Raw genomic sequence first — 115,834 nt, 5'->3', positions numbered from 1 at the left:
AGCAGCAGCAACAGAAGACCAGGGACAACCAACCAATAGACGTTCCCTTACGAGCTGCTCATAAGCCTGTTTATGTGTCCGTCCGTCAGACTTTCAGTCTTTCGGTCTGCCACTCCGACGACTTGTGTCCCCCTTCTCCCAGTGTATTCCACTGTGTATGTCTATTCGGTGGAAGTGGCCTTTCCGTCCTGCTTCTGCAAGCTGCCTGCCTGTTTACAGGAAATTCCATCAAATTCCTGTCGGTTAGATGCAGTGAAATGAATAATATAGTACCAAGGAATTAGGTTATTACACTGAAACAAGAAGCCAGTCGAGTAATTTCATTAGCTGCATTCTTTGCGACCATCGAAGAATACCTGCTTATCCTCGTGCTTAGCGTTTCATTGCAGATATCCCAGGGGACAACTGCAGGTGAGTATTATTATTTTGCATAAACTCAGTTGGCTGAGCAGATGTTGCCATGGCCCCAGTATAAGTTGATGTTGCCAACTAGCAAATAGACGTACAAATCGCATGTTCGTATTTAGACAGCCAGCTTGGATTGCAGGGGAGGTTTGTTGGAGGGGGGCTTTCGAAGGAGAACAAGGAACCCGGACCGTCTGTAGCCCACCCACGCTACTTACGTTGAAAAGTATCTCTAACTGATGCTCAGTTTGCCATTCGTTCGGGCGGATGTTGCTGCTGTTGCTGTTGTTGCTGTTGTTGTTGCTGTTGTTGTTGCTGTTGTTATTGCTGTTGTTGTTGCTGTTGTTGTTGCTGCTGTTTGTGTTGCTGGAGGCATAAGAGCCTTGGTAATGGCAGTCACAGACATCAGCTTCCTCCGCAAAAACCCCCTCCATATTCCATGGGCAGCAGCAACAGCAACAGCAGCAGCAGCAGCAAAAGTCAAGGTATTTTACTTGTGAATTGTTTGTAAGTGGAAAACTTTCTGCACACGTTTCCCCATAAATACAACAGAATAAAAACAAAATATGTAAAGCGATTAACTCAATAGTGAAGCTTAGATACTCTAGGCAGCTCCAAATGGGAATTACTTAAAAACAATAACACATAATAAAAATGGGTGCTACAGTTGGTATTATTTTAAGTTTTTCTTGAATCATTGTGACTGACACAATAACTATAATACTGTATTTGTAGCGTTAGAATATTAATAAATTAAAATAATGTGAAAGGAAAAGAAAAAATGGTAATAACTTATATTGATAATTTGTATTTAATTTAATTAAGCTTGACTTAAATTTACTAGGCAATATGAATATATAAAAAGTAGCTTCAAAAGTAAAAAACTGATTTTTTAGGACCATTTTTAAAGTTTTTTTCACAAAAATTTCAATTAAAATATTATTTTATCCATATTAAATGTATTTAACAATTAAACAAATAGGTAAGGTAACTTATTCTAATTAAAACCTAATGAAATTGTTTATAGAACCGAAATTCAAATGATCTTTTTCGAAAACGGTGGCAGAAAAATAAATAATTATAGAAAAAATGATTAATGCTAAGAAATAGAGTATTTAACGATTTCGTCTTAAATCGTTTTAGTTTTGCCGCTCTGCCGCGTTTCTGTAATTGTTTGTGTGTAATTTTGCTGAGCGGGCAAGATCCCGAGCGTTTGAGTTTTGGGAAGAATTTAACGAGAACTCAGTGACAATAATTAATGCGAACTTAAATGTGTATATAATTAGGAAGAAATTACAAGAAACTGCCGCGACATTGAATTTATGTCGGCAAGTAGATGAACTCAAATTAACTTGATAATTTGGGGGGTGATGGTGATGTTGGGTGTTTAGGTGGTTGAAATGGAGTCATGTGATGTAAAATCAATTACTCAACAATGCCCAGGTGGTGGAGGGTGGTCATAGATCAAAGACATCGCGCAACAATGGAGCTCTGCGATAGCGGATGAGCATCAATCACATTTCGTGCGTTTCATTGCCGGCGGGTGAAGTCCAGGAAACCCAGGCAGCAACCCCAAAAACACAGGTCCCCTGTCCATTAACCCCCACAAAATTTGCTTGGAAGAGTTCCGAATCGTATGTCAAACAATGGAATCCAAACGGAAAACACCATACCACTCCATTGTCAGCTTGATGCAGCATTTCGTAAATTAATCAAACCCTATCAAAAAGTCATAATTACGTTTTAAACGTTCCCCCTTTTTATGATAACTCCTATTATATTCGGCATTCGTTTTATTTGATTTCTATGCATAATGATTTTAAATGGCCAATACTGCCAATGTAAATGCAACAATTAGGCGGACAAAGCTAACCGAAAATCAATTCAATTCAATGCAATTCAATTGGAAGGCGCACGGTGGCAGGAGCAGCCAAAAACATTGTTGCATGTGGCCATTTGCAACAGCAATCACAGAGCAAGCCAAAAAGCAAATGCAATAGCTCAGCCTAAAAGCAGCCACAAAAAGTTATGGCAGAAGGAAACACCATTCACACACACCCACTTTTTCTGTCAGGGGCGGCTCGAAAAAGGGTGCGGAATGGTGAAGAGTTCATGCACTGCAAACACAATTTTAAATCTCTAATTGAAATATTTAATGACACGAAGAGTAACAATGTTTTAAAAGTACCAAAGAAAATTCTGTTAAATTCTGTTATACAATTTTTTCAAAATTACAATTACAAATTTGCAATGAAATGAAATGATTCTTTACCAAACGACTTTTGGTCTAAATTAAATAAAAGAAATTTATTATATTATTATCTCTTTATCAACTAGTAACATTTAATCTAAATCAGAGTCTCCTATTAATAAGTAAATTATTGTTTTCAGTGCTTTTGTTGCGGGCGTGGCACATAATAAAGCTGGCCTGTCTGTTCCAATAATGGCCGTAAATTGCCGTCGCTCCAACTGCTTCTGTTTGTTGTTCTTGTTGGGCGGGGTGTTGCCGGGGGGTGATGTTGCAAATGCAATTGCAACTGCAACACTGCAACTGACTGCAGCGTATTTGTATATAAATGCAAGTGTGTATCTTTGTGCCGCCTGTGGTATGTGAAGCACATTTAGGAAATTAAATGCGTTTACCTTGCCATCCAGAATTCCCCATCCCTGCGGCTTTCGGTCCGCCGCCCAGAATTTATAAGCCTTTTGGCTACATTTTGTGGCTTTGATTGCAATTATCTTTTGCATTTTGTATTTATTTGCTACACTTTGGGCAGTTGTCCGCATTCGGGCTTTGTCTCCGGCATCAACATCCACTGTTCATTGTGGCCATTGTCAGTGGCCGTAGTCCATATGTGTGTTGTTGCTGGGCCCTATATAAATCCTTTTGTTTTTCACAAAGCCTGGCGTACGTACGTGCAGCTTCCAATTTGAAGTTTATTAATTGTCAATTTCATGAATTTTTCGATAGCCTTCTGGCTATTGGCTTCGACCGGCAGGCAAATCAAAATCAAAAACTTTGATTTGTGTGTACGTGCTGCAAAAGTGAGTCTCTTTATTTGAACAGTAAATGGTTTATTAATATGATACCTGTAAGTGAAGTTTAATTTGACCACAAGCTGCTTGTTTTGGGGACTATTCGGGGCGCTGGTTTTTAAAGCTAGTTTTATAGTGATTAATATGATTTTATTCCATTTTAAATATGATGTACAATTTGGATAGAGTCAATTATTTTTACAATAGCATATTGTATCAACACAAAATAAATTATTTTTTTTGGGGTTTTTATTAATATGCTCATTTAAAATATTGTTTTTCATTACAAGCATTTAAATATGTTGTAAAACATCTTTGTGACAAAATTTAAATTTCGAAAATGAAATTTTTAAAAGAAAATTATACTAAATTTTAAAAATTTGAAGTTAAAAACCAAATACGAAAAAGAAAATCTGCTTAACCGTGGTGTTTATTAAACGTAATTGAAACGTGAACATTGCCAAGCCACAGGTATCCTTATTTCGGTGGAGTCGAGGAGAAGGGACATTCCTGGTGTATTGAATAAGTATTTGATGAGTAGTTGTGGGTTATTGGACCAGATTGGACGAGATAGGATCCTAATGAGTTAGCTCGTTCTTCTGAAGTTCGCCGCCCGGGCAAAGCATGATCATTCAGAACTGACCCCAACGTTGTGGCAGACCCTCACCATTGGGATAGTTCTGACTGGTCATGTTCTCGACCAAATAGTTGGCAAAATACTCGCCCCGCTGATCCTCCTGAACTTCCCTCATGGCCCGCGTAACATTGGCCATTAGAAGGCACATTTCTGGCTGCTGACTTCGGAGCAAAGGCGATGGCTTAGCGTTGGTGTAAAAACTGCGCAGTTTCCGCCAACGTAGTGGACCATCCGCCGCCACAGGACGACCTCCTCTGGCCGGAAAAGCATCCACTGGCGGCTCTTGAGGAGCATCCAGTAGTATGGCCATCTGCCGATTGTCCCGCCGGAACTGGTGCTGCTGTCCTGCATCGTCCAGCGAATCCGAATCACCGTCTGCATCTCCTGCCGTCGCATCGCCAATTCGATCGATCCGCATTCCATCATCGAGACCCAGAATTCCGCCCTCAAGTTCAAGTGCTGCGTCCATCATAAGGAAAGAACAGCCACCAAATGTAACAAAACTATAACAAGATAAATACGGCAGTTTTTCGTGAATTTCTGCTTTTCAATACGATGTTGTGTTTTTGTATATTCGATTGGGTTGGACAATACTAGAAGTGTTTTAGTTTGGATACAAGTAAAGTAAAACTCCAGGCCCTAATAAAATGGCTACTTGATTTGAAAATATTTCGGTGAACAAAGCTTACTCTAAAAACTTTAGCTTTTACTTCAATAATTATATTTATTTCAATATTTTTTTTTATTAAAAGCTAAAATGTAATTTCAGTAAAGATATTTATATTTATATATGAACTATTTTTAGAATATAACAATTGTAAGATATCTGTACATTAACTGGAAAAAAAAAAACAAATCATTGCTATTTTCCCATGATTAAAATATTAAACCACAATTTTGTTTAATTTCAGATAGGGATTTCTAGAAAACATTTATTAATATTTTGTTGCCTTATGAAATAAATATTAAGTACAATTTATAGCTAGCTGTGCATTAGTAGACACTTTTTTATAAATAAAGCAAAATGTAAGAAAATTTAAAGAATGTATAAAAGGACTTTCTAATTCCTTGAAATTTGTTTAATTGGTTGATGGTAATTTCGGTAAGCAGTTTTAAATGTACCAGTGCAATCAATATTTTCATTAAGACTTTTATCTTATAAATACAAACATATTTTCTAGAAGCCAACTTAATTTAATGAAAATGTTTTGGCAATGTAACAAAGTATAACTTGCCATTTACCAAATCCCATTTGGGCCAAAGTTTTGCGCCTCCTGAAGGGGCGATGAGATAGAATCGTGTGTATCCATTAGGATGTAGTCATATCCATATCGAACGGCTGGCTCCCAGACGTCCAGCGGCAAATGGAGAAACGCTGTCTGACATTTGCTTGCCTGTTCCGAATAGAGCCCACACCCCCAACGCCCTCGAGTGATTGGACACACTTAGCCCTATTTAACCCCTCAGCCCCCTCGGCGCCCCATCGTCGTCATTACAAGCAATTTAACTCGACGTAATGTTGCCATCAAGTGCTCCGGAATTAAAATCAGAATCCGGCAGCTGTTTGTGTGTCCGTAATGGAGCACATTACGAACTGTAAATGAGTTCATTACGGCTGCTCAATTAATAACTTTTCGAATTGCGTTTAAGCAATCGCATTTCGGAAATTGTTTGCCAGACAAATCGGTGCGGGAACGAAAAGTTTTTTTTACCCGCCGTAGGAAATTATGAAGTCGGGCAGCTGCATCCAACAAGTTAGCCCCTGGCCTCGTGTTTGTTGCTAGGAATGCCAGCAACATTTCGAAGAGCGCCGACGCAGATGCTCGCGCTCTCTCTATCTCTCCCCTGTTGCCATCTCTGTCCCACTCTCCTTCTCGGTCTGACCCCTCGCTTGTGGGACAATTTATTATGGCTTTGTAATCACATTGTTGCCATTTTCACTTCATTATTTTGCTTTAATACGAGCAAATTTTTGTTTTACTGCTACACCGCAAAAAAACGGGTTTGTTAATGAATTTTTAAGCGCTTTTAATTTATTCTTTAAAAGATATTATAACAATTATGAGTTATTTTATGTATACAAGTCCCTGATTGTATGATAAAAAATATAATTATAAAAAACTCTTTTTTCTAATTATATTTTTATAACCGCAACCGGCAAAAATTAAAAAAAAGGATACCAAAAAGCATCTTTAATGGGCTGAAAATGTGATTTACCAAGCTTTTAATATTTTTCGTTTAAAAATATGGCTTAAAAAAATATCTATATTCAAATGTAAGGCAAATAAAAAAATAATTTTTTTTAAAGAAAAAAATTATTGTTAGCAAATTTTATTATGAATTCAAATATTTTTCTTATAACTCCTCTATGTGTGAGTTGCATCCTTCGGCTTCTGTTTGCGTCAGTTCGTGCGTTCTCTCTCTCGGGCTATCTGTCCCTGTCTCTTTCTTTTAAGCTCTTGCCTCTCTGTCGCTCAGTTGGACTGTTACAGTTGGTTAAGCAACGAGGCCAGGATGAGCTTCCTATCCAGTTATCAATGAAGAAATGAACATGTCCCTGCTGCATCGTCGCTTCGGGCGACCTTGCTTCTGTGCTTGTGTGTGTGTGTGTGTGCGTGTGCGAGTGGGTGGTTGTTTTAGGTGCTGGGTTATGTCCGCAAGTGTGCTTGTTTGTGCTGCAGACAGTAATTATTGTGCCATGTCCAGCGTTAATTGATTCAATGAAATATCTCCAGCACCACCATTGTGTCTCCTGGGCAAGAAAATATATCGCTATTTCTCGGTACGTTTTGTGTAGCTTCTCAAGAGATAACGTTAAATCGGATTTGTTAGGAATCAAAATAGATTGACTTTGATAAATCTCACTTTGATTTGTTTGCGTACAAGAAACTGTTAGTTTTAAAATTGGTTAAAAGATCATAATTGTTATGATATTCGTTGGGAATATTATGTTTAATTTTTAAAAACATTTAAATTACATTTGTACAGCATTTTTTCAGTAGGTTGAGTTGTTGCCAAATAACGTTATTGATGCAGACTATATAAATAAATATTCAAAATGTAATAGTCAATTACAGGTTCTCTCACGTAAACACCAATCCTTCAGTTTGAATTTTCACACAGCCGCTCTGTGCACAATCAACACCCTTGACAGATGTTGGATAACTAATGACCTCTTTTAAGGGGTTTCAATTAGCTGATGCTGCCGCCGTAAACCAAATCCCCAAACAATGCGTAATCATAAACCAAATATTATGCTAATCAATCCATCAATATTTAAGCACTCCCCTTGGGGTATTTCGTCGACGTGCAGCCAGCTGCCAGCTAATTAAATTGAATTATTATTGCATTTAATTATCGGCCATGCCCGGCATTCTATGGCCACATAAAATGTCAACTGCATTAGCATCATCATTATCGGGCCGGGCAACACTTTCAGGCATAAATGTGCATACCTTCATCATACATACTATTATGTCCCATGGAGCCCCAGCCTCCTTTGATCTCTGCCTGCATCGACGTTGCGCTTGTTAAACTCAATACAGGCGAGCATAATTCTTATTTTTATTTTTTTTTTTTCAACACTGAGCGGACGGGTGAGATGGGTGTGCGTGTGTGCGTTTGTCTTTTGCTTTTATATTTTCGTTTTTAATTACTTTTGCGCTATTTTTAAGCTGTCTGCGGACCGGCAGCATTCGAAACCAGGTCCCAAGTAACGACGGAGCAGGGACAAAGTGGCAGAGAAACCAGTCCCCAGTCCGCTGCATCTTTACTAGGTGTTAATTTATTTTTAATTTTTATTATTTATCAGTGCTATGCGATCGCTCTGGCAGCCGTCTCCATCAAAGTGGATCGCTTCGGCTCCCTGGACACTTCCACGCTTTTCCGTCTGTCAACTCAACTGCGTCACTGGAAATAAAGTTATGATTTCTATTTGATTTCTTGCAACCCAAGAAATATTTTTTTTATTTGCATAGAAGAGTGTTTTCATTACTGTATTTTTTAAAGTTTATGGAGAAATATTATAAAAAAATTAAAATAATTACACAAAGTCCCATCGCATAATAAGAGATAGATTGCTGAGTATTCCTTGCGACTTTATTTCCAAGTTATGTTAACCTTAGACTAATGCATATTTACGTTTTATGTTGCCGATTACGGGCATTGTATTATTTAATTTTTGACTATGTATACTTAGGTACATAAGTGTATCGCTCTCCAAAGACCCGTTCAATCTGCACGCCCACACCTTTAACTATTCCATCATCATAATGCTGACGTTTCTATTGCATGCCATGTGCTATTGCCACAACCATTCTCATCCTCATCTTCGTTCCCATTCGGGTTCTCCGTTGCCTGGACTGCACTCTCGCATGCAATTAATATCATTTTTATGTTCTAATAACATTCGCTGCGCTGCATTTGGTGTGCGTTTAGCGAGGGAGCGGCGGCGGGTGGGCCGGGTCCCCGAAAAACCATCATCGCTCAAAACGGCGTGTCGGGCACGAATCTTTCAAGTTGTAAAAACGCCATTAAATTGGCAGCGAAGTGCATGCCAGCCAGCCGCGATGATGATGATGATCACTCAGAAGAGGAGCCAGCCGGGTCTTTTGGCCATAAACAACTTGGAAATGTGAATTGGGAACTGGGAAATGGAAACTGGGAGCTTGGAACGACTGGCAATGCGTAGGGCGCACCAGTTGCCCCATTAAAAGAGGTCCGACCCTGGCCACATTTAATTTACTTTATTGACTTTAATTAATTTGTATGTTTTTATTTCGATTTTAGTCAAAAATTTCTCGTTCGCTCACTTTTTGCTCTTTTGTTGTAAATATCATAAATATTTCGATGCTGCTGGCCGGCCATAAAATGTTTTTGTGGAAAAGTAATAAAGCTAAAAGTGTATAAATAAGTGTTGTAGAAAGCGGTGGTGGGTGTATTCCATGCTGTGGCTGCTACTGTTCCAGCCACGATTGGAATCTTAATGGTCAATAAAGGCTAATTAAATGTTTTCAATATAGTCGGCATGCACGGGTCTTTGGAGGGCGTGTGCGATAGGGTTAAAGGGTGGAAGGGAGTGGAAATGGGAACGATCGATCAAAACACTGGAAATTGTTGCATAAATCAACACGCAGAGATTATCCATAAGATACAAGATACCGCTTCGAGTGTATGTGTGGGCGCCCCAGCAATTGACGCACGCACACCACAAAGCTATTTTAATTGTCTGCCGCTCGAGTCGGGAAGCCACTCCACACTCCACACTCCATACCCCACACTAACATCCATGTCGCAGGGTTCCTCGTTGACAGCAGCCCAAAAGGCGAGGAGAAATTGCTACACGTTCCAAAAAACATAAACCGAGATGCATTCGAATAATTTTGTAATGATACAAATAATTGTTTTATTTATCATTTGGTTAATTACGTTTAAAGTGCTATTATTAACAAATTATTTTATTGGTTTGAAGTTCTTTATGCCTTGATTCTATCTATTTTTTTTTTTGTTAGCCATTTGATCCAATAAACGTAATTATTTGTTACTTCACTTTAATTTTAGTTCGATTTGTAAAAAGTATTCAAGCATCAAAGATATTATTGTAGTAACAGTCTATAACATTTTATTTATTCATAAGCAAAATTTAGAGGTACATTATTTATTATTGCCTTCCATTGAAGTCAAGAGTAAAAATAATAATTAAAAACAAAAATATTTAAGCGGAAAAATATTTAAACTGTGATTTTTTTTCAACCATTATTTTACATTCTATCATCTCTTCATATCTTAAAAATCAATCTACTTCTAAGAAATCTCTTAATTTGTTTGTATTAATACTATTATTATTGACCTTGTTTTAAGGTTTGGTTTTTGATTTCAGTGTTTGTGTGTTGCTCCCGTAAATTTCCTAGTGCAGTTTCGGATCGCCTGCATCTCTTTAGCATCGACATCCGAAACGACGACGTCGTTCTGTGTTGACTTCTTGGCTGCCGTTTGAGTGCTGCTCTCTGTCTGGGCTCCACTTGGGTTCCTTTGACGCTTTTCCCCCCGATTTTTCCCAGGGGCTTCTGCCTTTCCTTTCCTTTTTCCCCCTTTGGCCAACACTCGCAGCTGGCTCTTCGTCAAACACAACAAATCGTTTTCATTGCCGGGCAAAAGCATTTTCAAAATTGATGCGGTGTCTGCGTTTAGGTGGAAAATTGAATTTTCATTTTCATTTTCATTTCGCTCTGGCCCCGTCGTCTGTCGTAATGCTTGATGCTGATGCTGAATGCTTGGGGTGTGTTAACTTAAATTTGATGAGGTTGAGGTATTTAAATAAATTGTTGCATGCGTTCTGTTTGACATTTTGTTATTTTCGCCGTTGATTGGTGGAGTTGGCCGCCCCGGGGAAAATGTCACCCGCAGTCAGCCGCTCATTTTCGGGCTCTGTGTAAGTAAGTGGTCCCAATTTTTGTGCACCTGACTGAGAAGTACCAAAAGGGGACGGTCTATAGACATTTCTTCTCAAACAAATCTAAAAGCAGCCATTTTATAAATAGTATCGTTCTGAGTAACGTAATAAACCATTATATATTTTTCTAATTTAATTATTTAAAGCCTTAAACATCACAAAATATAAAATAACTAATATATGAACTATTACGCTCGACATTTAATCAAGTTTTTATCAGTCTGGATTTCATTTTGGTGGAATTCATTTAATTCTTAAGTATTCTTGAAATATTATATTATGGCGATTGTAATTATTTTAATTACTTAAAATATTTACAAATCAATGGATTTAACAAGCAATGAAAATGCTGATAACTGAGCTGTTTTCAATTGCAATTTCTTTTATCGATAACGAAATATTAAGGTTTCTGACATTCCCCTATTTTGATCTTAAAATTTTGTATTTTAGATTTGAGTAAAAACAAACGATAGGCATTCCTAATAGGGTTACTGATCATCTTAACAAACGAAAGCTCTAAGCAGCAGATGGTATCGATTACTCCCGATCTTTAACTGCCCATTAACCCGTTGATAAATCTTAAATCAATTATAAGGCGTTTGATGAATTTACCCAAAGCATCTTGAATCTTGGCTAAATTGTCTGAGCGCCAGACAAGAGCGCCATCAGTCGCGATTCAAGACTCAATCAAAAGACCAGACATTCCTAATTGCGGATGGGGGAGGGGTTCTTCTCATTAGGCTGGCTATCCATGCCCATGGCTGGGGGCAGTAAATAGAGTCATCAGCAGTCGATAAACGTTATCGGATCATCACATTTATATTGCTGCTGATTAATGAGAAACGAGAACGCTACGGCGAGGCCAAACGCGACTTTTTAAAACGTCAACTGCCGTCGGCTGTCGTTCATTTAATTGCTGCCTCCCGACGACAAAGCTGTAAATAAGTCAAAGGAGCGGCAATAAGAGAAGCTGGACCATCAGGAGCAGCTGAAGCAGCTGGTCTCCTCCTCCTTCGAGCTCATGTTGCTGCTGTGGCCCTGGATGTTGCTGTTGCCGCCGGGTTGCGATGTTGCTGCTGATGCTGCTGCTGCTGCTACTGCTCCTGTTGCTCCCGCCTCATTGTCTCTTTTCGCACTGGCTGTCGGCACTTAAACGACTGGCTGCAACATTCTTTGCTGACAACGCAGTAATTAAAATTCAATTGCAATTAAAAGTGCGCACGCAAAACCGGCAACGACAAACAACACGATGGCCAGGGAGGTGCTGAAGATGCCGTCGAGGGGAAAGGCGCTAGGCAATGTATAAAAGGGAAGATTGAGTAACTTGAATGCGGATGAGTAAACCGAATGGTAGTTACCCCTTACTTGGCTCACAAAATGTTTTTATTTTCTTTGAGAAAAAATTCACGCCATACGTTTTTTGAAAAAAATAAATATCTTTTAAGATTTCTGTTACAAAACATTACAAATTTAACCTCTAAAAGTATAGAGCGACTTATATAACTATAACGCTTAAAACTAAAAAGCTTTGAAAATGTTGCAAAAATTTCCAGACTTTGAGCCTTAGAGTTAATTTGACCTGCATTTGTCCTTTTTCTTCACAATAAAACTAGATCTAGGCCTTGAGTAATGGAACTTCTTCTTGCATAACAAACAATTAAATTTTGTATTAATACAAGTATAATAAGAAACTTAGAAACTGAAATTTAAATATTAGGCAGCTTATCACGTATCACTAATATGCCCATGAAATCAACCAGTACCGGGTATAGAGATTTGTCGCAACGCCAACTTTTTGCCCCTTTGGAACCTAGCAGCCGCCCAAGACAATTGTCGATTGCCTCCACTGGTGGCCTGGATTGCCTGCCCTGTCATCGTCTTTTGCCGCATCCCGAGTCCTCTGCCGTATCCAGTTTCGCAGTTCGCAATTCGCATTTAGAATTTCGCTTTTTTTCCGCGGGCGCATTCTTGCGTAGGCGTTTGACGTGCCGCTGATTAGCCGGCAGTTCGCAGCTCTCAGTTCTCTGTTCTCCGTTCTCGGCATTTGGCATTCGCGAAGGGATTCGCTGCCATATGCGGACACTCGAGACGGGACTCCAAACACTTTTAGGGCGAAATTAGCAAGCGAAACAAACATTTGCTGAGCAGGTCTGGGAATCAAGCGAGCAAGTACCAAGTGCCTCGCGATTTCGCGATTTCGCGATTTAATTGCCGCTGCCTCTGTTGTTTTTTCTCTGTCGCAAGCGATGTTCGTGGAAAACGTCAAGAATTTTTGTATTTCTTTTTGCCCTGGTGGTGATTGCATGTCAAGAATAAAGGCGAAAATGAATGCAAATATAATTTTTAATTAATTAATGCAAAAGATATTGCTGGTCGAAAGCATTTTGCTTTAGTTGGCATTGCCTGAAGTTCAGTTCTCGGGAATTGCATTATGTTTGAGTTGTCAGCGAATAATAATATTTAATTGCAAAATTACAGGGAAATTGCCAACAATTATTTATCGACTGCGAAATCGGTTTTATGCTAAAAATCAATTGGGAGGATGTCACTTTGCATTTATTTATCGCAAATTATAATTGCAATATGTTGAATATTTCACAAAGAATTCGCTACAACATGGAATTGCAAATCAGTTCATGGCAAAAGTGTCGCGAATACGCAGTCTGCCGCTGCTATTTATGATAATTGTTTTTTGGTTCATTAATTTATTGTGGGCACTGTTTGGCATGCGATCAACACAGAACTCCTCCGTGGAGCAGAGCCAGCCAATGCAGATAATTAATTACAGGCTGCGTTTAAATACACTTTCTGCTGTATTATTTGCTCATTTTAATATGCTCGATGCACAGGCAGAAAACGGTAAACTTTTGTTTACAGAAATTTTTTAAAAACAAATGCGAAATAACTGTTTCATGAGGGAAGAAAATATAACTAAGCACTTCCCTCGAAAATGATTTCTTATATTTGTAAAATATTTAAAAGTTATTTGTTTTGTATTACCAAAATCCGGAGTACAAAAATTTGAGTAGCTTTATTATCAGTTTTTAATTAAAAACAATTTATTTATAACATTCTTGAGCAATGTTTTTGTATTTATAATTTTCTCTTATTTTTTCTCTCTCTGCACACAGTTCATGATCTGGGTTATAGTCCCGCATAATTGTCACGCCGCATTTGTGAAATAATTCTTAAATAATTTCATCAATTACGTCGCCCAGCTGCACAGTGTCGCCCGCTTTGGCTGCCTTTGCTGTTTTTTTTTCTTTCCGCCGTTCTTGCTGCCTTCGTTGCCATTTCAATTATGTTGATATTTATTTTCATATTTAATTTAACACGGGCAGCGGCAGAAGGAGCGATAGAGATAGGGTTCGGTGGAAGTACTGAAAGAAACAGCGGCGGCGGCAGCATTTGGAAAATCCATTTTACAGTAAAAACCGCATGCATTATTTAATTTTTAAGTGAAATCAATTACAAGCTCGTTGGCTATATGGCCGGGGGGCGTGGCGGCGGCGAGGGCGGCGTGTCTGGTCTGGGCAGGGCTTTTGATGTTAAATGCCAGCCGCCGATGGCGGTGGTGCCAGCGATGATGTTGCTGCTACGCACTGCAGTGTGGGGGCGACGGAAGTGCGCATAAATGCAATTGCAGTCGAATAAATAAATAAAAATATTTTGTGCCATTAAATTTCAATTAATAACAAGGCAAACACACACACGTGAGGCGCATCAGACGCCGGCGACTTATTCACTCTACAATATTAATACATTTCGGCAGCGGTGCGTGCACGGCGCGCTGATTGCCGCAAGCCCATGAAATTAAGTCACAAATTAATTAATTAATGCAATCAATACGTTGAACATTTGCATTGCCGCTGCTGCAATCGATGTCACTGCATGTGGGCCTCGGCAACTGCATCGGCAACATAGCAATATGCAATTTGCAATTACAATTATACCTTGCCTGACTACCACCGGCAGCAGTAGTTTCTTGCACTCTAAATATATAGTCTCAACTAGGCCATTAAGGTCGCAAGTTTTACACTGGGGGAATTTAAAGTTTTCCAACTTGTTATTGTATTAAACAGGACTTATCCATTGGTCTTAAACCGATTTTTTCTGAAAGACTCTGGTCGATCTCTTTTGTTGAAAAGAAATATCAAAATTAAGTTGTTTTGAAAATAATTTGAAAACTATTTTAAATATAATTTTTTGTCAGCAGAATTGGGATTATTTTTTAGTAAGTAACTACAGATACAAAGTCCTCATGCCATGCTCTTTTTTTCCAAGCTAATTGTGACAGCGACTTACGGCCCAAACTGAAATCTTAGAGATTTGAAAATAAACCAATCTTATCAACACAAATTTTGAAATTAAAATTATTGGCTTCTACTGATAAAAAATTATTTTTGATAATTAAGAACAATGTCAAATGTGTATAAAATATAAGAGGCTTAAAGTTTTCTTTAAAGAGTTTTTACTGCAAAAAAAAATTTTTCTCCTGTTTTGATAGTTGTAAAAATATTTATCGCCAATTCCAAGCCAAACATATTTCCGAGTGCACAAATTGCCTTCGCCCAAGTCTGGACTCTTTCTCACACAATCAAACGCCCAAACAGGAGTCCAGCACGCTATGGCGAACATAATTTTTTAATGGACTTTTAATGTCTGTCGCTTGTGCGGCGGAATTGCGAGGGGAGTGTGTGTGCAAGCGCCTTCCTTTCGTAAAGCTTTTTTCGGGGTCAGTTTTTCGGGCTGGCTGGGCACAATTAGCGACAGTTTGTGCCCGACATGTGTAAACCAGCGAGAGAGGTGGGCTGGCTTTCCCGGCCATTCGTGTGCTGTCAATTTATTAGTCGTCAGCGCCTCGCTTGGGCGGCAGTCAATTAGAGAGCAACAAGGCTCCGTTGTTTTTAATCAGCCAATAAGTTGGCATTATGATAGCCTCTACAAATTGGTTCGAGTGAAACTGGTTTTCCTGAATGGATGCTCGAAAAAAGCCACAGTCTGGGGTTTCAGAAATATCTCGTGCCAGAGAAATGTTTTAAAAAGATGTGCTTTTAGCCCTTAGCTTTTGTGTTTCTTAACTTTAAAAACATGTAATTCGATTCTGTAATTGTTTTCACCAAAAGAAACAATCCATTTAAATTTTGTTACATTTTTGCTTCGACTTTTAATTCGAAAAGGCATAACCATCTAAACAACCTTCATTTGAATTTGAATTTTGGTTAGTTTTTAGGAATGGCAACGGATAGCAGCGCCATCTATACACGCCCAGTTTCTGCCACCTAGGCAGACTTTGAAGTTTACGCGAGCGCCACCTATGTGTGACAACTCAATCGGTTAAAATGCTGGTTCACAAAAATTACCACAGGGGCGCCACTGGCAAAATCATCGTTTGAGCAAAAATTAAATTCAAGAATTATTGAATATTCCTCTAAAATGTTTTTTATATAAACTCCCAAATAAATAGACTAGATAATAAATTCCCAAAAATAAATAGACAAAATATTTGGTTTATATTTTTCGCATTTCCATAATATGTACTTTTATTGCGTTTTCCTTTATGCGCCGATTATTTGAGTTACTGCTCCTCGTCTTTAGCGACCTGTATGGGTAACTCGTACACTCGATTATAGAGTTAAGTGGTGGCGTATTTATAGACACATATAAAACTATAGTGTATGGTATAGTATTTATATATATATATATATTGATCGGGGATCTTAGGGCACATCCATAAACTAATGATAGAGATAATAATTCCGATTTTACACCGCATAATGGATACAATCATACATTTCATTTTTAACTGACAACACTTTTTAAGATATTGCGGCGTCAATCAATCAATATCTGAAGCCAAATCATTCGATATCTCCTGACAAAACTATTGAGTGGCAAAGTGGCCTTGTTGATGAGTGTATCTGGGGTTAGTACGTTAACTTAAATTTATAAAATTTGACTAGTTGAATTTGCTTTACACATTTTAAGGTTGCTTTTGCTTTTGCTGTTTTCTGTTTTCCCGAATATACGTTTTAACATATTGCCAAGACTACAAACTAATTAACATTAAAGACATTTGGAGTGCCGTAAACGTAGATGTAAACTTTAGCAAGAGAAATCGTTAAAGATACATGTACTTTGTGATATTTACGTGTGTTGAGTATTTTGGATGTTAGATTTCAATTGTCGTACAGTAAAGTATGCGTATAAATTAGGACCACGTATAAATATAATACAGTAAACTAAATAGTTAAGTCTAAGTCGAAAACTAAATTAAGAAACCTACAAAGTGTATGTACAAGAATATATTTTCTCTGGTCTCGCTTCTCCTTTTCGCAGGATGAAACTCAAGCTCGTGGTTTGTGGTCCGTGGGTTTAATTGGATTTTCTGGCGTAATCGTTGGGTTGTTCGAAGTGGGGCTAACTTCTTTCTCATCAACTATCATATATTTACGTATAAATGCGTCAATTTTGCGACAGACAACGAATACAGCGAACATCCATGCTCCTTTTCACCTTTTCAGTATATATATTGTTCTCTTTAGACCTTGCTTTCGGGTCCATCGGCCACGTGTTTAAAGGCCAATCGAATGCGCGACAAGTAGTGCGAGCATATGTGTCCGTAGTTTTTGTTATACCACTCCGGTGTCTTACCCCTAAAAATATGCAAGTATTTGGTTATTTTATAATGTTTAAGTTGTATTTTATTGTGACAAAGAACTCACTTGACATCCACTCTGGCCAGGTGCATCACCCTTGATCTACCGCTGCCACAGGGCTCGATGAGATATCGCGAGGCGAGGACCACGCCCCTTACCGCCCCGAAAAGGGGCTTGGCCTTGGCGTGATCGATCGAGGTCTCCACTATAACGCAGGCACCGCGCGGCAAATCCGTTTGCCAAGAACTAAATCAGGATATTTAAAATACATTTTAATATTGCAAAACACTTTTCGTCATTTTATTTTTATGTTCTTACCGCAATACACAAAAGTCCGTGGTCAGTTGGCCGTCCAGCGCATACTGATAGATTTCCGTGCGATCGTCCAGCTTCTTCACCGTCTGACATTGCAGCAAATTTGCATCCCAGGAGGCTCGTTGCTTTATCACATACTCGAGCACCTCCCTGGGAGGTCCCTCGATCTCCGTGGAGCAGCGCCAAAGTCTCAGCGGATGGCCATCGCCCACTTTCTTGTAGGCAATGTCCACATTGCTGTCGGTCAGCGAATTTATGCTAAACCAGCCGCGGGTCCTGTGAAAGAACGAAGTAATACATTTTAATTAAGTTAATAAGGCTCAACAAATGCGGTCATATTAATATTAATATGTATAATGTAAAGTGCTGACAAACAAATCTTTAAGCCTTAACCTTCTTTATAATATATCATAACGCTTACTGAAAAATAAACAAAATTTAATAAGTCCTTTAAATTCACTTTTCAATGCACTCAATTTGGGTAAATAATCGTAAATCGTCGCTTATCTATATTTTGCATGTTTCTAACAGCTGAATTATATTTCAAATTAAAAATTTAGAAACATATTTTTTATCAATCGTTCTTAAAAATATTTCAAAATAGTGTACCTATGAAATTTTATATTTGCTGAAAGGTAATAGCGGTTTATTTGATTTTCTGGATGCCATAATTTGTTTAATTTGTTTAACAACAAGAAACTTACTTTTCGCGACCCTCCTTGATGGTGGCACTGGTGCACTCGTAGAGATACCCCCGCCAGTTGTGGAACTGCATGCCCTCGCCCAGGGCCTCCAGGGGCAGTGGCTTCGACTCCTCCATATAGCTGAAGTTGCACTTGCTCAGCTTCTCCTTGGCGGCCGTGTAGATCTGCTTGTAGTGCTCGATCATGAAGGACAGGCACTCGTGCGAGGCCTTGGCCTCCGCCAATTCCTTCATGTCCGGCATGCCGGATCCCTTGCCCTTGCGGCGCGGGGAGGCGGAAACGGAGGCGGACCCCGTCGAAATGGACGAGTGGAAGATGGATTGGGCCAGACACACGCCCAGGTTGTTGCTGGTCATCTGGTTCTGCTGCGAGTTGGCCGCCACGATGGTGAGGAATTCGAGCAGCACGTACAGGATTTCCCGGTTTTCATCGGGCAGCAGGAGCACGGCACATTGCACAGCATCCAGACGCACTTCAGCTGGGAGATCTGAAATATATAATCTCATTGTAGGGATCATTTTGCTTTTTCCCTCTAATAACACTTCTTTTTGCAGAACTAAACAAAAAATATATTTTAAGATACCAATATTTGATCCCAATTAAAAACTATAATTTTATCAAACTACTTTTCTTTTTTTCTTTTATTTTTTTTTAACCCGAAATTAAATGTACTTACGTTGAAAGATGGCCACAAAGGTCTCGGACATCTTGGTGGTCAGCAGAGATTCGGGTAGCTCGCGGAAATACTGTTTCAGCATGTCGGCCACGTCGTAGGCCTGCTGCAGATCGAAGACGTCCATGCACTCGGCGGTGGAATCGGTCACCTCGATTTGCTCGCGCAGCTTGATGATTCGCGACTTTCCACCGCTCTTGCGGAAGATGCCCACCTGGTCGAGGGCGTTCAGCTGCAGCCAGCGGAAGGCGGCTCGCACGGCCATCGGCAGGGTTTGGCCACTGCGCTGGAGGACCATGAGGAGGGGCACGCCGAACACCTTCTTGTCCTTGTAGTCCGGCATCTTGATCTTCTTGATGAACTTGGGCAGCTCCCAGTTCCAGCCCGACCGGTGCGAGGGGCAGTACCGCTCCATGTGTCCGGTCAAAGTGACCAGTGCCAGCTTGCGGATTATCTGCAACTGACCCGCTGACATGGCGGCAAACGGGATGCCACCGTTGTCCTCTTGCAGTGGCTCGATTTTCTTGGAGAAGCACTTGCGGAATATCATGTTCGGGCGCTCCTCCATCTGGAAGCTGTGCCAGCGCACCACTGGCTGTCGCTTGGAGCTGCCATTGGCTGATCCTCCGCCGGCCTGGTCCTCCTCGTTCTTCGACTCCTTGCGCGAGGTGCTGCGCGAGCGGAAAGATGAGGAACGGAATCCACCCTCCCGCTTCTTGGGGTCTTTGCCCAAGTTCAGCGAACCGCCGCGCGTCAACTTCTTGACCTTGACCTCGGTGGTGTTGGAATTGGCATCCTTGATCAGCAGTTTGCGCCCCTGATGGCACTCGGAATCGGAGTGGGCCCCGATGTCATCGACCTTGCCCGTGCGCTGCAGGAAGCGGCGAGCCTTGGAGGGCTTTCGCAGGGACAACTTGCCGCCCGCGGACGACTCCTGGCTGTCGCTGTAGTAGGACGAGGAGTCGTCGGACTTGCCCTCCTTCAGCTGCGACATGGGGCTGGAGAAGAAGTGCAGCGGACTGGTGCGCATCGATCGCGGCGTGGTGGGCGTCCGCTTGGGACTGGAGCGGTTGGGACTCAGGAAGTTGTCGCTGTGGCTGGGCACTTTGAGGTCGTTGCCAAAGAACGGCGCCTTGGGGAATGTGTGCATGGGGCTGAGGGCCGAAGGCGAGGGCGGGGTGGAGTAGACGGCGTCCGGCTTGCGCATACTGCTCCGCTGGCCGAACTGCGAGAGGTCCAACACCTGCGGGCCACTGATCACCACATTCTCGCGATTCTGTCGCTTGCGCCGTCGCGACTTGATGGACTCCACCCTTCGGAGCAGGGCCTTGGCCTGGTCCTTGATCCGCTCGCTGCCACTCCGCCGCAGGCGACCGCTGTCGGAGCCCTCGCCCAGGGAGGAGCCGTCGGTGGCCACGCCCCCAGTGCTGGCCTTGCTGCAGCCCGGTATCACCAGCGTGATCCCGGCCCCGTCCTCCTCGAATCGATCCGGACTCGACTCCTTCGACGAGCTCTCCGTCTTCTCCACGTTCAAGCTCAACAGTCCCGGAGGCGGCAGTTCCAGGCCCATCTCCCCGATCCGCGACCAGCGGCGAATGTGCGGTTGGAATGTCCAGTGCTCGCTCAGCGCGAAGTTCTCATCATCCGATTCCTCCTTTTGCTGAATACACAAATAGTTACACAAGAGTAAAGTGAGTTAAAAACAATGTCTCTTAATCTATATAAGTGGTCCTAGAACAACAAAGAAAATTGACAGTCATTTTTTTAAGGTGAACAGATTTTAAAAATGATTTTTCATAAACCCCTTTTAAGAAAAAGAAATTATTTATACAATACAATTAATACAATTGCTGTCCTCTTGTTCTTTGTTGTAAAATGGTAAACATTTTTTTTGAATTTCTTTAATATTTTATTAAAGCTTTCGTTGAAGCAATTGTAATTAAATGACAATTGGAATATAAGCTTTTTTGTGTCATAATTTACATCATCCGTTTCAGTATGTAAACATAGGCAAAATCGTATACCAATTCGCTTTAAGTATGAAAAGGTCCTTGTGTGTTATATGTAGAACTTAAAGTAGAATGTGGTTTTAACTTACCTGTGGTGTTTGCGGTTTGTGCGATTGGTCCAGCCGCATGGTGGCACAGCGATTGAGGACACAGAGCCGGCGGTATAGGGACTGCAGCTGATCGTTCTCCAGATTGGTGTGATCCTTGGCTACATTGTTCAGATCGATCGGGAACTGGTGATCTGCAAAGGCAACGGATGGTGCGAAAGGACAACTATTAGCTGAATGGTGTGTATAGGCATTTGCGACCGCACGTCTCGACTACGCGTGAAATTCTAATTGTGAAACCTGAAAAGTCGAACGCCCATGGCGCCAGCGATCATTAAACGGGTACGAGTCGGGTTGCTTCGTGCACACGATATAGTAGTCAGCCATCGGGCAGCTGAATTTCCACAGCGTTTTTCCACATATTTGCGTGGCCAATTCGCACGTAGGAAATCAAGTTCCAAGGCGACCGCCGCCTCGGCCACAAAATGCAAAAAGCAAAAATTAAAATGAAAAGATTATACCCAGACGTTTACACATGTCGCGACGCGTCACACAGACACTGGTAAAGCGGCGATACCGCAGATACAGATACATTTGCATCTGCAGCTGCAGATAATACTGCTCGACATCCGTAGGATGCACTGGATGGAAAAGCTGCATTGTTTGCACAAATATTGTTAGCATTACAGCAATATTCTGTTCTTCTCGAAAAGCCATTCACGGTTTGTTGAACTTTCGTCTCGAAAGTGACGCCCCAACTCGATTCTTTCTCTCCTTTCATTGGGAGCTTTTAATAGTTTTGTTTACGCTCCTCCAGCGCCTTTCTTCGGCCGCTTTGCGCTCTTGGCCCTGCTGCGTATTTAAAAGACCATTTCGGATGCTCCTCTTTAAACAGTCAAGTGTTGTGTGTTTAGCTTCCAATTGAAGGCACTGGTGTAAACAAATTGGGGAAGTGTGCCAGTGCCAGTGCCAGTGCCAGTGCCACCAAGGTGTTCGGAAAACCCATTTGGAGTTAGTTACTACACTCCTTTGACGTCAGTTGGAAATTATTTGGGAGTCGATGTATTTGTTTGCTGCTCTTTTCCGCCCAAACTTTTCACAGTTTACACGCGAGTGAAAGAGGGGGAGCTCATTTATTGGGCCAATTATATGATTAATCTCTTTTCTCAGCCAATGACGCAGATTGCAGTGAAATTCGAATGTAATTAGGCCCAATTTATGGCTTTTTTGGGGAAAATATAGAAGCAATTAGCCTGGAAACTAAATTAGGATGCGGATTTCATTCGAACATAAAATTGTTTGATGTTTTCATTTTAATAATAATTGTTTAGACGTTGCCCAATGTTTTCATTAAGTCTTTACAAGGAAAACAATCATTGTAGGATTGTCATGTATCGAAGTAATATTTAGTTTGAAATTCCGAAAAATATACTCTCAATAAATCTATATCGATTTAAAAATTGAATATAATCGAAAACTCTACTTTATGGTATCACCAGTGATTTATTTTCACAACTCCTCAAGTTCCGTTTCTTGGCTTTTGGCTCCCAGGAAAACCGGTTCTTTTGGACCAGCAAATCGATCGCCTTGGCTGCATTAAACAAACCTCATGAGCTCTTATTGCCCTCTTAAGCACTCCCATATGATCCTGGCCTGGCGCAGGTCACACCCTCGAATTAAGTCTGCCACTTTCGGTGAGTAATGTGCGCAGAAAATGAACAAAAGGCAAACAAAGGCTGGGGGAAAATGCACCCCCCTTCTCCCACTCCCTCTCCCGTTTCCCTTCTTTTTTGTCCTGGGCCCATGGGCAAATTAACAGTCGCTTACAGGCGGAACACCTCCTTTCAGCGGCCTCAGCACCAGTACTCCAGTCCATATGACAGACCAGCGAGGAACTTACACACCTACGGCATTTTAATTTGCAGAGCCAAACTCCAAAAAGAATGCGCCAAATGAAATGCTGAGGAAATTTGAGCAGCAATCTGCACATGCGCCGCTGCCTTGTTTACACGAAACTCATTAAAATACGCATTTATCATGTTGTCCCCGGTCAGGAGAGATGGTCATGCAGATGGGACTGAGATTGGGATTGGGATTGGGTTTGAAATTGGAATTGAAGGCTTGCCTGGGTTGGGCTCCAGTTTAAATTTGCGCAGTGCGCACAAATTATTCCATAAGCCGGGAATACAAGTTTTAGTTTCTATTACTCAGCAAAATAACCAAAAAAAGGCTTTATTTACTTTTTAATGAAAATCTCTACTTTACACTTAATCATAACCTACAAACACTAATTGTTCAAAGGATAAATAAATATGGAACTTTCAGTTTGTTAAATTTATATACAAAAATGTTGATTAACTTTTCAAATATCCATCACCAATATAAGCTTCTTTCAGGAACAAACTAAAATCCTTAAAAAGTATTGAAAATCATTCAAAATCACAATTTTTTTCAGTGAGCGCGGTTCATGAAGTTGATTCTGATCTTGAATTTATGCAATACAATTCGCATATTTCAAGGTCGGCGACAGGGCGCCTGCGGACATGCCCAAAATTGCAGGCTCTCCATTTCAGATTCACTTTTTTGACTTCGCGTTTATTCTTTAGCTGGCTTTTTGGTCATAATTCAAATGAAGTCGGCGAACTTTTTTTTGGGCTGGCAGCGAGCTTAAGAATGTACTTTTCGGGTTGGTTTGTTTGAATTTTTGTGCAGATCCGCGCGGCTCATCAATCTGCGAGGCCTCCAGGCGTTAAATGCGTTGCGACAAATGCGCCGGAGAAGGGTCGCCTTCGTTTGCGATTAAGGAAATCAAATAAATATGCAGCTTGCGCAGGGTTCAATGAACTGATACTAACTTTTTGGCTGGCGGTTGTGGTTTGGGTAGTCTCTCTTCAAAGGCCAAAGCCCTTTCTTAACGTAAAAAAAAAAAGCAAGCAAAAACAAAACCGAAACCATTTTAATTTTCGGTTCTGTGCGGAGTTTTTTATACGACGGTGGTCCTCATAAATTCTTTTGGCCTGCGTGTCCTTTAGCCTTTTATAATATTTTATCTGAGTTTGGCTGCTCCACGAGTTTTTGCCATCCCCTCATGTTTTTTTTTTTTGTGGTTTGTGCGTTGCTTTGGGTTAAATTCTCAAGATTGCCCTGATCCGGTAGGTAGGCGTTGCTGGGCTTTCGTTTTCGCTTGAAAGGACTGGCATAGAATTGGATCGGATCGGGGATCCATTCAGCCTAATTGTTGTCGCGGTTTTGCCGCGTGTTTGGGATATCAAATTCCCTATCATGTCCAGGGCAGCTCTTTTGTCTGGGCCTGAAATGGTGTTGAAATCTTTAGACGTCGTGAGGCGACGGCGACGGCACTTAAATTGTTCTCGAATGTTGCCACGTCATAAATGTTTTGTCTTTGGCTTGTTTTATTTTGTTCCCCACTTGGTTGGGTCGGCGGCGAAAGTGAAAGTTCGTGTAATACAATTAATAAACTGCCACTTGGAGAGCGTTAAACACACAAGACTAAATGGCGGGCATGTTGGTCAAGTGCCTTGGTCGCTGCTGCTGCGTCACTGCCGATGACGAGACCATCAATTACCGACCACCAGCCTGCCACGCCCCCAGGGCAAAAGCATGCTGACACGACATGCACTGAGAAAAGCAGGGACTTCGACAATCTAACATAAATCTGATTTGGGTTACCTTATTGTTGAATCTCTATACCAAACAAGTACTTAGGGTTAGTAATAAAATAAAAACAAAATGTAATATCTCGACCATTAAAAAAAAAAAAAAAACAAGAATTTAATCAATACTCATACTCTTTTTGTAAACTCAATTATTGAAACCAGGTTTTATATGCTTAAATAAGTTTTTAAACTCATGAAGTTTAATTAGTTTTGCATCCTAGGACCTTATCTTATTATTTTTAATGACTTTTTTCCAGTGCCGCACAAAACGGAAGTGCGTATTGGGGTAACTATGGGGATGTGGTTCGCACTTACCTTCGTACATCTGCGCATATTGCGGAAAACCTGCAGCTCGCAGCCATTTGCAAGCCTCCACAGCTTCGATTTCTGCAAGAGAGAGAGAGGGAGAGAGATAAAAGGCAGGATGAATATGCGTTTCCACATTGCGTATACGCAGCCGGGGCAGCGAATGAAATTAAATGTAATTAAGTTGCCCGGCGAATCCTTTTTGCCGCACCAAATTCAATCCGGGCGGACAGCAAAACCAATTAACCGGCCTGGTCAAGAAGTCGTCACCAAAGTCTGGCCATAGTCCGCGGCGTTTTCAGGGTCACTTGATGGATTACGTTGTAAACCAAGCAAATGAAGTTGACGGCTTAAAATAATGTGGCTGCGGTCATGGACATGGTCTTAAATTGTTTTTCGACTTTACCTTGACTTGGAGTGGCATGAAAGTAAAAGTTTCGCAGAATCGTTTTGCGGCACTTGAGAGTGAAATGGGGCTTTAAGAGATGAAGACAGATTTGGCAGAGTGAGAGGGATAAAATGGTTTATTTATGCCGGGCTAATTTGAGACAAGCAGACAAAGAACGCATTGAACCGCAGATAAAATATGTAAGTCATACTTTTTTATGAGTCTAAGACCACAATGAAAGACCAAATCGAATTCCATCCAGTTCGTCTGAAACAAAAGGAAGCCAAAGGCACTTGGCCTTAGCTATTTTAAATGCTAATCTGCTTTGCTTTTTCTGCTTGGCTCAATTCGAGTAACAGGATCTGGCGACAGAGCTATTGATTTTTAATCAGCCAGAGCGACAACATGAAACAGTTTCCGGCTGCTTACTGCCAGCAGGAAAATATGAACCTATGAAGCGCGGATGGATGGGGGTTGTGGGGGGCGGCAAAGGGGGTTCGCTGAGTGAATTATTATTGAGTTTTGCAAGCGATTAACTTGCACGAGGATACCATCGGCAAAGCGGGCCATTGGAGCGAATATGGGGGCACTGGCACTGGCACTGGCACCTGTCCCGGCTTCCAGGTTTCGTTTCCTCCGCTCCAAACTGTCTCTGCAGTTATTTATAAACGAGAGCAACCCTTTGGACATCGATTTATGCTGCTGGCGTTCTGACAGCTGCTGGCCGGACGTACGACCCGCTTCGTCCGGATCTTGGCAGCGGGCCAGAGCCTCAATGTTGTTCGATTGGAGCGAGAGGCTATTCGACCTGACCCATGGAATAACTGCCAACCGAGACCAGCATTATGTATGCAAATTGTGGGCGAAAATAGCACAACATATGCGATTGCATGCCTATGTTTATGGGACGATTACCCCTATTGACTTATGTATTTTATATTTATATTGTTTGGCTTGGCTAGTTCTTAAACTTTGGTAATAAAAGTAAGTTTCGTAAAAAAAATATTCTTGTACGGAATTCCCAAGTCGATTATCCACATGAATTTTGAATATGATCATATCGAATTTCTTATAAATACGTAAAATGCCTTAAACAAAATATCACTTGATTCATAAATATATTAGAAGTCTCAAAGCTTTTTCATTTCAAGGAATGAGGCTTATATGTTTTTGAACAACAAACTCTCAACTTATTTTTAATAGTTTGGCTTGTTTGCAGTTAAGGTGTGAGTGGATATAATTACTATCCTGCATTAATTATACCGCAATTGGAAACTTTTGCGTTGGCAGTATTATTTCGCGGTAAGTGCCACTTAAGCGCGATGGAAATTGCGCATACGCCACGTTGCAGGCGCAAACTCATCTAAAAGCCATTTAAAGCGAGTAAAACACTGTTTAGGTGTACGTGCAGCAGGCTCACTCAGAGCTTATTGCGTCAGGTTCAATATTTGTTCTTGTTTACCCACACCTACTCACACTCTCACACACACACACAAACAGTACCGCCCAGTTGTTGTCCTTATTGTCCTTTGCTGTCCCACACCCCCATTCCCAAAAGTCAGCGAAAAACATTTCCCAACAAGCCACGCGAAAATTCATGAACTTCACCTGCGCCAGGGTGTTAATTATTCTGATGGACCCGAACCATGTTTGTGTGGAGCGAGGTTTGGGGGCGTTTGGAACCTGAGACGATGCCGATGATCGGGACTCGTACTCCTACGTTGTACCCGGCTGACCTTAAGGCTAATTAAAAAATACATAAAATGCCAGGCCGCCTGCCTTTCGCTGGGGTGCTTAAAACAAAACACATTCTTTTCAGTCTTGCACATACTGTGAACTCTGCACTTTAAATTCTCAGATGATTACCAAGTGATATTGAATTTCATCGACCTTTTTTGGGTTAAGCATGCTACATGAATTCCAAGACATACAAAAATAATGACTTGTTCTTAGAACTGTGTTTACAATAGTTACACTTTTTGCTTGCTTTTAGATTCAAGGCTATTGTGAAAATGAGACTAAATTTGAAATTATTAAAAATACAAAAAGTTATAATTGCAATTTAAGTGTAAAATAAATGGATGAGACTGTATTTTTTGTTATACTCTATCCCATTTCATTTTCTTTTCTAATTGTAAATGAGTTAAGCTTAGCTTGTCTTTGAACTGGTTTTCCTTTGTCTCACCAGTTTGCATATATAATGTTGTTGGTGTCTGAGCCCGGGATTAATTGCGGCCTTCTTGGATGCCATAGTTAAACCTTGTTGTTCACTAAATTTGTTTAAATTTTCAATTAAAATTTGCATTGATTTCGTGAGCCACCCACAAGGACCGCAATGAGTAAAAGTCAAACGAGATTTCTGTTTCTGGTTTCTGTGGAGGAAAGGAAAGTGTCAATGAAAGCAAAGTTCCTAACACAATTGCCGTAGATGTAGATTTTATCCTTCGCTTAGAAAATTTCTTCCATTGTGTGAGTGCGTGTCAGTGACATGCTTTTCCTTTCTCAGATGTGTGTGTGCGCCTGTGTGTGTGTGTGTGAGTGTGAGTGTGCTCCAGAAAAATGCAGCCAAGCAGAGAGAGATGACATTGTATGCGGATGACAGACAACAGCGTTCACCGATTTGGTTATGTAAAGGATTTGGTTTCTATGGCATGCTTTTCCATAACCGAGAGGCCTTTGTTACGCACAGCTAAAACTTTAAGCTGGCTTAATATAATTAAGAGGCAAAAACATTTGCCATGATGTAAAAGCTTCGACCTTAGTTGGGAAAAAACATTCTAAATTGTAACTCGATTTCGGTTGACACTAATTGATAGCTAATTCAATTGCCACAGGCCTGCCGAAACATTATTCAGCAATTTCATTAATTTTCCCGCTAAACGGTTTCATATGCCAATTATGCTGCCATATACACAGTAAATTGCATCGCCCCAGGAGCCGCAAACAATGCAATTTCACAGCCAATGACTGGGGTAAACGCAAATGAACCGAGTGTGCTCGTAGTTCCCATTAGATAAATAATTGTCGTAGGTGTCGTGCCATTAATTAATTGCTGGCCATTGGCAAGGCAACTGGCACGGATGTTTTATTGTCTGCCATGGCATTCAAATGTCAGGCGGAACATAAATTTCAGTCACCTTGTTGCTAAGCCATCAAAGCGAAGACAGCGCTGGCAAATGTAGATTATTAATTATAAATTGCATCCCAGAAATAGCCGTTCCCACAGTTGAACTTGTAATTTTCAGTTTGTTTTCAAAATAGAGTTGTGTTGGGCCAGGTTAGGCCAGGCGTTCATAAATAGACATGTGCACACTCCTTTCCTCTTCGATGGGCACACAAAAGCTTGCTGCCTGGCGAAAGGATAGAGCTATTTATAGCATTTCTGGGCCATAAGAGTGTGGCAGATGCCTGGCAAGAGGGGCCCTCCCTTCTAGACAACTCCCATTTTTGGCCCGGGAACGGGTGCAACAAGTGGCAGGGAGCGTCAGCTCAATTTGCTGTGAATTCAATGAGGGGTGGAGCTGCTCAATTCGCCTGGGGCAATCGTTTTGAGTCCTCCGCGTAATTGGGGGCCAAGGACCTGAGTCTCTTTGGCCAAATATAACAGATCATTGAGCTTTTAATGTGTTTTTAATGTCAGCGCATTATATGCGGCATATTTCCTGCTTAGCGGCAGCGGGAATCGCCTTTCGCGCACAATAAAAATAAACGAATTTCGCATTCGCAAGAAAAATAATCAAACAATAACAGAATTAAACAAAACAAAACAAAGCGGCCAACGAGAATGGAAAGTTTATATATTGTTATAACCCAAAACTGGCAATGGAAAATTAAATGAAATTAAACAGCGGCAAAAGCTCGTGGCTTACAGGTGGTTTGATGTGTATTTTCCCCAAGGAATTGACCGAATATAGAACAAGGAAAGCGAAACTTCCAACCATAAATGCTTTTCCAATTGGCCATTCAATTCTGGGTATACATTTTAAGCGTCGCATATACATTTTTTTGGAGGCACGAACCGTGGAGGCAGGTACGAGCTATAAGTAAAACAATTCCCCGCATTTTTTACCCGTTCACGAATATACATATTAATTGTATAATAATTTCTTTCCATTTATTACTACACGCAAACAATTTTCTTTATTTAAATGAATGGCTTTGCTTGACTGGCGCGCAATTTCACTAGAGTGTAAAGAAAACGGCGAAACCGGTGAATGATGATGATGATGATGATAACTACGATTGTTGTGATGACGACCGATGGTCAGTGGTGGGGTGTTCATAACGCTGGGACAGTGACAGACCGACTAACTGACTGGATGGCCGAATGATTGACTGGCTGACAGAATGCTAGTGACAGAGTGAAGGGGCCGGGCACTTGTTGCAGTTCCTCCCACCAATCCATATTGATATACATATTCCCAACTAGCGCTGCGAATAATTCGATTTAAATGCGAGGCGTCGACTGATAAGTACAAGCTGTGCACTGGAAATAGCCGTGCCCCGCATTCCCATTACCAAAAATAAACGGCCCAGAGCGGAGGGGGTTCTGTCGGAGGGGCGGGGCAGGAATTGATCCCCCTTGTGGGGTGCCGAAAAACCATAAACAGCCAATTGCTGGCGGTGCGAGTGGCGCGCGCGCATTCCATGCCATCAAAAAAACACAATGATCCAGACACGCATATTTCCATAATTGTAAACAAAGTATTTAATAATTTGCCAACGGCCAGCGGGCAAAACAAATATGCCCTTGAAGCAGGGCTGCACTAAAAAAAAATACTGATTGGTACACAAATTGCCCATTAACTCAGAACAGAAGACAGATCCCTAAAATATCAAGTTTTCCTTTAGGAATTCATTTAAATTAACAAGTCAGCAACTTTAGTTTCAAATAATTTCTATAAAAAAACAAAGTGTTTTATACTTTAACCAGCTGTATTTTTTGTAAGCTGTGATGTGACTACGGTAATAAATATTGTATTTGTACAATTATAACCAAACACCTTATTTAGTCGTAAAATTTTATGAATGTCATTTTTAATTTCGACAAAAAATGTATCTTTCGGGGGCTTAGAATCAATAGCCAATAATTAAAAAATACGAACAGTACCAGACTTGTTATTCGTACATGGTGAAAAATCTTGAAGAACGAATTTTAACAAAATTCAAAGGAATATGTTTGGAATTTCCCTCAGTGCAGCCTCTTGACGGTTCGTAAATGCCACTTTTTGCTCACCTGCAATCTTGCGTTCGCGCATTTTCCGCCATAGTGCCTCGGCCTTGCGTTTTGGCCAGTTCTCGAATTTCTGCGAGAAGCTCCTGAAGAACTTGTACTCGCGAATAGTGATGGACATGCGACGTTGCATATTGGCCAGTTTGGGCAGCGCCGTTTTGAAAAAGCACTCACAAATGTGGTTTCCCAGAAAAAAGAATTAACTACTATCCGTCAAAGTCGGATATATTGTATTGTTTTACAGAAATTACACTATAACACACTCCATTTCAAGCACACTTTTCACATACACTTTTAGGTATAATTTTGTGCTTAAAATATTTGTATTGAACTGATATTTATTTTGATTTGGCTTTAAGTCGGCGGCGTCGACGCGCTCCACCCGAGTTTTCCACTCGCTGCGGCCACGAAAATCAACAACCGTGCACGGCGCCTGTAAGAGCACTAATGAATTTGCAACGCGCTCGTTTTCCTTTTAGAAAATGGCGTGCCGAGCGCACGAGCTGTCCGCCCGAAGCACTGAAAACGAAGCGAACGGGCGCACGGGGCGTATGAGCAACTTGGATGTTCTGTTGCTGCTGCCGCCACAGAACGGCTGTTTTTGCCGTTCTTCCCGTGCTTCTTCAAGGGCCAAGAGGCATTGTTCTCCGGAATGGGCGGTAGAAAGGGCAACATCCTGTCCCATGTACTATAGAGTTATCGGCACCACAATCGCTTATTATTATTTTCTGTGGTTAGTTGGACAGGGCCACGGGCGAACAAATAAATAAATAAATGAGTAACTGTCATGTTGATGATGTTTATTTCATTTCCATGTTCGCCAAAAGGACTCACGGCGAGGCAATGTCAGCTTATGTTTAAGTTGGGCTTTATTTCCTTTTTTTATGGGCGCATTCATTAAAATTTATACGTCGGCAGTGAAAGTTTCAAGACACCGACAACCGCACCTGTTGCTCTACTAAAAGCGGAACGCGGTGATGTGCGGTGTGGGCGTGGCTGTATGTTTTGTTCACAGTTGGCTTGGCACAGTTATACATGTGTGCTCAAGGTTAAGCTTTTGCTTGGTCTTATGATTTATGGAGAGTTGAATAAATGGCAGTATTGTTTCTGGGAGATGCTTTTGATGATAAAACAGCCGCACATTTGTTTGATATCACCATTGAGACTACGTTATTCAGAACAATACTAATGTTAGAAGTGCAAATCCATTGTTTCCAGACAGCTGCAATTGGTTTGTTTAAGGATTACGTTTACTTTTCGCAATATGCACTGACAAACAAGCCCGTTTATATTTTACGCAAGAACCGATTAATTGGGTAAACAGGAAAATTATGAGCAAAATCATTGCAAGTCATTCGCCTACATTGGTTCTCATTAATCTACTCCCACCTTTGTATTTTTTTGGGGCGTGACTTGGTGCGGAAGACGGAACACGACATGGACACATGTTCGTGTGTTCCATTTGCTTCGATGATGAGCAGATATATGTACGGAATAAAATATAAATGCGGGTAATTTGTACTTGTGCAATATCAGATATAAATCTTGTGTTAATCTTTTCAATAAAGTAGACAACAACAACAGTGCCGGCCACTTGGGATGCCCGCTTCCGTTAAGAAAGAACAATAAGCTGGGAGGTGCCTCTCCTTAAAGCCTGTCATTATTGACAACAGGGCGTATCAGCGATGCAATGGCACACATAAAATTGGCAATATAAACACGCGTAAGTACCTAAGATAAGCGACTGAAGGCCGCGACCTTTCCAGAGGGCATGTCCCTCACGAAAAGAACGTCACTGTAATGACGTCAGCCAGCGAGGAAATGGCAGGCAAACATTCAGATAATGGTCATAAAATGACCACCACTCGTTCCCCTTTTTTGCCGCCCCCGCTGACGTCACTGGTCGAGATGGCTTCGACTGCTTTGTTTGTGCATAATTCGTTGGGGGCAGTCAGGCTGCAAACACGAAATTGAATGAGCTCCAACAGCCACTGGAGGACACTTGGCGTCCAGTTTGTGATTCAATTTTTTTTCTCCCGTTCATTTATACGCCATTTTTAGCACAAAGAGTGCCATCATACCACAATCATCATCATCACCACCCGTCGAGCACTGGTCAAGAGGCAATATGTGGATAGATATGTCCATGTACACGACGGGAAAATACCTCAACCAATATCAATTTATTTTTCTTATGTATAACAGTTAAGAACATAAACTAAGCTAAACTTCAACATTAAAAATATATCTCATGTTTATGGACATTATAAATGATAGACAATCTACTAAGATAAAAATATTAAGTATTTATATGAGCCTGAACTTTATTCTTTTGAGTTTCTTTTTTAAATGAAGTGACAAGTGACTTGAAAGTTGACTTGCTAGGAAATTATAAATCAAATAAATAAATAACTCTTGACTTTTCTTTAGTATTTCGGTGAAATGCATAGTTTTTTTTCAGTGCTTTTACGGCAATGGTTGTTTGCACTGTATGTAGTGTGGAATTGACAGATTGACAGCCATTTTCGACTGGGGTTTGGGTTTGTGCCATTTGTATTGAAGTGTTGACGGAAGTGTTGGAAATTCGCAAAAAGAGCAGTTTGCTCGGTGCTCTTAATACTCCCCGTTGCTGACCAAAGAACATGAAAGTAATTTAAATGACGGCCGTCCTCCAATTGTTTGGTCGAAATGAAAGCAAAAGTTGGAAATTGATTTGGTGCCCAAACAATGCCCTATGATGTGTGGACTGGCCCTGCCTCCGCCTCCTCCACCGCCTCCTCCACCGCCTCCTCCACCGCCTCCTTCTATAACATATGGATCAGGCTGGCGAATAATTATAGAAATTATGAATCATGCCCTGACAGACTGTTATTATAAACCACTCAGGCTTAATAACAGACCGCTAATTGGCTGGCAGGACCACCGGCGCATCAAATCAGGCATTCAGCCATTCAGCCTTGATGTCCCAGCCCGGTCCAGGCCATTTAAATAACTCATTTAGCCCGGCTCTGCTGGTTTTCTGGCTAAAGAGAACTCGTTGGGGCTCCGATCTCTACTCACTACTCACTCACCTGCTAAATAGCGATCACTCTGCGAACGAGAATAGCGCAGCGTCTGTGGGAAAAAAGAGGGAGTCGGGGAATAGAGAATGTCCATTAATGTCTGGTAATCAAGTTGATGCGAGGGCGGGTAGATAAGTGCTGCAGGGGGATCCTTAAGCGGATTGGGATTCCCTATGCCGGTGGTATTGTAATGCTTCTCAGAACTTGCCAAGGCGAAAGTAAAGCAAGATAAGGTATGTGAATGGCCTTGAACTGAATAAAAAGTTAAGTGGAACTTCGACGTCATTAAAAGGATCGAATTGAAAGTAGTTTAAATATTAACGCGTATGACTTAAAGAACTGGTAGAAATTAAGATGCTAAAAGTTAAAAAAAATAAAAATGTGTTAAATTAATTGCCAAGATAGTATAAGAGATTATCCGCTTAAACATATTTATAAAATTAAAATATTGAAAAAAACAAATTGAGGATACATTTTTACAGTTTAATATTTAAGATTGTATATCAGTCATAGTTTTAAGGAAAGGTTTTTTTTTTGTTATCAGATCTAAATATTGTATTTCAGTTATTATTTTAAGGAAAACTATTAGAAATGGAAGACAATTTTTAAAAAAACATATTGTTGATATTGAAAACTAACATTTTAATGGAGTGCTACTATTTTCTAAAACCTTTACAGTCTAAAGTGTAAAAGACTAGAGGTGTAATAAATTTTATAGTTCCTTACATCTTAGATAAACTCTAATACGTTTTGTTACAATGACTTCCTGCTAGAGTACATTTTTAATATATCCTGCAAATCGTTCTCTCTTTGCTTGTTAAAATACAGGTTTTTAGAATAAAGCTATCACATATTCGATCTATCCTCGCTTGTTCTTCGCGTTCAAGTTCAACACTCACCAAATTCTGAGCGGCGAAGTCGTCGAATCGCCGGCTCATCTCGCGCTCCTTGAGCAGCATCGGCGCCGAGTTGGACTTTGTGGACAGCTCCTGGATGCCACCAGAGTCACCCAGTCCGCTGTGCAGCGAGGCGCTGCTGGGCGATGGCAGCTCCACGAAGTGGTGCAGCTGATGGGCGGCGGTGGCTGAAGGACTCAGGAGCGACTGGAAGGGTTCCTGGCGCAAGACCAGCGACAGTTGGCCCCTCTCCTTGTGCTTGATGGCATGGTGGTGGATGGGCAGGATTTTGCGCGGATGCACCAGTGATTGCGGGGAGTGGTAATGGTCCAGGGAGTGACTCCGCTGGGTTCTGGGCACCAGAATGGGCGGTGGGGCGGTGTACTTGCGGCGCAGCACCACCGGTGTGGCGGTGACACCACCACCGCCACTGGCACTGCTGGCATCGCCATCGGTGCAGTCGCAATCGCAGATCTCAAACTCATCCTGGCACTCATCGTAGTCCGGGGATTTTCCCACCTTATCTTTTTCCTCGTCCAACATGTCATCCTGGGATTCGTTGGCCGCCTCGCCACCACTGCCGCATTGGCTGAGCACCTCGAGGAGATCGGGATCATCGGACGAGGCCACCGAGCCGCTTTTCTGGAACTTCATCTTGCGCAGTGCCTCCAAACTGCTCACGGACTCATTATCCTGGGCACTTCCGCCCGTCCTGTGATGATGATGATGGTGGTGGTGGTGGTGCTGCATGTGGTGGCTCTTCCAGTAGTGAGACATATCCTTCGGCGGCGTGGCCGTGCCAATGCCGCTCTCATTGTTATCGTTGTCCAGTCCTGAGGAGTCCAGTGAGATTCCCGATTTGCCGGAGCTCAGGACACCCGTGGCCTCCTCGCAGGCCGAGGAAGACGAAGTGGAGCTGCAATGAGGATGAGGCATTAAGACATTGACAAATCAATTCAGAAGGAGATAGATTACACTCAGAGCAAATTGTGGGGCTTAAAATTTGTGAAATCAATATTATTGTTTTTAATCTACGTAATTAAAGTGATTGAGGATAAAAATTATTTTAAAAAATCTTTATAATTAAGTTTATGTTTATTTTAAACTAATATTTGCTAATTACTTTATACGTATATATATGTAAAATTTCCATGATATGTAGATTTATAAGATGTATCTTAAAAAGTGGTATAATAAGGGTCAAAATAAAAACTAATATAAAAAATCTGATTGAAAATACATGTTGGCCTGAGGGTCAAAATAAAAATGAATATAAAAATTACATTTAAAATTTAATAAAGAATCATAATTAAATGCATAAATCGAAGTACCTATGTCAACCTAATGAAAACAAATTTTGGACTTAGACCAACCATTCAAATTTTTTTTACAAATCAATTCATTTTGTTCTTTTGTTACTTTCAATAAAATTACTGAACTAATTATTTGACAATCAAAGCCCTAACATTTGCCGAGTGTAAAGTCTCAATGCTGGTCACTCACTTATTGTCTTCATCGACGGCGCCAACGCTGCGCAGAATGGACTCCTCCGAGGTCCAAATGGTCGACGTGGATCCTTTTTTGGTCACATCCACCAGGTAGCCGGGTGTGGCTGAGGAGGAGCCTTTCGCCGAGGCGGCTGATTGGGAATGGGAGTGGGGATGGGAATGGGATGTGGACGAGGCGGATGCTGGCGGCGGGGTTATGGCATTTCTGCTCGTCAGCGCCGCATGATTAATGCCCACCCGTTTTGGCATCGACATCGGCTGGGAGGCCAGCATTGTCTCCATGTCGCCGCCGCTCAATTGTCGCTGTCGCCTAGATTTCAAATCCTCGATGGTGGTCGCCGGCGATTCACCTGTTGCAGTTGCCGTTGCCGTGGCCGCTCCATTGGCCGCTGCCATCTCCTCGATTTTCAATGCGCTTTGGAAATTTGTCAGCTTATGAGTTGCCGGTGTCGGAGTTATTGTGTCCGCTTGGCCATTAAGTAAGGGGCAGGCCAAGCTCTTTCGTTGGCTCTGAGGGGGGAGGGCTGCAGCTCCAGCTCCTCCTCCAACTCCTCCGAATCCTCCATTCGGCGCCGACAGGGTGCGCATATAGGCAACATTCGATTTGTTTGCCGGCGATGCCTCGTTGCGTCCGCAATCAAGGTAAAACGATTGCAATGGAATGGTGGCCTGAAAGAGGCAAGAAGTACACTTAGAAAATGGTTTAAGGAATTCATAAGGTTTTAAATTAAAAAAAAATTGTATTTATGAAATCAATACATTGCTGGATATTAAATTTAAAAAAATCTTAAGGTATATATTGTTGGGAAAAGTTGTATGAATTCGAAGGAAATATTCTTTTTTTCAAAAAATGTACAACAACTTTAATTGCCACTGATTTCGAAAAACTCATAAACCTGATAAAAAAAACAAATTTTTATATTAAATATTCTTGTATTTTTAGCAAAGCTATAAACTATTTTACATTCTATTTTAATAATATTTTCTTGTTTTCAACATTCTTGCAAGTAACTCATATGAGTAAAATGAAATTGCGATTTATGGAGAATTTATTTTAAAGGAACATTCGATTGCTAACAAAACAAAACGTTATATTTGGGAATTTCAGAGAAATGAAGTATGTTATTTTGCAAGTGCAGCAGGAAGAAGAACAAGTTAACTTATTAAAATATAGTCAGTCAGGTTTAATAAAGAAAAGTCGACACTGAGGGCCGCTGACAGTTTCGAGGGGCGCAACCTCAACCTCCACCGCCAAGGACCTTGAATGCATAATGAGCGTGGTGGACCTGGCTGCCCTCAACCTCCAATAAAATCTGGAGGCTACCTTGTTGGGACGCCCCAGCCAGAGACAATGCGAAAAAGGAAACATCAGCGGAATTTTTAGACATTGTCAAGTGGAACGCGCAAGCCGCGCAGGAATTTTCGTATTTTATGCAAATCTTTGGCCAAGACGGGCTAGTTTTTTGTTCGTGTTTGTTGTTTCCGCGGAAAGGCATCTCAATGGAGCCGACTGAGCGCACAGACATTTCCCCTATTGTTTTGGTTTATGATTTATAAGCCGTGTGTGATAACAGGCGCTGGATTCTGAGAACTCATGGCCAGCTGTATTCACGGTCATGTTCCATCAGGCTATAAGTGCGTTATGTCAATGCGATTTACAAGCCTTTGGCAAGCGTTTGACAATTTGGTTTTCCCATTTGCCGGAAAAAAATCCGGGCTGCAGCAGCAGCAGCAGCAGCAGCAGCAAAAGGCGGAAATTGATTTAAATGATTTATCGGCAGAAAAAAATGTATATTTATGCCCCGAGTCGCGGCCTGGAACCGGGAACCGCGTTGCTGGTGCAGCAGGTTGCTGTTGTACCTGCGATATTGCTGCCGTGTCTGCTGCTGCTGTTGCTGCTGCTGCTGATTCTGTTGGCGCAATTCCTTGGGGGCCTTGGGCAAATCGCTGGCCAGCAAAATTGCAGGCTGAAAAAACTGTATCAGAGCCTGATTGGAGTTGCCAGTCGAGTTCCCGAAAGCAATCAATATGAAATGGCTGGGCTTTTTACTAAATTATAAACACATGAATATAATACCCAGCATTTAGGCATTTCCAGTTAACATTGAAATTACAAGCGCTTTAATTTAGTAAGCCGTATTTTAACATTCACTGAAAGCATTTTATCAGTTATATGCTTTCGTTTTAAATAAAAGAAAATAAATGGAATATGTTCAATACAAAATAAAACAGTATTTATAATAAAAAAATTAAATTATGCTTAAAGGAATATTCTTATATGAGAATGGGAATTCAAGTTGTAAAACAATTTTTAATGTTTTCAAAATTTCGAAAGGTGATCCTCACTAAAATATCATTATTATCTTAAAAATATGAAAAATTCGCAAAGAAACAAATGGTCCAAGAAACAAAACTATTTTCAACACCACAGCTGCAGATATCCCCCTAATCGAGTGTAATTGGCAGCTCCGGACCAGACGACGCCCGTCTAAAAATGGTCACAGGATGCGGATGCGGTCCGTCAGTCAGGAGTGTGGAGTCAGGGGGTCCTTTGGGAGCAGCAGCTCACATCTGTTGCTGTTTCGAAACCAAATTTGTAATGCATTATGGAGCAGTCTCGAGTGCCTGTTACGGCAGCGTCTATGAATTATTAATAAAGACGGAGCGATGGCGATGGCGGTGCCATCTCAGCCAACTGCGTGTTAATGAGCCGCCAACTCTCGCCGGCGACGCATTAATTGGGCGTCCAGATCATTGGCGTTTATGGGCATGGCCGGGCATCGAACATATGGCTATTTAAAGGCAGGCGGGCGCCGACTCCGATCGATTTCGACTGCCGGAAAAATAAAAACTTTTACCATTTTACGACTAGTTATCGTTCGCATAATCATCTATCTAGCCGCGCACACTCGATTAATTTAGCGATTTTATCAAGGCACCCAAAAGTTCTCAATGCCCAATCTGTTTTACATATGTAAGCAATTTCCTATGATTCTCTCTCTCTATATATATATCTATCTCCCTCCCTCTTTTCTTCGCTGGCTTTGTTGTGATTGAAATTGAAGCATTTTATGGATGAGGAAAATTCAAATCTGTTTTATGACCGGCAGTAGAATCCGATATCCGAAACGCTGACAAAGACTTATTTAAATGTCATAAAATTGTGAACATTTCTCACAACAAGCTGAAGAACGATTTGGAAATGGAATGGAAAATAAATTAAATGTTTTCCTCGGTTAGTTAATGAAAAATGCAATAAAATGAACACAAAATGACACATAAAAATTGCCTTTTCCCTAGGTTGCCTGGGGGTTATCAAGAATTTCAGTGGAGGGGAACTGTAAATGCTCCTAATTGATCATAAAAACGGGGCGCAAGAAATCTAAAAAAAAAAATAAATATACATATAGCGTTTGTTTACTGGTTTCGATATCAAATTCTGAAAAGCTGAATGACAAATGCACTGGGCAACGCCTCAGCGTTCCACTTTTATTGATATGTGACCCAGAAAGTCCCGGTCTTCGAGTGTACATAAATGTAAGTATGAGTACCCCCCATTCAGCTCGGCCAGACTATCGCAAATCGATTGGACATGCCCCTGACTGCCACGGCAAATGAGTGACTGAGTTGGCCGAGCATAAGAGTGAGCTGCCCGCGGTCACGCATGCGTACTGATAATAATTATCAAATCAAAACACTTAAACGCCTGCCCAGCCCATCGTCCTCCTCCGGACATTGTTCCAAGCTTCCCAGTTCCCTGTTCCCTGTGCTCCTACTCCAAACTGGCAACCGCAAACTGCAACTGATCATACCCATTCCCTCCTGATTTTTGTTGTCCGTCGTGTTTGTTTGCCTTGCAGTGATTTGCAAGTTCTACTTAAGTCAAAGTGTCCGGAGCTCGTTGAGCTGCGTGAAAAGCTTTTTGTGTGTCGCGGCCTTTTGTCTGGACAGCCTTGCATGGCCTTCACTGGCAGAAAATTGGTTATCAAATTAACACAAGCTTACGAGATATAGTAATCATCATAATAGCATCAAAACATTTTTAATATGTACAACAAAAGTATGTAAAGTTATACTGCAATATAGGTTTTAAACTTAAAAGAGATTATATGTGTAGCAGAACGGTATGTGTTTTAAAACTTCAATTATTAAACAATATTTAATTCATTTAATTTGTTTAGATGAAGGAGTTTTTAAATTCCCTAGTGGGAATATTTTTGTTTATATTTTCAATGAAAAATAGTTAATATTAAGCTAAGAAGAATTTATAGCAAAAGCCAAATAATATTTACTTATCATTTGCATAATACTGAGTTTATACGTGTACTTTTATATTGAGCCGAGGACTTTGTTGCAGATGTCATTAAAAATATCCATAAGGACTTTGACAGAATAACGTAGTTACAATGTCTTTAAACAACACACAAATTTCACTTTTAATCTTTATAATTAAATTCAGATTGTTAATTTTAAATTCAGTTATCCCCATTATTTTTTCATAGTGTGGCCCAGCATCTTGTGCATCTTCCACATCTGCTGCATCTGCATGGTTCATCATCATTAAGCGCATTGCGTTGGCCGATGATGCCCGCCTGCCACACACGCATGTAACATGCTGCACAAGATTCACTTTCGCAGGGAGAAACAGGGCCCGATCCCCATGAGCATTGCAGTCAACCAAATTGGGGCGTTTTGGGTTCCGCTTGGTCTGCTGCCGTGTTGACAGCCCCCTGCAGAAAGTGAAGTGTTCTGGCGAGATCTCTGGCTTTTCTGATCTGGCTGCAGGGCGGCTGGTTGACCCAGTTCACTTAACTCCTGCGCCTTTCGCGCGAAACCAAGCCAAACGAAACGAAAAGCTGAAAAACTGTCCCGTGCTGCTTTACTTTCATTGACAGTTTGTCCAGCTCCGATTTTTGGCAAGCCAGGCACGCACTTGTGCCCTCGATACAAAAGGCCGATGCTGGCTGCCTTTGATTTATGCTGCCGTCGGTAACTCATAAATCATGGCCCTCAGTCCTACTGTCTCACTGACTGATTGACCGAATGAGTGTATCGCAGAGCTGGCAAGTCGACCACATTCTTTACCTTAATTAGTGCAGTGGGGCTTAAGCGCTCTTAATTGGCACTTTTACCGGAGCGATTAAGGCGAAATATGACAGCTCCAGGGACTTGGACTTTTTCCTCGACAACACCCAAAAATGTCGACAACTATTCTGCAGTCAGATGCCAAAAAATGAAAACAGTTCCGGCCGCAAAAGTAAGTAGGAAAATTTAATTTTTATTTACTATTTTGCATTTGTTATATTAATATAATTACTGTAAGATCGTGAACATTTATATGTCACAGCTAATGTTCATGATTCAGAGATCAAGTACTTTAAAAACCCATTAACAACATTTAACATAAATTTTAATTAACAAATAAATAGTAAATGTTTTTCCGATTTAGTACTATATATGTGCTGCTAGCTGTATTGAACAGCAAAACAGATACAGGCAACCTTATTTCCTGTTGCCTTTCATTTTGCAACTAGAACGAGGGAAAAGGAAATGGCCCAGGCGAGTTTGCTCTGCCAAATGCTGCAGCTGAATCTCATATCGATTGGTAGCAAATGTTTCGTCTTGTCAACAGCCCAACAGCCAACAACAATGGAGCATCCACTCCCCGGTTTTTTGTGGGTTTTTGGCTTTTTGGTTTTCGGTGTCGATGTCGTGTTATTCCACTGGCATGGCACGCGTTTTGAAAATTAATATTTGCCTTGTTGCAGCAAGTCTGCTGCTGCCTTTTTGAGGTTTTTCCCCCCGACAATCGGAGACCCAAGAGGTGAGCGCAATGTATGCTAAGCATATGCAACCGAGCAGACCGCAAGCTCAGTGCCGTTTATGAGCCGTTTTGGCTTATAAATGTTTTAATTAGATATATTCGGTTTGATAAGCCGGAGACAGCTAACAAGTTGGTTAGTCTGTTTCGGGGCTTATGGTTTATGGGCCTCGGCTGCACAAAGTGGGTCAGCGAGTTGGCCAAAGATTGCAGCCACTTTTCTTGAGACTACCAAGCACTCAGAAAAAATACGCTAAAATCAACAATTTATTTCAAGTCTTTATACATAACAAAATTGTTTCTGTACCGAACTAAACATTTTGTTATTTATATAAGGACAATTGTAGGAATAGCCCAGACTATATCAACTCATAAATCAAAATTCTTTAATTTGCTAAGAAATTCCTAAACATGGCTTGTGAAATGAGCCTCTTATTTATATTTAGGAACAACTTTTTAATTCTATAAGGTAGGCTCAACTTTAAGGTTATGTTAAGTATATTATTGATCAAATAAAGAGTGTATCTAAATGTATCTTTATTTCATTTTTTTATTTCCAGTGCATTATTCACAAGAAACATTTCCCTTTTGGTTTATCGGAGAGTTAAAGCTCCAGTATTTCTCTGAACTTTGCTCTTTCCTCCGCAGCACACTGATTGCAATTAGAAAATCTTTACGACTCTATGCTCAGCAATCAATCTCCAATTGTCTTTCAATCTAAGGCTTAAAAACTGCACTAATTAGAGTATTTTATTACACATTTTATGGCGATGCGAAGCGCCCGAAAAATGCAACTCCCATAAAACATGGCCGTCTATCTTATTCAAACAGTTCAAAGTTTAACTCGTTCAAGTGCCAGCTCCCGAGTGACGACTGCCTATCAACAGACCACTTCCCTGCCCCCGAATTTCATCTTCGAGCTCATCTCGAACTCCCCTATTCCGTTGCCCATAAATTTCACGCGCTTCAGTTGCGCATCCGGCAAATGGATGGATGGATGGATGGATGGATGGAACATATGGCAGTTCTTGAAAGAACATTCCTTCTTCACAGAATTTTTGGGGGTGGGGCCCTTTTGGGGCAAACCGTGTGTGTGGGCCCCCAAATTTGTGTTGCTGCCCGTGTGTGTTGACAACATTGTTGTGATTCAGATTAAATGCCTTTGTCTCGGGCGCATTTTATCTAACCCACATTCATAAAATATGCTTCGCTGTTTGTTCGCTCGCATGTCGAAATTGAGGCAGCCAAAGATTACACCGGAATTTCAGAGATTTGAGATTAGGAAAACTCAGCCTAAGCTGCAGAACGTATGCAAACACAAAGAGATCAACCTTATTTAATAATGTTAATGGAAATTTGTAACTTAAGAATAAGTCTAATGTCTAATAAGTCTAAATTAATAAATGAAAAGTTTTCATTAATTAGAGTTTACATACTGTAAGGATAAGACCTTTTTAAAAAATTTTAAGTAATTTACTTTTTCCTGATCGAAGTGTAAAATATTTTGCCTAAATTGAGCTTTTCTTAGTGTCAAAGTTTTAAAAACTTTAAAGATAAGTATTACAAACTAAAAACTTTTCCAACTTCCAGGACAGTTCTTTTATCTTGATGTATTTGTTCCTAGTTTTTTTGCTGTGTACTCACGTGCTTCTCCGGTTTCAAGAGGAGTCCGTTCTGCTGCTGCTGTAGCTGATGGTCCATGATGGATAAGCCCTTGCCGTAGCGACTCTGGATGGCAGCCGAGGCAGCTGCCGAGAGGAGCATGGGCGCCGTCCTGGAGGTGGGCGAACTGCCGGCCGAACCGGAACCGGATCCTTCGGCCAGGGCCGCCAGATGCGGGGGCAGCTTATCGGCGGCCATCAGGCTGTCCAGATCGCGCAGAAACTTGCAGGCCCAAATGTTGACATCGTCCGCCTGGGCAGGTGGAGCGGGCAGGGATTTAGTGGGAGATTTGGTTGGACTGAGGGGTGGCGGGGGCAGGGCCCTTAGTTTAGTCGTCACTGGCTTGGCCGGTGTGGCTGCCAGGCCCGATGTGGCCGTGGTGCTGCTGCTGTCAAAGCCGCTATCTGATTCCGTGGAACGAGACAATTCATCAAGCGGCTGGACTCCAGCCTGCGATAGCCGCTCCTCCAGTTGCTCGCGGAGCTGCTGCTCCAAACGCTGGACCTTGCGCAGCTCGAAGACCTCGTTGATTTCCCGCTGCAATTAGAATGACAGTTGTTAGTTGGGTACACTCGGGAAAACGTGGGTATATTGAAATATAATTAAAACGAGAATGCATTGTATAAAATGTATTGGAAATGTTTTGCTAATATTTTAAACTGAATGTTAGGAAGCTTTACATAAATTTATAAGCTTAAGTTTCCAGAAATTAATAATTGTAATTAATACATTATATCACTAAAATAAGAAATTTCTGAATAGAGTAAACGTTGACCGCAAAATTGGATCAAATTTATATTTTAATTTACATATTGAATTCTTTCATACGTTCTGTATTAAGTTCTTTACAAAAATATTATAAGCCCATTTAAATCAACGTTGTCATTTATATTTTTGCATTTACAAGTCAGACATAGACATATTACATTACATATCCCAATCGCTCTCCATTTTTGTCCCTGTAAAGAAGATCCATAAAATCCGCACTGCGGTGGAGATTACGTTTTGATTAGCGCTCTAATTGCGCACATATATCAAGGCAATGGTCTATTAATCGCGCCCAGAGCGCCACATCCTCATCCACATCCACATCCGCAAAGAGCTTCTTCTAATGGCCCCCGACTATGATGTATGTTTGCTTAATTTGCCCCGCAAACAGGGACAAAAAGAAAGCCCAGGACACGACCAAGACAACCCGGAGAGACATGGGCACAATCAAAGACAAATAAATTAGAACACGACCGCGGAGGCAGAAAGGTTTTCCATTTCCACACTCGGATCGGAACAGAAAACTGCAGCCACGAACTCCCAGCGAAACACGACTTGCCGCTGCAACAACGAATGCAAATAAATTGAAATGAAGCAATTTGTTAGCCAGATTAAACACAACACAACAAAAAACAAAAACGAGGAGAAAGAAACTTAAAACAAGGGAAGAGAACCCAGAGAAGATCAGAGACAGATGCAGCCCACAGGGCTAACAAAGTCAACGAATTACTTAATTAAAAATCGTGGCCCCATACCCAGACGCAGACCAAGAACTGGTCCTGGTCCACAAGACCCTTCTCGAAACCCTTGCCGAAACCCTTTCCGATTCCCCAGTGACATTAATAACGTGCCGTGCTCATTACTCAACAATTGTGTTGGTTTGCGGGGCCCTTTTTTGTTTTCTGTGGCTGCTGCTGACTTTGCCAGAAGGGCAGCTCTTCCAGACAAATGCGATCGAGCATTAGCGGGCAATAAATTCTCAGAGGTAGTCTATTGCTGCTGGGGCTTGAAAGAAAGCCGCGAACTCTACGATTTTATCGCCGGCGTTCTCAGGTAGTGTGGGAAGTTGGCCGGCTAATTTGCGAGGGCGGTCCGGTCCGGTACGGGTCACAGGTTGGGCAAACAAAGCCGGACTCCAATCGAGTTGGGCCCACTGATTTTTTGACTTCAAACACAACTTATGACGTATGCGAGTTGCTTTGCAGCCATCTCAAGTGGGCCGCTTATTTCCCAGTTCGGCGTCATACAATGCAATTTCTTTTTATTAATTTCATGCTACGACGCGCTGGACAAACAATTGGCATTGCTTTGGAATCAAAGAAACACCGAGGGAAACACTTTTACTTGTTCTTTTGCCGAAGGATTTTTGAATCGGAAGTACCGAATAAAGGCTACTCAAATTATAATTGTATGAATATATTTTTGCCCTAAAATTCCTGATAAAAATAATTCAATAAGGACGGAGTCGGAAGTAAAGGCATCTCAAACTTTGATATTATGAATATGTGTTTGTACTTATATAATATTCAGTAGCTTTTGATATAAACAATGAAAATGTGTTTGTTTTAATATGGATTCCTTTAGGGAGGGCATTGTCAAAAAAGCCCATTTCTCTGAGTGCTCTCATATGTGACCAATGGTCTCTGGACCGCGACCAGCAGGCGTATTCCCAAAACTCCGCGGGCCGCTCCTTGCGGGCCACATCTTGTGCTATAAAAAGCTGGACCGCTGGCCAGCAACTTTCAGTTTCAGTCTCTCCGTTTTTCTAAGAGCCCAAACGCTGCGGATGCCGCTGGCTGGCTGGCTGACTGGCTTCTTCAAAGTGGCCGACGAGGCAGGAGCGAAATAAAAATTGGAACAGCTCCGCAAGTGGAGTTTCTGAGTGCGAGGAGCCACAGAGGAACCGCAGACAGCATGAGGCTCACGTTGGCCTGGCTCAGCGTCTGCCTGGCGATTTATTGCGGCGGTGGCCATGGCCATGGCAATGTGGTCCTATCTTTGCCACCATCGCTTATCGCCTCGGCCACGAAGGCGGCCTTGAGCCACCAACAACGGCAGCAGCAGCATCAGCAGCATCAGCAGAAAAAGGATGCACGCGTCCTGTTTGACAGCCCCAGCGATGCACTGCGCGATATGCTGCACACCGGCCCCATGAATTCAGCGAAATTCAGCCTGCCCGACGTGAATGTGGATGTGGAGCAGCAGCCGCAGACGTCTGACGATTTTAATCGAAACGCAGATGATTTAGGGGCCAGGCAATCAGCGCCGCAGGAAATGGCAATGCGAATGGGACTGGGAATGGGACCGGGACTGGGGCCCAACTATCGAACCACGCCCCCTCACCGGTATTGGGGCAATCGTTGCCAGAGCCGAACTGGTGCATCGGTCAAGTGTCCGCAGGAATACTATCGCACCATGCTGGCGGCCAGGTAAGAAGTGCAAGTCCAGAGATCCAGCCAGGATGTGGGTGGCAAACTGGGGGCCAGGGATTGGCCAGCGGGTTCAAGGCTGCACAGAAGGAAAGTCGAGAAAGTTTCGCTCCTCGCTTCCGCTTCACATGTAAGCCAACTTGGCAGCTAAAGCAAGGCTTTAACCCTCTTTCAAACTGTGTTATTGAATTTGACCGACAAGACGTGACTTGAAATTTTTACATTATATATTTACTTTTGTCAAGAAGAGTTTTGAGTTTTCTTAAGCAAAATATAAGCTTAATGTATATTTTGTGATGAAGGAACGTAAATTACCATTGCAAGGATAACAATAATCAGTGACTACACATTTGTAAGTCTCTTTTAACTACCAAGTTCCACGTAGCCAATTTTTGAAGCTTATTTTTCATTCAACACCACTTTTAATACAAATAAGTACCTTGAATATGAACACTTTTTTAAGAAACCAAAACCTTTGGTTTACAGAGGGTTAATGCTAACCCTTTTGAGGGCGCCAGGCTGTGCCAAAAAAAAAGGTTAACCCGCAAGAGCGGCAACAAATCGTCGACAATTTGGCTGTCGACTGGGAACACGCAAAACCAATTAATGGGCGTGAAAAAATCAGTACCAACGATTGCAGTTTTGTTTTAAGTCAGAGTCAGGAGACCGCCGCAACGTATGTTGATTTATTTTATAAAATAACAACTGTCAGCAAATTCATTGCCCCGCAACGAAATCGAAACGAAACGAAAACTGCATTACGAGTTTCACTTTTCATTTTGGCGAGTGAGAAATATTTTAACCGCTCTGCTTCTGTTTTACCTAAAACATTTCTTTCTTATGCTGCGGCCTGTAATTTGCGTGGAATATTATCTTATGTTGAAAAATTATTGGGCGCTGCTATTAAAATCGAATTAATCATCATCGGCTGGGACTTTATCATTATTATTCTCTGTTCGCATAAGTTTGGCTTTGTTGATTTGTTAAATGTTTGATTAATTGGCCACGACGGCCCGCATATCTTTCGATTGTTGCTGTTCGCCTAATTTGTAATTTTACACAGTAATTTCTGTGGAATTGACTCAAATTGACTTTTGATTGAACTGGATCAGCCCTGACAGCCTCGGATAAGGGAAGAGTTTAGGCGTTTCTGGGTTATATGTTCGAGTGGGAACAAGAAGTTCATCAATTTGGTGTCGTCTGTTAAGTTTCGAAAAGAGAAACTTCGGCCAAGAAGTGTAATTGAAACCCATGGTCGCAACCCACGCTCATGACTGAGGAAAAAAGAAAAATGTGAAAATGTGCTGCTCCTTAAAGTGAACAAATGATGGGGCATTAATAAGTCTATAGAAATTGTAAGCCTTTTTTCCCTCGTCAGGAACAAAGAGGCTCTTGCCCGCCTCCACTTGCAGCTCAGTTCGATGCAGGATTCTGACTCAGAAACTAGCTCCTCCAATTCTGAGGAGGAGGTGGACGACGAGGATCAGAGCAACAATGAGGTCTTTATGCTACTAACCGGCGAACAGGATCTGATCAAGTTCCTGCACTGGGCCATGCAGCTTCTGTATCCCATTCGGAGTCCTTCGGGCAATCTGAGTGATGGCGCCGCCGATAGCTACTACCCCGGAATGTTTCTCTGGAAGAAGCTGAACCTGTCCGGTCATTTGGAACCACCACTAATCGTGGATGAACCTCAATACGTGTTAGTAAGAAGGGAGAAGCTCTTCGATGGCTACCATTTGGGAGGTAAGTGTGTGGTTGTATCATATTCATATCATGAAACGTTTCTGTAAAATCTGTAATACTTTCTTTCTTTCCAACCGGGTGTATAAGGAAATAATTTACAATGTTAAAATTATTTTAACAAAAATAAATGTAAATGTTAAATATTAGGGCTGAAGAAATTGTTTGAAAATAGCGGTGAAGTTTCTGCTTAATAATCTTTAGTAATTTGTATTTGTGGCTTAGCAACGAAATTATAGTACCCAGTTCTCTGTTTAATAATCTTTAGTAATTTGAATTAATGCTAAGCATGAGAAATTATTCAGAAAAAAATAAAGGAGAGTAGTATCAGTGATTTTTGTATATTTATTTGATATTTTATATTATAACAATATGTATTCCAGAAGAGATGAGCAAGGAGAGCGACCCATTTATACCGCCTCGAGGCCGCAAGCACAACTCGCCGGATCTGGACGCCCTGATGAACCGGTACGAGCCCTTCGTGCCGAATCGCGGCAAGCGCGACAAGGTCAAGGATCTGTTCAAGTATGACGACCTGTTCTATCCGCACCGCGGCAAGAAGCACCGCAACCTCTTCCAAGTGGACGATCCCTTCTTCGCCACCCGGGGCAAGAAGCTGCAGCTCCGGGATCTTTATAAAGCCGACGATCCATTCGTTCCGAATCGCGGCAAGCGGCAACTGACAGGGAAAACCGCGGAGCGGGTGGCGGGAAATGGAAAATGGCCAGAGCCTGACAGCGACAACAACTGGCCGCAAAGAATGTCAACGCATAAAATTAATGGTTACGATCAATCAGTCAGGCCATCACTGTCAATGGAGGATGCTGCTTCTTGGCGACTGCCCGCTAATAGATTGCACTCGACAAGATCAATGTCAGCCGATCAGCAGCAGCAGCAATTGCTGTTGCCCCATGTCCGCCTCATTGGCAATCCGAACATGCGCCAAGTGCAGGTGAAAACATCATCTTGGCCGGCAGAAGAACGCCTCCGGAGATCCATCCTGCCCCGGGGCGCCCAAAACGATGCCCACGAGACACAATTAACGCAATCGCACCCGGCTAATCCCCATTTGGACACCGATTCCGACAATTTGAACATTTAAATGCGGCGAGCGATTTTCGGCTTCGGTTTGGTTTCGGTTTTTTCTGTTTTTCAGTTTTCGGCTTGGGGCACCATTTTCCTCGACTCATGTAGACAGAACTATATGGCACACAATAAAGTACAGCATGCAATTGATTTTGAGAGAAATCGAATCGAAACGTAGCGAATTGAAGGTTACGCTGGTCAGTTGCCCTTGGGACGCCTTTCAAGAACTGCACTGGCATAAAATCTATAAGAAAACGCTATTTGAATGGAGAACTTGAGTTGTTGATAACATTTTTATTATTAGGCATTCGGATTACGAATTACGTGCTATTACCATTGCAATCACAATTGCGGTTCTTTATCTTATCTTTAAATTTTTGATTAAAACAAGGAACTGAAAGAAAGAATGGTCTCGATAGCATTTACTTTAAATTTTATCAAGCCTTTTATCAGTTATCAATTTGCTTAGATATCATTAAATTAATTATTTATGGTAAGTAGTAGAAACCAAGAATTGTTTCATTGAGCACGTAAATGTATCTATAGATTTTATAACCTTTGTTTTGACCAACTCTGGTGACATATATTTTTCCCCGTGTGTTCTGCGAAGGTCTCGCCTCGTTGCCCTTGGCGATGTTGCTGCAGCGCGAGTACTGCCTATTTTAATTGTATTCATTGGTTAATTTATCGCTAAATGCAATCAGCATTGTGCCGGGCTGCGAGTCTAGACTCCGTTGGAGCCGCAGAAAGGCAGCTGCAGACAGGCGGGCGTGGCACGCAGTTGATGCCACGGCGGCGATATACAGGCAAGATTGTAGAACAACAACTAGCAAGCAACAACTCGGGCAACAGCTGCTGTTCGACGGCAAAGGTCAAAATAAATAAGGGCCATGTAATCCCCAAAACGCACATCAATCACACGAGTTTAGCTTATTAGCCAAGCACTGAACCTTAAAAAAAGGGAGATACAGTGATTTTTAAAGCCACTGTGAACTGAAATTTTCCACTTCAACCGATTCCTGACATTGACATTGACCACATCGACATCAACGTCAAAATATTTGGTAAGCCAGCGGACCAGCTCGCTTTGTTTTTGAACAAATGACCATTGAAGGTCATAGCCAGATCCAAAAACGGGCAACAACAAATTGGTTAAATAATACCCATATGCTCTTCCATCTCCATCTCGTTTTGGCCTTTTTTTTTTGTTTTTTTGGTTTCTGGTAGCCTGACGTCCGAGCGATCGGTCTAAAATCCCCCGAAGATCATTATAATTTCAATGGCACTTCATATGGAGTGTGTATATGCATATATATGTATGTACCTATGTTTGGTTAGAAGAATGCAAGCAGACCATAAATACTACACATTTTCTTTCCGTTCAACTCTCGGCTGGGCAATGACACTTGAAGTGGTCAATTGTCGGTTGTCTCACGTGCAGCTTTTCAGAGGCAAAGGTAGAGCAATGCGTACATCGGAGGGCCCAGTTTGAGTTAGGTAAGCTTAGTGCTAAACAGCTGTGACAGCTTCAGAAGAAATCCCACAGAAGCACTCGCATACCATTCTTACATAACTCAAAACAGAAACCTTTAAATACAACATTTATGAACAGGCCTTATTGGTTAACAATTATGTGTAGGTAGCTTAAATGTCAGTTAGGGTGTAGTTCTTTTTCAATTTGTAAATAAATGTCTTTAAAAGTTAATTGATTTTAGTCTGGGTAGCTTGATGACTCGGTCTGTGGGTTGATGCTCAATCAATTACTGAAATTCTTTTATTATTTTAACTATTTAAGGAAAGGCATATTGTTTTTATGGTTAACCTAGAATATATTATTGAATGGAACAAAATTGCTTTAAAATAATTGTATTATGTTAATTAAAGGCAGGTATGAATCTAAAGATTATAATAATTGCCTTGAAACTATAATTTTAATAAACAATTGTTCTAATCCTTTTCATTGTTGATTAGAAATTATACGTCTTCACCAAAACTATTACATTAGTCATGCCATGATTAAAAAAAATTGATTTTCATTGGCTTTAAAAACTGAAAAACTCCAAAGGAGCAGGCTACTTTGTGTCACATTTGGCGAGCGGCTAGAGAAAAAGAAAGTCCGGGCTCAGAAGAGCAGTCACACAAAACGCGATTCGCAGTTGTGAGCTTCGATTCGGCATCAGCAAACTGGCTCAATTTCTGTGGCCAAGGCCTTTTGGTGGCTGCTGATTTGCTTGTCGGAAAATATCAACGCATTGTCAGCGAGCCGAACTTGACAACTGGCAACATGCAATGCTGCAACATTGCTAAGCTGCAGCAGTGCAACAGTGCGACACTGCAGCATGGCAAACTCTGCAACTGCAATTGTAACGCGATCAGCATGAGTAGCTGGCAGCCTGTGACAGCGGCTTAATTGCTGTCTGCAATTATGATTGCTGCCGGGGGTGAAATTGTAGAAGTCTTCGCTTCACTTTCGTTTCGAAGCAGAAGCACCAACTTATCAGCTTCTCACACAGTGATTTTCTATCCATCCATCGATTTGTGACTCCATTTGGCATCATCGGGCCCGTGGGATTTGCTTTGTTTTGCCAGAGCAACTCCTGGTTGACAAAAATAGTAACGTGCAGGCAGGCGCTGCCTTTTATTGCCATTTGTTTTGGCCCGTTCGCGAGTTTGACGTTGACAAAAAAACGTCATTTGCAAATTGGGCAAAGACAACTTTCTCTGGCGGCAGCTGCGCCGTCGCATTTGCAGTCACATTCGCATTTGCCAAGTGACAGAGCCATTGCATAAAGCCATATAGATAAACCAAAGGCAAGTCGTCGCCCACATTCATTAACAGCATTCGCATAATTGGCTGAAGCAGATACTTTTTCTGGGTTCATCGAACCGCCGCAGCCAGCCAGACCCAAAAAATGAAAAAAAAAAAAAATCCAAAGCCTACTATGTAGCCGAGAAACAATCACAGGGCGCAGCAGCCTTACGTCTCAATTTCCCATCGCCACTTTGTCAATATCTATAATTAAAATCATTTGAGAACACACGCAAGCCATGCGCCTGATTAATCAGATTTTCGAATGGCAGAAAGGCAATATTTATACACGTTGTCATGCTGAAAGCTTGATTGATGCATTAAGCTTACTTAGCCATAGTCGATGCTGACGAGCGCCAATTAATAGCTGCTTAAACGGGAAAACTCTGCCTCAGCTAGTCAGCCAGCCAGTCAGCCAGCCAGCTTGTCCATGTAAAATTATGGAAAATCTGCGCAAAAGCCAGCGCTAATTGATGCAGGAAGCGCGACGGAAAAACGAGTTGCCATCGCCTGTCATATAGATTCGCTTCGTTTCGTTTCGGTGCGTCTTAAATGGGTCAGGCGGTGATTACCGCCTCCACTAACGCATTTCATAACTACACTTGGAAAGTAGATTCCAAGTATATTCAAGCGGGGACAAGTTTTTTCTTTTAATTAACTGTTTCATTATTGTACCAAAATAATATTTGATGCCAATGAAAATTTTGAAAAGATTAAAGGTTGTAGCTGATATATAAAATTTAAATATTTGAATAGTTTATTAATTGCTGATTTTTATTATTTTTTTGTGGGAGTTTTTCCAAACTTTTTTTTGAGCTTTATAATATTAAACAAAAATACATTTAAGAAAGTATTGCCTCGGTCATGTTATTTTTACTTTTGTTTTATTGCGTAAGTTTTTACTCCACTACGTTTTGAGTTTACAAAACATATAATTTTTTTTTTTAAATATTAAACATTTGTACATTACAACCCCAAAACTTGCTCGATTTATGGTATGGTATAGTATATCTTATTGTGGCAGTGTAGTCAAATTAAGCCTAAGGCCACGCCAACAACAAGCGTCTTAGCAGTCTTAGCGTGTAACGGCAATTTCCAGCAAAAACGCTGCACTATTTGTCATAATAAATGTGCACAAAGGAGACGTTGCCCCCATTCCGCTCCCCTTTGGCCCGCAAAGAAAGCGTTTTGGCCTGCGTGGGCAGCGCTGTGACACATTTTGTCATCATTAGGCACAGTTGCCGGCTAATAATTTCAATTTAGCCAAAAAATTAGTTGTGTTCGGTGGTGAAAAAGAGAGGAAAATGTGTAAAAAGGCGTTAATAACTGCGGTGTAAGGCCATAAGCTGACAGCCCACGCCAAGCTAAGAAAAAATAAGAAGAAAAACTAAGCCAAACTAGGTTTAGTTTAGTTCAGTGCGGTTGACTGCTCCAAAGAAAGGGGGCGATGGGCGTGGCCGGGCACTCGATGGGTGTTGAGGTGATGACACTGATTATAAAATGCAGCATATGGCGCATGGCGTGCAGCATTTACTGCCATAAAGCCATCCCAGTTGATCAGCGGCGATTAAAGCCGACTTGCTCTGATTTGGTGCCGCAGAAAACGCAACTAAGTCGCCTGCTATTTGTTCGCGATTTGTGGGTGCTTCGTTTTGGCAGAAACGGCCGAAAAGCACTTTAGTTATAATGTTTATTGCATCAAGAGCTTAGCACATGCATTGGAGAAATTTTCTTTGGCCTGCGTTTATGGAGTAGTTATCTTGAGAACCCTAATGGCACGAATAAATGTCGTATAAAATACTGGTAACGCTTTCTCTAAATTTTGCACTACTAAAAATGCTATAAAGTCTGTGGCGATTTTAAGAGCTTCAGTTTATAGACATATAAAAATGCTTCTTTATGTTATATGATAGCGAACTTACTAAGTAAAACTAATAAAGATAATATAAATAGAGAAAATTTGTCTTAACTTAAAAAAAAATTGAATAAACTATAAAATGTAATGTTTGATATATATTTATTAAAATAAGGTAGTACTGAATTTTGGGATTTAAAAAGTAACATAACTTCTCCATCCTTAAGGTGAAAAAATGGTGTTATTACCGTCATAGTTTTTAAACTCCAGAATGCAATCCAGAATGTTATTTCGATAACCCAACTATGAGCACATGTTGTTCAGACCACTGACCATAAGAGCCCCATAAACGCATAAACGCAAACAGCGCGTGCGTGCGTTTATGCTTCCGCCATGAGCGGCAAATAAACATAATAATAACAACAAAATCTTGCAGCTATGAGGAAAATTCATGCGAAACAGTTATAAAAAAAAGACAAGGCAACGGAAAAGGCGGGGGAAAAAAATGAAAAGAAAACTAAAGCCTCGGCCGTTGACGTTGCCGTCATCGTTGATATGTATGTGTAATATTGCGCTTTCCGGTACAGAAACATAAAATTTTATGTACACGACCGCTGACGACAGCCCAAACGACAGCCAAAGCGGCAACAGAAAGTCGGGCGTGCAACACGGCGTATGCGTTACATATTATGGCTGTGTGTGAGTTTGCCTTAACACATTTTTCTGTCACGCAAAATAATCATTTGCAAAATCACGCCGTGTTGACAGCAGAAGAGGGGCGGTGAATAAAAGACTGGCACTAGGCCGGCTCCCAGGCAATTGTGATTACACGGAAAAAAACTAATTGCCAGTAGCTTGAACCTCAGTACAAAATTAGATCAAATTAAACTAAACAAAATTAACTTCCAAAAAAAAGTTTAATAATGATGGGTAATTTTCCCTTCTAAATTCTGTAAGGCAATTATAAATAAAAATAAAAAATTTTATGTTTATTGAGCTACCAATATAATTAATATTTGCTTAGAAAGTTATGCATTTTCTTGACACCCTATTTAAAAAATCAATTTTATATATTTCTCATATGTTTCTTGATTTATGACAAGATTTTCACTGTGCATTGGTGTGAGCGTTTGTTTGACGGGTACAGAAATTGTCGGTTATTATCATGGGAAAATGACTGAAATTGAATAATGTCATTCAACAGACTGAGACAAGTGGAGCAGGGGCACTTGCCACTTCTCCCCGCTCTCCCCGAACCCAAAGTATCCTCCATCTATGCGAAAATTGCGCAACTTGGGAACGCTAAGGCTCTGAATTTCCCCAGAGCAGCGGCACTCGCTGTCAAACACTCACCTTGACACGCTCCAAATATTCCTGTAACGCTCCGTACGGATCCTCGCCATCGACGTCCAGTAAATCGAGGCTGTGAGCCAGGTCCAGATTGTCCAATGCGGCCAATTCGGACTCGGCCTTATCGACAAATTGCAGCTTATGATGATGGTGATGCCCCTGAACGGGCGCCGCCTGGCTCAAGAATTTCTTATCAGCTGTCATGGTGCTGTTGCTGGCTGGTGTTGCTGTTGCTCCCGTTGCTGCTGCTGCTCCTGTTGCCGCTGCACCAGCAACATTGCTTCCGTATTGGCGAGTGCGCGGCATGGTTGCACAACCGGTGCTAAAAACGCTCGGAGCGGTGGCAGATGAAGTTGGAGCTCGAGCTGGAGATGGAGCTGGAGCTGGAGTTGGCCGACCATCAACGTCTCCGCTGGCCGGCACATCACTTAATCCCGATTTGTAGCGCGTCGTGTCAGCGGCGATTGCTGACGTGCAGTCCGATGTTGCTGCTGTTGCTGCTGTTGCTGCTGCTACTGCCGTAGATGTTGCTCCTGCAACTCCTCCTGTCGCCTGCCCGCTGATAAGCGTTTGATGTTGCTGCTGCTGTTGGCTGCTAATTGCACTTTTCACATCGCCTGTCATGTTGTTTTGATTTGTATTGCTATTGCACTGCATTTTAGTTAACTTCTTGACTTTGTCATGTTGCCACGTCGCCTGCTGTTGCTCTGTAAGTAAAAAAAAAAGATTATAAGCTTGGTTAATCTTAATTTGGCTGCCGCACCCTGAACAATTTCCCAATGAAAAGGAAAAACTCCCAGCCCAGTCACCCAGTCACCCATGTGGCTTAAGCCGAATGCGCGAAAATTTCTGCGATAATCGCCACGAATTGTCCGCCAAATGTGTGCCATTTAAATTGTCATAAATTTTGCAATATGCTCCGCACATGTGTGGACTTAACTCCTTTTTATTTGGCATATGTGTGCCTGCGCGAACGTTTTAATTAATTTCGTACTGCCGCAAAAAAACTGCCAGCAATTATTTACATACACGAACTTATTGCTCACACCACACTTAAGCGTATCCCGAGTGGTGCGCATTATTTATATTCAGTGGGTTTCTATTATGGAGCTGGAGTGGCCGGCCCAAGGAATATGTGGCCTTTAAATTTATGTCGCTGCTGATGCTGAAAATGGGTCATCGCAATCAGTTTGATATTTGTACTTTATATGGGAAACTATGACTAATTTTTGGTTTATTTCTAAATGTCAACCATACAAACATTTTCTTAAGGAAAAAACAAGTATGCCTTTTAAAAAGTATTATCCTAACTGGAACTATCATCTGCCCAAAATCAGTTCTCAAACCGTTTTCTAAACTCTCTCACCCACATAAATGTTAATAAATTCCCAGCAAATCGAATTGAATTTCGCATAGGGGCTAAGGTTATGTGAACTTTTGTCAAACGGAAGAACCCCGCCAACCGGCCGGCATGTGTCTATATCTATTTATGTATATACAGTAGGTATTTCTTTTTATTTTTTCCTGTTGGCTGGTGGATAAGTGAAACGGTTAAAGAGCGCTTGTGGTTGTTGCTGGTGGTTTTATGGGTTTGATTTGATTTTTGTTTTTATTGCGCATGCGTGCGTTCGATTGAGTTTTTTGATTAAAATGTCGCCGCCACCGTCGCGAGTCGCGACTTGGCGACAGCCGTACAGCAATCCGGCAATCCAGCAATACCAAAAAGTCAACAGCACCAGGGGCTTGGGGCTTATTTCTTTGACTGACTCTGACTCTGACTGTGACTCTGACTCCACTTCTGCTGGTCAGAGAGGTTGGCATTTAAAAATTCTGAATCGCATGCGTTACACAACGGCCCGTGGCGAGCTCGTAAATCAGCGGCTGCAAACGAGAGTCAGTCAGACAACAGGGACAGTTGAGTTGGCAACATTTTATGGGGGTCTCTCTGCCAATTGATCGTTTTGGGCCGATTGGCAGGCCGCCAGTTCAGGCCGGAGTCAACAGCGAAAACCAGGCCCACACTCGGCTGCACTTTTCTTCTCCTTTTTTTCCGTTTCATTTTTTTTAGCTTTTCTGCATTTCAATTGTGCAACGCTAACGGTATTCCTGGCCCATAAGGACGGGACTTTACCGCCGTGTGGGTGACGCGTCGCGAATTCATGGGTGGTCTTCCCCCAATTTCGATTGCATTTTACAATCTCAAGCCATGTGAGTAGCCTTATATATACAGATAACACATCAATTTAGTTCCTCGTTTTGTCTTTCATATGAAACTTCTAAAATAGTTAAGCTTTACACCTGTTAAGAACTATATTAAACTATTTAACTTTGACTACATTAAGCACAAAAAGTGAAATACTTAAAAATATACCAACTTTAAAAGATAACTCTGGTCTAAATTTATCATCTGACCTAACAGGATCTATTCAATAAATAAAATAAACAATAAATCAAACTATACTACCTAATTTTAACAACATATTCAAGACTTGTGTCATTTCCTTTGCAATTACCTTTTAGAAGTTCTTATTTTAGCTTTCATTTGGGTTTCTAATTAGCGAGTTAAAAATGGGATAAGTACATATACCGGTCTGAAATAAATTCGCATCCATTGTTCTATTTGATGATTGGCCCAAAATTTCTTTTGCTTTTTGGGAACTCGTACCCGTGTATTCGTTCGCTTTTTGTGGCTTTACAAACACGAACAAAGAACGCGAAAACAAAACATTTGTACGCATTTAGCTTATTTGCTTATTTACTCGAAATAAAATTGTTTGCTGGGGTGTGTCCACTAAATGGCCACCGTCCATTCATTGATTAGCGTGTGTGTATTTTTATTTTATTTTGCGGCTGCTGATTGATTCGCTGGCTGAGGTCACTTCAACGTGATTAATTGCCGATTGACGAACGGGGGAAGCGGAGGTTTGCGGAGGTGTCACTCTGTGCCTAATTGAAAACAATGCAAAAGTACAAGCCAAATGCTTGTGAAACACACTCATGGAAAGTCATGGGCTGGTCAATATTTGCTGCAGTTGATGCAGTTGTTTTTCCCCCTGCAGCGACCTACCTCAACGCATTTCATATCGACTTGCGCCGAGTGGCGCAGAATGAGTAAATAAATAAAATGAAATAAGCACAGCAGAAGCTGTCAGCCCGGCAAAAATGCACCAGCGAGCACTCGGACACTTGGACACGCGATTAGCGGGCGATGAGCAAGAAGCGAGCCCAGATGCGAAAAGCTCCGAGCTCTGAACTGACGTGTGTCGGTTTGGGACAACGTCTTCGTCATGCCGATCAGCACAGATCACAGGCGCCCTAAGACGCCGCCAGTCTGCGGATTATTCTCTGGCTCCATTTTGATACTCTTTCACAGACTATTATAAATTGGTAAATTTAAAATTACAATTTGATCGGACATTTAAAATAACAAAAATAAGGTATCTAGAAACTATTTGCTCACATTATTTATACAATTTATATTATTAAAATAATAAATAAAAGTAAAACTGGCTTAAGTAAATAAGTAAACTTGTAACCTAAAGATTTTTCCACTGCCATATTTTTGAACATTTTTTTTGATCTACGTAATGTTGCACACAAGTTAAAGTTTCAGGATTACTCATCAGATTCCAATTCAGCTTGCTTCTTAGCAAACTAAAGCTTAAGGATCATCGGTAAAGGGTATATTATTATCGGTTGTTAAAATGCAAAGTCTGCCGACTAAGGGCAAGGCTTGGAGTTGGGAGCCTGGGGCTTGGGTCTCTGGGAACGACTTGCTCTGGCGGCTTTCAAGCCTCATTTGCCTATCAAAATGATATAATACGCACTCATGACGTCGATTGCCGTATGTACGTGTTTCCTGTTGCGCCTTCGACGCTGTCGTTGCAGTTTCTGTTTATTTTTTATTTTTTTGGTTTTTGTGTGCAAAAGTGCCGTCGATGGGGCGTGGCTGGAATCAAATGGAGTGCACTTTACCGCTGGTGACAAAGCTGACTGGGGAGTGTTTTTCTTTCTGTGCTTTTTCGGACGCCTGCAAGTGCGTTTTCGAGCTGCACCCAGCGCGGCAATATACCGACTTTTACGACTTTCCCAATTGCCCGACCTATGCAGACGCATTTATAATATAAAAGTTTTACTTCATTATTACTCACAATGGCGGTGGACAGTTTCTGGAGAGGTTTTTAATGCCGCCTTAAGTGGCTTTTTATTAAACATCGCGGGATTTAATTGATTTGTAATAGATTCGACTTTTTATATTAAATGCCAAAGGTGTGTGCCATGTGAGTGTGTCATGTTAACGGAAATCCAAGGCTCCGCGCCATGCATAATTCATGGAAGTTTCCCATTCGGAACAATATAGAAAAAGTAACACAAAAAGTTATGTACACGCCCTAAGCAGCTAAGGCAAATGTTTTTACATATAAATTTCCCTTTTTGTCAATAATTCATTTATTTTCTTGTTGTTGATTTATCAACTGTCTTAAAAATGCATTTAATTACATTTAATTGATTTCACTGAATTTGAAAGTAATTGCCCGTGCAAAAAATGATTCAGATACTTGAGACTCATTCTCTGAAATGTAATTCAATTTTCTGGCATTTAAGTCTTATCGCTGGCATCGGCAAACACGTATATCTCGTGAGCATTTAAAAACAGGAAATGACGAGGATCTGAGCTGGCTCTCAGTTCTCGTTGACCTTCGTTGACTTTGCGGGCCCAAAGGGCCCAAAGCAATTTTGTAAAAAAAAAAATGTGTGGATGCTACAGAAATCTTGTTTCGAAAGTGATCTGCTTTAAAATTTTATAAATTAAGAACAAGTCTGCTTTTTAATGACTGCGTCTCTTTATTTAAACAAAGGAACTCTACAAAAACCATATTAAAGATTTTCCTGGGAAAAATAAATGGAATAAAAAGTTTTAAAATGTATAAAACGGAAAGTCCCTTAAAGATATAAGACAATCTTAAATCAAAAACTTAAATATTCTTAGTGACTACTAGAAATATTGTTCATGAGTATTTTAATTTGAAAAGTGAATGGTATGTTTTTATAGTCAGTGGCCCGTTTGAAATCATTTTATGATCTCACAGCTGGGAGCTTACTGTTACCCAAAAAGAACCCTGGTTGCAATCAATTAATAGGCTATTAACTAGCGTAATGAGTGTGAGCCTAGCCCAGTCCGATATTTCCCACAATGTGTATATGCAACATTTCCGCCCCGGCGACAATGCGACTTAGCTGCCAAAGCTGATTAAGCGGGTGAGCTGCAGAAACTTACCATTTCCTGCCGCAAAGGCGGCGATGCGCTCCCTAACCGAACGTCTGGGCTCGTCATGAGCTGCAATGTGGCTGCTGTTGCTGTTGCAGCTGTTCGGCAGCAACACATGTGTTGCTGTTGCCGATGCCGTTGCCGTTGAGTCATGGCTAGGACTTCGCTTCACCATTGTCGTTTTGATCACAGTCTTAAGGCGGCTGGGCGTGGTCGGACGAGCTGCAATGCGGGGCTTAGGTGTTGCTGTTGCTGGTGTGTCTGGTGTTGCTGTTGCTGTTGCTAGTGTTGCCGCTGTCAATGTTGCTTTATCGATGCACAGCACTTCTGTGGCAGCACCCACAAACTCTTCTGATGTTGTTGCTGTTGCTGTTGCTGGCAGCCCACACTCGCTAGTTGATGTTGTTGCTGTTGCTGTTGCCGCCGTAGCCGTTGCCGTTTCTGTTGCTGTCGTAATTGTCATTTTATTCTGCGACGACTTCGGTGAATCAATTTTCGAGTTGCTATTACTATTGCTATTGCTATTCGTTTGGGGCTCGGCGGTGTTGGGTAATTTACAATAATTACAGTGCGGCTTGTTGTTGTTGTCGTAGCTTAGTGTATTTTCCTTATTGCTATGTTGCTGTTGCTGTTGCTGCAGTTGTTGGTGTTGTTGCTGTTGCAAGCTATTGCTTAGTCTTTGGGTTGGTTGTCGCTGCTGCTGCTGTTGCTGCTGGTGTTGCTGTTGCTCATTGCCACTTTGCGGGCTCTTTGTGACAGCGCAAGTTTTAGTTGCTGCTGCTGCTGCTAGATTGTTGCTGCTGTTGCTGTTGCCTTTGTTGTCCTGCCGCCATTGTTCGGCCAGATTTCGTTGATTCATTAATATCAGCGCCACATTTCCGTCGTCTCGTGGTCCAGCAGCGATATCATTGGCCTCATCATCCGCTTTATCGCCGCCACAGTCGTAGTCGTAGTTGCAATCGTCGTAATCGCTGTGGCAATCTTGGCGTCGCCGCGACACATCATCAATATAGCTGAAATCGCTATCGACGAATATATTTCTGGCATGCAGCGTGTTCACCGTCGACTTGTTGTTGCTCTTCGTTTGCTTGAGATTGTAGCGCCTTCGCTGCGGGCAGCAGCACAATTTCACGATGGATCGATGGAGTGCTGGCGGCGATGTTGGCGATAATGTCGGCCGATTCGGCGTCGCCGGCGTAGCAATGTCAGCCCATTTCTCGATCAATGCCAGCTCGCGAGCATTGGACATTGTCGTATGGCCATGCAGGGTGATTCTGAAAGGGCATAGGGAGGGTAGACGTTTAATTAATCAACGGAATTGACAAACCTAATAGACCATAATTGTTTGTTTGAGTAATACACAGAATTTGAAGCACTAAAGGCATATTTGTAGCTTCTTGTTTCTTTTCTAAGTCCAAAAACCTATATAATATTTTAATGACATCAATAATTCTTAATTCTTTAAAAATAACGCAAGTCTATATACTCCACAAAAGCAATAGATATTAAATACAACCCGAATAAAATTTAATTTAATTTCTTTTCAATTTACCAAGTAAAAAAATAGCAAATATTAAAACATCATAAAAACTTTTAGCTTCAGATGAATATTTCGAATTCATGTGAAAACAGCACGTAAATAAACAGTGCCATCTTAAGACCAATCGATTTTTTTCTCCTAGAATTTTTAAGCAAGTCTGTGACACACCTGCATTCGATATAAACAATAAACGATGCGTTTCTGCAAGTGAATCCGAAAGGAAACCATAAATTAATTACACACAAAAACAAAAATCAATTAACCACATTTCTCAACGCGTCTCAGCTTTTCACCAAAACGTTTCCTCATTCCTGGCGCGGAATGGAGTGGATTGGAGCTCCGTTGAAAGCCAATTCGCTGCGCACATCACAGCCGACTCTTGGCCAGCGACGCCATCTGTGCGTCATGGCAGCCACATCCACATCCACATTCATATACCCAGCCAAAAGCCAAAGCCACAACGTGTTTTAATTGCCAGCCGCTTTTTGCGCAACACTTTCCACGGGCACCACTTCTAAGTGACCGCCAAAATGTTGAGCTGCTGTTTTGCCGGCAGAAAGCCGGCTGTCGATGCATGATTAACTGCCCGTGCAGACCAGCAAGCTGAGAGCTAAAAGCCGAAAACTACAACCTGCCAGCCGCGAACTGCATTTAATTGCATTCGCAATACTTGGCCGCAGGACACTCGACAGCAGGTAGCCGAAATCTTGCAGATCTCACAGATCCCGGAGAGCCCAAATGCCGTTTGCCGCCCACCGAAGTGCAGCTAGCCAATCGTTGATTAATTTGTTGTGGCAGCAAGCACACATAGACAAATTATACGCAAAAGAATTCCGCCAGAGAACTAAAGTACATAGATGCTTACGAAATTTTACCGTATGGTAAACCGATTAGGTTTCTTCCAAAGATAAAAATGAGCTCTTTAAATTACTAACCAAAATGAACTTTTCTTTTAGGCTGTTTTAGTTTGTAGATGATTTTAATGCCAGTAATGTCTATTCAACAAATTATATAGACATTCATTCATTTTACTTATTTGAATAAGCAATTTTTAAAGCTATCTGTGAAGCTCAAAGTACGAACCAAACTTATTTATTTTCTTTATAGAATCATTTTTAATTTTTTAAAAGTATTTTTTGGTGAAGTTTTCTGATTAACCTTTTAAGACTTTGATGGCTAAAATAATCATATAGCAAATTAGAAATAAATGAAATACATAAACCTAAAATTCTACATTTTTGGAATATAAGTCAATGGAATACTTGTTATTTTTCAATCCTATTATCTTTCTTACCTATATTATTTTCCTGTGGAAAAAAAGCCGCGAGGTACTTGCTTAAGTTATTTATAATTAACATTTTCTTAAAAATGTATTTTCTTTCCGTGAGCCTGCGGAAAAGGCATTTGCATATGGGCTGGTTGCGAACTCGACTAACTGCTACCTTTTTGGCCAGTGGGGCTTGACCTTTTGAGCTGGCCCCGGCTAAAAGCTTTTCGCCGTGAAAGTTTGCCTCGGAAATTCCTTTCCTTTCACCACATTGCCGCAAAAGTGTTGCGCCTTTGAAGGGGGGCGTGGCCAGGCCTGTCAAACGTTTGACAAATTAATTTCAATTGTTTAGTGCACACACACGCCGCTTATCTTTCACTTTATCTATTGTTGCGCCAGAGTGAAAATAAATTAACAATAAATAATTTTAATTATTTCATGAAGATGTCAAATTACACACGCCCTCGCCAAAAAGCCAAGGCTTGCCAGTTGCTTTTTTTTTGTTTTGGTTTTGGTTTTGTTAGCCTGGGACCGCGAAGCGGCTTGATCTTTGCCACTTACGGACGGCTTTTGTGGCGGCTTGTGGCACAGCTGCGCGCTCTTTGTATTTATGATTATTTTCCATTTTATTTTATTTATTAAATTTTGTGTGTTTGCCAAAGCCCCGGGCCGCGGGCACTTTTCGGGCAGCTCTAATAGGATTTGTTGCCAAATCGTAGGAGCTGTCCGCTTTGCTGACGACCGACGTCATACAATTAAGCCCCCAAACGGGTCAGGCCCCTAGTTAAATTTCTCCCACTGATCAGTCCTATTTTTGTTGCACAGAAAAAGTTTTACTTTAATGCATATAAATACTTCGCGTGCATTGCTTTAAGTCAATTTTATGGTTTTTACCTATTTGTCATTTAACTATTTTAAATATCCATACTTTTTTCTGCGTGTCATATTCATCCATAAAAATTACAAGAGAAGCTGCCAGCAGCTGGGCTACCACCGATTTGTCAAACATTTTTGGGCCAGAAAATCAGTGGGATGTGTTGCATTAGGGGTAAATCACAAGGCCTGAAGATCAGGTGTAGCTTTGCTGGGAAATACTCTTTATCTTGGGACGAGCTGGCCAGGGTGTTTGCGTTGTGACATTCGGATTAGTCTGATAGCCCCTTGATCTCAACTTTTGTGTGCATCCTTATCTTCCAGCTAATATACCCCTACAGCAGTAATCCGGGGCATATAAAAAACGATCGTAAAACGACGAACGACATCGGAAAACATAAATTAAAATATGCCACAGCGATGACTCTGGCTGCTGCCCCTTTTTTCCCATCTGTGTTATAAATCCGAATGCGGTATGGATATAAACCATGCTTTATTTGTGTTATTGTGATTTATGGGATTGCTCTTGCCCATGCCGTGCTCTTTTGGAGTACGAAATTAATATTGAAAAGCTACTAAATCCAGACTTACGCATAAATTAAAAGTTAAGTAGGTAGGCTGTGCCCGACTATTTCTGTAATCCAACACAACAAAGAAAGAAAAACTGTTGAAAAATGGAAACAAAACAGCTTACAATTCGCGGCTTCTGAGGCGATTTTCTCGCATGCTTGACTCGTGATTTATGGGCATCAACAACCAGTGAATAAACACAACATTTTTGCACATTTTTGCATTGCATTTTAATGCACATTTGACATCGTAAATATTTGCCAATGCATTAACCAGCCCCGATTTAAATGTATATAAATAAATCCATATGCGCATGCGTGGCACGTAGCTGGTTCGATTGGGTTTTATTTATGAAGTCTAGACTCCCGATTTGGCGTACTTATAATTAGCATTCGGCCAAATCGCGCTATATATAGTGCCGCATAACGGTAGCGCGGGTTCTATGAACCGGCGATTATGTGGTACTATACTGCCCGCTGGCGACTGTCAGCTTAGCTAATTGAGGCCCGGCCGAGGCTTTATGTCAGCCAGTCCGTCACTTTAGCAGGGGCCAGCGATCCGGCGAGCTATCGATCAATCAGTCAATCAATAAGTCAATCATATGCACGGGCAATCGGCAGTGCATACAAATTGCCGCAATTGTCTATGGCATGGCTTCTCATAAGTGCAGTTTGCCCCTGGAGTGGGAAAGTTTCGCTTTTCGTCGCCCGATTGCTGAGAAATAACATATTCGATGGATTTAAATACGCATTCGTTTTGATGCCCAGATCGGAGGAAAGTTTTTGTTGGCCCAGGGCCAGGCAATCAAGGCGACATTAGCGCTCTGCCGATGGCTTTTCCAACCGAAGATAGAGATGCACTGCGCAAAAATAGGCAATAATTTATTTTACACACTTTTTTCTTAATGTTTCAATAAGCCTTTTTAAATAACTTTGACAAATGGTTAATTATATTTAATTCAGAAAAATTTCAATGATATAACACACTTTTCTTTAATTTCTTTTAAATAAATATTAAAGAAATATGTATTTAACTATGACTTTTTGGTGAACAAATTATATATATATTAATTTTTAAATAAATTATAATTATATCGAACTGTATTTTCTCCTTGGACTTAATTTTTAAGGCAGAATTAAAACGTGGTTCCAAGATTAAAAAATCAATATTACGTTGATGGTATTATTTTTTTATTTGTGCACCTAAAGCTAGAGCTGAAAAGTTAGTGCCAACCGGTCAGCCCGATTGCCTCGTACGATGTCTATTAATGTTGCCCATTAACCTTTTAACCCTCGATTGCCAGGCTGCGTGGTAATGACTCTCTTTCTCCGCTTTGTCTCCCGACTGTTTGCTCTCTTCACGCAAAAATGCGCAGAAGCTAAACGCTTTTTTCGGTATTTTTTTGTGGCTTACCACTTGGCCAATTTATTATTGGATGGTGCGCACTGCTTCCAAACGAATTTGTTGCCAATTTGTTGCGCCACGAAGTTTGTCGTTTGTTCGCCTCGTCCAATTAATTTCCGCGTTTCCCAAACAAACTTGGCAATTAATTTCTGCAGTTTGCATTTCTTCAACCTTGTTGGCCTGACCTTTTGGCTCAAGTGATTCACGCCAACGCCACACGTCAGCTTTGGCTTTGGCTTTGGCATCGGTTTCAGTTTTGGCCTAACGAGAATGGCCGGCATCCTTTTTTCCCCTCTTTTTCGCTCTAAGTCGGCAATTAATCAAAGCGCCTTTGGCCACGACGGACAAATCCTTTTGTATGCACTCGCATTCGCTCGTATATGGCTAACGACTGACATCGCAAATGGCTAAAATGACAGCGGGCCGTGGTCGCGTCATGAGTCAGCCGATGGGCAACGGTAACATAAACATGGCCAATGCGTTTGCATCTTGCCTCTTTTTGGGCGGCATCTCCCACTCCGAGTTTCCACCACAACCCCACTAACCCGGCTGACTGACAGACTCCGCTGACAGGCGATGCCAAAGGCCACAAACGCAGACTGGAGTGAAGTGAAGGCTTTTTATTGAAATTAACTTGGTTGCCTATTTGTGTATTCCGCTGAGTGCATAATAAGTTTGTCAAAAATTAAATTAACAAGATGGGAAAAATTTGGTAAACAAGATCCTTGCTGACACAACCCAATGGATCTTACCTTTTTAAAAGTACAATACAATATGAACGTTAATCAGCTGCAAACCTCCTTTTTTCTTAATTCGTTACACTCTTCTCTTATTTATTTTAAGTAAAATTATTGAATTCAATAGCGGATTGGTCACTGACGAATAAATAACAATTTTTCATTACAAAAAAAAAAAAACAGTAACCCACTTGTTGTTCTTATACTTTATTTTTTAGCGTGTGCAAACGTAACAATATCCGAAGTTGTCAAAAACTGCGTAATCGTTATTGTAGCCCATCGATAAGCGGACATTAGCTGCTTGCACACACACCACAGACACAAACAGGATTTGAGGGCAAAGTGCACTTAAAGCCAACTCCAGTGGCGTCGCGTGTCCTGTATGGCAATGCAGATTGCGCATACGCCCCGTAATGTCCGCCATTAGCAACGCCATTTGGAACAGCACGGCCATCGTCGGCTTCAATTTTGCCAAACATGTTTGATTTATTTTCCATCTATGTACAAAATGATGCATTTTTCATTTATATTTTTCTTGACTCTTATCGAATTGGCAATTTAAAAATCTAATTCACCTGGCAGTTTAGGCTCGCTTGATTTTCAAAACCCGAAATGCGCCCGGCAGCGTTTTTATTTCTCGATTCGAGTTCCAGTTTCAGGGACAAGGACAAGGACGCCTTGTGCAAACACTCGACTTGGCAAAATGTTTGCCCCAGCAATAATTGGCGGCATTATTGACGCTTTCCGATAGCCACTCAATGCGATTAGTCTACGATCGTGTGTGCTTGCCCCACCTGCAGCTGTTTCGATTGAACTTCAAATCAAAATTTCAATTGTTGGTTGGCCGTGCGTGGTCGGGGTCTCTTTTGGCAAAGGCCAAGTTAATGAAAATATCATTACAGTTTAGCCCAGAGCGTAACAATAAGCGAGCGAGTAAAAAGCGGGGCTTGGCTGGTTTATTGACACATGAAATATGATCGCTTCTTGTTATAGGGTGTGTGTGTGTGTTCGCTGTGGGATTTTGGTTTCCTTTTTCTTCAGCTGTTAAGTCTGAGGTGCGTGCCAAGCGGGCATTATTCAAGCAGCGCTCAGCGAGTCAAAAAGCTTTGCGCGTGCGCGTCAAAAATGTCCATGTTCCCTTCTCTCCGGCTCAGACTCTTGGCTAAGATTAAGCGAAAAAGTGCGCAATCTTTGCACACAACTCTGAGCGGCAAACTGCTGTCAATTTGACAAATGCGCCGGGCTCAGTGATTGTGACAGTTTTAGCGAACCCGTAATTAAGCATGCGCGCACATGCATAAATAGCATAAATATTAAGCAAAAACAAAGCAATTCACCCAAATGCACTCCTCTTGGCTGCCAGCAGGATGACAAATTGCCCATGTGTTGCGGCGTTGGAATTTGCTTATCGCGTTTGCGCGTTTGGTAATTAAAATAATGCACAAAAAGGTGTCAAGGACTTTCGACGCCAGTTGAATTTTAAAGAGTGGGCTTCTGGCAACGCCAAACAGCAGGTGCTGGCACGTTCAAGACGAGCTTGCGGGCTGCCACGTTGCGTATGCGCAATGTTTTCGGCGAAAAAGGTGATTTAAACGCATAAATAAGATGGTTGTGGTAGATAAAAGTAACTGTTTTGGCATCTCAAGCATACCTACATCAACATTATGTTTACAATTTGGATTGACTGAATTTCTATTTTCTATTTATCTTCGCTATTTATAACATATATTTAATTATATTCTTTCGGGCTGCCAACCTTGTATTGATATCGTTCTCTCATTAACAGTATACGTAATTTCTGCTAACCCGCAATTAGCCAACTGACAATTATTTTCAAGCCTTGTCGCCAAAATGATCTTGTTAGTATAACAGTAATGAACCAAACGGAGCCCAGCCCTGTCCGAGTGGCTCACTCACAATAAATGTCAACATTTTGGCACGTTCAGCTGGATTCCTATTTGTATACTATATATATATTCATACTCACACCACCGGGCACGTATCTAAGCACGCGATCTGCACCGCAAAAGGCAAAACGGTTCAACATATTTGCATAATTTACCTGCAAAGAAACAACAGACACATAAATTATTTTTTTTGCTGGGAAAAAGGTAAGCGCTTTTTAAAACAAATCGTATGGTAATAATATTTAAAGTGCAGGCCACACCTTTTGCAATAAATTGTAAACATTTTGCCGTCGCACACATAATAATTAAATGCACTAAAAAATGAATTAAATGCGCTCCGATGAACTGCCACGAGATGCGGAATCGAAAACGAAATCGAAAGACGTCTGCACTGCCGGCAACTTCATTGATAAATAAACGGGAAAAATGCTTTTCCCCCGAATCCGAAACATAAGAAAAAAAATCAAAATCCAAAAACCCACCCGAAAAAACTGAAAAATATGTACGCCCTATGGCGGGGCAGCTTGGTGCACGATATGCTTCCTGCACAATATGCAACAATTTGTTGCACGTCCGGATGTTTACAACAAAATAAACATATCGCGCGTGCATTCAATTCACATCAATATCAATAGCAATATCAAAATCAGATTCAAATTTGAATTTGAATTCGCATTTGACTTGCATACAACTCGCTACATTTCTGTTTACTCTGGCTGCGCTTTGAACGCTTTGATCAAAGTCGCCAGTGGATTTATTATACAATCATTGGCAGACCCGGCCATAATTGGGCGCAATCAATCAGCCGGTGATTGGTGATCCGATCGATTGAACCCGATGAGCCGCTAATCTTCCAGTTGACCCATATCCAGCATCCAGCATCGAATGCCCCAGAGCATCTTATGAAGTGCCGGAGTGCAGGTGAATGCACCCGCTTTATTTTGTTTACTAATGATCGCCACAATGCAGTACCGCTAACTGCACTTACCCAGTGCTCCGATCTGTTTGAAGAGCCGTAATTGTTCTCTAAATTATTGGTTGGGCGGCTGGTCGAGGGCTTGTCGCCAGTGATATGTCTGTCCACTTGTGGCTTTTTGTATCTGTCTGCGGCTCTCGGGTCGTCATAATGAGGTGCCAAACGTAAATATGAACAAGAGATTTTTCCACATGCCCGACACATTTTCGTGCTCCCCCTTTTGACAGCGACAAATGTTGGGTTCTTTAACGAGATTTTGGAAATCTCAATCTCCCAAGGTGCTCACTACACTGCAAAAAATAAAATCACAAGAAAAATCGTCCTAAATGCAGTTGCCAATCAAGCCTAAAGAATGCTTTTCAGCATTTTTACCTAAGTTGGAAAAACTTTATGTGGAATAGTGAAGTCTAAAAATGTAAATGTAATACCAGCACTGATCAAAAAACGAAATAGTAAAAATAAATATTTAATTTTAATGATTTAGTATTAAAATATTTTAGTTAATGTGAAAGTTATTAGAATAAAAATTGTTGCTGTCCATTGAATTCCATTTTGTTTAATCTTAATAGTTTTTATAAAAATTCAATTTTTTACTACGATTTTTTCACCAGAAAAAACATTTTCGATGGAAATATAGAGACCATCAAATTTTAGAACAAAAGTATTATCATATCAGATAACTTTTCTCTAGGTGTGGTAGATCTTTATTTTCACTAGTAATTCGTTGCCATGTAAACCCCTGTGTTCCCGTAATGAGCCGCCTAGGTAATGCAATGTGGTTAACCCTTTGAGGCCGTAACTCATTTTCGTTTCCACCGCCCAAGAAAAAAAACAGCTGCTGGAGCCATTGAGGCTTCCAATTGTTTGGACATAGTTGCCCCCAAAAGAACAAAAAAAGAAAAATGAAAAACGAAACTGAAACAATTTACAATAAATATGGGATGGGAAAAACATTTGGCATGACTTAAAATCGGGGACGCCTCAGAGCTCCCAAAACCCAATTTGTTCATTTCATTTGATCTTTTTCTGATCGAAATTTTTTGTTGGTTTTGGGCAAAAGCACAGTCCGCTGATAGAATTGTAACAACTGTCGCGGCATAAATAAAGCTATTATGATTTATGCCGACCAGACGATTACGAAACTCGTTAGAATGTAGCAGCCACGGGCCAATGGATCGAAGACAGAGGACTGTGGAGTATTTGCATGTCTAGCGCCAATAATTCTAAGGCGTGCGCTCCGATGATATTCCAAGTGGTTGGCGGCACCGCTGCCACTCTGCACCACCTCTGCACTCTGCACCACCTCTGCTCTCTGCACCACCGCGCTGCAGCACCGCTCAGATTTCGACGTTTGATATGGCGTGAGGCTATATTGGCAATCTTCTGTGGCTGATTGTGAATGTGCGTGGAATTGTAAATATCTGCGATTGCCTTTGCAATTGCAATTAAAAGAAAGCAGGCATTGGGGTGGATCTTGGGGGGAGGAGGGGGGGTTTCTTCTCTCGAGAGGACACACTTATAGTACGTATCTGTATCTCCTTCAGCCAGCTGCAAATGCAATCTGCGAGCATGGCTTTTGTGTATGTAAGCGGCACTTTTTATAAGCATCGCTTATCAAGCTGCAACGCCTTGTAGTTGCTGTTGTAACTGCAGCGGTTGTTGCTGTTGTCATTGCAGATGCAATAGTCGATTGGCAAAAGGCAGCACGCAAAAAATACAAAATATAAAGAAGAAGTGCTGATTTGAGGACCGAAGCTTAGAATACCCTTTTATTTCGCCTTTGTTTAGCTTAAGAAAATTAAGAAAGGATTTAAAGTCGATAGGAATATTTTAAGTTGCTTATTCGTTTGCTTTAGCCCTGTCAGACTGGTTTTAATGATTTAAATGCGTGCTATGGCAGAGCACATTTCTTAACTCACTAGATTTTCAATTGATAGACTCAATTTTGTAAATAAAAGTTTTGCTTAGATTATTTCAAGCTTCAGACCAAAGTACAGATACCTTTCGTTAGGCTGTGCAGAAAAACAACGCACGCCCAGGCCCAGCAAGTGAAAATCAGAGTGAGTCATGGAGTTGTAGACTCTGACGAGGATGGCGTACGAGAACGGCCCACAGACAAAAGCCTCATTAGGCGGGGTCTACAGCGATGGTCTTCGGAACTGGGGGCCTGGAAACCTGGGTCTAGGGAGTTGGAACTTGGGACTTCAGACCGCGGCCTGCGATCGTTTCAATTTCAGTTTCAGCGTTGGCGTTGAAAGCGCGTCGAGCACTCCTCTTTAACTACATAGTTACAGTCATTGCAGGATCCGCACGATCATCATTATGGTCATCATCATGTTGCGCCCATAAAGCGAATTATGCCATTTGCGTAAATTATTGTCAAGTGGCCCAGGCACACTAAATCATAGAGATGCCATGCTCCTGATGGCCCGATACTGGAGTTGTTTTTCACGCCAATCAAATGGTTATGGCTCTCTTGCTCCTTCGCGCAGTGAAGTGAAATCAAGAGTTCAGCGGAGGTGACCCACAAAATGTGGTTAACGATATCTGAAATTCATATTTATTTTTGCCATGGCCTATTAAAATATACAACTTTATAACTTGTTCCACTTTTTGCGTGTTTCATGTTCTCGGGATGAAGCAGCAGCAGCAGCAGCAGCGGATCCGAACTTTCTTATTAAGAATTATATATGCAGCCATAATGAAAAGCCATAAAAAATGATACTTATAAGAGGAGCTCGTGGCCCCTCTCCCTATTGCACATTTGCCATATGCATACGGAGCTCTGCACAAGAATTTGACCCAGAAATGGAAGTTGCAGTTGCAGTAACGCGGAAGTGCTTTTTTTTACAACGTTTTACTGCCGAATGCTGCAGCTTGTGATGCCGATGGTGATGCTGAGATGTTGCTGCCTTTCAGCGGGTATAAATAAATTTAATGACTCAATTTGTAATGAGAAATGTGGGCTGTTTGTTTGCTCAGATCCCCCGAAGATTGCACTCGTAAGCTCCACTTGCCGAGTTTTGCCATAATTCTGCTTAAATTGAACGCATCGCTGCTGTGTTGGTTTTAATCAAAGATCCATTCAGCAAAGACCATTCGGCTCCACTTAAATTTAAATAAATTACATAATTTAACGTTTCTTTGCACCCAAAACGAGAGTTCTTTGTTCTTGCTGGAAATAATACCCAAAAAAATATGCAAATTCATTTCGATTCCTTGGCGTTGACATCACCCTTAAAAACAGGTTCATAAATTGCGTAGCATTAATTTCGAATCCGCCCTCGCTGAGGTTTTATTAAACTTTTTCGGTAGGTACAGCAAAAACCACTTGATGGCAAATTGTAATACAAACACAGGCCAAATTCTTGTACTTTTAAAAGCGAAAATTGTACAAAAATTTATGACAAGAGTGTCAATAGGCCGTAGCACATAAATGCTGTTAATTAACATTTATTGTTTGCCGATACTACACAATACGATAAAAATAGCTAAGAAAACAACAAAAGGGGTCTTTCTGGCCATAAAACGGCATTCAATTTGCTGGCCATAAAATTTTATTAAGGTTTGTATATTTTTTCGCATTTTTTTTTGCTTGCTATTGAAATTGGAACTCGAGCAAGTTAGTCGTGGGCGATTTGCCAAGAGCTATGCTAGGCATTAAATAATTGTTATACAAAATGCAAAATGGAAACAAAGGAGTTTCAATCGCTGATACGGAATGTGAGGAATCTATTTTTCTTTGAACTGATAAGTGGAGCGACTTTGTCTGCTCTAATCAGCAAAATGAAGACTGGCGACTGGTAATTAACCCAGTGCATTTTTGACCGCTGCCCGCCGTTGAGTGCACACAAATTTGTATTTTTATGGCTTACAGAACAATTTAAAGGGCTGGCACTGACAAACCAAATTGATATGATTGGGGCAATGGATGGTTATGGGATGGGGATGGGCCAGACTCCATTTCTGCCTTTGTCTTGTAAACAAACTAATTAAAACTGACACTGACGGCGGATGACAATTTACGCAGCTGTCTGGGAAAAAGGGAGTGCTAAGCTGGCTTTCCTCCCTTTTTCTTGCATTTTGCTCAATTGAAATGTTGCACGCACAATTGCCCAGACTCCGTTTACAGCACATCAAAGATGCGACAGTCAAATGAAAGTTGTGGTTAAAATGGAAACAAAAATGGAAATGCAATTCAGGCAATTATTATTTAAATTAGCGGCAACAAATTGGCAAATGAGGCATTGGCAGAATGATGCCAACAGCTGTTGCTGGCTACACATGTTGGCCACATTTTCCAGCCAGAAAATGAAGATAAAGAAAAACCTCCAAATAAGGCGTAGAAAAACCAGCAGCCAAATTATGAGTCTAACGTGGCAAATGCAAAAATGCCAACAATTTGTGTACACACACACCTATATGCTAAAATAGTGATGCTGATGGTGCGGTGGTGGTGCTGTGTACTGTTTTGTGGTGCGGTGGTTCGGTGGTGCTGCTGACAACGACGACAGTCAGTCTGGCAAGACATGCGAAACGTGGGCAAATAATTATACATGGATATACCAAACCAGATAGATGTGGTTGCTGTTTTTTTTGTGTTCCAGCGATCTGGCTGCCATTGTAATTGTTGTCTATTTGTCGTTTGCTTTTAGCGTAAATGCAAAACCAAAAAGCAATAATAACATTAGTCGATCATGCTTAACCCATTGAAAAAAATTTTGTATCATATATATTAAAGTAATGGGGAAGTCTATGTACTTCACCTTGAAATGTTTTAGTAAGTTGTAATGTTTAGTTAATAATTAGAAGAACTTTACTATTTATATTTAAATTCTTTTAATTATTGGCACATTGCCCGTGCACAAATATGTACATATTTTCTTTATATTCCTGTCATTTCAATAGAAAAGTTTTAAGGCAAAAAAGATGTTTTTGCATTAATAGCCATATTCTTAAAATGTTGTACACGACATAAATGTCTTATATTGCATGCAGAGGGTTAAGTGAAAATTGTTACACATTTTTGTTATTGCTGCCTGTTGTTGTTGGCCCCGAGCTTGCTATTCAAACCGAACCGGTGACAATCATAATTTTTTATAACGCAACCGGTTTTTGGTGAGCCAGACTGACGCTTATGTTTTGCTTGCTTTGCGCCTAGCGGCAGTTTTCCGGCACTTATGCCGTACGGCAACCAAGTATTTTGCGCAGTGTGCGCGCTGCACATGCGCAGTGTTGTGCGCACAAGTGTCGTCGGCGTTGGCGTCTGAGTTTTGGCCAAGTCCGCTCAGTGGGCCCAAGCGACGGGGGGTTGGGGGTCAGGGTTCAGGAACGACGTCGTGCTCATTGCACAAAAGAATAATGTGGCATGTGCTCGGCCTGTAATTACCTTGCCTCTCCGAGTGCCAAAGCAGCAATGTGTTGGTGTCTGAAAACTGGCTCTCGTAATTAGCCGTATTTTTTTTTGTTTTGTTTTACTTGGTCGCAATGAAGGCCCTTAGGCCAAGGCATTTTTATTTTGTTTTGCATAAAGCGAGAGATTTATGGCTAGGAAACAAGATTTCTTGAATATCAAGGTTGGGCATATCAAAATCAAAATATTTTTTGTACATAAAACTGTTTACCATTTCATATTCACATTTGACATATTGAGTTATACCTTTTGGGTTGTTGGGTAGCCATTGTGAGAAATGTAATGCTATCTAAATTTCAAGGATTTAAATAAAAATAAATAAATGAATTGTTTAAAACAAATGCCAAGTATTGCATTGAACATTTCAGTTAAGCTCCTCATTTTCTTTAAATGTTTCTTGGCTGAGTTCTTTCCATAGGTTTCCTTTGACTAGTGAGTCAAAATGATGGAAAACCAAATTCTCTTTCATAAGCAGAAAGAACCTTATATTAAATCGAATGATGGGTACCAAACTTTGTTTGACATTTTAAGAGCGTGTTCCCAGTTTCAAAGTAAAAAACCATTTCAAATTGTTTTATCTCCGGCTGCTTTTAAGCATCAGTAATTCTCTTGTCTTGGCATTTAGGCAGTTGTTGGTGGTTTTTTCCGTTTTTTTTTTTTGGACATCTGTGAAATGTAGACGGCGCAGAGTAGTCTATAATTTTCAAACATTCAAGTGCCCATCACCAGACTGGCAGACCCATTTTTCTTGGTGGCTGTCTTGTGAAAGGAAGTTTGCGGCTGCTTAGCCATTGCTACATTACATTGCCAAAATGCCGAGCAACTTGACCAGCTAAGGCAGCAACAGCAGCAGAAACAACAGGCAGCGGTAGAAACATGAAAAAGTATTGCAGCTGCAATTACTCGCACTTCAAAATGCCAACATTTTGCACAAAGAGAATTTTTCTCTGTTGTTTTCCCTGAACAGCAACAGCAGCAGCAGCAGCAGCAGCAGCAGGAACAACAACAATAGTCCAATGTGGCAACATCAATCATTTTGAATTTGCATGCAGCAGACAACAGTAGCCCAGCAACAACAAGAGCCACAGTGGGAACGGCCAAAGTGAGGCATAAATTAGCTGGAGGCTTTGTGTTAACTCTAAATATTGCACTTGCCTCCCCAGATCCCCCTCTTTTATATCAGCTTCGTGGTCTGCTTAGCTTCATGGGAGTAAAAGTGCAAAAGTGTAAAAGTGCTTCCCCGAAGTCTTTTGTGAGCTGACTTCATTCTGGAGATACTCTCTGTACTTTCGCTGCCGCACAGTTGCAATCCATTTGCCGTATTTTATTACCAACAACATGGCATGACTCATGACTCACGACTCGAAAAGCGAGTCCACGATGCGTTGTCATCTCGTCTCGTCATAATGGCTAATTGTTTTTTTTACGGTCTTTGCCCCAAAGGTGTTTCCCACTCACCCACACAGAAACAGAGTGGAGGACTGCTTAAGGCAGTTCTACGGACACTCCACAGACTGTCCACATCCGCTCTGAGTCAGTTATAGAATTGGCTGTAAAACCGCTGCCCTCGATAACGTGGGTTTTTCAATGCATCCTGCACTATTCGTCCGTGACTAAGAAGTCCTACCAAGAACTGCAAGGAGCAAGCGACGACTGTTTTAGGACCACACTTTAAGAAACAGTTCATAAAAGTTTAGAAATATTATCAAAATTTACATTTTCTAATTGGAATTCAGGATTTATTAATGGAAAATGTTGTACGAAAAACCTCTTGACTCATACAAGAAAAACCTTTCCATTAGAATGAATAAATCTCTTAAAGAAAATTCTTATGCAACATTTATAAAACATATTTGTAACTACCAACAGTTGATTTAACTAATGTTTATAATAATTAAAACGTAGAAATTGCTGAATACAAGAACGTTTGTAAGTAAATTGTTTTCTTAAAAATATCACTGACACATCCTTTTACTTAAAGAGTTAAATGCTAAGGAGAATATCTGTTGTCAGCTTGCCCTTTTTATAGTGTAAGAACCATAATTCTAATAATTTGGACACCGTAGAAAAATCCTTTTTCGTTGCCTGTTCGTGTTAACCGCATAAATGACGCTGACACAACATTTCGCAGGCGAATGATTTATGCTAAATCCGAACAGAAAATCGCATAAACGGACAGGCTTATCTCAATGAGCTGCTGCCAATGGCCATGGGGGCCAACTGAGGAGCCACCGCCGGAGTGCCGGACTTTTGGCCATATGCGTGCAGCCACGCAGAAATAAAAGAAAAAAAACAAACGAAAAAAGCAGCCAAAACAACAACAGACCAAATGGCAGGGAGGCACAAGCGGCGATATTGATAGGCGCAATTAATTATACGCGCCTCACACTGACAGTAAGCGTTTTGCTTTGGTGGCACCGTCTCCCCTCTCTTTCTCACCGTCTCCTCCCATCTCCCCACTCTATCCCACTCACCATTTCCCCGATCGAACGTCGTTGCCGCGTATCAATGACCAAATGACATATTAGCCTTCGTCTTAGTGTAAAAAGCCGCGATAACTTTGGCAGACGCTAACTCAAACGTAAACGCAAACGCACACGCAATGTGCCTCCAAGAAAGCGACAACCAAAACATCTATACAAAAAAGAAAAAATTATTGAAATGCCACAACGACAGCGACAACTTAGAATCTAATCGTTTATTGAACCCCGCAGTCAAGCCCGAAACCAAACATAATACGCATACGCAGCGTGCGCCGCTGCATGAAATCGATTGAAGTCTACGATTTTTCGGTAAACTAGAGCAGACAGTGTCCAACTGTGTCGCTCTGCTTGCCCGCTGGCGGCGTTGAGAGCTGGAAATTACGACCTCCTTCCCCCATTCGATCCACCACCCCCCGCAGGGCCCCAGATTTTGATTAGGTGCCCCGGCTACAGTGTGGGAAAACCATGGTAACCTCATTTCTGAACTAATTATTTCCTTAAATTACCATTTTCAGAACATGTTATATTTTCTTAAATGACAATTACATCGCTTCTACTATTTAATGCGTTAGTTCCTGCATTGGATAAAATTCATTTGAATCATAAGCAAGAAGGAAAGCTCTTGAGAGCAGACTGTGTATTTAATTACAACCTTTTTTTCGGTGTAAACTATGTAAGCATATGGAAAATGCTGGGGGAGTAGGAAGTTGATGTGCACGTTTCGTTGAAATATGAGTAGCTAAGTGACTTTATCACGGTGGCCCCGAACAAAACCAAACCAAACCAAACCAAAAAGAGTAGAGTAGAAGAGAAGTGCAGAGACTGGCGCCATTGATTCCCATTGCTTGCATTCCCATGAACTTGGCGGGCGGAGCGAGTGAATGCAACTCCCACGCTTTAAAGTAGCTCGTTTGGGGTATTTGTCACGTCTTTGTTGCGGCTCTGAATGGACGCTTTCCTAGAGGAAAGTCACTTGAATTTCAAAGTTCAATTCAGCCCTATTCTATTCTTTTCTCTTGAAAGTTTATTTACGAGCACAAAGCGTGTGGTGTCTGCTTGGAATTTCGATGGGTCAGGCATAGAAAAGGTAAGCGAACTAATAGTATTCATTTGAGGAACAACATTTTAATAAATTAACCCCATTATATTATTGAAAACAAAGTTTACTTGTAGAAACACTTCTTAGTAAATCCTTTTTCTCTGTGCAATTCGATTGCAATTCAAAGTTACTAAGCAATTTCATCATTATTTAATAAGTATGAGGGCGTAGCCCGCAGCTTAACGGCTTAAAAAACTAACAAAAATCGATGGAAAATTGTCAGTTACTACTGTGTAATCAGGCGAACAATAGCAACCATCATGGCTTTGGCAATGCTTTCAGCTTTCAACTCTCCCCTGATTTGCTAAACAATTACGAGTACACTTACTCACTGGCCGTATACAACAAATAGGTTTTACAAGCACTTTAGATAAGAATCTTAATAGAGTTGCCTGGCGAAATGCAATCCAAACACAGATACAGATACAAATACAGAAGAAAACGGAGACGGAGAAAGAAAAGGGAAGAGAGTTGCGACCTAATGATATTTATCAGCAATTCGTACAATTTCCATGAGGGCATCATCATATTTACAAGTTAATATTTACGCTAACAAGATTTGCCCGGCCCAACAACTATGTTGGTGATCTAGCCACAGGCTGAGTCTTTTCTGCTCTGTTCTGTTCTGTTCTATTCTGTTCTGTACTCGTCTGGGTTCTTTTATTCGGTATTCAGTATTCGGTATCCGGGATCTGGGATCTTGGATTCCCCGCACAAAAGGATCGCAATGGCACAAGGCTCTGCCGATGGAGACACTCTGATACGGGGGAGGGCGACATGAGTAGACAAGCAGAATGCTTGTTAAAGCGCACAACATGCAGATTTCATTAAAGATATCGCCGGATGGCACTGCAGTCGCTGAAGGGAGCCACTTTGCATGTGGCAGCCAAAGAGCAAAAGCTGATATACACTTAAAAAAAAATTTTGTAGGTGTATGTGCTGTCAATAATAATATAAGCCTTGCAAAAGTTCCGTTAAGTTATTGTACGGTAATCCATTTAAATGATTATAAAATGGGGAATATCTAAAGCAGTTGCTCTAATAATGCAATTTTAATTTACTACAATCAATGGAAAAGTATTTGATTAACTGTATACAGTATATATTAAAAAAATGCAAATACTATGACTGTGAAGTATGCCCTCTATAAATATTGAATTCTTCAAATATACTATTTTACCTTTACAATTTAAAGATGAAACCGTTTTTAAAATAAATTTACAGGAAAAACTCAAAGCCAGACTATGCTCTATTAATTTGGCTCTGTGCATCAACAATCAACCACAAACAGTGTTTCCAGCGGATGTTGTTGTTGATGCAAATGTAGTGTAATATGCCCCACTGCAGATGGCGAAATTCTGACGCGAAAGTGAAGCTCAATTCGCTGGCAGGAGTTCTTTCCAACTTCTAATGAAAGTCGCGTAGACTGACTGACTGACTGGCTGGCTGGCTGGCTGGCCGACTGTGGCCTAATAGCTGCGGTAATAAAATGGCAATTAAGTGCCTTTATGGCCGTGTCCCATCATCCTGGCCTGGTCCACAGCCGTGGGGCATCCTTTAATGCCCTGTGGCCGGGGCCCATAAAAATACTTGTTTACGCATGTACCAACAACTCTATACTCTATGGCTAAGGCTAAGGCCAAAGCTAAGGCAACTGAATCCCGGCTTGGTGATTGGCACGCGGTGTCTGCGGTTTTTACTTGGTTTTTGGCAGATCGCTTTTACAGCTCATCTCTCGCCCGGAATTGTTTATGTTTATTGTGGGCATAAGTTTGTGCTATTTTATAGTTTTATCGCTTACACATGTCGAATGCAATTTGCCGTTGGGCGGGCCAGTTTACGTTTATTGATTTTAAGTGTGAGTTTATGCGGTGCCCGGAAAAAAGGGAGGCCATAAAGTAATGCTCGGCCCTTTGGATTCGTTCGGCATGTCAACTTCATAAGCAGCGCACACGAATTAACGCTAGGCAATGGGATCCCTGCCGAGATCGGTAATGAAACGGGGGTCGGGGACTCTGACTCTGCGTTCTGAAAGGCAGCATAACCTAAACAAATCAGAAGATTAAAGCAGATCATGGCCATCAAGGCACTTGTTTGGATTGGCTTTATGGTCAACTGGTGAGGAGATGAACAACAGCACAACAGGCACTTTAGCAGCCCTTTGAGTTGCAATTTAAGCATAATCAGGCTGCTAAAACCAGCTTGATCGCTGATCTCTTTGCACTTGAAAAAAAGAATTAAAAAAGAAACAACTCAATTTGTATTAAGTAATAAAATGATTTTTTTTATTTTCTTGTTAAAATTTATTTCTTTCCTATGCCTTCATATTTATTTATGAACTTAGTTTGAAAACTTACTCCATTTTACTGTCAGTTAGATCTAAAAAGAATTTTTGTTAATCTCTTATTTGTTGATCACATTCACCAAATAGCTTCAAAATTTATAAATTTAAATTTATTATACCTAAACATGTAAGTTTTTAAAAACAATTTTGGTATCTAATATATTAAATAACAATATTACTCACAATTATAATAATAGCAAATTGGTGAATTTGTCAATAAATATTTCTGTTTAATATTACATATTATTTCTGATTGTTGATTCGTGTAATTCAGTTATATTGGGTAGATATAGATTTCTGCGAAGACTTATGACAAACCAATTCGAATCAGCGCGGGGTTGAGTGCGGTTTTCGATGGTGGATCGCACAATGACTGTCTTTTGTGACTCACTAACACTGCGTATGCGTAATATTCGTCAACAGCTTTTGCTGTTTTTCCTGCTGTTACTCTCGTTTCTCTTGCCAAACTTACGATTTTCGTTCTACCTGGGCGAAAGCGTAGTCTTTATCTCTCTTTGTTTTCTTTTATGGTTTTTAACAAAGTATTAGTTATCAGAAATGTCGTTGCTGTTCGAGTTGTTTCTTTTTTCCCCCCTTTTTTGGCGCAACCCGTTTAGATATTAATGCGAATTCGATTTGGAAATGTTTGACTTTGATTTGAGTCACAGCCACTTCGCGAGAATCTTTTATTGCCCGAAAGAGAAATATGCAGAAATCGTGTGTGCGCTTATTGAAATGCAAACAGTTGGGGAGCAACAGAAGCGACATGACATGGCAGTACATATTTGCATGAGAATTAGAAACAAGAAACGCTAAAAATCTGACTTCGGAGTTTGCGCTGGCTCAGAAATCTTGTTCGGCATGGGGCGGCCATATAGAGTCGGTGGGGCATACCAAAAATAACTCGCGGCGAACAGCAACATCACCAGCAGCAGCAACAGCAATAGCAACAGCACACGAGCAACCTCAAACTGGCCCAGCAGCAACAGCAACACAAATGGCAACATTAGCGCAAATTTCAACGGGGCACAATTTGAATTTGAATTTTTTTTGTGCGACACTCACAAACACGTTTTTTTGTATATATTTATTTTTTGTTTTGGTTTTTTGGGCCTTTTATAATATATAGAAAAAGCCAAGACGGACCACAACCAAAATATAAAAAAAAAAAAAAAAAAAAAAAAAAAAATTCCCCGAGAGCCAATGACTCCGAAAAAACATGTGTTGATTAACATAAATGATTTCTGTGCGGCTCAAAAGCCTGTTCGTCTGCCATTTGTAAAATGTAAAAGCATTTTTGGAAATCTTTATTGCTGGTCGGTGTCAAAACGTAAATAGCAGCTGGCAAATATTTATTGACTTAATTGGCATATTTGCTCCGCGCTGCGAAAGTTTGCTTTTGAGTTAATTAAGAAATTTGTTACATACCTTTTTGGCTGCAATTTTCATGCGAAATGTCCCGTAGACTCCAAACTGCAAAGAGAAAGCCAAAAAAATATAAAAGGAGGTTAGTTTAGTTGTCAAATAATCAAGGCAATCGTTTCGATATTTGGGCTTTTGTCCAGCCCAAAAAATATTGGCACGCACCGCGCTATATGCTAATTTCTTGTTGTGTCTTTCGCATGATAAATGCCTTGACTAAATGCATAAATTTAAGCCAAGTTAAGCAAACATCTGAGCAGCTGAAAGCAGGTAGTTGCTTAAAGGTTGCTAGGCCAGTTTCGTTTGCCCAGCTGGACACGAAAAAAGTTAACAAAACTCAACTCGAGTCTGGGCCATAAACCAAACGCAAATCGATAATGCAATGCGGCATAAATTAGCGGGTGATGAGATGAAGATGCACAGAAATCCAATGTTATGTGACAGTCTTCAAATATAGTTAGTTCTTTTTTCCCAGTGTAGCGATGAAGAACTGGCCAAATATGTTCAGGAAGTACAAGGCCAAGACGAGTGACGTTGATTGCAAAATGTCTCATATAACTTGCAGAACAGCTTGCACAATTTTCCAAACCCCACCCGAGTGCTCTTCGTTTTCGTTTTTCCATTTTTCCATTTATCCATTTATCCATTTTTCGCATGTACCATCCTTCCTTTTGCAATTCAATCAGCTGACATAGACATACGTAGCCTGGCCAACGGAACGGAACCAGACGTCATTTGGAATACAAATCGCCCGATGTGGCACATCAGGTTTCGCCATGGTCGTCACTCAAACCAGTAGAATTTCTAAACTGGTTGAGCTGAGCGACACAAAAGGCCGAGCTGGCCAAAGCCAGCACTAACAATGCATCTCGCATTGTATACTAAATGTATAACAAATTCCGGTAGGTGCGGAGCTGTTTTTACTTTCAAATGCCTGGCATATTTCCCAGTAGAGTGCAGTACAGTATAGCATATGGCTGAAAAATAGACCCAAACCCTGTGCGGCTCTGGCCAATTTGCGTGTGTTAATTGAGACTAACTGCCCCAGTAGACGGCGGCCCTAGTGCTTTGATTAATTATAGACAGGCCGTCATAATTTACGACTGTTCGGTTTGTGGCAAGTTGCATGACAGAATGCATTGAAACATGCATGGGGGAAATGTTACACAATCTGGCGCATCTAAAAATGAAAGCAGCCCCTCAAGAGCTGCGTGTGTTTTTCTAACCCAGAAAAAGAAAACGCTGATGAGGAAAGCAAGCCACTCGAAGAGTTGACAAATCATCGCCAGATTTACTTTTCAAGAATTAATCCTGCAAATCTGCCAACTCATGGCCTAATCAAAAGTAAGAGTTACCGAAAATTGTTCATCAGCAATGAAAATAAGACAAAACCAAAGCCATACTCTCTGGGGCCGAATTAACCCATATTTTGCCTAGAGATGAACGCAAGCTTAGCCCCAGTGAAGTGGAGAGCTTGCGTGCCTAGAGCTTATTGATCGAACTGATCGAACAGCAAATGGCAGTTGCAACTACTGACACACCTTTGGTCGTAAAAAAAAAATGTATATATGGAAAGGCCGAAACCGACTTGCAACTGTTGCAATAATGAGCAACTGCCAAAAGGGAGATAAGGCTGTGTGGGTGCCACCAAGCCAGCGAGCCACCGAGCCACCGAGCCACCAAGCCACCTGTATTTTCCATTTTCATTTTCCATTTGATGCCGCTTGATTCGCAATTTGAAAGCCTGCCAATCAGCTGGCAAACAATGAACAACTGCCAACTCCGCGAGCCCAGCGTGTGACTGCCAAAATATTGCATTGTGTGCACACGATTTCGTTATGCATTTCAAATGCAAATTGGTTTTGAAAGGTAATTGATCCCCGGGCTCTGCGCCAGTCAATGACAGAATAATTCTCCAATTGTGACTTTCAAATGCAGCGGGCAGGAAACACAAATCTGTGAAACAAAACAAAAAACCCAAATCGACCGAAAAATAAAAGAGACCCACAAAAGATTTGTGAACTGATTTTGTATGCTGGCAGCAAACACAATATCATGAAAATTAAATAAACTCCGCACGATCCCTGGCACATTTATAACTTTGAACTTGACAGCCTTTGACTAGATGCCACTAAAACATTCGAAGACATATACAGTCAGACCTCCGTAGTGGTGGGTCGCAAATGTCATATTGAAATGCGTATATATAAGAGCTTAAAGGGACTATAGAGTTTCAATTGCCTCGAAGCAGGTTTGAACTAACAACTAATTTTAAAAATGCTTATCTAAAACTTAGCTTTCCTTTATGAAAATAAAAAATATGTAACAAATTCGTTCAATAAAACCAAGCCGATTCAAAATATGTTACCTGTTAAGCATTAAAAATAAGTGTTTTTTTAGAAAGAGAAAAATACGTAAGACCCCTTTACGATACTGCAAGTTCCAAAGCCATGGAAAACCTACTGTACCCACTAGACCAACTAGTAATTTCTAACTTTCTTTGATATGACAACGTTAATTGAATTTCATTTTCATTCACATTTCGCTGCAGCTTTCGGGCGAGCCGAATAGCTTCAAACGGGCTGAATGCTTCATTACGCATGCGCATGGAAGCGTTACAAATTAACCCAGTTATTTATGATTATTTCGTTTTAAATTTGGGTATTAAAAATGATTTAGCCGCCTTAACAATGGCTGCGCTGCGCTCGACTGCGTTCTGGAGATGCAACTGGTGCAGCCAGATCTTGTAAATTGCATAATCGCCCAGCTGGCCGGGCCTTTTGGTTAGACCTGACTTGGATAGTATCTTCTATTCTAGCCGGGCCTAAAACGTGTTCCCAGCCGGCTGCTCCATTTTAAGTTCCATCCACCCTCCCCCCAAACCGACCATTTCGACTCGTAATTGCCATGGCAATTTGCAATTGTGCGGCTCTGGCTCTGGCAGATTGATGCCTTAGTTTGATAATGGCCAATGTCGAGGCATGCAATTTTAACGGTTGCGGTGTCAGAATGAAAGAAAGAAGAGATGTTCGGGCTTTCGGAGATGATAATTCCCGGTAGCCGAAAACAAAGGGCAACAAACTGGCGACTGCAACTGTGTCAAGTGAGTCACACGAAGACAAAGATGATCCCGATCCCGATTCTTATTCTTATTCTTTTCTCCCATTAAAAAATCAGCAGTCACGTGCTCTTAACCATCTTTTCTCATGGCAGCTCTATTGTCTGAATTGTGGGAACGAAAAAAATGCATTTAAAAAACGACACAGGTGACAGAAAATTAGCAAAAACAAAGTGTTATGTGCGACAGCTGAAAGAGCGACAATTAGGCGCATTTTGTGTGTGTTTCGTATTTTTTTGTTGTGCGCTGTCTGTCTGCCAGTTTGTGGCTATTGCATTGAATTCCCCCAAAGCCGAAAATTGTGCAATAACAATTTGCGCTGCACAAAAATGCGCGAGCAGCTTGGCCAGCAAAAAGAAAAAACAAAAACAAAATCGAAAACTGAGACAACTTGCGTGGCTGCTTATGTTGTTATGATACACTGATACAAAAGACTACTAAATGGTTAATTAAGTATTTTATTAGCTTAAATAATACTCAAGTTGACATGTAAATGGTTTGTCAAAGAAAAAATACATTTATACTAGTTGTCTCTGTGTATTAGTTTTAAGACAAATTGCTATAAATTGTTGATTAAAACTTCAAAATCCCCTTTTTACCAGTGTACTTGCAGTGTCGGGATGGCTGGGGGTGTGGTGCTGCAATTGTTTTGGCCTGGGCATACTTTTTAAGACATCAAAAATGTTTCACACAGTTCATTAAGCGAAACAAATAAATAAATAGAGTTTAATTGTGCAATCGTCGATAGAAATTGTCAACGCCGGCAATGCAATCCAACCATAAATGGACAAAAGCAATGGCAGCTTGGATGGCGACTCTTGGGTGGGGGTGTTAATAGTCCCCTAAGCCTAATGAAGGTTAATGGACAGCCAACGACATAAAAACGTGAAATGAGCCCAAAGCAGTGGAAAATTGTCAAAAACTTTTTCATTACTACGAAGTGTGGGGCATAAATCATGCAAAATGTACAGTTAATAAAACGATCGAATTTCATTAATTGTAAATTAAGCCCGTAACCAAAAACGCACATGAGACAGAGACAGAGCGATGGGGGTGAGAGTGGGAGTGGGATGGGGAGAGGGAGGGCATGGCTTTTGGAATCGTTTCGAGTTGTTTTTCCCTGGTTTCAACTTGGCCTGGTGTTTCTTCTGGGGACGAGCCACGACAACCACGCGGAAAATGTGCGACAAGGCGACGACTATTGCAATGGCGACAACTGCATGCCAAGGAAAAGCTGCTGCTGCTGCCACCGATTCAGATACAGATACAAATACAGAAACAGACTCGGCTTGGGAATGATGATCTCTGTGGCATGGCTTTTACACAGTAAAATAATATTCACAATGTTACTAAACAGTTTGGTATTTTTAAGAGAGGAAGTTTATCTATTTTTAGAGTACCAAAAGGTCACAGACAACATTTTGTAAATGATAATTTAAATATCATAAAATACTTTTTTTATTATTAAAGGTTAAAGAGCTTGGCATGAAATTATATAAATTATTTTAAAGTATTAATTAAATCATTTGTAGAACAACGAATAATTTCAAATGGTATATCTTAAAATATCTTAATTATTTTTCAAGTGCTTAGTAAATAACTTTCATAAGTTATCAATTTGCAATACATGCAGTTTATATACAGATATTTCTCCGTAAGTTTTTCTGAGTGCATCAGTTGTGCTCGGTGCTCGGTGCGTGGTGCGTGGCTTGTGTGGTGGTGCAGCTGAGCTGAGCCGGCATTGTTGATTGGTGGCTGCAGTTGGCTGGCGACGTTAATTTCACTTTAACAAACATTTCGCTTGTCTGCCGCGGAGACCGCAAATGCCAAAGCAGACTGTTGCGGCCTGTGTGACAGATCATATAGAAATGTGTTGCATTTCTAATCAAAACGATCGATCAAACGGTAGTTTTGTGTTTGCGTTTGCGTTTCAGTTGGAGATTGAGTTTGAGTTTGAGTTTGAGTTTCGAGTCTTTCCCCGCATGAGTTATGTATCCAGCAGCATTATGGGCGCACATATGGCGCTGGTTTGTTTGTCTAACCGTCTGTCTGTCTGTCTGTCTGTATATCTGTTCATATCTGTCAGACAGAGACCCACCCCTTTCCCCTTTTTTTCTCCATGTGTATTCGATTTGTCTGTCTGTCTGTCTAGCTGGTTGTGCGAATGCCTGACACACGATACTCTGCTTTAATAACGGTGGCCTGCATCTGTGTTTGTGTTTCGATTCCATTTGATCGATCGCTGCTGAAAACATAATTTGGTCGGCGGCGGGTCTTTTAAGGAAATGCAATGCCCAAAACAAAAAGTCTCAATTACACGGCCGGTGTGGAAGGAAAAAGGTGCCTGGGCCTGGGCCCTATTACTGCATTATGCCCAATGGCCCAGCTAATAGCCTTCATCCCTGGCCTTCTGGCAGCCCCCTAATCGTAACCCTTAACCTTTGCCAGCAGCCCCCCTGCGCAGCAACAACCTTGAAACCTTTGCTATAAACAATCAAAAACCCATTAACGCCTGCTCCAAACCTTTTAGAGGGACCTTGCCGGCCCGATGTTGTTTTACGAGTATTTACCAACATCATTACGATGAGGCTGCACATTTTCTCAAGAACTATTACAGCCACTAAGCAAAATTAAACAATTTACATAGAGCAACATTCGTACACTTGAAGTCGGAACAATAGTTATGTAAATTAGATGAGTTCTCAAAAGAAAATATACGATACTCTATTATTGACAGTTGTAACATTTATCAGATCTATTTCATTTGTACTGTATTAGTTTATCTGTGATTTGAAAAGCACATCTGTGAATTCAGCCATGAATATGTTATAATTTATAAAAAATCGTTAATATAAATTTTGTATTCAAGATAAATAAAGATAAATCAAAATTGCTAACAATAGCTCGATAATTACTTTGACAGTATTTCTTTTTTGCTGTATGACACGATAAACAAGGTATAGTTTTATAATTTAATTATTTTGAAAAATATATTAATTAACTAATATAAATTAAATTCTATGTTGTTGTATTGAAGTGTCTACTATAATTGTGAACTCAGCTGTATGTCTCGATGCAGCATCTGTGGAAGTGGTTGCAGTGATCCTCCGACCCCACAGCAGTCAGATCTCCTCGAGCCCTCAAATCGAATAGAGAAACACCGTTTTGTATCTTTACATTTCTAAGAAGCATTTAATGCCCAAGCTGGCATTGCGTGCAGCAGTCTGGGCTGCAGATACAGATACAGATATACAGATGCTGATTCAGATGCCGATGTGCTGCTGGGGAGCCTTCACGTAATTCCAACTTTGAATCTGCCTGGGTGCCACAAGTGTGACTATTAAATTGGCGGCGGTAATTTGAAGTTGTTGCTATTGCAGTTGCTGTTTTCCCCCCATTTGCCCCCACTGGCCAAATGTACGCCATGGGCTCGGTTTTTTTTTTTTTTTTTTTTCATTTGGTCTGGGTCTGGGACCACACAACCAATTTAGTGGGATCGCCGCTTTGGGTTTGTTTGCTTTTGCCTTTGCCTTTGCCTTTGCCATTGCTGAAATTAACCCTCTCGTGTGTGCGTGCGTGTGTGTTTCTGTCTGTGGGGCATTATGCAACCGCTGCACAGTCGTTGCGGCACATATGAAAAGCGAGTCTGAGTCTCTCCCACTTCGTTCTCGTTCAATTGAATTTTTATGACGAATTTTAGTGGCCCCAAAAACGGACAGTGCATCTCCCCCTGCAGAGAGGAAAAATAATACTACAATTGGGGCATTAATTAGGAAATTTCGTTTTTTCAACGCTTCAATGTGTGATCTAAATTTTAACATTTCATTAAAAATTCATTACTTAAATTTTAGTAGATTGAAATGCCATTGGATTGAAAAATTAATTCAATAAAACAGAGATCTGAGAGTTTTTAGACAAATTAAGTAATTATAAACATAACTTAATTTAAGTAAGAATAATCTTCGAAACTAATAATATACCTTTTTTCGTGTGTATATTGACTTGACCACCCAGAGTTTAATTGCCAATCCAGATGGGTAATTAAAATCGGCATCGCGGCTATGGCTTCGCACAATCGCAGAGCATCTGCTGCCGCTGCAGAATCGACAGCGAAATCTGATTAGCGACCTACGCGCGATATTTGCAGAATTATGCTGCATTCTGGGCTGTCAGTCCCGCGAACAGGCAAACTGGCAAGCTATCAAGCTGGCAAACTGGCGAACTGACCAGTCGGGCGTTGCCCACACGCTCCGCCGGCGGCTGTCAGAACGGTTTAAGAAGCCAGAGTTAGTCCGCCCAACTGCCAGACAGACGGCCAACGGGTGACAAATCAATAGCCAGAACGTAGGCAGAGCCCCAGGATCAGGAGCAGTCTCCAGTCTTCAGTCTCCCGACTCCAAACTGCAGACTGCAGACTCCATCGAGTGTAGGCATTAAATATGTAGCTGCTGACACTTGGAAATCTGTCCCCCGGTAATCAGCTATAAAGCATATCTCTCGCTCACTGCCCAACTCGGCTGCCAGTCGATATTGCGACTTGATCGAGAATCTCCACTGGGGCGTGGGCTTTGCAGCTTTGCAGCTAATTAAACGGCTTTGCTGTGATGGCTCCACGACAAAAAAAGAAAAAAACATACAAAAAGGAAAAACTGAAGAAGAAAAAAAAACTTAACTGAAAACCAGAAAAATATGAGACAACGACAAGCGTTTTGTAATGTACCAAGTTTGATGAGTTCAAAGACCGACCGTAAAAATACAAAGACCTCAAGCAGCGCTCACTGGAAATCGTAAGAAAATATACATTTTACAACCAGCGGTTACAAAAAAGCCCAGCCATCCATAATAAGCGGCTGTAAGGTCAAGGACTTGGGAAATAGACTTGTGGCCAAAAGAATCGTGAACCGAGAAACGGAAATGGGTCGGTCATTAGATCAAGGTTTTCTTGTCCAACAGTCGGTAGCGATTATGAAAAAAAAAAAAAAACCGAAACAAGACGAGTTTGGGAAATGGAAGCGAATAACGAGATCAGACTGCATATATAAAGCCCTATTAAAAGCTGTTCCAGCTGACATAATTTGTTTGATTGTCCATTCGATGTGCGATTTGAAAACGCTGGAATTGATTTGCATTTCTCCCTTGCGATTTCATCCGGACTCGAATGCCAATTCTAATATATGCGCACAAACAATGCTTCCTCTTCGAATGGCCTGCGAATGCAAATTTTCCCCTTTGTGTTTTTGGATGAGCACAGGACGCCGGTTTAAGTCTGTCCAAAAGTGTGGGGCACAAGCCAAAAGGGGAAAAGGGGCAGTTGACGCTTATCTTGTCACAGAAAAACTCGGATTTGCTCCCCTGTTTTTTGTCTTTGCTCCTCGCAGAAAATAGCTAAGCTAGCGACGAATTGATGTATGTATACACTGAGAAAATATTGATAGAAACGACTTTAGGTGTTTTTTTTTTTTTAATTCAAAATCCTATTTGTACCCTACTATACAAATTATAAATCTTGTATTTATTTTGGAATTCACATTTTATTTCCTGTGTATAAGTAATACTGGGGATTCAAGCTCAGGAGACAAAAAGAAAAAAGCACAATGCGACCGACGATGGCTGGTCGGGAATGGCCTGACTGACTTGATACATTGTTGGAGGAAGTGATCTCATCGTAAATTACAAATTACACAAAGTCACGATATCAATTTCAGATATACCCGATGTGTTTGTCGCTGTTGCTGTTTGTTGTTATAATTAAATTGTTGTTTTATTTCGCCGCGATCAGCGCACCCAACACAAAAAAGAAATGTTTGGAAGAAAAAACCAGCCATGGAAATTGATTAATGTATTTAAATTGATTGAGCGAGGCGAAACGAGGAAAAGACGAAGAATCGGATGAAGAAAACAGCCCACCAAAAGCCGACTAATTGTAGAAGAATATTTTGAAAAGCCGCTACAGAAATTAACATAAATAAACAACAAAATCGCTTGGGTTGGGGGTCAAACACCTACGCCAGAAAACAAGTTAACTTTGCCCCAGCACGAGGTTCATTAGGAGCAGAGCAGCATATGGAGTTTTGAGGCATACACAAATGTGTGTCTATATGCCCTATATCCCAATTCCGGCTGGCGAAAGGTGACGATGCTGACCCATATGCGGTGAAAGCCTCTTTAATCAGCCACACTGGATTTCGCCTTGATTTTTCCACGAAAAATGCGGCAATGTGTCTAGTCATGGCCCCGAATGCTATTAACTAACTGTGGCCCATTTCTAAGACAAACACCGACTCACACAAACGCCCCCACAACCACTGGGGAATTTAAATTGGAATTTCATTGGATGGCCAGTCGAGAAACCGAATCTTATCATCTGGTCACTTCTGTGTTATATCTCTTTCCTAGATAATTGCAGAATGTGAATAATTCGATAGTAAATACCTGCCAGTAAAAATGTGGGAAGTGATAACATAATCAGAGGAATTTGCCATTTGCTGATAGATAAGTAACAAAGGCAATTAATGCTTATTATAAATAAAAAATCAACGATTACAATTTCGATTATTTCTATTCAAATTGTCAAAAGCAACAACAACTTTTGTAAAGACATTTTTTTGTTTGTCGGTAGTTTTGAAAAATCAGTAAAATCTCTCCAATTCCAGTCGACAGTTTTAATTTACTTCCGTCAATCTTTCTTTGTTTACCCATCACTTTCTTGTTGACATTTTTGGTCGGGCATCAAATGTGTTGCCAAATATTATTGGAAATATTCATCGCATACGCAAATATTACTGCAGCCAAGCCGCAGCTTAATTAATAAAGCAAACACAAATATTTTGCTATTTGCCCGCTGTGCATTAAAGCCCAGGTGAACTTATGCAATTCGAGTGCACAACAACGACGGCCATAAATTTACACATTGTCATGTGCGCTCAGGTCTTTTGTGGGATATTATTTTTTCTCAGCATGTTTTCGCCTTTATCTGGCCAAGTGTCGGTTGTCGTTGCGCGCTTTTCTAACAAATTCTGCCAGCGAGTTGGTAAAATATTTGCCAGCACAAGTGTTTCAATTTCGGACGCCTGGCTGTCCAGCCGAAAAGACATGCGATAGCCCAGATGTGGAAGTCTGGCTTGTAGGTGGTTATGTCACCTGGTCGCCGAATCGCTGATTGTTGACGTGTTGCACATGCAACGGGCAAATGGCCCCTACCAACTGGCAGCATGCAACACTTGTTTGGCTTTCCAGCGACCTTCACCATTTGGTAACTATTATAATTTAAGCAATCTCCACGATGCGATCCTGGCCACAGACAAGGTCAACTGCATGCATATAAAATCAGCATCTCCAGCTCCAGCTCGCTTTTTATGTGCATTACAAATCAATATAAATCGAAGAGTTATAAAAAGCTGAGCAGACCATAAATAAGAGGCCGCTCACAATAAAATCTGAAGTCTGGAAACTGGAATTGCCCGGGTGAATGGCTGCTGCTGCTGCTGTTGTTGTTACTTTTCTGCTGCTGCAACTGCTGCTGCTGCTGCTTTTCTGCTGCATTGATAACCACCGGAGATGTGTGCTCTCGCCTAGCACATAAATCTTTTCACACCCAGAGAGACGACCATGCAGCCAACTAGCCAGCCAACCGGCTTTGTATCTGCGCAAAGTGCATGTAGTTTTGAAATTTGAGCTACGCATGCGACGACCACAACCAAGCCCAGACTCAGCTAATTACTAGACCAAACCAAGTTCTGGAAATGAGTTTAAAAAATTACAAAAATAATAAAACAACGCCTGCCGCGCTGTGTTGTGTTGTGCTGTGATTATCGCTAGTCATAATTTACGAAAAAAAAGCTGTCGCTTTTTTGTGTTTTAATTGGCAAAACGAAGCGGCATGATATCATATTGTATATACTAGAAGCAGTAATCATTTATTTTTAGCCAAATTGACAGCCACCGTGCGGACCGATAAAAGTGGCTAATTAAAGTGCGAGAGGAAGCGAGATAAGACACACGACGACCATATAGCCTCCGACTATTTATATATTTTTACAAACAAATGGCGGCTTATCAATCTTGGCTCATTTGTCGCCTGGTGTGAATGATTGCCACTCGACGGTTCAAGGTTCAGAGCCATAAAAGAGCGCCAGTGAGTGCTAGGAAAAGGAATCGGTTTCACTCTTCATTCATCCCCATTGACTTGGCCATAAATGCCTACTCACCATTTGAATTGTTCGCACAACGCTGCGTATGATTGACGTACGCGCAACCAAGGAGAAATTAATGGAAAACTAGACACAACAATAACAGCAACTTGCCGTAATATGAAATTCACCTTAAAGCATGGAAAAACGCACGGAATTCGTAATGAAACAGCAGAAAAAAATACAAAATAAATGTGTTTTATGTACGAGTCTATGCCTTGATTGCGTACCTCGAAAATGTTTACAGCATTTGCTATTTTTGTTCAAAACAACAACGGCATAATGCATACACGGCGTATGCGCAATCTGAGCTGCTTTTCCCTCACTGTTTTTGTTGTTTTGTGTGTTGTTTTTGCGGCTGTTGTATTTGAAAACGCATCGTGTCGTATGGCAATCAACGCGCACAGCTGGAAACTTCTAAGTTTGTTTACACAACAACAGCAGCAACACCAGCGGCATCTTGAAATGGGCAAAAGCTTACAACAACCAAAAAAAAATAAATTATTTTCATTTTTTCGACTGCTTTTTTTGGGCAAGTCCAGCGCCTGTTTAAGCTTTTTTTTTGCTTCTGCCGCTGGTGTTGTATTCGTAGTTGTTAACATTAACGAGTTGCCAGACAGGGAACACAAAAAAAATAAAACTTCCAAAGCCATATAATATTTGTACTCATGAAAGGCGGCAAGGAGATTTTTAAGTAATCCAAGTAAAACAAGAGGCCTATTAAATTTGTAATTTAACTGATACTTTATCTCGGTTTACATAACTTGATAGCTTATGAGGACTAGGAGAACGCCTACCGGAAAACCCTGTTTCAGTCACATTTACAGATGGTGTTTAAAGGTATTTAAAAATATTTTCTGTTGGCGCAATACAATATTTTTAATACAATGTTATTAAAAACATAAATCGTGAAGTCGTAACCTTCTAAAAACTAAAAACATTTGTAATTATTACTCACAACATAGAAAAAACATAAAAAAGCGCTTCCCTCCGAGTTATATTATCAGCAGCTGAAAGCCAGTTCATTCGGGTCAGCTTTGGCTGATAGGTTTCTTTTTATGTCCAGCTTATCAGGAGCGTAAGTGTTTCTTTCCATTAGTTACCACTAGTGCATTAAAATTCTCAGAAGCTTTACTTGTTAACCGGAAAAATGACTGTTTGCCCATTTCGGAGTTATGTTGCTTATAAATAACAGAGAATGCATTTTATTGGAAATTACCCATGGTATTCCCATTACTCAGTTGGAATTTCCAATTTCTAAACTTAGCTCACTTGTTCTTAACTCTGCAAAAAAAATATAACTTTTAATATACTTCCTTTAACATTTCCAATTGCAATTTTTGTACGAAGCGGTAGAAATATAATGGGGTAGAATCAAATGCTAATTTCCTCTTCTTAGGAAATATATTTTTTATCTGTTTTAACGTTTATTTACTTTCCGTGTGCACTATCTTATCGCAAAAGTTTTCCAATACTTTCATTCATACGCAGAATTCCGTAGGGCTTCTATGGAAAGTTTGCTTATCTGAAGAGTGTGGGCAATCGTATTCCTGATAGCGATTCGCTTTCAGCTGCCTTGAAATCCGACATCCGAAATCCTACACGGCATTCCATTCACCCACATTTGCGGATAATATTTATGCACTCGCCGAATGTAATTCAATACCTTGCGTTGAGTTCATGAGTAATGCAATGCAGCCACCTTGACTTAATTTGCCGCGTCTCATTTTACTTTGAAAGTTGCAACGAAAACAGAATTCACACGGCGGTAGAAGAAGAGGAACCCGCTTTTAGCGGCGCTTGGCTTTTTCCATTCAATGTCAAGCCGAATGGTGAACTCTGGGCCAATGAAAACCCCAATCACAGGCTATCCCACCATAAATCACTAATGACACCAACTTTATCTGTCTGTTTAAACAGCCATAAATTCTACAAAAAAAAAAAGAAAAAAAACCAAACATCTGAAAGGTTCTAACACCTCTCTCACTGCATTCATAATTTATGCGATCTCCAGACAGACGCTCTTTGATATCAAATTATTTTCGCCGCCACATGAGTTATGGCGCTTTGCATCCGCCGGCCAAATTGCCCCAAAAAGGGGCTATAATCCCAGTCCAATTTATATATATTATTTAGTTATGTTTTCGGCACTGAAGTAACCCAACTTCCTGCTTCAACTTTAATTAAAGTGGCGGCTTACGTAAAATGTATACCGTAGTTTGCATAAAAATTATTATAATTACGCTCATAAATAATGAGAGACAAAAGTCTATTGCTCGGTGGCACTTAAATCACAAAGATTAGCTCACCGCTGGCGCATTAACATCTCAAAGCGCGATTCAGCTAACCGAATTGGTCTGGGATTGGATTTTATGCTATCGAATGGATTTTCGGTGATAATCGAAAGCAAATTGAATTAATAATAAGCGGGTCCGTAGCTGTCAGCATAACTTTGAGTTATTGTATTGGGAAAAATCGTCATAATTTCCACTAATGTGCCACGCGAGTGACCTCTCTCAATCGCAGTTTCTATCAAAAAGAAATTCGTTTTTTGTCTTTTTTTCTCAGTTGCTTTCGTATGCCAAACGCGCTTGTCAAATAAAATTCGGGGTTTATGAGACAGTTTAGCGATTAAAAATCCGAGGGAAAAAGTCCATTGAAAACTGCCTTTCGATGTCAACGAAAGAGATTAGAAACTGTCGCTGGGAAATATTAAAAGGGGCAAATCGAAAATTATATTTAAATGTAAATTAAGCGCGTCCGAAATTACTAAATATAAGTTATTTAAGTGTTTTAAGTAGTGAAAGTGTGGCATTCAGAGTGGGTGCGAACTGAGGCTTAAAATGCGGTGGGGATTACATAAGTTTGGCTGCTTCTTGCGCATAATAAGGGTCTAATGAAAGGGGCGGATGTGGGCGTGTCGGAGTATCATTTATCAGCTAAGCGTAGTTTAGAAACAATGACAAACTGCTTTTATTATTTACTACGCAATGTTATGCATTCTTATGGAAACAAAAGAGCGAAACCCCAAAGCGAGCGATCTATTAAATTGAATACTTATGCAGGTATCTACATTTAAGGGTGAGTTGTCAGCACTTAATGTTTCCCTTGGATAAAAATAAAAATAAATTGAAATAGAAGCAATTAAAATGTGGACCCCACTTCAAGCAGCAACCAGTATACGGTTGCCGTTTGGTTGCCGAAATTACCACCATGATCGACGCTCGTTCGACAATTCCTTTACAGCTGTGTGTACCCAAACATTCATTTCGTGTGCTCAGCAACCACAAAAACTCATTGCAAACAAAATGATCGACGATAATGCTAAAACAATGGCAGCAGCAGCAGCAGCAGCCGCAGCAGCAGGAGTAACATTGTCTGGCTTAAAGACAATGTTTGGCGAGTCCCGCATTTAGCGACAATTAAGAAATCAAACGTGGCCTGTGCTAGGCAATTGTAATGAAACCCGCTCACCAGGAGAAACAAAAAGGCAGAAACAGCAGCAGCAGCAGCAACATCAACATCTACAGCAGCAACATCAACATCTACAGCAACTGCAACAGTAGCAATCCCTGATGACAGGCCACGAGTCAGACTTTCCACTCTAATGCAAATGTGCAATTAAATTGTTGACGTTGCCTGCCGTTTGTTCCCAATCAAAATTGTGCGATCGTAGGACAGGGACTTTGAAAGAGATCAAGTGAGCGTAACGACAAAAGCACTGGCAATAAATTGTAATTAACCTTTTTTTTTTGAGCATGGGCAAATAGATTGTGGGCGGTCCAACAAAAAAAAAATACACAAAAACTGACATTAAAATAACCATAAAAATGGCAAAATCGCTAAATAAAATAGCGAAGATAACCCAAGAGCAAATCGAATTGGCCGCACATAAAATTAAAGCGCAAACAATTGGCCTCACTTATTTGCCAAATTAATTGCTCCTCTGTGGTTTATTTTATGAGCATAATTAAATGAATTTTAATGGGGCCCACAACGTTCTTGGCATAGCCAAACGAACCCAACTCTGGCATAGAGTACCAAACATAAAGCAGCATGAAGCCACATATGGTTACAGTTCAGTAATTTTCATTTCATTTTCAAGTGAAAAAATCTATGGGCTGGAGAGATGTGTATCTGTGGCTCTGACTGTATCTGTATCTATATGGCACACACTCGCACACACACACAGGGATTTCGAATCGGAACGGGTGTGTCATTATTTCAACTGAATTTCATGCCACATGCAATGCACATACAGAAAGAAATATTTGGTATATTTAAATGATGTGTTTGAATGTTATAAAAATATATTCTCTAATCACAAATGGTTGTTTTAAACTTAAATTGGATAATTATTACTCTTACTTCATTATTTTGAAACATTCGAGTACTCACAATGTTATCCAGAATATCTGGCTTGTTTTTTTGCTGTGCACAGATTGCTGTCTTTTAGCAACCCAACGATCCTACGATCTAGCGATCCAACGACCAACGTGGGCAGGCCGAAACATTTTGACAGAACAGTTAGTCAGTTTGGCCTTTTGAAGACAAGGTGTTGCAGAAATCAATAGAACACTTATTCGGCCACACTTGGCAAGCAATTTATTGTATCGATCCGGACTAAGACCGTTGCATAAATTAGCAGTCTGTGGGCCAGCTGCCATGCTCTATCTTTGTATCGGCGAAGTAGTGAATGTATCTATGCGAAAATCGCTGGCAACTAAAAGTCTACAAAGTAACTAAAAGCTGCTAAGCTTGTGCGCAATTAGAATACCCCAAAGCCGGTTGTTGTTGCTGCTGCTGTTGCTGTTAGTGTTGCTGTTGCTGCAGCGATGTTGCTACATGGCTACACATGTTGCTGTGTTGCTGGCGGAATAGTTGTTTGTCCGTTTGTTTGTTTGTTTGTTTGTTCGTTTGCCAGGCATCTAACTAGCTATCTATATTTGAGCAGATTGCGCTGCTAACCCCATTGCAATCTCGGTTCTCTCAGACAAACCGACTGGGCCAAGTGACTAACTTTGCTGCTGGTTTGGCCGGAATGTGTGCGAGTGTATAGATTGTTAACATGCGGACAAGTGTAATTTAGTTGTTAAGAGAGGGAAAGAGAAGAGAGAGAGAGAGAGAGTTCTTGGTGCATTGACAACGCGCTGACTTGTACAAATTGAAATTTAAAACGCTCCTTTTTGGCCAAATGCCAAACTGGTTGGCCAAAGCGGCTCGACCGCCTGCCACATTTATTTAAATTGCAATTAGAGTGCCAGACGCGACTTATAATTAGCTTGTTGGCGGCTTAATTAGCTGGCACACACACGATCCACAAAGGCGACGACGACTTCTTGGCCACAATAGAAGAGAGCCAGCTTTATCAGCTGCGAGTGATTCTGTGGGGCTGTGTGGCTGTATGGCTGTATGGCTGTGAGTCTGTAAGTTTGTGTTTATAAAGCTGAAAGTCGTTAACCTTCGTTGTAACACATTCATCATCATCACTCACCTCGCCAGCAGCAGCAGCAGCAACACGCACTCACCGCAGCAACTGCAACTCACACACGGCTGTAAAAAGAAGTCGTCTTAATCTTAAACGACGTCTCCATCCATCTCCAAAAGGCAGCCACATATAACATCAGCTGCTCTTGGCCAAGTCTTGGGCTTTTTACTTTTTGTTTGCCAGTTTGCCAGTTGCAGTTGCTGTCGCTGTTTGCTGTTGCTGTTGCCTCTTGCCGTTGCATTTGAAAACAAGCCAGGAAGTTGACTAAACGAATGACGAATTGACGAGCGAGCGCACTGAGCTCCATTGAACTGAGCCCCTCTTAAGTAACTCAGATGCCAGAGCAGCGACTCCAACGCATCTGTCCCACAAATAATCAAACACTGGCGAGCCACACCAACACACAAAGGAACCAGAACAGGCCAAACAACTTGGTCGACGGATCACGAGGAAAGCTCTGTTGGAAAGCGCAGCAGTCGAAAGTGTCACGTCTAGAACTAAATATGGGGAAAATTGGGAACACTACAAACACGGAGAGACATTCTCCGTTGCGTAGAGAAGTGCAATCATTCGTCTTGACACTTTCTCGGCGGCAGCCGAAGAATGCAAACAGTGAAAAGGTTTGGCTGGCGGATGTTTGCCAAGACCCCGAAAACAAGCAAGGCTAACAGTAAACTGCTAGCCAACAAAAAAAAAAAAAGAACAGTAGATGGAGCGAGCTTCTCGAGTGAAATAATTAAAATTCCATGCTCATAACTTCCGCAATTAAGGTGGCAGGCTAGAGGCCCAAGGAGTCCTACTCCAGGACAGCCAACTGAAGTAGTCGAGGAGCAACATCAGCAGCTAATTTCCACGCACAGTTGACGCGATACCAGGCCAACATGGCAACACAAGAGTTGTGAGTTGCACTTCACAGTGCCAGGGCCCAGAACTCAAGGACACTGAGAAAAAATGTCAATGACATAAAAAGAAAATATGAAAAATAGTTAATGATCAATACAACATTCTATAATAGCATAGATGTCGAATAGAATAAAATAGAATATTTCCTTCCATAATATTTCTCTTATTACTTTTAGTATAATCCGTCATTTAAAAGACTAGTGACATAGAGTATGTCTGAACTTGACCATATAATCTGCTGAATTTTGTATGGTATTTTTCTCAGTGCCAGATTGGCTGACTGGCAGACGTTAGCAACGCTCAGCGGACCAAGCTGACTGTCTGCCACAGCGGAGAGTACGAGTATCTTTGAGATACAACGCATGCCACACGGAACACGCCTGCACTAATGAAGTAATTCATTGAACCGTGCTACGCCGGCGTGGCTGCCATTGCCATTGCCATTAGTTTAGTGTTGGCTGCACTCGCTCCCTTCTTGTTTATGCCAGGCACCTTAATGCCGCTGAGCCCTAAGTTGTTTGTTTGCCACAACTGGCAAAGGAGGCTGGCAAAGGCGGCTGCCGTGTTTTTGGCAAACATCTGCGACTGTCCGCACTTCCTGGATAGCACATTAGATCACTCAGCTGACAGGCGGGCCAAATGGCCGCTTGACCTCGCCTCTAAAAACGAAAACATCGGAGAAGCGGCCACTCCTGGTTATATAGAGGTAGAGGGGTATTATCAGCGGTCCGGCCAAGCCCATTGAGAAAAATGTCTTTGATAATTAAGCGGGTCGTCGCCGCCGATCGGTGACCATCCCCTCCGTTCCCCTCCGTTCCCCTCGTTCCCCGCCGTTCCTCTCGATCCACTCGAAAAAACCAACGCCACACCACTCACATTCTAGCGATTGCACTTTTACCGAAAAGCGCAAGAACTTTATCTGGCATGCCGCTGGACGTGGCCGCCAGTCCGGCAAATAAAGTAGCAGCGACTCAAAGAGGAGTGGAATGGCTTCACTGAGAGAAAATAGTGATTAAATCAAGGTAGGGTTGAAAATTTGGGTCTCTCAAGCTATAAAATGCTGGAAAGCTGTGATGAGTCAAAGCTAAGGGACAGTCGAGTAAGTTTATAACTAAACTAATAAACAGGCAATGATAAAAATTTGTATACCAAAAGAATTTGAAAGTCAAGAAACTTCACAATTAGGTATGTGAATTTATTATTATGATGATTATATTATTTCGCAAAGTGTAAGATTGGAGAATGGCTTGGAGTGGCCGGTCGCATCATCTTAATAGAAATATGCGTGTGTGCGAGTGTGTGAGCCGGTGCTGCTGTGTTGTGCATATCAAAATCCATTAGTGGCTTTTGTAGAAATAATCAACAACGACAAAAAAAGGAAAATAAATGTGAAAATAAAAACTGCAAGCGGCAGACGATGCAAAAGTCTCTTTCTCTCCACTCTCCTCTCCTTTTCTAACTCTTTCACTGCGGTTTTAGTGGTATATCCATATCCATATGGCCATATCTGTGGCCCGACTAAGTGAACATTTGTAATGGTCAGTCAGGCGGCCAGTGGCTCGTCTATCAGCAAACGCGTTTGTTCGACTGTCCGCACAGCGGACTTGCGGATACAGATACACTGTATCTATGTATAGGAACATAGGCCACAGAACGACAACAGGCCGTAGTGAGTACTGAAATTGGCTGGCATCTAATCACTTGTTTTCGTTGTTCAATTCAAACAGAGCGTGTCGCGGGCATTTTGTAAAAATAAAAATAATTACAGAACTGCGGTTGGTGCTCCGGCGGACGCTCTTCATTATCAACATCAGCATGCCGAGCCATCCAGTGGTCGATGGTCGATGATCGGTGGTCAGTGCCTCCGCCTTCATACACATAGTTGTAAATAATTGCATTTAATTATAAATTCTATAATGAGCGGCGGGGCACTTTTTTTAAGCTCCGGCCACTGGCGATTAAATATATCAGCGTCAAGTGGTGATTGACTTGTCGGCATGCAAATAGGCTCTCATATTTGCATTTACTTGGCGGGGCTGTAAATCATAACTAGATAATTTATTGCCCAGCCAGGCACCAGTGTAAACAACAACAGCGGAGGCTGTGACATCATTTGCGGGCAAATGCATTCCTTTCATACCTTTCGATCACACTGAATCCCGCTCGATCCACACAGAAACCCAAAATTTCATTCATAAAACTTTGGAAAGTCGTTAAAATCAAGTCCATGTCTCCTTGGATATTTATGCCCGCTTATGTTGGCCCACAGATTTATGCCCGTTTCGACCTTAACCAATTTATTGGGGTATTTATAAATGGCGACATTTGTAGCCTTTGCAACTCAATCGCAATATAAACTTTTTACGATCCGATGAAAAATAACAGCGAGCGCATGAAAAACGTGAAAATTAAATCGATTTCGACAACCAAAATGGAGAAATGCTGATTGCTGCGGATTTGTTATTTTATTGCCCGGGATCAGCACTGCTCAGGCGATCTATATCTATCACTAATTTTTGTTTTTGTCCGATAGACGGAATTATAAATCTCTCGTGGCGTCAAAAAAAAGAAAGAAAAACAGCAGCTAATTCGTTGGCAATTTTTGGCAATTGTTCAAGGCTGACGCACAAGTCAACCGGTGGTCAGGGTATGGGATAAATTACGAACAAATTTTCAAAATCAAGCAAAGGCTACACAGCAAAGAATTAAATTTTATCAAATTATGTTTTTTACGTTCCAAAATTGAACCTTTCTATGGCCCTTATTTAGGTTTTATACATACATATACATTTTATAAGTAGTTTTTTAAACACAATACTTCGCATAATTTTTCTCTCTGTATAATGACTAATGCAATGTCTTGTCGCATTTGTGTATAATTAGATCCTCTTTCCTTTCTGCTGACCCACTAATCAAGAAGAAAGTTCTACACGACATAGTTAATGCCACTAATTTAAAGCAGCCAAGTCGGTGTTTGGATTTGGAACTCCGCCATATGTTTCTCTATTTGTTTGCGTTTCTGTGTTTATTTATTTGTATTTGCTTATCAGCGGCACGGCGGCGTCTCTAATTAATTTTTTCTTCTCTGGAAATCGGTGGTCGTTCTTGTTGGTGTTGTTTTGTTACTTTTTCGATGGCCAACAGAGATCCGGTCCGATTTTAGCTGCCCACCTACTCGTATATAGCCGGCAAACTAATTAAGTCACAAATACATAACGCCAGCCTTTATCAGACGAGATAAAAATTACGAAAAAAATATATACAAAAATACGAAGGAAAATAAGAAAATGAGAAACAAAATCAAATGGAACTAGCCCGGCGCTATCTGAGTGGCTTTTTAAAAAGAGATTATCAAGCAGCAGGCCCAACAACAACTGTTTTTTTTTTTTATTATCAGCAGCTAATGAATGCCTGTGATAAGAGAAAGAGACAGAGAAAAGCTACGCACGTGTGAAACAAAATATTTAAAAGCAACATTTCCGATCGGCCATCGAACGGCCATCAATCACCGAACTCGAGTGTCCCGCAATAATATTTATAATAACTTTAAAACGATTTTTTCGCGCGCAACCGAATGCCTTTCAACGTTTTCAATTTCATTTGGGGGACTTTAATTGCCGAAATCAATTCAAAAGCCAGTTGAACGCGTTAAAAGCAACTACACAGAGGCAGCAAATAAACAAAATAAAAAGAGCCAACCAAAAATTTCAATAATTATTAACAAGACGACGGCGAGTTCATTAGCGCCGCAGGCAAACGAACGAACTGGTACATTTGTGTGTACATATGTATATATATATACACACAGTTTTTAATGAAAACACAAATAAATGTTGGGTAATTAAGACTTGTCTTTCATACTTTGTAGTGGCCAGTTCTGGGTGTTCGGAATAAAAGCTCTAAATGTACGTAATGTACGCTTGCACAGGGAAAAATATATAATTTTGGTAATTAAAATTGCGTATTCCGTATATTTCCAATTTCAATTAATGTTTTTTGCACTATTATTCTATTTCCCAAACTATTTATTACTCTTCCCTACTATTTCTCGTAATTTTCAAATTTTTTGAGAAACATTTAAAATTCTATAATTATTTGGTTAATTTTATGGGAGGATATCCAGCTGATAATGTTTTTTTCTCCGTGCAACGGTGGCAAAAGGCGTTTCGAAACTTGTTCGACAACTTGTTTTGGTCTTTACATATCGACTAGAATCGCGAGTCAGCACCATATACACTACCATATGCGATAATGCTGCGAGCACATGATATAATATAATTGGAATGCGCCGCACACAGACAACAGCGGTGGAAAACTATCTGCTGGGTTTCCACACATTATCAGGCTTTGCTTGGCTTGACTTGACTTGGCTTACCGAGAATCATGCTCGGGCCGCAGTAAATTTCCATAAATTTACATGCCATAAATCAAATTGGAAATGTGTTTTCCCCGATGATCGCAACTCTTTTCCTTATCTCCAACGGCTGTCTGTCTGTGGCTGTCTTTCTCGGTGGAGAAGACTGCCTCCGCTGCTGGTTGTGCTGCAAACTAAACACTGCCTCTTATCAGTCGAGTTCAGTGCATTTGCTGTGCCTGTGCCAGTGCCTGTGCTGACAAAGTGCAGTCAACTCTTTGGGCTGCAGTTCCCCCGACTGGCCGATGACTAAGTTCCGAGAGCCCACGCACTGGCAGTTTTTACCTTATTATTTGGTTAAACAACGTCGCAGCAGAGACGGCACAGAAATGGCCAATGCTGACGCCGAAAGCGATGAACTCATTCACTTATTCATTCATGCAGCCAGAACTAGTAAAAGTGCTATTCGACTGCTAAATACCTGGTACTCAAAGCAAAGTCTTAGCATATGAAGCACCAAATATATTTACAATGGGTAAATGCTACATCTGCAGAAGAGAACATTGAAAACGTATCTCGATCATAAGCTTGTAATTACCTTATAGATATTTGTCTCAGAAAAAATGATTTCTATAAAACTAGTGCTGCTACCAAATTTGAAAGTTTGCGTAATCCAAATTAGGCAATGTCAAATATTTTAATTAATTATCTAGCATTTAGGGATCTTATAATGGTTAAACTTTATGCCCCACAAAACACTAGGTATTGCAAACAGACAAAACTCGCTTTATTGACTGGGCGCTAAAAAGTTCTCAACCCGGCTAATGGACTTCTCAGCTGTCTGAGGAAGGAAATACTGCAACCGCAATAAAAAACGTGCAAAAGCAAAACGTTCGAGTTCGATCGTATGACTAATTCGCACAGTTTGGTGATAAAGTTCACAAAGTAAATTTGCACACGCTCAGCTCGAAACTGCTCTGCTCTCGATACCTCGTATTTTCTGTTTTTTTTTACAGCTTTTACCCGGCAATTACGTCACCGGAGAGCGAGCGTCTTTAGCGCTGTCAGCTTGTCAAAAATATGTACAATTTTGAGTTGGACCGACTTTCTTATTGCATTCGGCAGACGGCTGATGTACGTATATATGTCTGTGAGTCAGTCCGGCGATCGCATATGGCGCTATTTATTGGCTACACCACTTGATAGCACTCTCAGCGAAAATGCACGTCTACGAAAATGTTTAATTCAGCTTCGTGCTTAATAAATAGGGAGAAACTTTGCCTTAAACTTACGATTCTGAAATGGGAAAGTCAACCAACCTGTAAAGAAAAAAATAAACAGAATTAGTAATTTAAATATGAAAAGAGATGGCATTTATACAAGAATAAGCAAATTTCACTTTTCAGTATGAGATCATTTTAAGAGAATGTTAAATGAAAGTTAAGGAAGCACAAGAAAAAAGGCTAAGCCAATAAAAATAAGAAGCAATAATAAATGCGGCTAGAATGTTCACCTCTAAGGGATTTCGCAAAAAAGTAACAAATGATAACCCCAGCACATGCCAATCGCCAATCACCATCGAAAGTTCAGCCAACTAAACCCAAGTTTACTATCAGTGGTGAGATCATCCCACTGCCGCACTAAGGTCATGAAAAATTATTTTTTATTGCGGCGCCATCTCATCTCTAAGGCAAAAAAAATGAGGGACGTGAGTCTATCAGTTTATATACACTCAAGAGTGTTTATATGCATTAATCGCCTGCCTAGGACTTACAATGTACATATACAACTTATTTACGCCCGACCATTGCCAGTTTATCACGTAGTCATGATTCACACAAATTCTAATCGCCAAGCTTCAGCAAATAAAAAAGGTTTTGCAGTAAAAATTAACTGGAAATTAATCAATTATTGGGAGGCGAGCAATCGAGAGGGGGGCATGCATGTAACTGAAATAAACAACAAACTTAATTAAAAACCAAAAATTGGGCGCAAAAGTAAACAAACCGCCCACACAGAAGGCATGACACTCACTCACTCAGGAACTGCAGACTGCACAAATTGAAAAAAAATAAAACATACAAAACAAAAAGGCAAAGTCAAAAGCAAAATCAAAACAAAGTTTAAAAGCGAGTTGCACTTCAGCGTACAATGGCCATAAATATGAAATTGTATGGTAAATTAATGCTATTATAGCGTCTAAAATCCAACACACAAGAAATAGAAGAAAAATGCTTAGAAAAGACCAGCAACGACGGCTAAATAAAGAGCCATATTTGAAGACCTTGTACGTGGGCTGCCTACACAACCAGTTCGCGGATTCAGTTTATTTCAATTTTGTGTGGTGTGCCGGCCTGAGTTGGCCCAAACCGACTTGGCCCGGTCCGGCCAACTCCATCTCCAGGTCCAACTATAGCACCAGTGCACAGAACAAAAATATATACTATATATATAATATATACTACTAATAGGGACCCTCTAAAAACTAAACTCATCTTCAGAACTTAAGAACTGAAAAGAGTTAAGGGAAACTGTTTTTTTTTTAATTATATAAAAATGTATTATAATAGAAAAATCTTATAATTTCCTTACATTTAGTTTATCTGACTAGTGAAGAAAATTCAGCATTATTTCTTTCCAACCCAAATAAAGTTTTTAATTTCGAAGGTAATATTCATTAAAATAAAATGATAAATAAATACATTGTACAATTTCTACAATCTATACAATATATCAAGGAAATATTAGACAACAAAATCTTGATATGTTTTAAATGAATCAAAGTTGTTAAAAGTATCTTTTAGACCTTTTATGACCCAAGCTTAGTGTAATAGGAAAACAAATTTCAAAAAGACTATAGCCTAGACCATTTTTCTCTCTGTATACTACCGGCTGTAGCAGCGTTTCAGTTTCTTAGTTCATATGTATACACGTATATCTGCTTCATACATATGGCGGCACTTGATTTGCATAACAAATGCAGCAGCAACGGCAGCCACAGCAAAGCAAAGGCAAAATCCAAAGAAGAAGGCTGGGGCTGAGGTAGAAGCCGAGGCACTGAGCCGTGCCAAAAACAAAGCCAACATAAATAAATGGCTGCAAAAATATATAGACTCGCTCAAAATTCATCAAATGCGCACCCAAGAGTCAAAAGCTCGTCACGCTCAATTACCAGAAATTTCACTCCATTAAGACACACACCTCGCGCGTCCATAAAAAGTGAATGTCTATCATTAAGACAATTTTTTCCGACGCTTTTTTTTTGGGTTTTCTTGGCTGTTTTTTTTTTTTTTTTTTTTTTTTGCATACGTCCGAACCAGCACTTTTCCATTTCCGCTTTTATGCCAAATTAATTGAGCCTAATTACGGCAATTGAATGCTGCGGATTAGATCATCGCTGAAAGATCACCTGCCGTGCCAGCGAGCGTGAATGAGTTGGTGATTTTCGCCAAAAGCAGAAATTAATAACCGAGTTCGTTAAAAATGCTAATTTGGCTCATTTTAAATGGCGCCTCAGCGCGACGCCCTTCACATATTTCCACCTCAATTTCTAAGGTGACAAAAAAAGTGCCTCCGGAACCTACGCAGCAGACGTGTCAGTTTGAGACAAATTGGCAAAATTTCAAGTATGCCATAAAGGGAGTAGCCAAACAAAATTCGTCCAATATTTCTACGTGTCCAACGGAATGGGCCCTTAAGTCATATACAATACCACCTTATGGAGTGGAAATGGGAGAGCGCTAGATTAGCGGGGGCCATTAGTCAGCGGACGTCGATTGCGTAGCACGGTGGTTGTTGTTCCCCGATTTGTTTGCATTTTCACATTTATTTATCAACAAATTACGCTGTAAACAAAGGCAAACAGACCGGGCAACCGAACGGACATGGGTGTAGTACTATAGCACACACATACCTCGAAGCTCTGGTCAAAAAGGTTAATTATGCAGCCGGGGACTGGGAATTTACAGTACTATAGTTCATATGTATAAGCATGCACATTTTACTGGGAAGGAGAAGTTAGTCAGTCGGCTTGTCAGTGTGGTTCGTCAATCATTTTCTGGATGGCTTACATGAAAATCGTGTTTGGTTTTTTTTAGATTTTTGTTTTGTTTTTTGGTGGTCTGTGTTAAACGTTTTCACTGCATTTTTTACAGCCAAACAAATTTTTTGACAAGCAACTGACAGAAATTGACAAGCGGCCGAGCAATGGGCCAAAATGCTGGAGGACCGAAAAGAACCCAGCTCGCAAACGATGTGATGTGATGTGAGAGATGGTTCCAGCTGTGAAAAGGTCAACATTCAGGCATCCAGACATGCTGGGTCTGTCGTGCAGAGTTATTGCCTAGTTGTTTTGCTTTTTTTCATGTTTCCCATCTTATTTGTTGCCTCACTTTCCAACGATGGCCGAAAGAAATGAAAAGTGTGGCCTGAGAACCCGAGAAAGGCCTTTCTTCTCGGGCGAGAAGAGACCAGAGACCGGAGACCGGAGACCAAAGACCAGCTAATATTGACAAATTAAAAGCAGGTTAATGTGTCTTTAATGTTTGCCTAGTTTTCACTGGTGGGGTTGGGATTCGTAGATCCCAGAAAATCCATTGATGCAACATATGTGCGCCGGCATGTAGAAATATACACAAAGATCTGTGCGTATCTTTAAGAACCGACATAAAACATATATACAGATACAGATACAGATGCAGACGCACACACGTGTGTGTAAAAACTGGCAGCCAAAGGCAAGGCAATTCAAAAGTCATTGAGGCGCAAAAGTCAAGCATAAATATTTCAAATAATGTTTGCTGGCCCCGCTGGCATTGGGTCTTGGGTCTTGGATCTTGGATCTTTGTAAACCCAACTGAAACTGTTCGCCCCCTCTCTCCCCCGCTATGCTACCGCTATCCGCTTGTGTATGTGTGTGGCATAATTTGGTGAGAGTTCGAGTTCAACAGCTGAACAAAAACAGCACCAAGCACATTAACTTTGAAATAAGAACAACACTATAGAACTCGAAACGGTACACAGAAAAAATAAAGGTATTTTCAAAATGATTTTAAAATAGAATGTATTCAGAGGTATTTGTTATTATTATTATTATTTAAAATAATAAAATACATTTTTGTTCTTCAAAACATAATCTTAATAGATTTATTTGATATGTTTTATTACAATACATGTATAGGCTATGTTTTCTGATTAGACATCGAAGAATGAAGAGAATGTTTTATTTATAAGTTACTCAAACACTCTTAAGAGAAACACATATTAATAATAAATATAAATTCACATTACAGATATAACCAATTTTTCAGATTATAGAGAACTAAGAACAAAATGTGATGGGATGGATTTCATATTATTGTTTTACAAATTTATCAAAACGACAAATAACTTGAAGACCAACTGATATTAAACTCCACTTTTATAGTATCAGATCAAAGATCATATTTTGTTACCGTGTAGATATCGGAGAGCGAGAATGCAGCATAGAGATCGGAGCACAGAGAACCGGAGAACTGGAGAATCGGAGGGAGCTCACAGCACGTTGAGATGAATGATTCTAGGGGGTGAGCGAGAGAGGCGGGCGTTTCTGTAATAGACGATGTGATGTCTACGCTGATGACCTCAGTTAAAAATAAATAATGCCTTACATTGTTTGGAATTAGTGGCTGTTTTTGGGCTCCCGACTGTAGACGGTTCTCCGAGATTCTAGTCGTAAGTTCAGGGTGGCGCTCAGCGATCGTAAAGATGCTCATGAGCTTGGCGCCCAAACAAATCATTTTGTCAACTCAGCTTGTACCCGGCAGCTGGAGCAGCAGACATGCATATTTGTGTAAATTCTTGTACGACATTTATCACACAAGAAATTGATGAACCTGCCCCGCCTGATAAATGTTTGTGAGCAGCGAAACCGAGGGAAAGCCAATGAGTTAGATCGGAGAACAACAACCGGGGGAACAGATTAACTTCTAAGCTGCTGGATTGGGTGTAACATTGTTTTAGTTAATTAAAATTCAGAGGAAATATTAGGAGGAGATTACCTTCAAAGCTCATAGAAGGCTGCAGTAATTTAGTTTTTGAATACTAAGTCAGATGGAATCTATTGTCTGGGTGGATTTAAATTATTTATTAGAAATAAATGAAGATTAAAAGTAATTAAAATTTGTAATTCCAAATTGACTCTGATTCTTTTAATTTTATTGAAGTAAATATTTTTTTTTAAATTTGCATATATTCCTAAGTTTGATTAATTTAATGTAACTTGTAGACTTTTATTTAATGTATAATATAGTTTTTTTGTGGGTCTTTCCCAGCCAGAAGAATATTTCCAGGCCGACCGAAATATTGTTTCAGTTTTATTTACCTGAAATTTGCTATTTTATCAACCACCCAGCACAAGTGTTTCGTTTCGAACTTATTTACATACTTATCGGTACATATGTGGAGTATAAACAACAAAGGCAGAAACGACGAAAACGAAACGAGTTTATATATAAGGTGGCTATGCTGTAAAATAATAAAGGGCGGACCATATCAAGAGTTGCTGCTTTGGCAGACAAAACGGGTCGCCTGTGTCTCGGGGGTTAAAAGCGATCGACACCGATGACGCACCATAGAACCGGAAACTCTGTTATTTAGCTGAGTTCTTAATAAATATGCAAATCGATTTGTTTGTGCATTTTTTGGTAATTATTCCCGCGAAAGAAAGGCAACTGACCAGGGCAAAGTCACCACCCAACAAGAGTGTAAACAAACTACACAGCGATTATGATTTATGAATTGAAGAAAGCGCTGACAGTCCAAACAGCAGCGGAAATGCTTCAGAACCGATACCGATCCGGAGTGAGACCGAGAAACGATTCGAGATAGCTCGAGGAACGTCGCGTAGATAATGCCAGCGACTAACTAACTGTAAACATATATTATATAGGTTATCACTATCATTTTCAGCTCGCAGCTGACAAGATAAAGTTGTACCACAAAAAAGGAGAGACTAGACTAGAAACCGAAAACCCAGCAACGCAGGTAAGTCTTGGGGAGTGAAAGTAAGTGGCGAACCCAGAGACAATCACAAGATGTATCTAAACTCTGACGTTTTGTTCTAGGAAGCCCGAAGCCACTCATAAACACCGAGTGAGATCTGCAGATCTTTATTGACTTGCAGATAAGCTGCTTTGTTTACCCACCCTCGAAGATAAGCGGCATGGGGTCTCGAAGCTCTATTTACCTTTTTAGATGCGTTTGCAGCTGCTGCTCGAGAAGAGAGTATCTGTAACTTTTTCCTTCTTCGGTTTTTGGTTTTTTGGTTTCACAACACCATCGAAAATTCCGTAAACACCAAATAGAATTTCGCTTTGTATATTTCTTCACACAACTTTTCTTTTCGTATAGATATATAATTTCTCTTTTCGTTGTTTCGTTTATTTTTTTTATATTTTTGTAATCACTTGTATTTATTTCTCGTTTTCAACAACAACATTTCGTCATGTTTTTTTTTCTATGGGGCGTACAAAAAATGTAGTAAACGTAATCGAAAACAAAAGCACACGCGTTCCGCAGTTCTCTCCCCAAAGAGAGAATGAGACGGGCGGTGGGGAGGTAGAAAGAGAAGGAGAGAGCGAGATAGATAGGGGGAAACAGAAACACACGCACACTATATAAAATCGGAACCGAACCGCAAAGAAAACCGATTTTTATGCACTATTTAGCTTTATATTTTTCCGTGAATGTAGTTTTTATTTTTATTATTTCTTTGCTTTCAAAAAAAATGGCATAAAAGTGTTGTTTTTTAGGGAAAAGGCTGTGTAGAAGCCGTGCGAAATTTAAGCCTGACAATCGATGCGTTTGTTTTGTTTGCCACTGCAATTTCCGTGCTGGCTTGTTTTATTTTTTCTTATTTGTTCTCCAAAAACAAACGATTTCTTTATTGTTAAATGGAGAGTGTGGTTTTTAATCGCGATCGTGTGAGTGTGCCTCTGTTTTTCGCTTTGGTTATTTTTCTGACTCGAATAATTCGTTCACACCCGCGCTCATTCATAAAATATTTCCAAAAGATAAGCTCGTCACGCACTCACAGTTTTGTCACTCGTTTCGAAGAGAAACTAAGTATGTAAATTTTTCAAATCCATATTTATTTGTAATTTTTTACACACGAATATATGGTAGTATTTTTAACGGCAAAACTGAGCCGTAAATCGAAAACAATCCGCAAGCAAAACCGCACAGCAACCGCTTTCGGACAAGATTTGGAACTAAACCGCCTTCGCGCGAGCAAACCACTTTTGTTGTATTTCGAAAACCCAGTGGCTGTTGTTAGCATGGGCAGCCATTACATTAAGCGGTTAACAGAGAGTTTTGTATGGCAATTTGTATGGAGTTTACATGCGCGAGAACCACGATAATCGGTTAACAGTGCGAGTTAACATACAAGAACCACAACAACCGGGTAAAACGAGAGCCAAGAGAGCAGCATGTTTCACTCAAACAACGCTAACAGATCGCTAACAGGTCGCTAACAGCGATCGCAAACGACCTCAAACATGTTGCCGTTCGACAGGAAATCCCCCAGAATTTTTCATTGAAAGTAAAAACGGTTGGGAAAACTCCACCTCAACCTAGGGTGCATGTGTGTGTAAATTTAACACACCCATCTAAATGTGTTTGTAAATTTACACTAACAAGCGGCGATTAAACCGCATGTCAGAGTCTTTTCCTATGGCTTATTTTGTGTGTTTGGGTTTCGGATTTTATGACCCAGGGCCTCATCTTTGTGCAGCCTCTTTCAGCGTTTATCGACTCGAATCTCCCTTAGTTCTTATCAGTGGGCATTGTCTTATCTGCAGATTTATGGCTCAACAAGCATTTAATAGCCGCTAGCTCCCCCAATTCCTGGAAGGCGACTTAACACTTTCGTTGTCTCAATTTGATTAGCGCCTGCATTGGCCTAACACTTTTCCATCCATAAAGTTTGTGGACCAAAGCGAAAGGAAGAGAAACGGTTCATTTTATAAACCTGCCTAATAAAAGGCAGAATCGAATTGGAGTCATTTAACACTAGCAGTTTAATTTAACTGTTCAAAGTTTACATAGTGTGTTTTAAAGCAATTTAAAGCAACTCACTTAAAACACATGGCTATACTTTCAAGTAAATTCTAAGCTTTGCCTTTTCTGAAATTGATAATTATGTAGATAAGCCTCAGATATGAATCGCTCTTGCCTTATAATTTAGTACGACAGGTAGATTTGGTCTAATGACTAGGCTTCGTAAATCATGAAATTAATAATATAATAAACCATGGTTTGAAATAACTACCATACTTCATACTACTACCAATTAAAAGCTAAAAACACATATGTTTTTAATTGCCAGTTAACATGTTGCAGCTTTATGCTTAAAAAAACCCCTAATGAATTTTTAGTAAAGAACGAGACATTTAAAATTGTAAATTATCCCTAAAAAGAGAATGAACTCTAATCCAATTTTAAACATATATGACCAAGAGCAAAACATTTAAAATTGTAAATCATCCTCAGAAAGGAGAATGAACTTTTGTCCCAAGCAAATTGTTGAATGAAGCAAAACAGCTACAACTATTCGTCAGGATTAGCCGTGTCAACTCTTTCCTGTTCTTGTGCCATCTCCTTCTTTTTCCCACTCTATTGGCTTTCCTCGTTCGTTTTCTTGCCTCGTTCCCTTCGCATTTCATAACGTTTTGAGGTGTGTTCGCCGGCAAACTCATCCTTATCCAAGGTGCGCATCAACGTCACAGAGATATATACCCATAACCATTCCCGACCCGATCTACGTGCCCGGGTTCTCTCGTCGGCTTTGAAATCGAAACTCCCTCCAGACGACTGCCCATTGTGTTGAAACCTAAGCAAGCGTGTGAGGAGCTCCCCAATCTCCGAAATCCCAGTCCCTATCCCATTCCCAATCCCAAACCCCGTTCCGTGTGTGATGTGCTGCATGCTTGATCGATAGCGTCTGGTCTCCTTGATTTCCAGCGAAAGGTAAGCACAACAAAAGCGAAAATATCGGGAAACAAAAAGATGCCAGCAGATATTTTCGGGCATATTTTGAATAGTTTTCAATGCCAATGGCAGCCGGAGAAACTTGGCTTAGAGAGTGCACTGGGAAAAATATATTTGCTTGCAGTTTGTTCCTTTTCATCTTTTTAATTTTTAATTTTCAGACAGTGAATATTAAAAAAAATAATATCTTATTAGGAAATGAATGAGTGATGAAGCACATGCTTAAATACCAAAATATTTATTTTTAGGACCAGCATATCAGTCAAATGATCCTTAGATTTTGCTAATATTCTGAATATTTAAACTAATATAATTTCTATTGGATGAGCCACTTTGCTATTACATTTTCTCTTTGTACATCTGTATACTTTTCACTTTGTCATAAATAATGCCGAATGAAATTCGATAAACAGAGTTATATATTTGCACACAGCGGGAAGCTGGCCAATAAAGTTGTATGGGATTTTCCATAATACGCCGAGCCGAGTTAAAACCAAACCAAAACCAAAACCGAAACGAGTGAAAAGTGCCATAAAAAAGGCAATGCTCGCTTCGCTTTTGCACTCACTCAGCGACATCATTCTGTTAATGGTCGCACTGTCTCCAAACGTTGCGATATGCAGATTTTATGGTTGGGGGTAGAGGGTTGGGGATTGGGGGAATGCCCCCGATTTGCCGCACCCCCCCTAAATGCATTTGCGCCATTTGTTGGCCTTGCCGTTTGGCTGATAAGTCAAGTTTTTATGGACGCGCGCGCATTTAACTTGATTATAAACGACGGCAGGCGGCCGGGCCATATAAAATCGCTTTTCATTATGGCCGAGGCATGTGAAATTAATAAGCCAGCCAGACGAGGACCAGCCGGGCGGGCCCGATATTTCGGACAAAATCTCACCGCTTGCTACCGCCAAGTTCGTTGC

General features: G+C 40.9%; 3 protein-coding genes across 6 annotated transcripts; 1 reads left to right on the top strand and 2 right to left on the bottom strand.

Annotated features, from left to right (window-relative positions):
* Nucleotides 1–3,855: 3,855 nt before the first annotated feature.
* Nucleotides 3,856–4,708, bottom strand: LOC108139155 (male-specific protein scotti). The gene has a single exon (XM_017261773.2). It carries the CDS (start codon nt 4,548–4,550, stop codon nt 4,074–4,076), a length of 477 nt encoding a protein of 158 aa, XP_017117262.1. The 5' UTR covers nt 4,551–4,708; the 3' UTR covers nt 3,856–4,073.
* An 11,331-nt stretch (nt 4,709–16,039) lies between these two features.
* LOC108139165 (stAR-related lipid transfer protein 13) lies at nt 16,040–113,146 on the bottom strand. Of its 3 annotated transcripts, XM_041709069.1 has the most exons (15): nt 112,111–113,146; nt 82,840–82,884; nt 60,808–62,072; nt 55,533–56,236; nt 43,472–44,026; nt 36,002–36,675; nt 34,502–35,414; nt 33,612–33,654; nt 24,929–25,000; nt 20,979–21,130; nt 18,884–20,540; nt 18,208–18,694; nt 17,507–17,779; nt 17,255–17,434; nt 16,040–17,185 (listed from the first exon to the last, which is right to left on the bottom strand). In XM_041709069.1, exons 3-15 carry the CDS (start codon nt 62,045–62,047, stop codon nt 17,071–17,073), a joined length of 7,065 nt encoding a protein of 2,354 aa, XP_041565003.1. In that variant the 5' UTR covers nt 62,048–62,072; nt 82,840–82,884; nt 112,111–113,146; the 3' UTR covers nt 16,040–17,070. The 3 variants fall into 3 exon arrangements, with proteins under 3 accessions (XP_041565003.1, XP_041565004.1, XP_017117271.1); XM_041709070.1 differs by lacking the exons at nt 82,840–82,884; nt 112,111–113,146 and adding an exon at nt 69,177–69,251; XM_017261782.2 differs by lacking the exons at nt 33,612–33,654; nt 34,502–35,414; nt 36,002–36,675; ... (3 more) ...; nt 82,840–82,884; nt 112,111–113,146 and adding an exon at nt 30,544–30,989.
* On the top strand, nt 45,984–53,013 carry LOC108139166. 2 transcript variants are annotated; one of them, XM_017261785.2, is made up of 3 exons: nt 45,984–46,686; nt 48,065–48,432; nt 48,813–53,013. In XM_017261785.2, the coding sequence occupies exons 1-3, from the start codon at nt 46,172–46,174 to the stop codon at nt 49,529–49,531; spliced, it is 1,602 nt and encodes a 533-aa protein (XP_017117274.1). In that variant the 5' UTR covers nt 45,984–46,171; the 3' UTR covers nt 49,532–53,013. The 2 variants fall into 2 exon arrangements, with proteins under 2 accessions (XP_017117274.1, XP_017117273.1); XM_017261784.2 differs by having other exon boundaries at nt 46,072–46,686; nt 48,816–53,013.
* Nucleotides 113,147–115,834: the final 2,688 nt, after the last annotated feature.

The sequence above is a fragment of the Drosophila elegans genome, unplaced genomic scaffold (assembly GCF_018152505.1).
Source record: "Drosophila elegans isolate 14027-0461.03 unplaced genomic scaffold, ASM1815250v1 contig_476, whole genome shotgun sequence".
NCBI classification, from domain to species: domain Eukaryota; kingdom Metazoa; phylum Arthropoda; class Insecta; order Diptera; family Drosophilidae; genus Drosophila; species Drosophila elegans.
This window is presented reverse-complemented; position numbering and strand designations above follow the sequence as displayed.

Excerpts from the sequence above, each read along its gene's own strand:
- LOC108139165 (XM_041709069.1), bottom strand. The coding sequence starts at position 62,047 with ATGTCCAATGCTCGCGAGCTGGCATTGATCGAGAAATGGGCTGACATT. Across the intron at positions 44,027-55,532 it reads AATATTTGGAGCGTGTCAAG|CGGGAAATCAACGAGGTCTT; the intron begins GTGAGTGTTTGA and ends TTCTAATTGCAG. Across the intron at positions 25,001-33,611 it reads GAGTGATCGCTATTTAGCAG|AAATCGAAGCTGTGGAGGCT; the intron begins GTGAGTGAGTAG and ends TCTCTCTTGCAG.
- LOC108139166 (XM_017261785.2), top strand. The coding sequence starts at position 46,172 with ATGAGGCTCACGTTGGCCTGGCTCAGCGTCTGCCTGGCGATTTATTGC. Across the intron at positions 46,687-48,064 it reads CGCACCATGCTGGCGGCCAG|GAACAAAGAGGCTCTTGCCC; the intron begins GTAAGAAGTGCA and ends TTCCCTCGTCAG. Across the intron at positions 48,433-48,812 it reads CGATGGCTACCATTTGGGAG|AAGAGATGAGCAAGGAGAGC; the intron begins GTAAGTGTGTGG and ends TATGTATTCCAG.
- LOC108139155 (XM_017261773.2), bottom strand. The coding sequence starts at position 4,550 with ATGATGGACGCAGCACTTGAACTTGAGGGCGGAATTCTGGGTCTCGAT.